The sequence below is a fragment of the Schistocerca gregaria genome, chromosome 6, assembly GCF_023897955.1.
Source record: "Schistocerca gregaria isolate iqSchGreg1 chromosome 6, iqSchGreg1.2, whole genome shotgun sequence".
Lineage (NCBI taxonomy): Eukaryota > Metazoa > Arthropoda > Insecta > Orthoptera > Acrididae > Schistocerca > Schistocerca gregaria.
In genome coordinates, this window is record NC_064925.1 from 223,774,229 (window position 1) to 223,918,407 (window position 144,179).

General features: G+C 42.9%; 1 protein-coding gene and 1 long non-coding RNA gene across 2 annotated transcripts; one reads left to right on the forward strand and one right to left on the reverse strand.

The window, feature by feature from the left end:
* Nucleotides 1-24,471: 24,471 nt before the first annotated feature.
* Nucleotides 24,472-30,381, reverse strand: LOC126278340 (uncharacterized). The gene is made up of 4 exons (XR_007550692.1): nt 30,086-30,381; nt 28,048-28,325; nt 27,614-27,872; nt 24,472-26,643 (listed from the first exon to the last, which is right to left on the reverse strand). It is a non-coding gene; the product is annotated as an uncharacterized LOC126278340 (long non-coding RNA).
* Nucleotides 29,359-104,118, forward strand: LOC126278339 (palmitoyltransferase ZDHHC23-B). Its single transcript, XM_049978377.1, has 5 exons — nt 29,359-29,664; nt 51,967-52,252; nt 83,737-83,993; nt 96,740-96,916; nt 103,381-104,118. The coding sequence occupies exons 1-5, from the start codon at nt 29,552-29,554 to the stop codon at nt 103,532-103,534; spliced, it is 987 nt and encodes a 328-aa protein (XP_049834334.1). The 5' UTR covers nt 29,359-29,551; the 3' UTR covers nt 103,535-104,118.
* Nucleotides 104,119-144,179: the final 40,061 nt, after the last annotated feature.

Sequence of the window (144,179 nt, forward strand, 5' to 3'; positions counted from 1 at the left end):
AAATAGTAACGTATTTAACTGAGAGAGACTTAACCTACATCCAATTAATGATTCTGCAGTTAATAGTAATAATAACGTTATAAAGACCATTCAGTTTGTGTAAGCCCTGAAAGTAATAGTGTGTTTCGGTATCTGTTATAATTTTGCAAATAGTTTGTGCTGCTTTAACTGTTAGATTCAATCTTACCGTACACATATGTATGTGTCAAGAGTTCACTGCACTCGCGTGTGACAAAGTATAGGTTGTGTTTATCCATTCATGTTACTAATAACTATTTTCTTGAACGAGAATGTTAATCATTCTCTTGCCTAGTTAGGCTGGCGACCGTTTTCTTTACCTGTTAAACAGTGCAGATAGGCAAAATTTTGTTTGTTACTGTTCAAATATTTCCGTAATTCTGACTTTCACTTCCGATCAGCCACCTCCGTTAGGTACAACACGGTCAACACAACAAAATTCCTCTCAGAGGGTAACACTGCTCTGTTGCGTTGTACTATAATTGCTCTAATAAAATAGTTTTATCACACAACCTGCTTCCAGCTTTAAGGTTATGGTACAGCGGTAGCAGACGGTAGTGTTAAACATTGACAAATGCAGCTGTGGCGAGAATAATTTCGAAGTTCGAAGCCACGGGTTGTTTAGACGATAGACCCCGTAGTGGCCGACCGAGCACAAGGCGTAATGTTGCTGAGACAGTTCAGGAAGAAACGGAGACTGTAGCGGGTTCGTCTGTGCACGGTGAAGTCAGCGCTCGTCCAGTCGCACGTCGCACCGGCATTCCATACACTACTGTTTGGCTGGCACTGAGGTGTACCCTCCGATGCAATCTATACAAAATATATCGGCATCATGAACTGTTACCTGGAGATTTAGTGAAGCGGAGGGCATTTGCGGTGTGGGCGTTTCAAAAGATGGCGGAAGATGACGATTGGTTGAGTAACGTGTTGTGGACCGAGGAAGCTCATTTCACGCTCCGAGAGTCTGTCAACGCCCACAACTGCAGAATTTGGGCTACCGAAAATCCTAGAATTGCCGTGGAAACTCCATAGCACGATGCGAAAGTCACGGTATGGGTTGGATTTACCACACCTACCGTTATCGGGCCTTTTTTCTTCGAGGAAATGCGTCATTCTGGTTTTGTAACTGCTACCGTGACGGGTGAGAGGTACGCCGATATGTTACAGAATCGCATCATCTCCAGCCTGGCTGATAAGCACCTGATGGAACGAACGATGTTTATGCAGGATGGCGCTCCACCTCACATTGCTAGACGCGTGTAACATCTTTTGCGCGTGTCGTTAGGTGATGATCGTGTGCTCAGCCGCCACTTTCGTAATGCTTGGCCTCCCAGGTCCCCAGACCGCAGTCCGAGCGATTATTGGCTTTGGAGTTACCTGAAGTCGCAAGTGTATCGTGATCGACCGACATCTCTGGGGATGCTGAAAGGCAACATCCGACGCTAATGCCTCACCATAACTCCGGACATGCTTTACAGTGCTGTTCACAACATTATTCCTCGACTACAGCTATTGTTGAGGAATGATTGTGGACATATTGAGCATTACCTGTAAAGAACATCATCTTTCCTTTGCCTTACTTTGTTATGCTAATTATTGCTATTCTGATCAGATGAAGCGCCATCTGTCGGACATTTCTTGAACTTTTGTATTTTTTTCGTTCTAATAAAACCCCATGTCATTCCAAGCATATGTGTCAATTTGTACCTCTCTATATACATTATTCCATGATTCATTCTGTTTCCAAATTTATACTGATTTTTTGATCACCTGGTATAATGGAACTCGTATGCTTTGCCATGTCCCATTCTCTTTTTAATGTTTTCCACATGTTCCTTTCTTCGTAAATTCTGTGACCTCGATATCTATCTAATACTCAACATCTTTCTGTAGCACCGCGTCCCAGATGATTCATTTCTATTCTTTACTGGTTCTTCCATTGTTGTTGTTGTTGTTATGGTCTTCAGTCCAGAGACAGGTTTGATGCAGCTCTCCATGCTACTCTATCCTGTGCAAGCTTCTTCATCTCCCAGTACCTACTGCAACATACATCCTTCTGAATCTACTTAGTGTATTCATCTCTTGGTCTACTTCTACCATTTTTACCCTCCACGCTGCCCTCCAATACTAAACTGGTGATCCCTTAATGCCTCAGAACATGTGTTACCAACCGACCCCTTCTTCTGGTCAAGTTGTGCCACAAAGTTCTCTTCTCCCCAATCCTATTCAATACTTCCTCATTAGTTATGTGATCTACCCATTCTTCAGCATTCTTCTGTAGCACCACATTTCGAAAGCTTCTATTCTCTTCTTGTCCAAACTATTTATCGTCCATTTTTCACTTCCATACATGGCTACACTCCATACAAATACTTTCAGAAATGACTTCCTGACACTTAAATCTATACTCGATGTTAACAAATTTCTCTTCTTCAGAAACGCTTTCCTTGCCATTGCCAGTCTACATTTTATATCATCTCTACTTCGTCCATCATCAGTATTTTGCTTCCCAAATAGCAAAACTCCTTTACTACTTTAAGTGTCTCATTTCCTAATCTAATTCCCTCAGCATCACCCGATTTAATTCGACTACATTCCATTATCCTCGTTTTGCTTTTGTTGATGTTCATCTTATAACCTCCCTTCAAGACACTGTCCATTCCGTTCAACTGCCCTTGCAAGTCCTTTGCTGTCTCTGACAGAATTACAATGTCATCGGCGAACCTCAAAGTTTTTATATCTTCTCCATGGATTCTAATACCTACTCCGAATTTTTCTTTTGTTTCCTTTACTGCTTGCTCAATATACAGATTGAATAACATCGGGGAGAGGCTACAACCCTGTCTCACTCCCTTCCCAACAACTGCTTCCCTTTGATGTCCCTCGACTCTTATAACTGCCATCTGGTTTCTGTACAAATTGTAAATAGCCTTTCGCTCCCTGTATTTTACCCCTGCCACCTTTAGAATTTGAAAGAGAGTATTCCAGTAAACATTGTCAGAAGCTTTCTCTAAGTCTACAAATGCTAGAAACATAGGTTTGCCTTTCCTTAATCTTTCTTCTAAGATAAGTCATAAGATCAGTATTGCCTCATGTGTTCCAGTATTTCTACGGAATCCAAACTGATCTTCCCCGAGGTCGGCTTCTACTAGTTTTTCCATTCGTCTCCAAAGAATTCGCGTTAGTATTTTGCAGCTGTGGCTTATTAAACTGATTGTTCGGTAATTTTCACATCTGTTCTTCCATAGTCCATGATATATTTCTGTACGGCACTGCGCTCTAGACGTAGATTCTCAAAAATTTCCTCCTCAAAGTAGGGCCTATGTTCGATAAAAGTAGACTTATTTAGGACAGCAGTGCTCTCTTTGCCTGTGCTAATCTGGTTTTTATCTCGTTCTTGCATTGTTTGTCATGTCTTACTTTGCCTCCACTGGAGCACACTTACCTCACTTCGTCTACTTCGTGGCTCCTAATGCTAATGCTACGTTTTCTCGCTTTTCTCGTTTTTGCTAGTTCTCTTTACTTTCATTACTTTCTTCTTCAGTTTACTCTAAATCCATAGTGTGTCCACATTAGACTGTAGGGGCTGTGATCTGTGACCTCAAGGTGAACCGTCTCGCCACGTCGCATTGCACTGGAACTTTAGGCACTCGGCGCACAAAGATTTAACTTTCAAGCTGGCATGAATGCTATTGAGATTTACCATATTTTGTTGTATTATTATTATTGTTACTATTATTAAGATTGAGATTTTCCATGTTTTAGTGTATTATTATTACTGTTTCTGTCACTAAGCTTTATATTTTTTTCTATAGGCTGCGAAATGCTAGTGTAAAGCCTCTAGAGGACGTCAATCTCTTTCACCATCTCGAAGGGTACTGAAACTTCCTGGCAGATTAAAACTGTGTGCCGGACCGATACTCGAACTCGGGACCTATGCCTTTCGCGGCAAGTGCTCTACCAACTGAGCTACCCAAGCACGACTCACACCCCGTCCTCACAGCTTTACTTCCGCCAGTACCTCGTCTCCTACCTTCCAAACTTTACAGAAGCTCTCCTGCGAACCAAGCAGGACTAGCACTCCTGAAAGAAAGGATATTGCGGAGACATGGCTTAGCCACATCCTGGGGGATGTTTCCAGAATGAGATTTTCACTCTGCAACGGAGTGTGCGCACACTCCGCTGCAAAGTGGAAACCTCATTCTCGAAGGGTACTGTTTTTTTTTTCCCTGGGGAAGAGGCTCCCACAGGCTTACACCACGTAGAACTGTCATGCAAACACCCTATAGTGTGGTTTTGAACTCTTTAACTGTATTAACAGGTTTATTTCTATTCTAGAAAGATATGTTACAACGTTTTTCAGTTTTTTCAGTTTTTGACTTTGTTCTTTCTCAGTTCGCTTACTAGCCTCGAATTTTTTTCTTGTTGATAGATTTCATTCTCATGAAAGTGTGTGCCGTTATGAAACACGTTACAGCACATTTTCTATTCCTGGATAGTTCCTTTAACCTTACAAAGCTTTCGGGTTGCGATTGTCATGGAGTTATTGAAATTCTCTTCTCATTTTCAAAGCGAATTCCATAAAACTTCCAGATGGCTTCATTAAAAATTGTTTAATGCTAGTTCTTTTCTCAAGTATTTACGTGATCAGTTAGTTTACCACACAAACGTCATAATTCTTGGTGTTTGCGTTTAATCCTATAAGCAATATATCCTACAATCATCTCTAACAGCTTAACATTTCCCTCGAATCTGGAACATTTTTATCCCTTCGTATTCTGTTCAATTCTGGAAAATTTCTCCCATCTCCGAAATTATCTCTTCAGCTTACTTGTTCTTACATTCACTTTCCTGTAGACAATGAATGTCTTCCTTCTCAAAAGATGATGGTTCTACAGTCGTATCTTGAGTTTCCAATACACACTGTTGTCCAAAATTAGAGCAGCAAACGGAAATTTTGCAAGGTTGCGTTTATTTTGACACGAAACAGTATAAACCAGTGATAGTGTAGTAGAAAAAATATAAATAATACAGAACATAAACAGCTGCAACATGCATAATGGTAGACAAATATGTTCTTCGTTTTTTTTCCAACTTAACAGATTTGCACACACATTCCGACAGCTGGTTAATGTGCTCAGTATGGGTTTGCTGTGAATGATGTCGTCAGTCTCACGTTGAAGCAGTAACGCGCATTCTTCCTGCAGAGCTGCTAGCAAGTCTTGGAGAGTAGTTGGTGGATGCTGACGTGATGCAACCCTTCTCCCTAGTGAATCCCAGGCATGCTCTATGGAATTCAAATCGGGAGAGCGAGCAGGCCACTCCGTGCGAGTAATTTAGTCCGTTTCAAAGAAAACATCGACAACAGTGCTGTTTGGGCATTATCGTCCATCAGTACGAAGTCTGCGCCCACAGTGTCTCGCAACAACCACAAATCATGTCTCAAGATCTTTTCACGATATCTGCACCAGTTACGCTTTGCTGATTCACACGTACAATTGCCCACGCCCCTCCTTGATATCAATGTTTTTCCAGTGTTTGGATCCCGAAATCGGGTTCCACGTCCCCTCCAGATGAGAATTCGTCGAGAATCACGCTCCAGACCAAATCTGGACTCATCTTTGAAAAGAACATTGGCCCACTTTTCGACCGTCCAGGTGACACGTTGACGACTAGACGTTCCCTTCTATCAAGACGATTCAGAGGTACACGTACAGCATGTCTACGACAATAGAGTCCTCTCTGCTGAAGCCTTCTGTACACCGTTTGCCTCGACACAACACGTCCAGTGGATGCCGCCGTGTTAGATGCCGTCTTCGGTGCAGAACGCCATCATAGGGACATCTGTTGACAGTTTGTATGATTATATCGTGAATTAGACGCAGAACGGGAAAATAGCGGTTTGTTACTTTAATTTTGGATACCAGTGTGTTAGCATTTAAAGCATCAAATTCTTTCTCATAATTATATGTATTGCCTGATTGGATTTCGCTCGCTTTACGTCTCAAAATCGAAGACTTAATTGTTTTGGAGATTGTTGTAGGCAAAGGGTTGTCATAGAATCTCCCCAGTCCTCTTGCTTTGGAAATGCAGCTCTCAAGAAAATCTTGATTGCATCATGAAGATATGACGTACTCTTCCAGTATAACTGTCATCTCACCCCGATGCCTGGAGTGATATGCCTAAACGACACTGTTCATAAAAAAATTAAATACGCATATAATTACTAATGGTTTCCTGACGCCAACTGGCCTGTACATATAAAAATCTCATCAGTGAACAATATTTCACTGCTGATCCAAAATCTCCAATTCTAACTCGCCTTGTGATCCTCCAAACCTTAAGTATGGCATCTTCCCCCGATCTGCTCTCTCCCTCTCTCTCTCTCTCTCTCTCTCTCTCTCTCTCTCTCTCTCTCTCTCTCTCTCTCTCTCGCTATATATATATATATATATATATATATATATATATATATATATATATGTGTGTGTGTGTGTGTGTGTGTGTGTGTGTGTGTGTGTGTGTAAAATGGAAAGCATATTTATTATGTAATTCTAGTAAAATGCAATGAACCATGTTCCAATTTAAAAGTGACTATCTGAACACTCAAATAGTGAAAACACAGATAAACTGAACTATGAATTGGAATGACATGAAAGTGTGAACAGTTAACTGTGCAAGAACACAACATGTGTGGCTGTGTTTAACAGTGGAAGACTGTTCTGAAAGTCTGATGAACAAAAGAATAAAAATTAATGGCTCAAATGGTGTGCCTTTCACAGAAAACAGTTTAGATACAAAACATGATAGACATTCACAGTGTGGATAAATGTTTCTGAAAAGAAGTGAGACTTCGGATAAACTGAGTCATAGCAGTGGACTGTGAAAATATGCTATAGGTAGCGAACAGCAAAGTGTGGTTTCCGGACCAGTAGATGCATGCTAGAAGTGACACAGGCCAAGTGGTATGAAGCGAGAAGCGTCACCGCAACGTACTCAACTGAACACTCACCATAGTGACAGTGTGTACTTTGATCAAGTGAACAGTTAGGTTAAGACTACAGTTACATTAAATCAGTGCAAAATGTGTGATTTCGAACCAGAACTTATTTAAAGACCTGGAACTCGTTCATTCGTACATTCTTACAATGCATTCCATAAACAGTGAACACGAGTGACCGGGGAGTGTTTGGGAAATTAATGAATTTTCTTCTAACACGTATTGCAGGTATATTTACTTTATTATGCTGATGAACTGATTCTCGGTGAAATGTTTAAAATTTGCGCGTCGTGGAGAGCGATCGGCGGTTGTCCTGTCTGTTCAGCAGACGCGGCGCCCTGCCCACCAACTGGCAGCTGTTCGCGCCTACGTCACCGTTTGGGCCAAGGAACCAGCGCCAGCTGCAACAAGCGGTCACATTCGCTACTGTCTACACCAGCAGCGACACACTGCCAGACCAGCAACAAACCGCCATCAGCAACGCTTATGTAGATCATATCAAAAAAAGTTGTAGTCGACGATGAACTGATACACCATGTAAAATTGTAACAAGCATAACTAGTCAAAAACACAAAGACTAAAACAACTATCTCTACAAAAGAAAAAAAGACTGTTGGACGTTATGTAATTTCATGTTTTAATGATGAATTATTGTAATGTAAATGTATATGTACATATTTGTCTGTTAATTTGTGTGTAGGTGCTACACATTCAATGTAAAACCAAAATTAACAATCCGAAGGCTCCGGGCGGGGTTTTTTTGGTCCGTTTTTTTCCCTTATGCCTGTAACCCGAATGGGGGAGCGCAAGTCAAAGTGCCTCTGGTCTGTAAGATACCGTATTGTTCCTCGTCACACTAAAACAGAAAGAGAGATGGGACTGATAGACGTACTCACCTGTAATTGTGAATTATGTGTGACTTCCATAATTGTGTAATGAACAGAATATTGAACATGGGCCAAACATAAACTTTTGGCCATCCACAAAACTGAACTAAATATAAAACCGTAGTGAGTCTGTACATAAACAGTGGACTTATGTACACCCTCACTAGGGGACCCATGTGACCGTACGTCACATAAATATTGACATTTTTATCGGTTGTAAACCGTAGTTAACGTATTTTATCAATATAATTAGTGTAAAAGATACAGTTAATGTTCTTGAAACAACTGATATGCAGCGATAATTTAAAAAAGAATCAAAAAGAGACACGACTGAATGGCCGAGGAGGAAGGACGTACTTTATGGTACATACACTGTTTTGTTTCGTGATACAGAAGTCAGCCATTTTGAATGTGTTTTTGATTATATCCCACAATATTTTTTATTAGTTTCTGTCCACAAAGTACGCAGTTTTGTGCTTGTCATTTGATACATTTCTAAATATAATTCACATTTTTTGAAAACAGTCAATTCTCAACTGAATAAAAAGTTCTGGGGTTTCCAACCATGCCAAGTAATTAAAATAACACAGTCAAATAATTAAAATAACAAGCTTTTGGCAAAGCACTCCTTCACCATTGTCAAGTGGTATGACTGTCAGAGGGCTGCTATTACACCCCTTTTATACACCAGCTGCTAGCTGGTGCCCACAGCATCGCTATATATGGGCATATGTTGACTCGGCATTCGATGTGCCCACTTTAACCGTATGAACGCTGGGTCCCATGCCATCCTGAGCTACAAGCCACCAGCTATATGTAGGGTATTATTGGTGATTCTTATTTCAATTGTTTCCTTAACACTGAGTGAGGTGGTGCTGTAGTTAGCACACTGGACTTCAGGAGGATGATGGTTCGAACCCATGTTTGGCCATCCTTATTTAGATTTTTCTTCATTTCACTAAATTGCTTCAGAGAAATGTTGGGATGGTTCCTTTGAAAAGTCACAGCCAGTTTCCTTCCCCAGCCTTCCCTAATCCAAGAGGACCAATGACTTTGCTGTTTGGCTCGTCCCCCTCCCCCAAATCAACCTACCAACCAAGTTCCTTTAATTAAACAATCCCAGAAGCTGTTTGGGTGTTGATGTTATGTTGTTTCAGCAGGTGGCTTATCTTGCCCAACTTGGAGCCACAAAATGTGAAGAAAGCAACTGTCTTTTCCTGGTCCTCGTCACTGATCTTGTTGTAAGTCTTTCTTTAAACCACTTTATTTATTTGATGGACTTTATAGCTGTTGTTCCTGAAGACCTTGCGTAGGTGGCTCTGCTCAATGAGCAGGTTATCAGCATGTGATATCGTTATTGCATGATGCACCAATGTTTGTAAAGCAGTACGCTTATGTGTGGGGTGATGTTCGCTGATGGCATGCAAGTATAGATTGTAGTGGGTGGGTTTCCTACAGATGCTGGGGCCAAGGCATTATAATTTTTCAGAATCTCAACATCAGTTCTCTAACTGGTCATTTATGTTTAATACACAGAAAACCACACAAAACAATAAAATGAACAAGTAGTATTTAAACAACACCTAAACTGTTGTAAAAATAAATGTTCCATAACTTGTGTTAAAATTTTCAACTGGATAGGCCCTGAACTTGGTTTAAGCATACAGGTCCCAGAGACTGCACCTTGTAGCGTACATTACAGGAAAGTCACCTCATGAGTCCAGGGTTCAATAAAATGTCTCTGAATGAGTTAGTTACATCATTGTCATCAGCAATCAGTGAATAATGCTGTGAATAATACAGTTTTGTGAGATATTACATGAATAAGAATTTAACAATTTTGTGTTGTTCTGGTATATGCATTATATGTAGAATATAAAACAGAAAAATTGTTTAAGGAGTACAGTTGTAGCAAGTGAGTTTGTTCTACCATGCTACGTTTCCAAGTAGAAGGAGTGATAGAAGACAAACAAAAGGTTCTAGGACTGACAAAGTATTGAATGCTAGACACTTTTGGATTCACAATGTAATACAGAATATTCTTAATTTCTTAAGTGTTTATATTGACTAGAATCTCAACTGACAATACATATTACAGTTTTTCTTAAACGTCTAACCTCTGGAGCTTTTGAGATATGGATAACAACAGATTTTGTTGATGCAAATGTCAGGAAGTTAACTGAAATTTCGTATTTTTATTCACTGATGTCTTACCTCATTACATTCTGGTATAACTTGTCACTGAGACAGGAAGTGTTTTTACACAGAAATATGAAGTAAGGATAACATTTAGCATACTCTAGAACCTGTTTCACAGAGTTCTTTAAACAATTTGGCATACTGATAAAAGCCTCACAGTACATTTTTTCCCTTAAGGTATCTCCACATGAAGCCTTTTTTCTACTCAACTATGCATATTTGCTAACATTTCCAATGGTGCATTCAAGTATGCATATTTGTATATGTGTAAATTCTTCAAATTGGAGGGCATACATCATAGCATATTGCTCCCCAGGTTTGATGGGTATTCTTGCACTGTTTAGTAATTTTCAGGCAGCTGGGCTCCATGTCTTTTTCTTTGTGAACTGTACTGAGGCTAGGTTTGAAGATCATTCGTATGCAGTATTGTCTCTTGACTGCTTAGAAAGCACGCTAAAATTTATAGATGATTACAGACAAACAGAAGAAATATGGAACATCACTTCTAAATATTATTCAATTAAAAAATTGAGATGTGATGCCTTGAGTGTAAGATATTAGATAAAAAGTCTCTAGTCATATTACTGGGAAGAATAAGTCCATAAGGAGGGAAACAGAGAAGAAGAAGCCTACAAATGTATGAAAAATGTATATGAAAATTGTGGATACATATTCATGTTACAGTGATGTAATAGCACAGCAGAGGAGCATTACATCTGAACAAGAGAGAAGATGTAATAGGTGAGCCCTTCAACCAACTACTGGAAATTGATGGCAAAAAATCGAATGTGGCGTGACTGAGGATTTTAATCAATATGTAATCTTTTTTGAAGAAGTTGCATAAATAGCTTTTCATAAAATTATGTACTGAAAATCAGTTACTCTTCTCATGATGACTAAGAACCTCTCTTAAGTATTTGTCAGTTTCAGGAATAAATTGCTCAAACTGGTATATACATCACTACTTGCCAGTTAACGAAATGTTATTGCCAGCTGTATCACTGCAGATTCCCAAGCAAAAAATCTAAAATCGTACTGTGACCTAATTTTGAAATCTGTAGACAACACTCCACTGCCATTTAACATGCCTCATACCTGTGTTATTTAGATACTGTTTTATTCATAGTTGCCTTAGTATTTTCTTTCTTAGTATTTTCTTTCTTTCTCTATTAGCTTTCATTACAATAAACACAGCACACATTGCTAAGCAAAGTAATGGATACATAGCAGATGGCTCACCCAATGAGACGAATTGTGGACATCAAAACACATGTGTGTATATACATTCCTTATATATATATATATATATATATATATATATATGTGTGTGTGTGTGTGTGTGTGTGTGTGTGTGTGTGTGTGTGTGTGTGTGTGTGTGTGTGTGTGTGTGTGTGTACACACATTGAACTCATATCTTCTTGATGACTCCTCCTAATCCATCAAAGAATTTCTGAATGCATAATAATAAATATAATGTAAGTGTGGGGTGAGGAACGAAGGTGGGGAAAGGGAGCTGTTTGAGAATGAGAAAGAGAGAAATGTTGAACATAGTTAACAATAACTTACTGTATGTAAAAAAACCTAAGAAAATCATGTAATCATCTGTATGTTGCCACATTTTTCACTGCAAATGAGTAGGATAACTATAAAACTTACATTTTTCTCATCATTACAAGAGATTTCAACTACAATCCATTGAACATATAACTAAACTGGATTTCAATTTAACTAAACACTTAGCCACTAAGCCACAATAAGAGCCATATCTAGTCATATTAGTATTAGTATCTTATTTCACGATAATACAGGATTTGTCAACTTAACACATGGAAAACGTAAATCATACATAGCTATATGAATATAAGCACGTTTTTAATCAGAAGAAAACAGGAAAAAATTATTCTCTGCCTCAAATTTATATACATGACATGAATCAACATGTATATATTTTCAACCCTTTTCACCTGTCATATTGAAGATTGCCTAATATACAATGTTTAATGTCACCAATATTTATAGGTAGATTATGGCTTAATGTGTCATTAGTGATGAGGTCATTACCCACAGCCACCTCTCCACAGGCAATAAAAATGTCATATGTATCCTGGTACTATTACACTCTGAGGCTGTGAAAGTTAAACATGTGTGATCTAATTTTCTATTGGCGCTTTATTCAAGATATTCTAAACTGAAAGATTTCTTGCAGGTGTAAATGTAATTATACAGATTTTAGCTCTCGAGTTCACAGAAATATTATCAAAACAAAGACAGTCCCACAAACATTTGATATGAAAATGAATGTCTCACTGAAATGATTAAGGAGTGTCAAACACACTATCAAAAGTTTTCTTGAAAGAGGATGAAGTTTTGTTCGAAAATTAAACAAATACAAGTAAGTAAAAATACATTTTAATTCCTTTTGAACTATACTTCTTGCTATGTAAAGAACTGAGATACGCATACCTGTCATAATATCACAGCTTGCCTTAAGTTTTTGATAACACTGAGATACCTTGTATATGGCGACCTTTTTTTTTTATCATTGCAGTGTGTACACTGTAGTGTTTAGAGAATTTCCACATAAATGGGAGAACCACTCGGCCTACTACCATCTCGAACACACAATATTTGAAATGTAAGTGTGAGAGAGCCTATTTACTGTGCATCACCTGTCTGTGTGTGCAGGCTTGAAGTTTATCGTGAGATGACTATAGACATGGCTGACAATTGACGCTTACATGTGTTTGCCGGTCACGCCATGGAAGCCATAGTGAAAGAACAAGGAATTGTTATGTATTCAGTGCTGTTCTGTAACTTTGACAATTGTAGTGACAAAAGAATAGTGGAGTTGTAAAAAGACTTTTAATTAAGGTTCATTTTTGACTTGGAAAGGATAAGACATGTATCCGATTCATACTGAAAAAGGACATGGTTACTAAACCAGCTCTCTCATAAATGTTATTTAGTTTGTTTCTGGCAGTCATATATCTATGTTCTGCAGAAAATTCTGTTTGGTTTCGAGTCAAATATATCATTAATCGACGAGTACGGTGACATTAAAGTTTTTATAAGTGATCATCATATTACAAAGATAAGAAAATATAATTTTTTGCCTCATGCGCCACAGAGCATTAGAATGTGGCGACTTGTGTGAAAGGACAGAAGAAAACAGGAATTTTGAGACGAAAACGAGATAAGTAGATGATATTTGTTTCTATAGAAAAACAAGACAAAAGAACCAGTCCATGGAATTGGATTCTGCCTATAAATTCAAATACTGAAAATTAGTAAATACAAAAAAGGGAAGACGTAAGAAAGTAATAACGTTAAAAGAACAGAGAGAAGATATCAACATATTAGACTAAGAAGGGATATGCCAAGAACAATTGGACTAAGAAGATCTGGTGTGGGGAGTATACAGCTCTCACACATCGTGAGTATTCAGATGCAAAAAAACCAACATCTGATGCAACCAGCTGTTGCTGTTCACCTGTGCTGACCTATTTCCACATTCGCTCACTGACGCCTATACAAAACCAATAACCGACGCCACAGGCGCCATTTGCTGTTCGCCAGTGCTGGTTACACATCTGCTCAACAATGCAGCCTACACTCTATGCCAGGTGAGTGTAAAAGAGAACTTTATTGTTTTAGTACAAACTATAAGAACTGTTAAGTGAACAATATTACTGTTGTTATTATACTCAGAGTTGATTATTTTAATGGTTACCAGGTCTAAAGCTAATAAGAATATGGATAATTTAAGGCAAATGGAAAAAACCCAAGAACTTGCTTTGGCTATGAGAGTCAACAGACAAATGGCAGACTGGTCTGAGCTACTAAACCTAAAAAGCTCAAAATGCTAAATTAGATGCACAGAGTGCAGATTCAGAGTCTTTGAGAAAGGAACTAAATGATAAACTAGAAGCCCAGAGTTTACAATTAAATGAAGCTTCTAATGCTCAGAATTAAACTCTGAAGTAAGAACTAGGCTCAGTAAATTCTCAATTAAATTTGCTAAATGCCAAAATAGAATCTCAAAGCAAAGAATTTGGTAGTTAATGCGAAAGCATGGGGGCTTTAAAGACTGAATTTGATGATTTAAATAATAAAGTAGAAGATTTGAAATTAGAATTAAAGAATGAAGTAACAAACTCTTTAAGCTCTTAGGACATAGAATAACTTCACCTAATGTGGTGTTATCTAGTGAGGTGGTGATTGTTTTGCAGTGGTACTGGTCTGCACTTGCTCAAATGAGGTTAATATCAGATCCACAGGATCCGTGCAGAGTCATATATCCCCTAGGGACTTTAACATTCTGAGTTAATGGGCAGAGTGAAGACTGTTGAATCCCGAGTTGTTTTCGGTGTTCCTTCCATAATAATTTTCCTGCGTCGAATTCCCTTCAAATCTTAAAATATTCTGTCATCTATTTCTGTCCTGTAATCTGATTATCTAGGAAACTGGATATGACGATAACTTAAGGACTGGCTTAAGAGAATCATGGATGAAAGGTGATCTCTAGACGAAATAAACTGAATGGAATATAATATTTGTGGAAAACATGATATTATGTGACTAATTTAAATAATTATTATACTATAGTGAACAGAATTTCTATTTTGCATAGAATATTTTATACCTTTTATGAGATTGATGTACCTGGGAGGGTTTGTATCAGTTTTGAAAGGGGTGGGTATTGTGGATGACAGCATGGTTTGTGAGAACACATAAATCATGATTAATACAAAACACACACCTCAACTTTCAAACAACCCTCGCAAACAAGTATCCCTGATTCTTCACATTTGCAATTTCCATAGGGTTCCTAAGATCTCCTTTGGGGACCTCAAGGGTGAAGGTGGGACTATCCGTTCTGTAGGATTCGATTGAACACCTCCTCCAACTTCTCACTCAATTACCTGTGTGGTAGGGATCCTGGGGAAGGGGGAGGGAAGGGTTTCTTGTCTTTGGGGCTATGTTCTTCCTCTTCTTCGATCTCAGCAACCATTTCTATTTATTTTCCTTCTTTCTTCTCATTTGAGGACATATCTATGTTTTCCCTCGTACTTTATTCATCTACTTCTGTCGCAGAAGTCCTTCCTAGTTTCTGTGGTATCCTTGCATTCACACAAAGATACACTTAAACACAAACATTATAATTGCCAATTAGAAACCTGATGCAATGTGTGAACCACCAAGTATTGTAGGGGGAAAGATACATGTACATCGGAAAATATGCACACATCGTTTTTTTATTATGACAGTTCTACATCGCTTATTTATATAAAAACTGTCACATCCATATATACATATAAGAACTCTGAACTATGATGATTCTACAATGAGTGTACATAAGAGGGCCACATGAATAATGAACACTGAAAGAGAACAAAAGCCCAAGAATTGTACCATGAGTGCACATAAGAAGGAGGCATGAGTAATGAAAGAGAAGACCAAGCCAAAGAATTGTACGATAGTGGGACTCATAAAATGTAAGTAAACATATTATCTACTGAATAGTACCGCCAGACATGGTGTCTATTACAGGTATAGAAGTTGATGAGTAGGGGAGGACTCCAGGGAGTTGATGACGTATTAAGAAGTGAATGCAAAGTGTATAACAGATTTGTAGCTTTACCAGAAAATATTTAATTATAGTATACATAGCAATGTATACTGGGGGGGTAATGAACCATGAGGACTACTCAGAAAGGATAAGGGGGTGTACCCTGCATTTACTGAATATAAAGGGCAGCCGTACCTACATGGAGATAGGACTACCTGTGCCCTAAAGAATAGGGATGTTGTATAAAGGGGTGTACCTGCCAGAATGGAATGAGGAAGTGCGCTCATGTAGTCAACTCACAAGTAAGGTATAGGTACTGATCCTAGAAGGAGAGGACAGTATCATGACAGAAGTCACATGTTTTATAGGATTATTCTGGTAAGTTTGAATTCTATGTAACACTAGCATTATCACGTTTTAGGTAAGTTTATGAGTGTCAAAAGGGAACGCTTTTATTTTGCTCAGAGTTCCTTCAAACTATAGTCTATAAATAATGAGACTATTATTGGCGTTAAAGAAAGAGTCCTCACAATTCCTAAGTAATAATAATGTGGACTGAAATCATAAATAAATGCTTATGATCTAAAAAACAAAGTAGAGTAAGGAATCAGTAGAAAGACGACCATTGGAAGCTTGTTCTATAGAGTACAAAGATTTATAAGTGAAGAAAAAATATGTATATAGATCTATGTAATAGATGAATACTTTTAAAATTTGAATTGTTATTATGTATGATATAAATGTACATAATGATTATGTATAAAATTTATCTGAGGAGGGAGATATGTAGTGTTTCGAGAAATTCTAGAACCACTCGGCCTACTACCGACTCAAACACATGATATTTGAAATATAAGTACGAGAGAGCTTATTTACTGCACATCACCATTCTATGTGTGTGGGATTGAAGTTTGTTGTGAGACGACTATAGACGTGGCAGTCAAATGACACCAACAAGTGTCTGCAAGTCGCGCCATGGAAGCCATAGTGAAAGAACAAGGAATGTTTACGTATTCACTGCTGTTCTGTAGCTTTGACGATTGTAGTGACAAAAGAACAATGGGGTTGGAAAGACTTTTAATTAAGATTCGTTTTGGACTTGTTTGCTTATGTGGAGAATGACTTTTGTAAAAGTTTGATGTGAATTTAAGAAATAGAACCATGTATGTCTGCTTATTTTCATAGGTAGAAAGAGTCTTGAGACATTCCTGTTCCTAGAAGATATACTTTGGAGAAGGAGAGAAAAGGAGGTTGCGGCAGCAAGCTAACCAGCAAGGACAGTTGGCTGACCATCTCAAGTGAGGCTATTGTCAAAGAATTGGGATTTTGCATAGATCCTTCGCCACTTTAAATCCCCAAAGCGTTAGATTATTCGAAAAGTAAACGAATAGCAGTAAGTAAAAATTCATTTAAATTCCTTTGGAACTGTATTTCTTACTATGCAAAGAACTGAGATATACGTAATTGTCATAATATCACAGCTTCCCTAAAGTTTTTGATAATACTAAGATACCTTGCATGTGGAGACCTTTTTATTATCATTGCAGTGTGCATACTGCGCTCCCAAAGGCACAATTCTAAATTTTTATGCGAAATTCTGGTTGTTATTTAAAATTCTCTAGATGTAAATTGGTAAGTAAGGCTTTTATCTCAACAGTTCTGTTTTGATTTTATTTTCAGACATAGTTCTGATAGGGCACAGGTGCTGTAAATATAATGTTCCATTTGTTTAATTTTTAGCATAATTTTGTACTTCAGTATAGAATGTGTCATCACTCGGTGATTATGCCAGCAAGAACATTATTATATTTACAACCGACTTCAGTTAGCTCAAGACTAGCTTTGTATCTATGATGGTACAAATAAATTTGGATTTCCATCTCATCATAATATTTACACTCAATAAATAAAGTGAAAACTTAGTACCTTTATCCTGAAATTAATATACCTTTACAATATTAACTGTTCTGGAGTAATATGAAACGCAGAATGTTTGTATTTTCAGTTATAATACTTTTGGAATATGTTGGTTTACTTCAAATAATGCTATCACTTTATTACAGATAAGTGACTACAAGGAATTCCTGAATGCTTGTATGAGATTCTGTCATTCTGTCATCATATTTAAGAAGAATGTGTCACTGAAGTGACTGGGTACATAACTGAAAACAAAGACCATTTTGTTCCCACACAAACGACCAAAGACGTGTGATGTCAAATAAATAAAAGCAGAATGAGAGTGTTTGTTAACTTGAAAGATGACAAGTTGCACTATGGTATGGATCCCAAGTAAAATTCGACAAACCATTTCTATTTGGTATGGTCTAATATGCTTGTGAAACATTCATAGACAGGACCCACAAGTGTTTCATAGCAAGTCATCTCCGTAGAGCCCCTCTTAAACAGTTCGTAAAGCACACGGCTGTACAGAGCTGGCATCAAATCCAGTGAAAAATTGGTTTGTTTAAGGTCAAGTTTTGTTGTTAGCTCAGTGCAAATTTTTGTGCAATAGTCATACGTCTCTCAATACCTTTCCCCTCAAGATTGATTGGTTTTCTTTACTTCTGGTATTTGGCTTTTAATACTTCAAGTGCCTTATTTCTACTGGAGTTGGCTAGTATACCCACAGATGCCTGCAAAACTGTTTCACACAATCCAGAGAGCTACGTAACAATAAGAGGCCTGCTACAAACACATATTTAAAGTATTTCATTGTAAAGTATGAAATATCATACCGGTATGAACAAAAATCCATTTTATAAATGTAGTAGAGGGCAAGTAATTTAGTACGCTCATGTAATACAATTCAGACTGCTGTCTCACTGCTTCAATTAATCTTTCTTCATTCATTATATATTTTAACAAAAGAAAAAAACGAAATGAAACAGTTTTTTTAACAAAAAATGAACCAAAAAATTGATATTAACAGCTAAAACCATAACTAAACGAATTAATGGGTATCTGAACATGGCTGTATATAGGGTGAAAATGAGCTTGGGAGGTCATGTGATTAACAATGGATGGATGATCGATCTCAGCTTTAAAAATTTTCTTGCCAATAAATCTTGATGGTACCATGACATGACGTGATTGGACGGCCAGTGTGGGTGCCGTCATTTGAAATACGTTGCAGTATGTTTTGAGGGTATGGGATGTGATGTGATGGGGCAACTAGTGTGAATCGGCCTTAGATATAGCACAAACGTAAATATAAGTCTACACTACAGGTTAATCTGTTATCATAATCTTTATTTGAAATTCACATTCATTGGCTTTGCCAACTCACAACTAGGCTATTACCTTTCAACCTAATCTAGACAGGGGGCTATTCTACAGATCAAGATCAATTCATACTGTCCATCACGGCATCATCATGTCATGACGCAGTAACGTCAAGGTGTATTCATACAGAGCTTCAGATCATAGCACATTAAGTCAGTTCAAGTTACATGGTCCTAACTCGCATTGCTGTTGTTTCTATGCGTGAAGTGCACATACACAACGCAATAGCTCATATGTGTGGGTGCTGGTGTCTAAAATTTGTAAGAAAATGACATTTCCTGGACTCAACTGGTTTGCAGATTGCAGGGACAGCTTTTATATTAGAGGAGGGAGACAGAAGTGCAAAACAACTAAACAAAGTGCGTGTGGTCGAAAAAAATGTCATTTCTTAGTAGAAATTGGGAATGTAATACATTATACAAGGACCTTGAGAGAGAAGGAATCTGCATTTTACGTTTTGGAAAGGGGCAGCATCTGTTTTTTTCATTTGTTACGTCAAATTGCACCCAGAATTACTATAAGAGACACACTGTCAGAAGCGGCCATCAAGTCTTGTGCGAAATTGGTTTAAAGTTAAGTTTAGTTCCAGTGCAGTACAAAATTTTGCATTTGTGTAGCATATGAAAACATGCAGATGGAAGAGGTTGACAGTATTAAATTTGTGGGATTACAACTCGATAGTAAATTCAGTTGGGAAGATCATACCACAGAACTGCTTAAGCACTTAAACAAGTCTGTATTTGCAGTAAGAATGATGTCAGATGTATGAGATGTAAATATAAAAAACTTGCATATTTTGCTTACTTTTATTCTATTGTGCCCTATGGGATCATATTCTGGGGAACTTATCAAACTGAGCAAACGTTTTTAGGGTGAAAAAAGAATCATTTGTGGTGTTAAATCAAGATCCTTTTCAAGGAACATTGTATTCTAACCACTGCTTCTCAGTATATTTATTCCCTAATGAAATTTGTTGCAAGTAATACATCACTATTTCCAACCAATAGCTCAATACATAGTATCTATACTAGGAATAAGAAAAACCTACATAAAGACCTTTTTGATAGGCAACTCCTTCTACTCTATAGATGAATATCATAACAGAAACTGTTAAGTCAGTTTAAGTAAAAATATCTGTTAGATTTCAGTTTTGACAGCACTTGGTCACAATAGTCAACATTAGGCATTTTGTGTATGATAAATTTATTAATAGTGCATAACAATGTTTCGTTATGACAGCGTGTTCATTCTGTAAATATTAGCTGCTCCAGTTTACCTCATTTGCATTCACCGATTTCGACAGTCTTCTGACAAATGATCAGTGTAGTAAGTATTATATTCAAATGTTTTATGTTATACTTTCTGACACGTTCCACACCGAAGAGAATCATCTACTTTTTGGGTTTGTGGAACGAAAACTGAATCTAATCTAATCTGTGCATAGTCATATCTCTCTCATTATCTTTCCCTTCAAGATAGCTATATTTTTTCCTTGTATGTTGTATTTACCTTTTAGTCGCTCAAGTATCTTATTTGTACTGGGTTTAGCAAGTGAAACCACATAAATATTGAACACTGATTCTTGCAAAACAGTTTCGCACACAATTTAGAGAACTACTTAACAATAAATAGACCTACCACAAATATGTGTTTAAATAAACAGGTTGCAGTGTCTGAAGGTTTCAGTGCATTTCTTTACCTAACACTAAAAATGCCTGACACAAATAAATTCCACCCACTAATCAGACTGATTCTACCCAGAGTAATTTTTTCACTTCTAGTTGCAACCATGTTGCACTCCATTTCACTGCAAAATATTAAATACGGTACAGGTATCTCAAAATTCATTTTATAAATGTAGAACAGGGCAAATAATTTACGGTGGTCATGTCGTTGAGTCCACACAGCATAAGGCGGCCCTCGCGCAGACATGAATTTCGCAGTGCTGGGCGAGTCCATTCTGTCGTGCAGGAGGGGAGACCGTCTCATTGTACTTCCACCTGTCGGCTAGGGCACGTCGAGTGAGCTCAGCGGTATACACGGCATGGCATGACATCTGCAATCACTATAGGGGCAGGAAGAGTTCTGCATAGCCAGGCAAGAGAGATTATTTTCAATGTAATTACATTTATGTTCGATGAGGCAAAAGAGGGGAGACAAATCCCAGTAAAAAGTGTTCTAGAAAGAGTACAGGCTGCTACTCGTGTGTCACTTCGAACAATATGTGGAATAAAGAAAGAGGGAGAAAAAGTAGTTGCCGGCAGTTCCAAGGGTTTCTCTACTCCCGGAAAAAAGGAGTAAAGAGAAAAAGATTTTACATTTATATGATTTTGACGAACAAGTTGTCTGGAGACTGACACATAATTTCCACGTAACAAACAAACAGTGCCCCAAAATAAAAGCACTTTATCCTGTAGTGAGAGAAAATGTTTCTTTTACAGGGAGTATTTCTTCATTATGACACCTACTTCAAACTTTAGGCTTCGGGTACGTTGGTTTTTTTAATGTCCATGTATTATTTATATGCGTCAATTTTTGCGTAATTAATGTGCTTAAAATCTATCAGGTGGCGCAAAACAACAGATAACAGGAAGGTGCTTGTGGAACGTTTAGAAATACACACTAAACGTGTTGAATATTTAAAGAAAATAAAAAATTATCGTGAAGAGGGTGGACCTATCATATATGTCGATGAAACCTATATTCACAGTTCGACTACAACGCCCAAAGAAAGGACAGATGGCTCAAGTAAGGGAGTAAAGGCGCCACTTTCAAAAGGACAACGTCTGATTATAGTACATGCAAGTACCAAAAATATCTGATAAGGACAAGTAATTCTGTATTCTGTAGACTGAAAATTATTAATGTGTCTAAACGTCAAAAGAAACATTCACATTCTTCTGATCTACAATACTGTAGATCAGGAGATAGTGAGCATTCCTTTGAAATTTCAACATGTTCTTCAAAACAGCGACAGAAATAACGTCGACGTTATTAACGCGTTTATGTCGTTTTTCTGATCACAGGAGGCAAATAAGGTTTTGTGCCAAATGCACTTTTAATTTTCAAATTCAGCACTAAAACAGGAGATTATCATGCAGAAATGAATGCCAAAAGTTTTTCAAGGTATTTGTTTTATCTTTTACTATCTGATTGTGGTACACATGTAAAGTACTGTCATAATCAGACTGAATGACCACATTTGTTATCAGGTGGCTGGAAAACAAAATAATATCGAATGTGCCACAAATTCCATTGTTGTGCTTGACAATGATAGTTATCAAAATGTTCTGCATGTAAAAACTACCAACAATGCTTTGCAAGAAAGCTGAAATGGCATATTGGCTAAATTCCTGAAACATTCAATTCGACCAGGGAAGCACAAAGATAGAACTGCTTGCTTTAATAGGAATCAAAAAAACCACAAAGATTTACACTGTGGACAGACTTCTGGCACATTATGGTCATTCTGTTCTCCGTTTACCTCCTTACCATCCTGAACTAAATCCTATAGAAATTGTATGGGCTAGAGTAAAAAACTGGGTAGGTACAAAGAATGTTACGTTCAAGCTGGAGGATGTGTGGAAGCCAGCAGAAGAAAAATTTTTCTACATTACTGTACATGAATGGTCGACAGTTTGCAAGCATTTGGAAGATGTGGAAGAAACATAGGTAATTCAGGAAAAATTGACAGACGAACTGGAAGAAATGGTTATTGAGATATGTGCCAGCAATACTGATGACACTAGAGATGATTATGATGATGACTTCCAAACTTCCCAGTCTGAGGACGGTGAATAAATAAAAGGTCAGTTCTCTTTGTTTACAGTATGAACATGGTAGTCAGGGATGTAGTCCACTTCATGTATTATCATATTAACTGTGAAGCATGTGAATTGTGACATGTCCTTCGTGATTCAGCATTGTTCTCTCTGATTGTTTAAGCACTATCCAGACGAATGCAGTAGAGTGACCACTAATGAAAACTCTTTGTATTTGCAGGTTCAACAGAAACGCCATACTTCCTGCATGCACCACAAACTTCGACCATAGATACTAATATACTGGGCAAGCAGTGCAGTAGCTGTACATCTGGCGTGGCGGCAACATAGAATCACGTGACTGTTGGCAGAACGTCGGCGGGAGTTCAAGGCAACATTCTGATTCCTGATTTCACTTCCAGTATTTCTCAGTGGATTTCCTGCTAACTTCACCACATTAAATGAAGCTTATGTAAGCACAGCTAGAAGTGATAAATTATTGCATAACCACTGTACAAATTTAGTTTTACAACCATTACTTCACAATGAACTTTGTGAACTGCTGAAACACTTTCTATGTTCGGCAATATATTCGCCGTGAATATTTCAGTGTTACCAATTATGAGATGCATTCTCTACTAACAATAAGCATGATGCACTGCATAAAATGTAAATATTGCGTGAGGAAGTGTTATAGACTTCATAAATCGGCATAAACAACGAGACCTGTAACATAAGTACACGTGTTCACATCGAATGTAACAAACTCAGTTGTGTCGTTCACCCACAAAACGTAAAGCAGTTGCATTTGAAACCTCTTCTTTGGTTTAAACAGTTTGTTTCGTAGATGTATCAAAGATAGAATTTATATCTACAAAATCTACTTACATGAATACTCGTTCCACAGATCATGAATACGATACATCGCAATGATGTGTCAGTTTAATGAAAGGTAGACATATCATTACATGATAATTCTTCCAATCATTTATATCTAAAAAATCGTCTACTGCGTAGGAGCTGTTATTCATAAATTCTTTTAGTTTGATTTTAAATGCTGGTTGGCTATCTGTCATGTTTTTAATGCTTTTTGGTAAATGACCAAAGATTTTTGTAGCAGCATATTATTTATCCCATACATTACAGCTTATATATGTATTTGATATTCACATGTTTTGTAACTAGGAAGTACAAAATAAAACTAAACCCTAATGACTAAGGAAACCCTAAACTTGTTTTTTGCAAATTATTCTTCATTGTTTAAAATAATGGCAGCATATTCACCTCTTTTTGTGCTAAAGTCAGATTCAATCCAGGATAGGAAAAATCATCCTTTCTTCTTGTGTAGTAGCAATGCACATTGCAATTGCTTTTGGAGTGGGAAGGGTTATTGGTAATAAATATCTCTCTCTCACACACAAACACACACTATATATATATATATATATATATATATATATATATATATATATATATATATATATGTGTGTGTGTGTGTGTGTGTGTGTGTGTGTGTGTGTGTGTGTGTACTGTGAATATCCCTAGCTCCTTGCAATTTGAGACACTAATATGAAATTCCAACTATCTGTTACTTAACTTTTAACTGGCATAGCCCAAATAGCAAACAATTAAGTTATTCTTTCTCCTGCAAAGTATGTTAAGAGTTTTATTCTTAACTGTCTATGGCAATCTGTTACTAGACTAGAAATATCACATCTTGAATGACAAAGGTATGAGCATAATATAATTCACATAAATTTTTCATAAAGCATTTATTTTGCAACACAATACAGTACTTACAACAAACTCAGCACTGAACAAATTTCTATTTTTTTTAAAAAAGTAGACCAACACTTCACACGAACCATTTAGTGTCCCTTAAATAATATTGTTTTTGTAAGAAAGCTCCTTACACATCCTTTCTTAAAGGTTTCTCTAACAGTCTTCCCCAAATGGTGATTTCTGAAATGAAATACTCAAATAAAATGGATTTTATAAGAGTTGTATGATGGTTTTCTGTGGGGTCAATGCTCATTATATGTTCATTGATAGGTGTAAATACATTGCTGCCAATTTCTGCCATAGCAGATGACAAGAGCACAAGTGTTACATTTTTTTGTCAGCATACCCTTTGCCTGCTGCAAACGATAGGCTTGTTCTGCTACTTTACAGATTTGAACAACATCCCTGGAAGGTGTTACTAAACCTCCCATATTCTTTCTCGTGAGGAGTTCATTTTCGCTTTCCAATAAGCCATATAAAGAATTTGCACATTCAGTACAATATATGGTTTTCTTCAACTTACGTACTATAAATCCTGAAATGTACACAACAACATTTCTCACATACTTTGACAGTTGTTTAAAACAAATAGAAGGGATACTGTAACAGTGATCATGAGACACTTTTTCAACATAAGGAATTTCAGCTCGGAAATTTATACATGAAACAAATCAGTTTGTTTGTACTTTACCCAGTGCTGAAGATACATTCAGATTTGAACACTCTTCAGTGTCTAAACAAGTTGCAGTCTCTGAACCCCTTACTTGCTGATGTATAAGTAACCTTTTGTAAGCAGCTTTGAACTGGGTGGCTGTAGGGTTATTGTTATCACCACCATACCTCCTGATTGAACTAAAAAATGTCTTGATGTGATATTGTAACAACTTGTGTGTGAGTAAGAATTTAAGTTGTGGATTAGGACTGCTTATCAGAGAATTGTATAACCTTTTGAGACTTTGAATTGACACAATAAAACCAAGGAAACCAGTCTTTCTGTTTGTAAACAAAACAGAGGGGCCATTTGCATCCAGTCTTAAATTCTTTATATATTCTTCAGCTTCATCCAGAAAAGACAAACTGTAGCTAGCAGTCTGCAAGGACAGAGGTGCTTTATAACATTTCGCTAACAGATTTCTACTGTTGAAGCTATCAAAAACATTGTTCATAATACTTATGAACCTAACTGTTAGATCACAGTCTTTGAAATCGTCAATTGCAAATATTTGCCAAGAATTTCAAGGGCATTAGCTACACTATTACTCAATGTCTGTGCTGCAATTCTAACATTCATCATGACGATACCACTCAACATGCTTCATTCTTACTTTTGTAGCAAGATGAAGTGTCTCCACACATTGCAAACCATGTAACTTGAGTACATAATTTGATAGGATTTCAATTGCCATAAAAATTGTACCCTTACCAGTTAAGGTATTACGTACTAACTTTAACATGTGACATGTGTCAAGGAAAATACATATTTCATCATTACACAATGGGTGCTAAAAGAAAGATTTTATGTTAGATAAAAAAAGGAAGAACCTAGCTTTTCTATCATTGCAGTATTTGCATGTGTTCCATCAAAAGTTACTGATATCACCTCAAGACTAGCATCAAACGTAAACTTTAGAGCCTCATTCAATAGGTTAGATTTTTCTAGTGCAGTTTGTCCATTGACTAGAAAGTAACCAATTGACAGTTTCCAAGAACTGTTAACAGCAGTTACCAAAAATGTTAGTGCCTCATTTGCAACAGGAAGGTTATCATCATCAAGCTCTGCCCCATAATCTGCATATCCAACAAATTTAGTTTGACGAAATTCAATGTGTTTCCTTATGGCAATTTCGTCAAATGACATAGCACACAGCAATTTCTTGCCCTTGTTCATAAGCTCTTGACACTTTATTCTGAAAGCAATGCTGCTTCTTTGCTGAAACCTGGATTTCCGTCGATCTCACTACACCACCTTCTCAATGTCCGTGGATGTGGCAGAGATGTATTGAAATTTCTCCTTACGTAACAGTAAGCCTTAATACTGTAGAAATTAAAAGTTAAAGCAAAGGTCTGAAGAGCTGCTGGGTACTTTTCTCTTGTTTGACCTCTGCTGACACGCTTTAACAACTCTGAGGTACCTGGTGGCAGCATCTGAAATCAATATGATACTCTCAGTAAAGAGCTGCAAGAGCTAGGCTACAAACTGTCATTCACTCAACATGTTCTGTATATCACATCATGCAGAACACTCTACATTGATAAGGCATGTGAAAACGACACATAATTAGCAGTTACAAACTAAATTTGTGCATAGAAGGAACAAAATATCATAACTGTTTCTACTATTTTTGTTCATGTATGGTAGATCTAACATAGATAAGTTTCCAAAAGTGTCTCCACTTTAATAAAAGTTACTGCTTTCTCATTTACATTAAATTATGGTGCTTTCACCTATTTTATTTCATCCACTTGGTTATTGAACACCACAACTGTTTTTGTAAATTACACTGTAGGAAATAATGCAACCAATCACAAGTTTCTTTTAGTAGTGATTTGTATTGTACCATTACTAGTTTTGAGTCTGAGCCCATTGTCAGATGGTAGCATTGATTTCTTGCAAGTTTTATGTGTCCCAAAATATAACAAATTTCTAAGAGAGGAAATGTAAAGGAGAGAATTTCATGAAGTAGTGCAATGTGTACAGTCTATATACAATCTAATACCTTTCAACAAATATGTAATTTCAAAATTTTAGGACACACACGTAAAACTGCAAGGAATTAGTGGTATTGCATGGCAATGGGTTCCAGGTCGAAACTAGCAATGTTACAATAACAATCACTTCTAAAAAACTTGTGGCTAGTTGCAGTACTTTCCACAGTGTAATTTTATCCTATTATTTCCATGAACATGTTGATCTTTTTCAAAAACATGCCTACATTTGTGTGAATAGAGACTTTCTTACAATCAACTATGCCACTTGTCATGGAACTGTAAGACAGGTACAATACTAGAATCTATACCACCTGATATGTATAATAAGAATGGCAGTTTGGTACGTCTTTAATGTCTTATGTCAAGAAATTATAAGTACTACTTGAAGTACATAGTTCTATCTTACCTTCAGCAAATTACCCATGGATTCACTTATAATATTATTCTTTTGAAGGTCACTTATTAATGATTCCAAATTTAAAATTATCTTCCTCATCCTGTGGGCTGATCGCTGCAAATTACTTAATTTTCTCTTCAGCTGCTTTTTTGCAACACTTGCCATTTACTAGCTATGCCAGGAATAGCCAAATCATCTTCCTTAAAATCTCATATATATCTAAAACATTTGCTTGTCCCAGCTTTTACTTCAGAAGCTTGTATAGCGGCTGCAAACAAAATACCAGTCCACTGAAGGAAAATGTACATGAAAGAATTTCCCCTCAGTCTAAAGCATATTACGAGAATGTTCCTTTAAAAAACGCTGTTACATTTTTACAGCCACTGCTTAACACTCTCCTTTGTGCGTTAACATATTAACACAAAGTAAATATCTAGACTTACGAGAATTATGGGAAGTTTGTGCACATGAAATTTCGTCTAATGAATCTCTCTTAGTTGGAGGTTTACGAAGCTTGGGTCTCTTTGCTTGAAGATGCTCAGGGAAATCGAATTTTGTTGGCACAGCGTCACTGAGAAGCAAATTCCCACCATTCTTTTCTTTGTCGAAACAATTTTCTTCAAAGTGCTTCGAACAGATGCGTGTGTGCGCATTAGGCTTGAAATCTTTTCGTTTCACTGCCTGTATCCACATCTGCCTGCGCCCTTCATCCTTTGGAAACCTATACGAAAGAGAAAAAGCAGCTTTGTGGCTTACCATTTCAAGAAATATATACGATTGTAATGTGCGCCTGGAAACACACACAGCACTTCAAACCGCCAATTTACGTAACTGTGACGTTCTGGGTAAGGATATGATATAGACAATAGTTTATCAGTATTCAAGAAATGCCGCTAAATTAAACTAATAATACTTACAAGTGAAATTTAATGTTACTTTCCTTCACAAAACGCTCGGTACAACCATAAGCACAACAGGATACCACAATTGCTTTGCCAATACACCTACACGATCTAGGTTCCTTAACTGCGACAAATCACAGTTAAGAATAACAGATACTGAGAAGTAGCATTCAAAGAAATCACTGATATCGGAAAACCGCAGTTTAACCCATCACAAATTCCTCCGCATTACGCCAGATGGTCGAGCATTGGCTTCGCTGTAGAGCGGCACTTCCCCTCCAGCGCTGAGTACTTCCCCTCCAGTGCTCGCTCACTGTCCAGCTGCTATCCCCAGCACTATCGCTCCCACCACGCTTGCCCTGGCGTTTGAGCATCTACCGGCCAATTTATCCTGCCTGCACTCGACATTTCAGGCTGCAGCCTCACTGTTTCGATTAATGTGTCGTCATTTATTATAAATTTTAAGAAAATAACAAAACGAAACAATTTATAGCAAATAACGACCAACAAACAACTGATATCAACCACGATGAAACGGAATGTGGAGTTCCGCCCATGACCCTGTCTGGGAAGAAATGAGCTTGTGGATCACATGATCAGTAACGGACGGATAACGTCAGCCGTCAAAACTTTCACCCAGAGAAACCTTGACTGTGCCGCAACGTGACGTGACGTGACCTAACGGGACGGGACGGCACGGCCAGTGTGGATGCCAACGTTTGAAATGTATTGCAGAATGTTTTGTAGAGACGGGACTACATATGACAGCCAGTGTGAATTGGCCTTCAGTCTGTCATCAAAACTAAATCGAAAGGTTTCAGACGAACACCTATTGAAGGGTATCTCATTTTAGCGACTCATCCACTTGCTTCATGTAGATGAGAAACGTCTTTGGTGTGCGAGAAGCGAAGTGCGTATAGTGAGCATAGCGAAGTGCCAACTACTCGAAGTTCTTTGGCAAGTGCGCCTGTGGCATGTTTTTGTCGTATGTAAATTGTTTACATGAGGAAAAGTGGACAGTTTTTGATGGGTGACATAAGGAGAAATGGATGGCAGAGATAGCTTATGTTGTTGCGAGTATATTAATCGCAACCAAGAAAGATACCACATGTTAGAGTGTTGTTGCAATTGTGAAGAACTCGATATCTGCGTTGACAGGTGAGGTTGACGATGGTTCTGGAAAAACGGAACTATATATGATGAACTTCAAACGTGCGCGATACTAACATAAATCTAATTTAATTGATTTAAAAATATTTGTTTTGCATTTAAGATGCCATTGAAGCTGAATATAAATAGGTCATATACCTGTCGCAAAACGGAACAAGCATCATGCTACTGGTAACACAAAAGTTTTTACGTGTTATCTGGAGTTTCTGATTACTTACAGTTCTCTTGACTTAGATTCAGTACAATTATTGGTACCAAAGAATACCAGGAAGTGTCATTCAGTCATCATCACATCTATATATATGGCACACCATCGTGAAGAACGCGTGGAAAATTTAAACACTTGCAGGAACAAAATGCTTACAGATTATAATTTACAAATAATTTTCCTGTAATATTGAATACTTACAAAATAATCACTTGCGAGGTAACATATGACGCACTGACGTCGCATTGGTTCAACGAATCAAATCTAAACCGATGTGTTATGCTGCATCTATGGACTGCGTTTCTTTCTTCTTACACCCTGTTTCCCTTGCGGTACTGGTGTGTAAGATTACATTTGAAATATTTGATGGATGGTAACGAATTCAGAAAACAGCCAAAGATGTAAATTTAATTCAACTGTGGTACAGTGAAATGACATTACATTAATGTATTACAGTGATAATTACAAATGAACTTAAAATATTAAATCTAAGAGTTGCCATGTAAGTACAGTTTAGTGGAATAAAAATTCTTTAATTGAACTTATGGCCCACTGCATCGTCTACATGACATTTAATGTGCTGAGGTTGTTTTGATTGTTGAAGACATATGTACCCATGTATCTGACTTTTCTCTTAATACAAATTTTAACTCGTTTAAGTCTTTGTTGAAGTTGTTTTCGGACTTGTGGTTTATATATACACCACAGTTCTTCCCTAAGCATGGTACTATTACAGGTACTGCGTGTTGTCTTCCTCCGACCTGTCAGTTACAGGCAGACCCACAGTTTAACATTGATTCTGAACACCAGTGCAGTTAGGCATCTTTTTACATTAACCAACAGTTCCAGAGGTGGAAAATGTAAACTGGTGAAACTTTTAAGGATTACTGGGAATCAAAGCCAAGACCTCTGTGAAGTAGTTTTCAGTTTATCCAGTTTCATTAGTTCTAGGCAGTGTGTTTTTCAATTATGGGTGTGATATATCTGTAGTCTCAAAAGGTGATACTTTCTAGTTTCTGTATTTCATTGCATAAGAAACACATTTTATATAGTTCTTGAGAAGTACTTAAATTTAAGCCTAAGTGGGGGTACTTAACAAAAGGCAATGATAATGTATTTGCTTAGAACTGTGGATAAAGTTTAAAGGAATTGTTGATCATGTGCTGCAGAGATACATAACCAGTGGAACAGTTCACGATGGGAGGGATCCTCCATGATATATGGTTGCTGTAAAGAAATTTCTAAAGTAAACATATTATTGCATAATATGTTTAAACAAGCATAGAGGTGGCTAGAGAGATGCTAAATGAAATGTGTTTGGCAGTTAAGAGAGCAATGCACGAAGCCTTTAATGAGTACTGTTGCAGAATATTGTCAAATGATCTTTCACGAAACCCAAAAAAATTCTGATCTTATGTAAAGGCTGTTAGTGGCACCAAAGTTAGTGTCCAGTCTCTCATGGAGAAACAGTAACTGAAATTGAGGGTAGCAAAGCAAAAATAGAAATGCCTAACCCCATTTTCAAATATTACTTTACACAGGAATACGCAGTAGAGTTGCTCAGATTAATCCTTGTACCACTGAAAAGATGAGTGAAATTAGTGTTATTGTCAGTCACATTGAGAAACGGTTGAAATCATTTAAACTGCTCAAGGGTCAGATGAAACTGCTTTCAGATTTTGTACTGAATTTGCGGATGCATCAGCTGCTCAGTTAACTATAATCTGTCACAGATCTCTCAAACAGAAAACTGTGCCCAGTAGATGGGAGGAATCATAAGTCATACCCATTTACAAGAAGGGTAATAGAGAAGATCTTCAAAAGTACTGCTCAGTATCTTTGACATCAATCTGGTGTAGAATCTTAGAACTTACTCTTAGCTCAAATATAAGCAGGTATCTTGAACAGAATGACCACCTCCACACCAACCAGCACAGATTTTGGAAACGTGGATCATGTGAAACCCAACTCCAACTTTTCACGCATGATGTACTGAAAGCTTTAGATGTAGGCAATAAAGCAGTTGCAGTAGCCTATTTATTATTCATGAAAAGCATCTGACTCAGTGTCACATCTGTGCTTATTATCAGCAGGATTACAGAAGTGTCCGATTCCACTAGTCTGCATTGACCCATGACATCATCAGTATGGTGGAAATGGCTATTCTAAGTGTCTGCAATATGGCGCCTATGATGTCAACACATAAATGCAGCAGCAAACACGTAAATACATAAAAATAAGACAATAACATCTCCCTCGAAAAATACAATCAAACTAATGGGGCAACCGTGGGAAATTGGGGTTTAGGGTATAGACAAGCTAAATATAACAGTAAAAAACACACAACAATCCCAAAACACACAAATGGCAAAAAAAAAGAAAAAATTTACAACATTGTGCTACACCAACAAAATCTACAGGAATTGGACACTTTCCCTGACCTATAAAGGTCAACCACACCTAAAACTATGAAAATTGAAGTCAGTCATTTCCCTTGCCATATATAGATCAACCACAACTATTGATACCAAAAAATCAACACATACAACCATGAAAAATAAAACCAGAACCACAATACCTAAAAAAATGTAAAAATTAAACATCCCTACATAAATTAAAACACATTCAATACACCATTAATACCAAAACATCACAACCCGAGAAGAATATAGACCAACGGAAAAAAAAAAAAAAAAAAAAAATACTTTGCAGCAACATATGCAGGAGCTGTAAATTAGGTTGGTCACCCCAGTCTCTAGTCTGAGATGACGGAACTCTGGTCAACCTCATGTTCTCACCACAAATACTACACTTCACAATTCCAGCAATTAGTCCATATAACTGGAGGAATGTAATAACATACATGTCGTCCCCCACCTCCGACCGCAACAGAGTTCTGTTAATTTCATCATCATACCCATACCTAACAACAGAAGCCACACAGTAAGCTAAACACCTTACTGCACCACAAACAGCAAACCAATACACCTCATGAAAACACCAAACACATAAACAACAACAAAAAAAATATTTCATGACTCACTGAAAAAAACTTCCAAACCTTACTACAAGCACTGCCAATGACACCACCTAACCAACATCAAGGCTCAAATGAAGCTAATACAACACATTGCACTCAGTATATGCACACATACCACCAGAGGGCACCATCAAACACAAGACGACATTTAGAAACACAACCAACTCATAAACTCTGTGCTGTAATGACATCACACACCACAACACCCTTACGTCATTGGTCAAAGCAGATGAGTGAAATCTGACACTTCATTGACATTATCAACAGTATGACCATATACAAAGCAAGCAACATTTATGACTGATTTTAGGATTTTTTCATAGAGAGGATGCAGCAAGTTGTCTTGGATGGAGGGTCATAAGCATACGTAGAAGTATCTTTGGGTGTGCCCCAGTAAAGTGTGTTGGTGCCCTTGTTCTTCATGTTGTATATTGATGAAATTGCAGACATTATTAATAGCAACCTCAGACTTTTTGCAGGTGATGTAGCTATGTGTGTGAAAGAAGCTGTATAACTATTCAGCAATTTCTGACATTTGGTAACTTCCTTTAAATGTTCAGAAACCTGAAGTTGAGCACATCACAAAATGAGAAAATATTGTATCCTATTACTACAATATCAGTGAGTCACTGTTGGAATCGGTAAACTTGTACAAATAACACTTTGTGGGAATATGAAATGGAATGAACAGCAGCTCAGTTGTGGGTAAAGCAGAAGGCAGACTTAACTTTATTTTTACAATAATGAGGAAATGTCTTCGGCCTACAAAGGGGATTACTTGAAAACGACCTCCATGACCCATACTAGAACATTGCTCTAGTTTGTGGGAACTGTGTCACACAGGAGTAACAGGGACCATTGGGCATATGCAGAGAAGGGCAGCAAGAATGGTCACCGTTTGTTTGATTTGTGGGAGTGTGTCACAAAGGTGCTGAAGAAAATGAACTGTCAGACTGTTGAACATAAATATGAACTGTCCCAAGAAAGATTACTTAAAAAACTTTCAAGAACTTACTGTAAATGGCTCTAAGAATATACTACAACCCCTTACATATCACTTCCATAGGGACTGTGAGGGCAAGGTTAGACAAATTACAGCATACACACACAGGCATTCAGCAAGCATTCTTCCTGCACTCCATACGTGAATGTAACATCAAAAATACAAATAACTGGTACAATGGGGTGTACCCTCTGCCATACACTTCACAGTGGTTTGCAGAGTATAGACATAGATGTATCACTATATAAATATTTCAATAGCTATCTTTTCAGTAAGAGGACTTGTGGCTGATTTCATCTCAAATCATACAGGTCATGTCAACACGTGGTCATGAAAAAATTATATTAGGCCTCTATATCATAAATGTTAAGAAACAAAGTATTTTCGCTTTATCTTAATTTTTGTAAATCATACAGCCCTTAAAAAAAATATACATTAAAAAAATACCTCTTAAAAATCTAATAATCTAAAAGTACTTGAAACATGGCAGGTGTTTTACATTAAAGCTCCCTCTTATTGCGTTGAAATTTAGTTGACACCCACACACTTATGGGCTTCATTTAACTGACAAATTTAAGACTTAAAAATAACAACATTTAAGTTAATTTTTCCACTTAAATATATATTTTTTTCTAATTTGGAAAGTCCTAGAATGGTATCATTTCTGTCGTATTACCGGATACAAAACAGTACCTTCTGTGCTCCAGCTGTCTGTAATATGTAATTATTTTTTACTAAAAATGTAAAAAATGCATTATTATTAGTTTTTATGAATTATCCACTGGAAAACCTCCATCCGAAACTTTTGAAAATTACACAAAATATTGCTTGGATAATATGTTTGTAGCCAGAGCAAGCGCAGTGGGCAATATTTTTCCGTTTAAGGCGTTAAAATTTTTTCAACATTCTGCGCACTTCGCATTACTGAATTTCTATTAAAAATATGGATGTTGGCAACAATGTTTCCAGTGCTCTTCTGTTTATGATAAACGAGTGAGAACTTGCACATAAACCATTCTTCATCAAGTTTTGTGTTTGGTTTGAACTTTTTGGTAGATACAGTGGGAAATACAGTAGTGAAAGAGTGAGGAATGTGGACTATGAAAAAAAAGACACAATAAGGTGGTGTTTAAGAAAAGTATAAAATGCTTCACAGTTGTTGGAAATCTGTCAGAGGTATTGCATAAATATCTTGGTCCTCACATCACTGTATTACTATCACATCCATTCTGCAGGAATTGCTGCAATTACTATAGAAGAAATTTCGTGACAACCTGCCTGAATGATCACCATCACACAAATGTGAAACTGCAGAAGACAGTGCAGATATTTATATTGCTGGACATGAAGTTGTTAACTTGTTGAATGTTAGCATTTTTGCTGTAGCCTCTACTAAATCCCCCCTTAAACACCCAGGAAAAGTAAGAAGCACAAGAAGAAAACGGTATGTTAAAAAAAAGTAAAAAAAAAAAGTGGAAGAAATTGAAACAAGTTTTACACAAGCATCTGCAAAACTTTGTGTGAAGTGTGTAACATAGATGCACTTGGTGGTACCTGAAGAATGCGCACAAAATGTGTCGCGTGGTTTCAAAACTAAATACTGATACCTCAGCAGCCACCTACACTGAGAATGTACAGTTACTGACACTGATACTATGTAGCTACTCTAAGGGGCAGATACAGAACTACATACCCACTCCATCACATTATCTGATTTCAGAAGCTAGTAAAATAAAGAACGAGGTTTTGGGCATGCCTAGATTCTTACTATGGGCATCTGTTGCAAGATGAAATGCCTACTGTTGCTCAGGAATATTACCCGAATGTTGACAAAGATTGTAGCAGGCAAAGTCCTAACCAGGTGATGTTATCTCTGTTAGTGAAAATGGTGAAATAGGTAAAAAGATATATGACAAGACCAATAAAAGAAGCATATCGCCTAATGAAAAAGGAGAACCCGAATTTAAAAATAGGTCTCAAAAAATTCTACTCATTACAACCAAAATGGGTAAATGCCAGCTAGTGAAGGAAGTATGCACATGTATTTACTGCACTAATTTGAAACTTATTTGTTTCACCATGAGCAGTATCACAGGAAAGAAGTACACAGAGATGGACCTGATGCTTTTGTGTCTAAGTAACGAGCTGCAAAATAAGTGTTGGTTGCAGGAGTGTGCAATGTGTCTTGGTGCTGAAGTGATGACTGTTGAAGCATTACACTTTCAGGATAGTGACAATAACATAACCTATGTGTTGTGGGAGGAAGGAGAGTTGGCGGAGAAGACAGTAGGGCCAGAAAAAATTGTTACAGAGGTTAGGCATTGGGTCGTCAAAGGAATAGCTCACAATAATAACCAGAGGATTCAGAGGCAAGCCATAGCAGAAGTAAAATCAGCCACATCCCAGAATACTGACACATTAGTTCATTTCCAGTTTGCTGAGAACTGTCTGTTGCTTTGCAGGACAAAATTCAAAATTACCACTTGCACCCATCACAAGTATCAATTTTCACTTGTGTTGCTCACTTCCTTGGAACTTCACACTGTTTTGCTATTGTCAGCTGTTGTGGTTGGCAGGAGAGCCAACACCGTGATTCCCAACAGGGAATCATATAGCGCTCTTAGAAAAAGGTGTTCCGAGACTGTTACCTGAAATGCTCCTCCATGATACTGATAACAGGGAGATTGAGTTAATAATTAAATCACTAAAGACCAAGAACTCTCATGGATATGACGGGGTATCTAGCAGAATACTGAAGTATTGTTCTATGTACGTTAGCCCAGTACTTAGCCATATCTGTAACTTTTCCTTTAGGAGTGGTCGGTTTCCTGGTCGATTAAAGTACTCGGTAGTGAAGCCACTTTATAAAAAGGGAGACAGGGATAATATTGACAATTATAGACCTATTTCTATGCCATCGGTGTTTGCTAAAGTTATCGAGAAGGTTGTATATACAAGGTTACTGGAGCATTTAAATTCACATAATTTGCTGTCAAATGTTCAGTTTGATTTTAGAAATGGTTTAACAACTGAAAAAGCTATATTCTCTGTGAGGTTTTGGACGGATTAAATAAAAGGTTGCGAACGCTAGGAGTTTTCTTTGATTTAACAAAGCCTTTTGACTGTGTTGACCGCAAAATATTACTGCAGAAGTTGGACCATTATGGAGTAAGGGGAGTAGCTTACAATTGGTTCGCCTCTTTCTTTAAGAACAGAAAACAGAAGGTAATTCTCCACAATATTGACAGTGGTAGTGATGTTCAGTCCCAATGGGCACTGTTAAGTGGGGCGTTCCCCAAGGGTCGGTGCTGGGGCCACTGCTGTTTCTTATTTATATAAATGATATGCCTTCTAGTATTACAGGTGATTCAAAAATATTTCTGTTTGCTGATGACACCAGCTTGGTAGTGAAGGATCTTGCGTGTAATATTGAAACAGTATCAAATAATGTAGTTCATGAAATAAGTTCGTGGCTTGTGGAAGATAATTTGATGTTAAATCACAGTAAGACTCAGTTTTTACAGTTTCTAACTCACAATTCAACAAGAACCAATATTTTGATCAGACAGAATGGGCATATTATAAGCGAGACGAAACAGTTCAAGTTTCTAGGCGTTCAGATAGATAGTAAGCTGTTGTGGAAAGCCCATGTCCAGGATCTTGTTCAGAAACTAAATGCTGCTTTATTTACCATTAGAATAGTATCTGACATAAGTGACACTTCAACACGAAAAGTAGTCTACTTTGAATATTTTCATACGCTTATGTCGTATGGTATTATTTTTTGGGGTAATTCTTCTGATTCAAAAAGGGTATTTTCGGCTCAAAAACGGGCTGTTCAAGCTATATGTGGTGCAAGTTCTCTTGTCGACCCCTATTCAATAGTCTGGGAATTCTGACATTTCCCTCACAGTATATATTTCCTTTAATGTCGTCTGTTGTTTGGAATATAAGCCTATTCCCAAGAGTTTGCAGCTTTCACTCAGTTAATACTAGGCACAAATCCAATGTGCATGTGGATTGCGCTTCCTTGACTCTTGTGCAGAAAGGAGTGCAGTATTCTGCTGCATCCATTTTCAATGAGCTTCCACAAGAACTCAAAAATCTTAGCAGTAGCCCAAACTCTTTTAAGTCTAAACTGAAGAGTTTTCTCATGGCTCACTCCTTCTATTCTGTTGAGGAGCTCCTGGAAGATTTAAAAGATTAAGCAAATTCCTGTTACATTGTTGATTTTATTTATTTAAACTTACTTGTCACCTGAATATGTTTTTTATATTTCATTTTATCTGTTTCTAATATCGTGTTATAATTTCATGTATTGACTTGTTCCATGACCATGGGGACTTCTCCTTAATTTGGTCCCACGGAACAATAAATAAACTAGAGGAGGCCGAAAGGCACGCGATTTAGCTCATGCAGGCTGGCGTGAGGTATGGAACAGGACCAGGAAATTATAATTTAGAAACAACGGATGTAGCTGGTGGAATACTTAACTTTAATCCATTAATGATTAATGTCGGTTTTGGACGGTACATATTTCACAATATCAATAGTAACTGATAATGGCGCCTTGCTAGGTCCTAGCAAATGATGTAGCTGAAGGCTATGCTAAACTATCCTCTCGGCAAATGAGAACGTAAGTATGTAGTGAACCATCACTAGCAAAGTCGGCTGTACAACTGGGGCGAGTGCTAGGAAGTCTCTCTAGACCTGCCATGTGGTGGCGTTCGGTCTGCAATCACTGATAGTGGCGACACGCGGGTCCAGCGTATACTACTGGACCACGGCCGATTTAAAGGCTACCACCTAGCAAGTGTGGTGTCTGGCGGTGACACCAAGTCAGCTATCTCATTCATGACAATGCACATGCGTGCTAAGCTGTCAGCATGATAATTGATGACATAGCATCTAGAGGCTATGCATTTCCTAAACATGTGTATGTTATTGATGGTGCAGCATCTCATTTTAAAAACTGCTTTCAGATCTATGAGCTTGGTCAACACTGTAGTACAAAAATTAAGACAAAAAAAGATATTTTCAGCAACAGGTCATGGAAAAAGTGCATGTGCTGGGGTAGAAGTGCTCTGTAAACACTTTGAAACAAGATTTAATCTCCAGCATCAAGCTGTTGATGCTACAAGAGATGCTGCTGGATTTGCAAACACCATATCCACATAAGTGACAATTATGAAACTCTTTAATTCTAAATGAAATTACATTAAGATAATTCCATTTAAAAAAGAGAGAAGTATGGTCTGCTATGAAGCATGTGATAGGAATTCAATCAAGTCACCACTGGGTTGCATTCCAGAGTGGCACATACATTGCAAGAATGGTTCTCCACAAAATGCAGCCTGTTACTGCATGTGAAATGCAGAAACCACAATGTACATTAGAATACTTTGTAGTAAGCCAATTCATTTCTTGTGTGTATGACAGTCAGTGGTTGGTGTGATAGATAATAATGCTTCTCATGAACTGCAAGATATAACTGTCTCCTCTATGATACCTCATGGTCCTGCTAATGCTTTCAAATGACTATCATCAAAAAATCAGTGTGCACTTTCCATTTCCCAAGAATTGCTCTTGTTGCATCATCCTTGTCTGTGTGCAAATTCAGCTCAGCTATTCAAGTTCAGTGAGAAGCAAATGAAAAACCAACAAACAAATGAAGTCTTTTCAACAGTGCAATGTTAATTGTTACATTGTAGGTAATTTTAATTCATGGAAAATCATGAAGTTGAATCATTGCAGAAGACAATAATAATTTGCGAATAATATCATAAGAAGAAAAATGGATATAAATATTCTGTATTCTTATAAAATGCTTTCAAACAAAATTATGAATTCTTTTCCCAGTCACTTACAATGTTGTAAAGTAATTATTTTGAGTCAGAAATACCAGTTTTGCATGACATTTACTTAAAATCAGCGATTGGTTTAAATATTGAAGTGTCCATGATTTTTTGACTGTGAGAGTAGAGCTAGATGTACCTAAAAAAAAATTTCACGTTTTGTACGGACAAGTATTGCCCACTCCGATCATGCATGCCATAAGTACAATGACCAGCCAACATATCATGAAATTTTTGGAACGTGTAGGATGGGGATTTAGCAAAGTAATTTCTAAATAACAAAAAAATTCAGATTCTTTCATCTTTATGTACAAATATTTTGAGTTCAATAATTTCAAGCATTAATGTCATAGCTGTCAGTTACCAGTCCTTCTGCTTTATCATTTCTCAAGACAGTTAACACCCTGTGACTATTCATAGTTTCAAAACATAGTTTTGAAATTTGCAAAATGTTACTAGTTTTCATTGTTTACTCCCCCCCCCCCCCCCCATTCATTTTACTTTTGCATCTTACCATGAATCATCCCTCGATAATTCTCCAGAATTTCCTAAGCTCAAATCTTGCTTCACAATGTTTGCCCAAATCCCTCAACATGTAAACCAACCTCACATCTACTGAAATAACCATGATAAGAACTGATTCCATCTTTATAATCCCACCTTCCGATAAGTCTCCACAACTGTTGTTGTGAAATGCATAAGCCACCTTACCTAGCTGAGGCATCCACCAACTGTCAGACATGTCCACCAAAGCCTTGCCACAGGGACCCTGGTCCAGAAGTCCAGCATGATCATTCCCTGTGGGTCTGGGGGTTAGAATATGCCTGAGGTATTCCTGCCTGCCGTAAGAGGCGACTAAAAGGAGTGTCTCACTTTTCGGCTCTGTGAGTTCAGGTCCCATTCTATGGTTTGACCAGCTACTTTCAATATTCTACAGAAGTGAGGGCCATATGGTGAAGGACATGTGGTGCATGAGTGCACTTAGATTCAATCTCCTGAATCTCTTGTTCTGGCTTTGCATCTCCACCTGCGATTCAACTATTTGGGCGAGGACACTTTCCGGGGTATGTCATTTCCTTCTGTTGTTTCCTGTCCTCTGTTTCCGTCACTCCCCATAAAATCCCCAACATGGTCCAGGGTGAGATTTTCACTCTGCAGAGTAGTGTGCGCTGATATGAAACTTCCTGGCGGATTGAAACTGTGTGCCGGACTGAGACTTGAATTCGGGACCTTTGCCTTTCGGGGCAAGTGCTCTACCAACTGAGCTACCCAAGCATAATTCAAGCCCCATCCTCATAGCTCTACTTCTGCCAGTACCTCGTCTCCTACCTTCCAAACTTTACAGAAGCTCTTCTGTGAACCTAGCAGAACTAGCACTCCTGGAAGAAAGGATATTGTTGAGACATGGCTTAGCCACAGCCTGGGGGATATTTCCAGAATGAGATTTTCACTCTGCAGCAGAATGTGCACAGATATGCTTCCTGGCAGATTAAAACATGCCTGCGAAAGGCAAAGGTCACAAGTTCGAGTCTCCGTCCGGCACACAGTTTTAATCTGCCAGAAGGTTTCATGGTCCAGGGCATTATTTTCCATCATGCAGTCTGACGATGAGCTCCACACCAATTTAGAACAGCAGAGTGCTAATTTCATCCAGAACATTTACAGGGGACCCAAAGATAACAGGGTTGCTACCGGTGCCTTCATTTTGGCCTTTGAGGGTGATTCATTGCTTGAAAATGTCAAGATGATGATTTACCCCTGTGACGTTAAACCATATGTCCCTCCCCCTATGTGGTGCTTTAAGTGCTGGAAGATCGGTCACATGTCGTCCTGCTGCACTTCCAGCACCACATGTTGAGACTAAGGACGTCCACTGCACCCAGATACTCCATATGCGCCACCTCCCACTTGCATCAGCTGTGGAGAGCACAACTCCCCCTGCTCGCCAGACTGTTCAGTACTCCAAAAGGAGCAGAAAGTTATGGAATACAAAATCCTCAACCGATTTACTTACACAGAGGCTAAACTTAAATTCGAAATGTTACATCCCATTCAGTTGACGTCGACGTATGTTGCAGCTACATCACCATCACCGTCCCAAGTGCCAGTGTTTTCTCACTATGTGCCACGAACAGTGGGCCCTTTGGGGCTACCTGAATACATCTGCCCCCTTGGTGGTAGGGGGAAAATCTTCCTCCGTTGCTCCCAAAGCACCTACTTTGGGAGCAAGCCCCCCCCAAATGAAGGGGACATCGGTCCCTTCTCCCCAGCCAAAGAAGCAACAACCTCTCGTGTGGAAGGGGTCCCTTGGGGCCCTCTCTTCCAAGGTCTCCACTAATGCCATGAGGGACACTCACCAGTGGATCAAGCAGCCAAAAGCTGCTGGACGAAGAGGTTCACGGTCTTCCTTCATGTCTGAAGCTGCTTCGGAGAAATCTTCCCAGCAAGCCCCTAAAGCGAAGTGAGAGAGCAAGCAAACTAAGAAGTAGTCCGCTAAGAAACAGGACCCTCTGGTCATCCACCATAGAAAAAAATGGCTACAAAACTCAGTCAGAGGCAGCAGGTGACCCTGAGGCATAACCTGCCTCCTTGCACACTTCATGCTTCACGATAACGTCACCCACCAGTGGAATTGCGGTGATTTTTTTTTTCCACCACCTGGCTGAGCTACAGCAACTGTTAAGCTTTACACCTGCTTTCTGGATTGCCTTACAGGAAGTCTGGTTCTCGGCAATGCCTACCCTCCGTGGCTATAAGGGATATTACAGGAGCCGCAGCAACAATAATAGTGTGTCAGGTGCAGTTTGTGTGTGTCCCAACTCAGTATGCAATGAACCTGTGCCCCTTCAAACCCATCTTGAAGCTGTAGCTGTCAGGATAAGGACGGCGCAGGAAATAAATGTCTGCAATGTATATCTTTCTCCAGATGATACAGTACGCATGAAAGCATTGATTGCACTGATTGATCAACTCCCTAAACCTTTCCTACTTTTGGGAGATATTAACACTTATAACCCCTTGTTGGGTGGCACAGTTATTACTGTCGAAAATTTATGTCACAACTCGTCCTCTGCCTCTTAAATACTAGGGCCACCACACATTTTAGTGTGGCACATGGCATATATTTGGCCATTGATCTCTTGGATTGCACTCCTGGCCTTTTCCCATCTATCCACTGGAGAGCACATGACAACCTGTATGATAGTTACAATTTCTCCATCTTCCTGTCACTGCCCCAGCATGAGGCCCATGGACGCCTGCCCATATGGGCTTTAAACAAGGCGCTCTGGGAGACTTTCACCGTTGAATCTCGCCCACACGGTAACATTGATGTGGTGGTTGAGCAGGTAACTATAATGATCATTTCTGCGGCAGAAAATGTAATCCCTCATTCTTTAGGGTGCCCCCAGTGAAAGTTAGTCTCTTGGTGGTCGCCAGAAGTCACTGACGCAATTAAGGAGCGTTGGTAAGTTCTAAAGCAGCATAAGCAGCACCGTCCCCTGAAACATTTCATAGCTTATAAATGGCTCCGTGCCGACGTTCGCCAGCTTACCATAAGGCAGAAACAGGAGTTTTGGGAGAGGTAAGTGTCGACCATTGGGTGCCATACTTTACCTTCCCAAGTCCAGGCAAAGATCAAACGAGTTTTTAGTTACTAGACCCCAACAGGTGTTCCTGTTGGTAACATAAATGGTGTGTTATCTACCGATGCAAACGTGACTGCCGAGCACTTTGCTCAACTCTGTACTCGCGCCTCTGCGTTAGAGAATTAGCCTCCAGCCTTCCGCACTCTCAAACGGCGGATGGAAGCGAGAGTCCGCTCATTTGCTGCACACCACAGTGAACCCTATAACTCCCCATTTACAGAATGGGAACTCTCAGGGCCCTTGTACATTGCCCCAACACAGCTCCTGGATCAAATCGGATCCACAGTCAAATGATTAAACATCTCTCGTCTGATTACAACCGAAAACTCCTCATGATCTTCAACCGGATCTGGTGTGATGGCGTCTTTGCATCGCACTGGCGGGAGAGCACCATCATATCACTGCTCAAACCTGGCAAAATTCCGCTTGATGTGGATAGCTATCGGCCTGTCAGCCTCACCAACTTTCTTTGTAAGCTGCTGGAATGTATGGTGTGTTGGCATTTGATTTGGGTCCTGGAGTCTTGTGGTCTACTGGCTCCGTGCCAGGGCGGCTTCCACCTGGGTCTCTCTACCACTGATAATCTTGTATCGCTCGAGTCTGCCATCCAAACAGCCTTTTTCCAGATGCCAGCACCTTGTTGCCGTCTTTGTTGATCTATGAAAAGCATATGACACCACCTGTCGGCATCGTATCCTCGCCACATTATATGAGTGGCGTATTCGAGGCCTGCTCCTGATTTTTATCCAGAATTTCCTGTCGCTCTGTACTTTCCGTGTCCAAGTTGGTGTTTCAGATAGTGTCCCTCCCCCCCCCCTCATATCCAGGAGAATGGGGTCCCAGAGGGCTCTGTATTGAGTGTATCTCTATTTTTCGTGGCCTTTAACAGTCTTGCAGAAGCTACAGGGCCGTCCGTCTCACCCTCTCTGTATGCAGACGACTTCGCATTTTGTATTGCTCCACTAGCACTGGGGTTGCTGAGCAGCAGTCATGGGCTCTAGCCCATGGCTTTCGGTTTTCGTCCGCAAAGTCATGTGTGTTTTACTGTTTGTCTGGAACCAGAACTTTATCTTACTGATGATCCCCTCACTGTAGTGGAGACGTATCGATTTTTAGGACTGGTTGTTGGCACCTGATTGACATGTCTTCCTCACCTTCGTCAGCTTAAGTGGAAGTGCTGGCAGCACCTCAATGCCCTCTACTGCCCGAGCAACAGCAACTTGGGTGCAGATTGCCCTACGTTGCTGCAGCTCTACAAAGCCCTTGTTCAATCCTGCCTTGACTATGGGAGTCTGGTTTATGGTTCACTGGCACCCTCAGCATTGCGTTTACTTGACCCAGTGCACCACTGTGGCATTTGACTAGCAACAGGAGTTTTTAGGATGAGTCCGGTGATCAGCCTCCGCAAGGACACTTGAGTTCCTCCATTGCAGGTCAGGTGTGCAAAAGTGCTCGCCAGTTACGTTGCGCACATTCGTAGTTCTCCTGCGCATCCGAATTACCATCATTTGATCTAAGTTTTAGTGCATGTCTTTTGTCCCTCTGCGTCCTCCACCCTAGTGCTTTTAGGGTGGAGGTTTTAATGTGTTGCAGAGTGGCTGGCTTCTCCATTTTATTCTCATGGTCAGCCAGTCACGGTAATCTGTTTTGTCATTTTAATCTCTTCTACCTGTTTCTGTGGTTTTCTTCTCCCCGTTTTTTCCTTTAAGTGTTTGTTGCCCTTCCATAGTTCTTGTAGTTTTTCCTTTCTCTCCATTTTTTGTTGTCAGTCTTGCTTGTTTCATTCTCACCCTTGTGGATTGTTTTATTCAGAACAAGAGACCGATGACGGGTCCCTTCCCCCCCCCCCCCCCCCCCCCCCTCTTTTAAACCATCCAGTCAGATCTCAAGTCCCTCCTCAAATCTCAAGGTTCACCCTAAAATCTCTTCACCACTTCCCAGACTCATACCTTGTATCGGGATTCCCCAATATGACTGGATACTGAGCCCCCACAGTAAGACTATGTGCCATTATTGATCAATACCTTCAGCCTGTTACCCAAAACCTTCCTCCTATATAAAAGACAAACAGTTTCTTTTACCTGCTCTATACAGTTCCTGTCCCTTTACCACCTGATGTCCTGCTTGTCACTGTCAATGTCTCTCTGAACCAACATCCTCGATGGCTGACTGACTCCAAACAGAGAACCACTTTCCTGGGCATCATGACCAACTGTATTATCACCCATAATTACTTCTCCTGTGAAGACATCGCTGACAAACAAATCTGCAGTACAGCCGGAGGCACTTGCATGGCACTATCAGTGCCAACCTGTTCATGTGTAATCTAGAAGAATCCTATGTGAATGTAGGCTTTCCCAGTGTAAGCTGTTGATGAAATCTTCTTGAGCTTCCGTTTGGGTAGCTGCGTTGAAAATCCACAATGTTTCAATTAGTGTCATTCTCACCATCTTCACCAAAGGGTGATGAGAATGACACTCATCGAAACGTCATATATTTTTGATGCAGCTACCTGGATGGAAGCCCGAGATTTCATTAGAAGAATCCTTCCTGGATACCCAGAATTGCAAGCCTCTTACCTAGTTGAATTTCACTGATGACAAATTCATGATTTGGACTGAGAGTAAGGACACTACCTACATTCCTCCAGGACCTCAACACCTTCTCCCATTCCTTTCATTTCGCTCTATTCAGTCCAACAAGCAACTTTCCTCAAACTTGACCACTACCTCACAGGCGGATTCATAACTACCTTTGTTGAAACATACCTATAGCCATTAACAATACCTCTATTTCAACAGCTGCCACCCACTCCACATAAAGAAGTCACTTTAATACTATCTTGCTAGTCATGCTCACCACATGAGCTATAGTGCACTTACAGCATGTCAGTACTTTCACTTGGCCTTTTGTTGGCTATTGATTGTAGTCAGTTATTTGATAGTATACAGTAACTAATGAGCATTACTGAATTTAATGATTTCTTTCAGTGGAATTGATTTGTTGTCGGTTGTGGAGAACGGGAAGAAAACTAGATGTACAGACTTGAGGCATAACCCAAGTCATAGGTTTGGCTGGAAGGTGACACTTTGGTCATGAGTAGGTGAAGCCAATGAATGTGAACAGATGAAAACTAGATTTGCTGACAGACTGACCTGTAGCAAAGCTCAAAACATAGGTTTTGCTGGGATATGACAATTTGCTACGAGTTTGTGAAGCCAATGAATCTCAATACAAAAATATGATTGGCTTAATAGATTGATGTGTAGTGTAATCTGAGATACATATCCCTAATTGCAATAAACTACTTATATGAATGAAACGTTCTCAATTTTCAATTCGAATTGACGCGGCTTGAAAACCAAGAACGTTTTATTCATGTAAGCCATTGCGAAAGACTCCGAGGAAACCTACTTGTACGTCTCGTTTCCATTTTTGCCAAACATTGCGATGATGTCTTTAAATTCTAAGCTAACAGAACAGAATATCAGCTAGATTTATTTATGCACCATAGGTTATTACATTCTGAATAACTACAGCCAACCGACTTACAGAATGAAATTTTCACTTTGCAGTAGAGTGTGTGCTGATATGAAACTTCCTGGCAGATTAAAACTGTCTGCCGGACAGAGACTTGAACTCAGGACCTTTGTCTTTTGCGGGCAAGTGCTCTACCAACTGAGCTACCCAAGCACAACTCATGACGTGTCCTCACAATTTTATCTCCTTCTTTCCAGATTTCACAGAAGTTCTCCTGGGAAACATGCAGGACTAGAACTACTGGAAGAAAGGATATGTCTCCACAGTATCCTTTCTTTCAGTAGTGATACTCCTGCAAGTTTCTCAGGAAGACTTCTGTGAAATCTGGAAGGTAGGAGATGAGGTACTGGTAGAAGTAAAATTGTGAGGACAGGTCGTGAGTCTTGTTTGGGTAACTGAATAGGTAGAGCACTTGTCCATGAAAAGCAAAGGTCCTGAGTTTGAATCTCAGTACAGCAAACAGTTTCAATCTGCCAGGAAGTTTCAACTGACTCACAGTCTGTCATGTTCACTTCACATCATTCATCTTGCTTACAGTTATCAACTGCAGCATGCAATGGAATGACCTGGTAAACTGTAAATGCACTTAAACCATCTCATCTGCAGTGACAAGCAGTACCTCTACAAAGATGTCAAGTGTCTAGCAGAGGCATTTGCAGCCCAAAATTACCCTCATCACCTCGTCCAGTTATAAGAAAAATATCTCCTTTGCCTTGTCTCTCCAGTCATCTATTGTTCTCCATCCATTGTGACTCATTAGCATCCAGTCTGTAACACCAGAATCACTTTCTCTACCAGGATTTGGACTACCTCTTGTTGTGCCCTGAAGTGAGAAATATCCTCCCTGTCCCTCACACAGTGATATTTCAGAGTCCACCCAACCTATGCAATGTCTTTGTCCACCCCTCCTGCCTAATTGTTGCCGCATGGCTTACACCCCTGTACATCCTCTCAATCCTCTCACTATAGTCTGTTCACGAAGAGAGGAACAAGTTCTGATGTGACTGCAGAGAGCAAGAGAAGCAAGCTCTGCCCACCAATTCCCAGCACATAGTCCATCAAGGGGTGACGGACAGTATGGGAGGCACAAGCTGCTCTTGTGGCACACCTTTTGGCACTAGAATATTGCTCACATGTCAACATATGCTCCAAGCAATATTGACAGTACAATTTACTGCCACAGTGCCAGCTGTCAATTGTCAAATATTGTGCATCTACAAAAGTAAAAACTGAGGTGTAACTAAAGCTTACAGTAGTCATGAAATTGAAATTGATAGTTTCTTGTTGAATGACAGTGCTGGTTCTGTATCAGTTCTCACAGAAAATTTGAAATTAAAAACAGCCAGTAATAGAAATCACTAAAAGGACTCATAGTTTTGAAGATTTATTAATATATGTAACACTAAATTGTAAATATACATAAATCACTCATTGTCACAATCTGTCTCATTATCTTCCTGATTATTCCTTATTATCTACACTACTGTGCTATTCAGATCTATCAATAATGATTTTGTCTATTGCAAGTGTGATTAGACTGTCAAGCTTTCATTAATTTGTTTTCAGTTATTGGACATTCCTGCAGTACAATCACCAGTTACCAACAGTTTTTAATGGAAAGAATTCACTGTCAGATTAAAAACAGATTGTCATTGGACATATTTGTTGATTACACACAAACGAGGGCCCACAAGGATAAGTGATTGCAGGATGTGACGTAATACCTACACAACCACATAAGCGATTTCTGAAAGTCACTCTCACTCCTTGGGACCTCTCCTTGTAAGAGAAATAGTACAAACAGTTCCTACAGTAAATAATGGTGCTCTTACGCACACTAACAAACTATCCATTTTAAAGTAATTCAGACAATGGGGAAAGCAGTTTCAAAGTACGAACTAAAAAAGTGGAACTTCTTTTTTCTCAGTATTTAAATTGATTTCTCAGGATTATCTTAGGAAGAATCCAAATTCTCTTCACAGAGCTGATGCTATTCCCGCGAATGTCACTATTCACCTCATCAGTTGGGACAGAGGTTGGAGCAGCTCTTCATTTTGACTCTCTCGCTTGCAACATTCAAAAGTGTTGTTAACAATTTTTCCAGCTCCTCTCCATAAAGTTCAACCATTGGTCTTCTCCGAGAAGTGAAGAGTACCTAGCACTGCTCTTGATGGGCTGGTAATTGCTTCATCACTCACTGAGAGATGTATTAATTTGTGACACAACATAGCACAACAATCACCTTGCAATTGCAGTATACACAAGGTTCTGGACGGGCCGAAGTTGGCCAACTAGTGCAATCCAGAACTGGAAAGCTCTTCTTCATCTCTCTGTGAACAGGCTATACCACCTATTCCAGTTCTTTCACAGACACTTCCAACCCTTTCACAGGCAGGACCACCTGTGTAAACAGCCACTGTGACTCATTCTACATGGACACGACTACTAACAACCTGACTATTTGCATTAATGGCCGCAGTCAAACTATGATCTAGGGACAGTCCACCACTTAATGCTAAGTATGTTGTGCAACACAATATGCTTGACCTCAGTGGCTGCTTCACAGCTCGTACCATCTGGATCCTTCCCAACAACAACACTTTTTTTCTAATTATGCTGGTGGGGACTGTGCAACATTTCCTGTGACCTCCATACGTGAATCTTCACTAGTACCAGTCCTCCTCCTCCTCTGTTTCTACTGCAGCTTCGCACACACTTTCTATCACCCCATAGACCTTTTCTATTACTATTCTTCTCTCCCTTTTTCCCTCCCATGGCAACATCTTCCCCCACCCATACCTTGCAAACCTCCCACTCCCCTGACACTTTCTTACGTGCACTAACCGACCCAGCCAAGATCATCACTTATGCCAGTGGAGCACAGCAAACAAAGAGAGAGAGAGAGAGTGTTTGTGTGTGTGTGTGTGTGTGTGTGTGTGTGTGTGTGTGTGTGTGTGTGTGCGTGTGTCATTCTTCATGTAATGAATGAATGCTGAAAAGATATCCAGCAATCTACTTTTAAATGTGCCTGTTCGCTGTTCACAAGGTGAGCAGAAGTCTAGCCTAACTTACTTACTTTGTGCTTCTTCTTCTTCTTCTTTACAGATAGTCAAGCAATGTATGCATAACGTAGATGCCAAAACCTTCTGGAACATATTTATATCTGTTTGTTAAAATAGTATTTTCTGGAATAGCACAGAAAATGTTATTTTAAGTTGTTAATATATTTGCAAAAATGAACAGTAGTAATGTTGTGGTTGACTTCTTACATAATCACATGGCGTTCATTAGCAGTGATAAAGTCATTCAGATGATCCCTGAACTGTACAACCACATAACAAGATTTAAAATAATTTACAATAAAGAGTGAAGCTGTGTATGCTGATTGTAGTGTTTTACAACTTGCCTAAGAACATACACTATGTGATCAAAAGTATCCAGATATCTGGCTGAAAATGACTTAAAAGTTCGTGGCGCCCTCCATTGGTAATGCTGGAATTCAATATGGTGTTGGCCCACCCTTAGCCATGATGACAGCTTCCACTCTCACAGGCATACATTCAATCAGAGGCTGGAAGGTTTCTTGGGGAATGCCAGCTCCTTCTTCATGGAGTGGTGCACTGAGGAGAGGTGTTGATGTCGGTTGGTGAGGCGTGGCATGAAGTCAGCATTCCAAAACATCCAAAAAGTGTTCTATAGGACTCAGGTCAGGACTCTGTACAGGCCAGTCCATTAAAGGGGCGTTATTGTCGTATAACTACTCCGCCACAAGCCGTGCATTATGAACAGGTGCTCGATCAGGTTGAAAGATGCAGTCGCCATCGCCGAATTGCTCTTCAACAATGGGAAGCAAGAAGGTGCTTAAAACATCAATGTAGACCTATGCTGTGATAGTGCTATGCATAACAAAAAGGGGTGCAAGCTCCTCCATGTAAAACATAACCACACCATAACACCACCGCCACCAAATTTTACTGTGGGCACTATACACGTTGGCAGATGACGTTCACTGGGCATTTGCCATACCCACACCTTGCCATCGGATCGCCACATTGTGTACTGTGATTCGTCACTACACACTAAATTTTTTCACTGTTGAATCTTCCAATGTTTATTCTCCTTACACCAAGCGAAGCATTGTTTGCCATTAAATAGCGCAATGTGTGGCTTACGAACAGCTGCTCGACCATAAAATCCAAGTTTCCTCATCCCCCGCCAAAATGACAGGACTTGCAGTGGATCCTGATGCAGTTTGGAATTCTCGTGTGATGGTCTGGTTAGATATCTGTCTGTTACACATTAGGACCCTCTTCAACTGTCGGTGGTCTCTGTCAGTCAACAGATGAGACCGGCCTGTATGCTTTTCTGCTGTATGTGTCGCTTCATGTTTCCACTTCACCATTGGAAACATTGGACCTAGGGATGTTTAGGTGTGTGAAAATCTCGCATACAGACGTATGACACAAGTGACACCCAATCACTTGACCATGTTCAAAATCTGTGAGTTCCACGGAGTGCCCCATTCTGCTGTCTCACAACGTCTAATGACTACTGAGGTGGCTGATATGGAGTACCTGGCAGTAGGTGGCAGCATAATGCACCTAATATGAAAAACGTATGTTTTTGGGAGTGTCCGGATACTTATGATCACATAGTGTATGACAGGGCAGGAAGTTGGCACAGTCACAAAATGATGATGATGATGATGATGATGATAATAATTATAATTGAAATTCTACAAAATTTCATTAGCATCTGGATTATCAAATTATAACTGTTACTTTTGTACCTATTCAGCATCCCTGCAGATGGACACATCTAATTATGTCTCATTTGTCATTATCTATTTGTTTCAGTTTCCTAGTGTAATAGCTGTTTGGGGTTAAAAAGCCCTTTGGAACAAATAGGTTACTCATTCTATTGTATTAATAACTATGTGATTAGTGTTTAATCTGTGTAATATAACCAACAAATTTTCAAAAATAATCCTTTTTCAGGCTGTTCCGGTGTCGGAAAGTGCCTGTATCTCTTTTCCATGCGGTCATGGTAACTATATGTGACCGAATGCGAATTCCTTGGCTACGTGGTGCACGACCCCTTGCACCAGAAATGTTTCTGCCACCACTGTTACTGGCATTAATTGGTCTGATGGCAGCCCAAGGACCGTGGTGGACAGTTTTGACATTGGGTTCTGTGCCACTGGCTGCTCGATTAATGCTACATTGTGTACCACCACGATATTTTGTTGCATGGATGGTTTCTTCTGTAGTACTGCCAGTACTGGTGAGTGGTGAAGTTGTTTACTTCTTGTGACAAATGATGACACGTCTCAAGCTGTTAGTTAACTGAATAAAGAATAACATGTGGCTTACAATGTTTGGCTGACGTTAAATATGGACCCTCCATTTTCTGTCCTTGTAAGAGGCGGAGGGTGGGGGGGGGGGGGGGGGGGAGGAGGGCAGGTGAGGGAGGGGGATGGGTCCAATGAAGATTGTAGCAGTGAGAGGATTAGATGGGGTAGCTGACAATAATCTGTTAACCAGATGATGTCTGTGTGCCGTAAAATATGAATAACTTACATCATAAAGACAAGTTTCTTGTGTTGTGTGGACAACTTTTTCTTCATCTTCTGTTGACATTTTCATTATTGATGCATATAGTAGTTTTGAAGTTGCACTTTACTTATTTACTAATGATTGTATCAAACAGGTACTACAGAAGCCTTTTAAAAACCTATTGCAAAATCTTGTGTATGGATCTGTGGTCTTTGTTCTAGCAGTATAATCACATTCCAGTCATGTTGTATCCTTATCATCACTGTGTCTTTCAAAAGCAATGTGTAGATGTTTGATTAATCATCCTGAGTATCATCTGGTTGAAGTAGAAATAGTGTGCCAGTTGATTTCATTATTAAGACTCTTCGAATAGGAAGAAGGAGTAAGATTTTTAGTCTCTCCTTTTCTTTGTTGCACAGTTTCTTATTCAGCTGCTGTCTTGAGTGTCATACTGAGGAGGATATAAATCGTAATATTAATAATATATTAAGTGGCATATTATCTGTGAATGATAGGCAGTCCCCATTCTGTGGGCTACTGGTTCTGAAGTTAATTCTGGCACCAATTATTGTTGAAACTGTTTTTGTCCATCAGAGATGATAATGTGATTTACTGTATTTTCCATAATGAAGTAGTCATGGGCGTCGGTTAAGCATCTGAGATCATAGTGCAGAGTAGACAGTCACAGGAATAGTACAATCTATTTACTTTGGGAACTTTCCAGAACAGTCAGTTCCAGTATTATGAAATCTGGCAAATGCAGATTGTATTGCTTCTATATATGCAGTGAGTAAATAGTGTGTTTTGTTGCCAGACTTCCATGCAGTGACTTGCAAAAAATTTGATGGTGTACTAGAGACTTTGACAGTGAAAGCTGCGTATAAATGTGCTGGAATTTTGCTAAAATACTTTTAGCTGGGTGACTGTAAATGAGCTGAGATGCTAAGCAACAATTTCTTTCCTGTTTTTGTGCACTGGTGTGTCAAAACAGCACGACAATCTCCTTAACCTTCGAGAAGGTGCTTCTGTGTGCAAAGTCACCAACCACAAATACCATTGTCTTGTGCCATTCATTTGTTGTTTTACAATTGTGAGCTCATAGCTATTCCTTCATTATTGCTCCAGCTAACACAGTGACAAATTGTGTTACACTACATCCAAGTCAGTAGCAGTAATATAAAATAAGCAATGGGCTAGGTGACAGAAAATTTATCATCCTTTGCAAGAAAATTACCCAGATTATGAGCCTGCAGTACAATCCCAATATTAGACAGTTGTCTACTAGATTATAAGTAATTGAACTGATGCAACCGCAGTATTAAATGCTTCAAGTGGGTCATTTATTTCTGTAGGGTCACCCTTGCCCATGGCAACAGAGTGATATAATGAAAGTTTAAAAATTTTATTAATGGTTAATTCAACAGTGCTTTTGTTTTCATGTAAGTTTGTTTAAGTGTTGTTTATAAAATAAAAGTGCTTCTAAACATATATTTATCTGTTTCATTAGGTCATACCTTCATACATCTACATATATTTGGAAAAACAACGAAATGTATCTGACAATGAAAGTTATGCCATTTCTTCTTGTTTAAGCTTTCCTATTAAAATACCACTAATTGAAACCTCAGAAATCTCCACATTTTTGAAAGTAACAGCTGGATATATCTGACAACCAACAAATTTGATACGATGAATCACAAGTGAAAATACGCTTATGGTGTCGGCAACTGTTCCGTTGTTGTGTTGGTGTGATGTACAGTAGCCAGTGAGAATCATTGAATCTAGTATATTGTTTTGGCAGAAGATGCTGATCAATTACAGTGGTTTTTGAAAAGGACAGTGCAAAATGAACTTAAGCTGGTTTCGTTGTTAAAAATTTTAAGGTTAGTTACTCACTTTCATACTTTTTGTATCATCGTCCATGTATCAGAAAAGTCATGAGTTTTGGTGATATTGTTTCTTGTTTCATATGCCTATGGAAGCAAAAGAGTGGTTTGTGGAGAGCAGACTGAAGATGGAAGTCATTTTAAGAATGCCTTTCCTGTGGGTGATAAGTTTGGAAGTGTGATTACGCATGTCAATCACATCACGAGTACGGGCAGCATGGGGTTCATGCCTGAGCCTCAGGACGTGCGCTAGCAACGCATGTCGGGTGTTTCAAGCGTCAACTTCGCGTCTCAATATCTCGGGATGTAATGGGAATCTTGCGATGCAATCAACGCCATTGTGTATGTACTTTGTCATGCTATGGATTGCTGAAGAAAAAATATAGGAGGTCCATTTAAAAAAAAAAAAAAACGTAAGTTTGTGTTAAAAAACACATATGCTTTCGTTTTAGAATGTTTCCAAATATGTACATTCATGGGCCCCAGCCCTACATTGATACCGGTGAAAGTCGTTTTCCAATAGCTGTTATTGTTCCAGAGGTATTTTGGGTGAGCAGGATAGCTGGGACACCCTGTTTAGTAGACCATCACCAGGAGAGATTGTGAGAGAGTAACCACCAGTATATAGTAGACCCAGAAGACCATCACCAGGAGAGAGAGAAATTTTTGACAACCAAGTCCCAGAATGCCTTGATCAAGGAATAATAGAACAAAGTTCGTCTGAATATGCTATCCAGGTTGTAGTTGTATGAAAGAAAAATGGAGACTTGTGCCTGTATAGACTACAGAACATTAAACAAGATCACAGTGAAAGGTTGTTACTCGGTGCCTTTCATATAAGATCTTTTAGATAAACTACAAGACGCATGTATGTTTTCATGTTTTCTACACTAGACTGCATGAATGTGTGTGTGTGTGTGTGTGTGTGTGTGTGTGTGTGTGTGTGTGTGGTTTTTTTTTTCCCCAAATTGATGTTGAAGAAGAAAGCCAAAAATATACCTCGTTTGTGAGAGGGCATTGGCTCAAGAGAACATCTAGTTACATAGACCCTATCGTAATACCAACAAAGGGTGGTGATTAGGCACTTCAGTGGCTTTGTTTAGTGTTAGAAATTGCAGCAGAATATGGCTGGGAAATTAATTTTGCAAAATTCCAGTTCTTGAAGAGAACTATTCAATTTTTGGGTGTGTTATACAGTGTGGGCATATCCTACCTCTTCCTGAGAAGACAATACATGTTCAAAACTTCACTGAAATCTGTTGCAGCAACATTAAGTTTCGTAGGTCTAACAGGATACTTCAGCAAGGTTATCTCAAATTACTCTTCAATTGCCAAACCCCCGGAGCAATTTGCTGAGGAATATCGAGAATATAGGTTTTAGGAAGAACAGAGGCAAGCATTTAAGATACTGAAAGATATTTTTCCATCTGATCCAGTTTCAAAAATCTACAGCCCAAAATGTGAAACTGAACTACACGCGGACACAAGCTAAGAAGGTTTTGGAGCTGTTTGAATACAAAAGGTGATGACAAGTCCCATCCAGTCATGTATATGAGTAAAAAAAATAAAGAGCTTCAAGTTTTAGCTGTTGTTAATGCCGTAAGGAAATTCTGGATGTATTTGCTAGGAATATGTTTTAAAATTGCAATGGAGTCTGTTGCATTCCAAAAGACTATGGATAAGAAGGACTTGTAATCAAGATTATGAAGATGAGCTTTAGCCTTGAAAGAGTATTCCTACACCGTCCTGTTTCAGAATGAAACATGTAGACACTGTAAGTTTTTGTTGTGAATGTGCCATTTGGTTTTGCAGATGGTTTAATAGCAAGAAATGGAGAGCTCAAGAGGAGGATGATAATTTAGCAGCAATCAAATCCATTCTCAGATAATGGCCTTATGATCACTTTTTAATGATAAATGGAATTCTTTTCAAGTTCTCTGACTGAAAAGAGACTTTGATCATTCCATGCACTGTGCAACATGAAATCATCAAGATTGAACAAGAGAAAGGCCATTATGCAGTTAAGCAAACTCAAGAGGAAGTAAAACAAGGTTATTATATATCAGATTCTGCCGTTGCCAGAATTATCCTGCTGCTCCAACTCCCTGCAGGTGGGGCAGGAGGCAACTTTAAAATTTCAATTTGGAACCCCCATTTTTTATTGCAGAATCAGATTCTACATAAAAAACTACATGCATTTTGTCTTAAACATTTATTTTGATTCTTGGTAGTTGCACTGTAATTCAAGAAAATCCATGTTCGCATTTTTGCGTGGAAAATGGTTAGGGATAAATAAAAAACACTTATTTACTTTGTAAATTTTGATTTGCCAAACTAAAACTCTCACTCAGGGTGGGGTTTGAGAGAGAGAGAGAGAGAGAGAGAGAGAGAGAGAGAGAGAGAGAGAGAGGAATCAGAATCAGAGTTTTACAAATGTTGACAAAAATATTAATTTTTCCGCGGATTCGGATAAGTTTAGTTTGTTTTGTGGTCATGAGGCCACACAACTTTTAATTATCAAACAAGTCATCTGACTAGATAACTAACTAACCAAATATCCTACTTACTAACGAGTGAACTCATTAACTAACAGAGTAAACAAAGTAAAAGACTAACTGAGGAAAAGACTAACTCCTCGCTAACTAAACATGAACGTATTCCCATTTAAGATTTGGTGGTCCTGAAAAGGAACGATTGGTTTTGTTTTATTGTTGATTATTTGCAAATACTTACAAGTAAATGAATTTCGGGGTGCTTGTGGAAAATAATAGAAAATGACATTCATAAATTTATTGACTTAAATCACATTGTTCACACCATTATTTTACTTCGGAAAATCCCGGCTGTTATGTCGCTTACATTTTTAAAATTATGTACGGTAATCGATATCTCACTCAGCCCTGATCGATAATTGATCCTCTTATCCAGCACTTGCTGATGAGGTCCCGGAAGGAAATGCTAGCAACCCTATCGAAACAGCAAATGAAGAAGATTCGGGCACACTTTTTTGTGAGAGTTGTTTGAAAGGTGTGATGTGTGTTTTGTGTTAGTCATGATTTATCTGTTCTTGTAAAGCAAGCTTTTAGCTACACTGCCCACACCTTCAAAATTTAGACAAAGCCTCCTATCTATATCACATCTCATAAAAGGTATAAAATACTTGATACAAAATAGAAAAGCTATACACTTCGGTATAACGATTCTTCAGTTAGTCACATCATATTATATTTTCCACAAACATAATACTCTATTCAATTTATTTTGCCTAAACATCACTTTTTCTTTTTTTGTGATTCTCTTAAGTTTTCTCTATTATATGGTGATATTCAGCTTTTTCTCTTTTTTTTGTTTTTCTTTAAAGCAATAAGATTATAGGATAGTTTTAGATTTTAGAGGAATTCGCTTCAGGAAAACTATTTTGGAAGAAACACCAAAAACAACTCAAGTCGTCACTCCGCCCATTAACTCAGTGTGTTAACGTTCCTGGGGGGATATACAATTTTACATCCTTTACATCGCATTTCCCCTTTTCTAATCCAGTTGTGGGATCTACTAAAAATTACTTCTTAGGATGGACCACCGTTTGTACCCGCTATGGTCTGTCATATTTTTGAAAAAACTTATGAGTGTCTTTCTTCAGAGTCAAGCTGGGAAGATGTTCTTTTATAAGAACCCAGTCATTGACTTGGTACTGAGGTTCCACAGCCTTTTCATTATACTTGCTTACTCTTTGTTGTGCCTTTTCAATCAAATTTTTAGAAATTATTTCCTGATTTACTTTGTAATTGACACTAGGTTGTTGAGGCCAATTAAAATACTTAAAGGTTCTCCTACGAAAGGTTTGCCTATAACATCTAAAGCTGTCAACCCAGTTGATAAATGGGGTAATTCATTTAGGATAAATTCAAAGTCCCTAATTTTAGTTGCCCACAAAGTATGTTTTTTCATGGCAGTATGTACGACATAATTTCCCAGTTTCCTTCATTACCCATTCACACAGTTTTGATGATGGGTTATAATTGGGTATTAACACTTGTTGAGTACTTTCCCAAGCTAGGAATTCTCTAAATTTGTTGCTCACAAATTGTGTTCTGTTATATGTAAGAAACCGTTTTGATTTACCTACTTCTATAAAGTATTGTTGTAAACGGTTTATAACTGTCTGCATATTTGCTCTCATAATAGGATATAGTTTAACATATTTTGACCAGCATTCTCTGATAACCAAAAATATGATACTCCTCCCTTTCCTTGTTCAATTGGTCCAAAGAAATCTGCTGCTCTAAGGTTGTGTAATGACTTAGGGATAATAGGATTCATTCTGTATTTCACGTGAGTATTACTCTCTTTCACTTTTTGGCAAGTTTCACAGGTTCTAATCAAAGTTGCTATTTTGTGCCCTAGTTTCTTGAAATAATAAAATTTATTCATATGAGAGATGCATTGTTTTTGATTGCAAGGTGTCCATACCCTGTGTGAACATACCGTACAAGTTCATCTTCCATTACCTTCGTAATACATAAATGCCAAAGCTGTGATGTTACACTGCCTCTCTAAAAACAAGTTATTATCTACAATTTTCCATTTTTCCAATTGATTAGGAGGTAACGAGTTCTGAATACACATAGAAAATATTTCTGTGAAATAAGGATCATGATGGATATTCTCTATTATTCTTTGAACCATCTCTTTTATCCTGATGTTTGGATATCTGCTGACATAAAATTAATGGCAAAAATGACACTGGGCCCTTCCGTACATTTCAAGTCTTCCATTCCTATGGGTAGAATCGATAATGCATCAGGTACTATATGCCACTTCATATGCGGCGACAGCTACTTACAGTGCGCCAGGCGTATAAAACTTTGTCCACACCATACACCACTGCGTACCATACCGTTGCTCAGCCTCCTCTGGCAGTTATTTCATAATCGGCAACATGCGACGCAGCCCTATGGGATTCGTGCATAGGATTGCCTCGCTGCAATGTCTATGGCTGGTATTCGTGTTTTGCCTCGTGGTTGGAGCAGATCTCCACCTTGGCTCCTCCAGAGATCCAAACTTATTTTAGATTTGACTAATTTTAAGAAAGATCGTACACCAGATTTTACATTCCAATCTCTGTTTTTTAACATTTTAGATGTGCATCACGGTTTCACTGTCATTTACACTGATGGCTCCAAACAGGAGAATTTCCTTGGCTGTTCTGTAGTGTTACCTGATAAAGTTACCCGGATTTGCCTCCCTGCTGAATATACCGTTTTCGCAGCATAGCTCCACGTGATATGAAGGCACTGGAGCAGATGAATCGTGTTCGGGGCGAAAGATTTCTTCTCTGCTTCGATTCTTTTAGTGCCTTACAATCATTGCAGAATCTGTACCCAACTGAGGAGATGGTCCAGCTGATACATGACCAACTGTACTTGGTCGAACGGCGGGGTACAGTAGTATCCTTCTGCTGGGTGCCTGGTTATGTCGGCATATGGGGCAATGAACAGGCCGATCGGGCTGCCAAGGAGGCCTGCAGAGAGCAGGATGTGGTCCAGTGTCCTATTCCCTTGCAGTCAGTCATCGCTGCACTCCACAGGAAGTGCATTGAGTTGTGGGAGGATGAATGGCTGGCGGTGATAGCCAATAAACTGCGGTTGATAAAGTCAACCACTCGGCCGTGGCGTTCCTCCTGCCGGTTGCTCAGGCGGGAGGAGGTGGCCCTCACACGTCTTCGGATCAGGCACTGTCCTCTCACACATAGCTTTTTATTACGGCGGGAGGATCCTCCGTTTTGTGATGCTTGTGGTGTGCACATCTCTGTCCGGCACATTTCAACAGACTGCATTTTATACTGTGATGCACAGGTAGAAGCACAAGTTGATGGCGATCTGCCTTCTGTTTTAGCTAATGATGAGACGTGTGTGTCTAGGGTTTTTAAGTTTTGTGATGTGTCTGGACTCTGGCCTAAACTTTTAGGCTGGAGGTTTTAGTGTATTGCACAGTGGCTGACTCCTCCCCTTTTTTCCCTTGCGATCAGCCAGCCACTTCCATCTGCTACATTGTTTTAGCTCCCTCTATCATTTTCTTCCTGTGTTGTCCATGTTTTACTGCTGACACTCTGCTTCATCCCACGCTTTGGTGTGGGTGAGCACATGTTTTTCTACGATTGTTACCCATGTTTTCTGTTTCGTTATATATTCCTGTTCTGGCATTTTTCTTGACACCCGTCTCACTATGTTACTGAACGGGTGCTGAAGACCTTGCTGTCGCGTGCCCAAAACCCCTCTACTACTACTACTACTACTACTACTACTACTACTACTAGTTACTATATTTTCGGAATCTTTTACGTATCATATCTTGATCTCGTATTCCTGTAGGAAAAGCACCCAGCATATCAACCTACTGTGTAGTAATTCACGACTCATAAGAAAGGATAAAGCTTGATGATCGGTATAAATATGGATTTCTGATCCCAATACTAGTGTTTGAAACTTTTAAATACTCCGTACAATCGCCAATAGTTCTTTTTTGGTAGCTGTGTAATTTAGTTCGTGCTTTAACATACACTGTGTGATCAAAAGTATCCGGACACCTGACTGAAAATGATTTACAAGTTCGTGGCGCCCTCCATTGCGTATGCTGGAATTCAATATGGTGTTGGCCCACTCTTAGCCTTGATGACAGCTTCCACTCTATCAGGCATACGTTCAATTAAATGCTGGGAGGTTTCTTGGGGAATGGCAGCCCATTCTTCCCACAGTGCTGCACTGAGGAGAAGTATTGATGTCGCTTGGTGAGGCCTGGCATGAAGTCGGCATTTCTAAACCTCCCAAAGTGGTTCTATAGGATTTAGGTCGGGACTCTGTGCGAGCCAATCCATTACAGGGATGTTATGGTCGTGTAGTCACTCCGCTGCAGGCCATGCATTATGAATAGGTGCTCAAAGGTGCTCAATCGTGTTGAAAGATGCAAATCGCCATCCCCAAATTACTCTTCAACAGTGGGAAGCAAGAAAGTGCTTAAAACATCAATGTAGATCTTTGCTGTGATAGTGCCATGCAAAACAAGGGTTGCAAGCCCCCTCCATGAAAAACACGACCACACCATAACACCACTGCCTTTGAATTTTACTGTTGGCACTGCACACGCCGGCAGAAGACCTTCACCGGGCATTTGCCATACCTACATCCTGTTGCCATATTGCCACATTGTGTACTGTGATTCATCACTCCACACAAAGTTTTTCCACTGGTCGATTGTCCAATGTTTACGCTCCTTACATCAAACAAGGCATCGTTTGGCATTTATCGGTGTGATATGTGGCTTATGAGCTGCCGCTCGACCATGAAATCCAAGTTTTCTCACCTTCCGTGTGACTGTCATAGTATTTGCAGTTGATCCTGATGCAGTTTGGATTTCCATTGTCATGGTCTGGATAGATGTCTGCCTATTACATATTACTACTCTCTTCAACTGTTGGCCATCACAGTTAGTCAGCCGATGAGGTCAGCCTGTACGATTTTGTGCTGTACGTGTCCCTTCATGTTTTCACTTCACTATCACATCGGAAACTGTGAACTTAGGAATGCTTAGGAGTGTGGTACTCTCAGGTACAGATGTACGACACAAGTGAAATCCAATCACCTGACCACATTCAAAATCCGTAAGTTCTGCAGAGTGCCTCATTCTGCTCTCTCACAATGTCTGATGACTACTGAGGTTGCTGATATGGTGTACCTGGCAGTAGGTGGCAGCAAAATGAACCTAATATGAAAAAAGTGTGTTTTGTGGATGACCAGATGCTTGTGATCACATAGTGTACCAGAATTTCTTTGGGTTTTTTGAGATCCTTTCAACAAAATTTTGCTCAGTTAGTCATTGAAGGCTTTACTTTATCCTTTCGACAGCCAAAGGCGTTTCCTTCTACATCTCTCCCTATCTATATCCCTATGCTTTGTTTTGCACCTCTAGTACAGTAGTCATTTCTTTAGAAGTTTCTTTACATAGACTGTATCCAATAAATCGTCTCTCTTGTCAAAAGCTATTCTTGTAGGTTCGTATGTGATTGGTCAGTTATTATTCTAAACTCGAGTCATAGTTCTTCTACAGTCTGCTGCCCAGAGTTACATGTTTAAATTTACTAATGAAATGACATACTGCCTCTTTGTCAAGTTCAGTGAACATGTAAATCTTTGTGCTTGTTTTAGGTGTTTTTTTGTATTTGGTAATCATTGTTGCTACAACCTCCTCTTTTTTTATATCAGTTTCAGCAATGACATTTCTGAATAAGTCAGCTCAGTTTGGAGTCATTAGGTCTGGAACATCCTGGCAGATTAAAACTGTGTACCGGACCGAGACTCGAACTCGTGACCTTTGCCTTTTGCGGGCTAGTGCTCTACCAACTGAGCTACCCAAGCACACAGTTTTAATCTGCCAGGAAGTTTCATATCAGCGCACACTCCGCTGCAGAGTGCAAATATCATTCTGAAAACATCCCCTAGGCTGTGTCTCTGCAATATCCTTTCTTCCAGGAGTGCTAGTTCTGCATGGTTCACAGGAGAGCTTCTGTTAAGTTTGGAAGGTAGGAGACAAGGTACTGGCAGAAGTAAAGCTCTGAGGATGGGGCGTAGCTCAGTTGGTAGAGCACTTGCCCGCGAAAGGCAAAGGTCGCGAATTCGAGTCTCAGTCCGGCACACAGTTTTAATCTGCCAGGATGTTTCATATCAGCGCACACTCCGCTGCAGAGTGAAAATATCATTCTGGAGCCATTAGGTCTGTTTCCTTCGTGAACAGGCTTCTGTATTACCTGTTGTAGATAGTTCTCACAGAAGGTATTTACATTGTTTTACAGGATGTCTTGTCATACCAACCACTAACAGAACTATAATTGTCCCAGTCAAGTGCTGGGTTATTAAAGCCTCGCGCAATAATAATAATATGATCAGGGAACACATGTACTTGTGAGGTTAATTTTTCTCAAAAGTTTTTGGTTGCATACAGTTATAAATTTATGCACACTTTTGATACTGAGTCTGTGCCCACACAATTTCACATGTAGTATCAGTGGTTTCATCAAAGCCTGCACAAACAGGAACTACCCTCTAAACCTAGTCTGCAAACATTTCTGTCACAAATACCGATCATGCTCCTAATCATAAAACCACCCCAATGAACCAGCTGCAAAAGCACACCCCTTCCTCCTACTCTTTACCCTATATCACTTAGGACTGGAACACCTAAACCACACCCTTCCCAAAAAATTATAAATATCTTACTCACAAACCTTTGTGTCTCTCAAAAAGCAGTATTCCACCACCCGACCAACCTATGAAATATCCTGTACACCCATCGAGCTCATTATATGCCAGTCCCGTCACAGGCGTATCTTACCCTTTCAGATGTAGGGCTACGTGTAAAAGCAGCCATGTTGTATACCAGCTCAGCTCTGACTGTTTCACAATCTTATATGTGAGCCATCTTGGGCCCTCCTGAATACATACCTGCCATCAGCATCAAACATTGGTGAATGAAGGCCAAAAGCAGTGTTAACCCTTCAGTGGCAGGACTTGGGGACTGAGCACCACATGCTTAATTACAGTGTTTGTTTTGCAACAAGTGCCATGTAATCCTCCCTCCCCTCCCCACTCCCTCCATGTATACCAGCTTCTTATGTAGATTTGAAACAATGGAAGCTTCAGGTTGCAATATCAACAAGATTAGAAAAGGATAGGTTGCTACCCACTGCAAAGATGACAGGTTAAATTTCAGACAGGCACAATGAAAAGACTGTTACACATTTAGTTTCTTGCCAAAGCCTTCTTCTGAAAATAAAACACACACACACACACACACACACACACACACACACACACACACACACACACCTTCACACAAGCAAGCACACTCATGTACACATAACCGCCATCTCCAGCAGCTCGGACCAGAGATGGTGTACACATGTGCTTGAGGTTGGCTAGCTGGCTGGCTGGCTGGCTGGCTGGCTGGCTGGCTGGCTGGCTGGCTGGCTCGCTTGCCTGTGTGCATGCGTGCGTACACGTAGCGAGCGCGTTTGTGTGTGTGTGTGTGTGTGTGTGTGTGTGTGTGTGTGTGTGTGTGTTGTTTGTTTTCATTTCTGAAGAAACTTTGGCAAAAGCTAAATCTGTAACAGTCTTTCCTCTGCGCCTGCCTGCTCTGCTCGCCCTCCCCTCCCCTCCTCTGTTCTGCCTGCTCTGCTCGCCCTCCCCTCCTCTGTTCTGCCTGCTCTGATCGCCCTCCCCTCCTCTGTTCTACCTGCTCTGCTCGCCCTCCCCTCCTCTGTTCAGCCTGCTCTGATCGCCCTCCCCTCCTCTGTTCTACCTGCTCTGCTCGCCCTCCCCTCCTCTGTTCAGCCTGCCCCCTTGCCCTCCTCTGTTCTGCCTGCTCCCCCTGCCCTCCTCTGTTCTGCCTGCTCCCCCTGCCCTCCTCTGTTCTGCCTGCTCCCCCTGCCCTCCACTGTTCTGCCTGCTCGCCCTGCCCTCCACTGTTCTGCCTGCTCCCCCTGCCCTCCACTGTTCTGCCTGCTCCCCCTGCCCTCCACTGTTCTGCCTGCTCCCCCTGCCCTCCACTGTTCTGCCTGCCCCCCCTCCACTGTTCTGCCTGCCCCCCCTCTTCTGTTCTGCCTGCTCCCCCTCCCCTCCTCTGTTCTGCCTGCTCCCCCCTCCTCTGTTCTGCCTGCTCTGCTCCCCCTCCCGTCCTCTGTTCTGCCTGCACCACTCCCGTCCTCTGTTCTGCCTGCACCCCTCCCCTCTGTTCTGAATGCCCCCTCCCCTCCTCTGTTCTGCCTGCTCGCCCTCCCCTCCTCTTTTCTGCCTGCTCCCCCTCCTCTCCTCTGTTCTGCCTGCCCCCTGCCCTCCTCTGTGCTGCCTGCCTCCCCTCCCCTCCCCCTGTTCTTCCTGCCCCCTCCCATCCCCTGTTCTTCCTGCCCCCTCCCATCCCCTGTTCTTCCTGCCCCCTCCCATCCCCTGTTCTTCCTGCCCCCTCCCCTCCCATGTTCTTACTGCCCCCTCCCCTCCCCTGTTCATCCTGCCCCCTCCCCTCCCATGTTCATCCTGCTCCCTCCCCTCCTCTGTTCTGCCTGCCCCCTCCCCTCACCTGTTCAGCCTGCCCCCTCCCCTCACCTGTTCTGCCTGCCCCCTCCCCTCACCTGTTCTGCCTGCTCCGCCTGCCCTCCACTGTTCTGCCTGCTCCCCCTGCTCTCCAGTGTTCTGCCTGCTCCCCCTGCCCTCCACTGTTCTGCCTGCTCCCCCTCCCCTCCTGTGTTCTACCTGCTCCCCCTCCCCTCCACTGTTCTACCTGCTCCCCCTCCCCTCCACTGTTCTGCCTGCACCCTCTCCCCTACTCTGTTCTGCCTGCACCCCCTCCCCTACTCTGTTCTCCCTGCTCGCCCTCCCCTCCTCTTTTCTGCCTGCTCCCCCTCCCCTCCTCTTTTCTGCTTGCTCCCCCTCCCCTCCTCTGTTCAGCCTGCCCCCTGCCCTCCTCTGTGCTGCCTGCCTCCCCTCCCCGCCCCCCTGTTCAGCCTGCCCTCCCCTCCCCTGTTCATCCTGCCCCCTCCCTCCCCTGTTAATCCCGCCCCCTCCCCTCCCATGTTCAGCGTGCCCCCCTCCCCTCCTCTGTTCTGCCTGCTCCCCCTGCCCTCCACTGTTCTGCCTGCTTGCCCTGCCCTCCACTGTTCTGCCTGCTTGCCCTGCCCTCCACTGTTCTGCCTGCTTGCCCTGCCCTCCACTGTTCTGCCTGCTCGCCCTGCCCTCCACTGTTCTGCCTGCTCGCCCTGCCCTCCACTGTTCTGCCTGCTCGCCCTGCCCTCCACTGTTCTGCCTGCTCGCCCTGCCCTCCACTGTTCTGCCTGCTCGCCCTGCCCTCCACTGTTCTGCCTGCTCGCCCTGCCCTCCACTGTTCTGCCTGCTCGCCCTGCCCTCCACTGTTCTGCCTGCTCGCCCTGCCCTCCACTGTTCTGCCTGCTCCCCCTGCCCTCCACTGTTCTGCCTGCTCCCCCTGCCCTCCACTGTTCTGCCTGCTCCCCCTGCCCTCCACTGTTCTGCCTGCTCCCCCTGCCCTCCACTGTTCTGCCTGCCCCCCCCTCCCCTCTTCTGTTCTGCCTGCTCCCCCTCCCCTCTTCTGTTCTGCCTGCTCCCCCTCCCCTCTTCTGTTCTGCCTGCTCCCCCTCCCCTCCTCTGTTCTGCCTGCTCCCCCCCTCCTCTGTTCTGCCTGCTCTGCTCCCCCTCCCGTCCTCTGATCTGCCTGCACCACTCCCGTCCTCTGTTCTGCCTGCACCCCTCCCCTCCTCTGTTCTGAATGCCCCCTCCCCTCCTCTTTTCTGCCTGCTCTCCCTGCCCTCCTCTTTTCTGCCTGCTCTCCCTGCCCTCCTCTGTTCTGCCTGCTCTCCCTGCCCTCCTCTGTTCTGCCTGCTCCCCCTGCCCTCCACTGTTCTGCCTGCTCCCCCTGCCCTCCACTGTTCTGCCTGCTCCCCCTGCCCTCCACTGTTCTGCCTGCTCCCCCTGCCCTCCACTGTTCTGCCTGCTCCCCCTGCCCTCCACTGTTCTGCCTGCTCCCCCTGCCCTCCACTGTTCTGCCTGCTCCCCCTGCCCTCCACTGTTCTGCCTGCTCCCCCTGCCCTCCACTGTTCTGCCTGCTCCCCCTGCCCTCCACTGTTCTGCCTGCTCCCCCTGCCCTCCACTGTTCTGCCTGCTCCCCCTGCCCTCCACTGTTCTGCCTGCTCCCCCTGCCCTCCACTGTTCTGCCTGCTCCCCCTGCCCTCCACTGTTCTGCCTGCTCCCCCTGCCCTCCACTGTTCTGCCTGCTCCCCCTGCCCTCCACTGTTCTGCCTGCTCCCCCTGCCCTCCACTGTTCTGCCTGCTCCCCCTGCCCTCCACTGTTCTGCCTGCTCCACCTGCCCTCCACTGTTCTGCCTGCTCCACCTGCCCTCCACTGTTCTGCCTGCTCCCCCTGCCCTCCACTGTTCTGCCTGCTCACCCTCCCCTCCTCTGTTCTGCCTGCTCACCCTCCCCTCCTGTGTTCTACCTGCTCCCCCTTCCCTCCTCTGTTCTGCCTGCACCCCCTCCTCTACTCTGTTCTGCCTGCTCGCCCTCCCCTCCTCTTTTCTGCCTGCTCCCCCTCCCCTCCTCTTTTCTGCCTGCTCCCCCTCCCCTCCTCTGTTCTGCCTGCCCCCTGCCCTCCTCTGTGCTGGCTGCGTCCCCTCCCCTCCCCTGTTCATCCTGCCCCCTCCCCTCCTCTGTTCAGCCTGCCCCCTCCCCTCCTCTGTTCAGCCTGCCCCCTCCCCTCACCTGTTCTGCCTGCTCCCCCTGCACTCCCCCCCCTGTGGGTTCGGGGGTAAGAATAGGCCCACGGTATTCCTGCCTGTCGTAAGAGGCGACGAAAAGGAGTCGCAAACGTTTTGGCCTTGTGAGATGGTCCCCTAACGGGTTTGACCTCCATCCTTCTAAATTTTCCGAAGAGCGAGCCGATTGGGGAAGGGCGCCTTACAAGGAGCGATGTGTCCATCAAGCATTACCATCTCTAGCCAGGTTTGTCGTCATCGCTTAGCAGTCCCGCTCACCTACCATCTCTTGGGCGTGGATTTGTTCTTGGGTGCGGTTTCTTGCAGTCTGCTATGCTGTGTCGCTTTATGCGCCAATGACGATATTGGACTACATCACCTAAAATCCAGCGCGGTAGCCAGTCCGTTGTGGTGGGGCCGCCATGTACCCTGTTGGTTGTAGCCCCCTGACTACACAGGGATCGCTCTGCTGATGCCAGCGCCGTTAACTCCCCACGTATGCCAAGGAGTAGATGCCTATCTCCTTGGGGCATTGGGACTCCCGGCAATGGCCATCCTGCCAGGTGGTCGTTGCTGAGGCTGGGTGGCGCCCGTGGGGAGGGCCCTTGGTCGGAGTAGGTGGCATCAGGGCGGATGACCCGCAATGAAGCGTGGTACATCATCTCTTGCTGGTGGCCAGCCGCCAGCAGTCTCTAAGCGTTCCAGGGCTCAATACAACGCAACTACATATGACCCCAAATCGTTCCCCTCCCTGGCTACACCATGGGAGGAACGAAAGACTAAGGATGCCAGCGAACCATACTCGCCCCGCTACCTGGTGTGTACGAGAGCTGATGGTGAATCCTTTACATCCATGAAGCCTCAGTTCTTCGTCGAGCACTTAGAGGACAAGTTCGGGGAGGTGGAGGGCTTGTCCAAAATGCGCTCGGGCTCGGTTTTGATCAAATCGGCGTCCTCCGCCCAGTCCCGCCGGTTACTCGATTGTAACAAGCTGGGGGATGTTCCGGTTACAATCACGCCCCATAAGAGTCTTAATATGGTCCAGGGCATAATATTCCATCGGGACCTTCTATTGCAGTCCGATGACGAGCTTCGCGCCAATTTAGAGCGGCGAGGTGTTCACTTCGTCCGGCGCGTACATCGTGGTCCAAGGGATAAGCAGGTTGCCACCGGTGCCTTCATCTTGGCCTTCGAGGGTGATACTTTACCTGAGAAGGTCAAGGTGATGGTCTATCGTTGTGACGTCAAGCCCTATATCCCTCCCCCGATGCGGTGCTTTAAGTGCTGGAAGTTCGGGCATATGTCTTCCTGCTGTACTTCCAGCCTCACATGTCGAGATTGTGGACGCCCATCACATCCCAATACTCCATGTGCTCCGCCTTCCATCTGTGTAAACTGCGGAGAGCACCACTCACCTTGCTTGCCGGACTGCAGGATCTACCAGAAAGAGCGCAAAATCATGGAGTATAAGACCCTGGACCGCCTGACATACACTGAGGCCAGGCAGAAGTTCGAACGCCTCCATCCTGTTCGAATGACTGCCTCTTACGCCGCGGCTACTACTGTTATGGCCCCATTGGCTCTCCCTCAGACTGCCACCTCTCAGAGCCGGAATGCTACACCTGCCCCCTTGATGGTGGGGGGCACTTCACTCCCTGCTGCTCCTGCACTACCTGCCTCAGGAGCAGCAACCCCCCAACCATCGGGGACATCAGTCCCCACTTCTAAGCTGGGGAAGCCTCAAACTTCCCCTGCTCGAATAGCACGGAAAGGGTCCCTTGGGTCCCTTCCTTCCCAGGTTTCCGCCTCTGGGAAGGGTGACGTCAGCCAATGGAAGAAAAGCAGACCAGCGGCTGATCGCAGGGCTTCCCGCTCCTCCTCCGTCCCGGAGACTGACTCGCTGGAGCCCTCCCAGCCAATGAAACCCAAGGACCAGAGAGACAAGACGAAGAAGAAGACCTCTAAGGCCAAGGACCACGCGGTGGCATCCACCCCACTGCTCCCTACAGGCTCTGCGTCCGGGGATAAGGTGGAGATCCGGGCGTCCGCTGAGGACCTGGATCTCGCCGGACCCTCAGACGCCATGGAAGCAGATTGTACTGGTCCTCCATCGGTGGCAGCAGGTGACCCAGTGGCGTGATCTGCCTCCTCGGCCCCTTCACGCCTTTTTCGGACATGGACAAAGCAATACTCCAGTGGAACTGCAGCGCTTTTTTCCACCACCTTGCTGAGCTTCGCCAACTCATCAGCAGTCACCCTTTCCTCTGCATTGCCCTACAGGAAACTTGGTTTCCGGCAATGCGGACCCCTGCCCTACGTGGGTATCGGGGTTATTACAAGAACTGGGCAGCTTATGATAGGGTATCTGGTGGAGTCTGCGTCTTCATCCTTAACTCTGTCTACAGCGAATGTGTACCTCTTCACACGCCTTTAGAGGCTGTCGCTGTAAGGATGTGGTCGCCTCAGCCTATTACTGTCTGCAGTTTGTATCTTCCGCCAGATGGTGATGTCTCGCGTCATGTGTTGGCTGCATTGATAGCACAACTGCCTCCTCCTTTTGTGTTACTGGGCGACTTTAACGCCCATAACCCCCTGTGGGGTAGCGCCGCGATTACTGGCCGGGGTAGAGATGTCGAGACTCTTCTCTCGCAGCTTGACCTCTGCCTCTTAAACACGGGAGAGCCGACACATTTCAGCATAGTCCATGGCACATTTTCGGCCATCGACCTTTCTATCTGCAGCCCCGGACTTTCACCATCCATCCACTGGAGTGTCCATGACGACTTATGTGGTAGTGACCATTTCCCCATCTTTCTGTCACTACCACAGCGTCACTCTTCTGAACGCCCCTCCAGATGGGCTCTGAATAAGGCTGATTGGGGCTTGTTCTCCTCTCTCGCCACTATCGCACCTCCTTCCCCTGACACCATTGATGCGGTGGTTCAGTCGGTCACCACCGACATCGTTTCTGCGGCGGCATCTGCGATTCCCTGTTCATCCGGGTCCCCTCGGAGGAGGACTGTGCCTTGGTGGGCGCCCGAGATCGCAGAGGCGATTAGAGATCGCCGGCGGGCTCTTCAACGCCATAAGCGGCACCCGTCCTTGGAGAACCTCATCGTTTTTAAACAGCTCCGTGCCCGTGCCCGACGCCTTATTCGCCAACGGAAGCAGGAGTGCTGGGAACGGTATGTTTCCACCATCGGCGTCCGTACCTCTGCATCGCAGGTTTGGGCTAAGATTAGGCGACTCCATGGCTATCGGCCGCCTGTCTCTGTCCCTGGGCTTTCGCTGAATGGAGTGGTGTGTACTGACTCCGACACGATTGCGGACCGGTTAGCAGCGCATTTTGCTCAGTGTTCCGCATCTACGAATTACCCACTGGCCTTCCGCTCCCGGAAAGAGCGGTTGGAAAGTTGGAGGCTTTCCTTTCACACGCGCCACGCGGAGTCGTACAATGCTCCTTTCAGCGACTGGGAATTCCAGAGTGCCCTATCTGCTTGCCCTGATACGGCTCCTGGGCCAGACCGCATCCACAGCCAGATGCTGAAACACCTCTCTGTGAATTGCGAGCGACGCCTCCTAGATGTTTTCAACCGCATCTGGGTTGAGGGTGTGTTCCCGTCTCAATGGCGAGAAAGCATCGTCCTCCCCGTGTTGAAACCTGGCAAGAACCCGCTGGAGGTGGACAGCTACCGCCCCATAAGCCTCACCAACGTTCTTTGCAAGTTGCTAGAACGTATGGTGAGCCGGAGGTTGAGTTGGCTCCTCGAGTCTCGAGGCCTTCTGGCTCCGTCTCAGGGTGGGTTCCGCAAAGGCCGCTCTGCCGTCGATAATCTGGTCTCCCTAGAGTCTGCCGTCCGTACAGCCTTTGCACGCCGCCAACATCTGGTTGCCGTCTTCTTCGACATGCGGAAGGCGTACGATACGACTTGGCGATATCACATCCTGGCCACACTTCATGGGTGGGGTCTTAGGGGCCCGCTCCCGATTTTTATTCAGAATTTTCTGTCGTCTCGTTCCTTCCGCGTGCAAGTTGCTGCGTCCCATAGTTCCTCCCGGGTCCAGGAGAACGGGGTCCCACAGGGGTCTGTCCTCAGTGTCTCCCTGATTTTAATTGCGATCAATGGGCTCGCTGAGGCGGTGGGATCGTCCGTCGCAGCTTCGTTGTATGCAGACGATTTCTGCCTCTACTACAGCTCCGCTGGCATTGCAGTTGCTGAGCGCCAGCTGCAGGGCGCTATCCGCAAGGCGCAGTCGTGGGCTGTAGCGCACGGCTTCCAGTTTTCGGCCACTAAGACCTGCATTGTGCATTTCTGCCGGCGTCGCACGGTTCACCCTGAGCCACGCCTTTACCTTGACGGTGAACCTCTTGCTGTGGTAGAGACGCATCGGTTCTTGGGACTGGTATTTGATGCCCGGTTGATTTGGCTGCCTCATATTAGGCAGCTTAAACAAACATGCTGGCGGCATTTAAACGCTCTCCGTTGTCTTAGCCACACCGGATGGGGTGCCGATCGGTCCACCCTTCTCCGGCTGTATCAAGCGCTGATCCAGTCCCGCCTTAATTATGGGTGTGTGGCTTATGGTTCGGCGTCGCCATCAGCGTTGCAATTGCTGGATCCCATCCATCACTGCGGGATCCGACTCGCCACAGGAGCATTTCGGACAAGCCCTGTTGACAGCTTACTTGTGGAGGCTGGTGTTCCTCCATTGCGGATCCGGCGCGACCGACTTCTGGCCGCTTATGCTGCCCACGTTTGTAGCTTGCCAGGGCATCCCAACTACTGTCTCCTGTTCCCGCACTCGATCGTCCATCTTCCAGACAGGCGGCCCCGGTCAGGGTGTACGATCGCGGTTCGCATCCGGGCTCTACTGTGTGGGATTGAGTTTTTTCCTCTCCCGCCTGTTTTCCGGGCCAATCTCCGTCTGCCCCCTTGGTGTGTGTGCCGACCATGCATTCGGCTGGATTTGGCACAGGGTCCGAAAGACTCGGTCCCTCCTCCGGCCCTCCGCCGCCGCTTTGTTGCTCTCCTTGCCGAGTTTCCCGGATCTGCCATAACCTATACCGACGGTTCGATGGTCTCTGGTCGCACTGGTTACGCTCTTACTCTAGAGGATCATTGTGAGCAACGGTCGCTGGCACCCGGGAACAGTGTATACACTGCCGAGTTGGTTGCCATCTATCGCGCCCTAGAGTATATCCGCTCCCGCTCAGGTGAGTCCTTTGTCATCTGTAGTGACTCCCTGAGTGGTTTACGAGCTCTTGACCAGTGCTTTCCTCGTTCCCGTCTGGTGATGACCATCCACGAGTCGCTGCATGCTCTTGCCCGTTGCGGCCGCTCCGTGGTCTTTGTTTGGACCCCAGGTCATGTCGGCATCCCGGGCAATGAGCGGGTTGACACGCTGGCTAAACAGGCAGTGAGTTCACCGGCTCTGGAACTCGGCCTTATGGAGTGTGATCTCCTGTCGCTTTTGCGCCAGAAAGTGCTTGGTGCCTGGGGTGACGAGTGGCGCACCCTGCCCACGCCCAACAAACTTCGGGCGGTGAAGGAGACGACCCGTGTGTGGCGCCATGCGGGCCTCTCGGAAGGACTCTGTCGTCCTCTGCCGACTGCGCGTTGGCCACACGTGGCTGACGCACGGCCATTTGTTGCGCCGGGAGGACCCACCGCTATGTCGCTGCGGGGCAGCTCTGACGGTGGTCCACATTTTGGTGGACTGCCCGCTTTTAACAGGACTCAAGCAGACGTTTGCGCTGCCTGATACCCTCCCTGCCCTTTTATGTGATGACAATGCTATGGCGGACCTCGTGTTGAGTTTTATTCGGGCAGGGGGTTTTTATCGTATGATTTGAGTGTTTGTACTTTTATTTCCTGTATTGACTTGGGCCTTTGGCCTGTGGTTTTAAACTGTGGGTTTTAATGTCATTTGGTGGTTGGCTTTTCCTTATTTTCATGGTCGGCCAACCACCTTCACACTCGGTGCGATTTTAGTTCCGTTTGTCTGGTCTTTGTCTGCCTTTCTTGTATTGTGTCGTCCCTTCTCTCAATTCTCCGTTTTTAACGACTGACAGTTTTTATTTCGTGTGATTTTATCGTGGAACAAGGGACCGATGACCTTAGCAGTCTGGTCCCTTCAATCCCACACCCAACCAACCAACCCCCTGCACTCCACTTTCCTGCCTGCTCCCCCTGCCCTCCACTATTCTGCCTGCTCCCCCTGCCCTCCACTGTTCTGCCTGCTCCCCCTGCCCTCCACTATTCTGCCTGCTCCCCCTGCCCTCCACTGTTCTGCCTGCTCCCCCTGCCCTCCACTGTTCTGCCTGCTCCCCCTGCCCTCCACTGTTCTGCCTGCTCCCCCTGCCCTCCACTGTTCTGCCTGCTCCCCCTGCCCTCCACTGTTCTGCCTGCTCCCCCTGCCCTCCACTGTTCTGCCTGCTCCCCCTGCCCTCCACTGTTCTGCCTGCTCCCCCTGCCCTCCACTGTTCTGCCTGCTCCCCCTGCCCTCCACTGTTCTGCCTGCTCCCCCTGCCCTCCACTGTTCTGCCTGCTCCCCCTGCCCTCCTTTGTTCTGCCTGCTCCCCCTGCCCTCCTTTGTTCTGCCTGCTCCCCCTGCCCTCCTTTGTTCTGCCTGCTCCCCCTGCCCTCCTTTGTTCTGCCTGCTCCCCCTGCCCTACACTGTTCTGCCTGCTCCCCCTGCCCTCCACTGTTCTGCCTGCTCCCCCTGCCCTCCACTGTTCTGCCTGCTCCCCCTGTCCTCCACTGTTCTGCCTGCTCCCCCTGCCCTCCACTGTTCTGCCTGCTCCCCCTCCCCTACTGTGTTCTGCCTGCTCCCCCTCCCCTCCTCTGTTCTGCCTGCCCCCTGCCCTCCTCTGTGCTGCCTGCCTCCCCTCCCCTCCCCCCTGTTCAGCCTGCCCCCTCCCCTCCCCGGTTCATCCTGCCCCCTCCCCTCCCATGTTCAGCTTGCCCCCTCCCCTCCTCTGTTCTGTCTGCCCCCTCCCCTCACCCGTTCAGCCTGCCCCCTCCCCTCACCTGTTCTGCCTGCTCCCCCTGCCCTCCACCTTCCTGCCTGCTCCCCCTGCCCTCCACTGTTCTGCCTGCTCCCCCTGCCCTCCACTGTTCTGAATGCTCCCCCTGCCCTCCACTGTTCTGCCTGCTCCCCCTGCCCTCCACTGTTCTGCCTGCTCCCCCTTCAATCCTCTGTTCCTCCTGCACCCCTCCCCTCCTCTGTTCTGCCTGCCCCCTCCCCTCCTCTGTTCTGCCTGCTCTCCCTTCCCTCCTCTGTTCTGCCGCTCTCCCTTCCCTCCTCTGTTCTGCCTGCTCTCCCTCCCCTCCTCTGTTCTGCCTGCTCTCCCTCCCCTCCTCTGTTCTGCCTGCTCTCCCTCCCCTCCTCTGTTCTGCCTGCTCTCCCTTCCCTCCTCTGTTCTGCCTGCTCTCCCTCCCCTCCTCTGTTCTGCCTGCCCCCTCCCCTCCTCTGTTCTGCCTGCTATCCCTGCCCTCCTCTATTCTGCCTGCTCTCCCTGCCCTCCTCTGTTCAGCCTGCTCTCCCTGCCGTCCTCTGTTCTGCCTGCTCTCCCTGCCGTCCTCTGTTCTGCCTGCTCTCCCTGCCCTCCTCTGTTCTGCCTACTCTCCCTGCCCTCCTCTGTTCTGCCTGCTCCCCCTCCCCTCCTCTGTTCTGCCTGCTCCCCCTCCCCTCCTCTGTTCTGCCTGCACACCCTCCCCTTTTCTGTTCTGCCTGCACCCCCTCCCCTTTTCTGTTCTGCCTGCTCCCCCTCCCCTACTCTGTTCTGCCTGCTCCCCCTCTTCTACTCTGTTCTGCCTGCTCCCGCTCCCCTACTCTGTTCTGCCTGCTCCCGCTCCCCTACTCTGTTCTGCCTGCTCCCCCTCCCCTCCTCTGTTCTGCCTGCCCCCTGCCCTCCTCTGTGCTGCCTGCCTCCCCTCCCCTCCCCCCTGTTCAGCATGCCCCCTCCCCTCCCCTTTTCATCCTACCCCCTCCCCACCCATGTTCAGCTTGCCCCCTCCCCTCCTCTGTTCTGCCTGCCCCCTCCCCTCACCCGTTCAGCCTGCCCCCTCCCCTCACCCGTTCAGCCTGCCCCCTCCCCTCACCCGTTCTATCTGCTCCCCCTGCCCTCCACTGTTCTGCCTGCTCCCCCTGCCCTCCACTGTTCTGCCTGCTCCCCCTGCCCTCCACTGTTCTGCCTGCTCCCCCTGCCCTCCACTGTTCTGCCTGCTCCCCCTGCCCTCCACTGTTCTGCCTGCTCCCCCTGCCCTCCACTGTTCTGCCTGCTCCCCCTGCCCTCCACTGTTCTGCCTGCTCCCCCTGCCCTCCACTGTTCTGCCTGCTCCCCCTGCCCTCCACTGTTCTGCCTGCTCCCCCTGCCCTCCACTGTTCTGCCTGCTCCCCCTGCCCTCCACTGTTCTGCCTGCTCCCCCTGCCCTCCATTGATCTGCCTGCTCCCCCTGCCCTCCATTGTTCTGCCTGCTCCCCCTGCCCTCCACTGTTCTGCCTGCTCCCCCTGCCCTCCACTGTTCTGCCTGCTCCCCCTGCCCTCCACTGTTCTGCCTGCTCCCCCAGCCCTCCACTGTTCTGCCTGCTCCCCCTACCCTCCACTGTTCTGCCTGCTCCCCCTGCCCTCCACTGTTCTGCCTGCTCCCCCTGCCCTCCACTGTTCTGCCAGCACCCCCTGCCCTCCACTGTTCTGCCAGCTCCCCCTGCCCTCCACTGTTCTGCCAGCTCCCCCTGCCCTCCACTGTTTTGCCAGCTCCCCCTGCCCTCCACTGTTCTGCCTGCTCCCCCTGCCCTCCACTGTTCTGCCTGCTCCCCCTGCCTTCCACTGTTCTGCCTGCTCCCCCTGCCCTCCACTGTTCTGCCTGCTCCCCCTGCCCTCCACTGTTCTGCCTGCTCCCCCTGCCCTCCACTGTTCTGCCTGCTCCCCCTGCCCTCCACTGTTCTGCCTGCTCCCCCTGCCCTCCACTGTTCTGCCTGCTCCCCCTGCCCTCCACTGTTCTGCCTGCTCCCCCTGCCCTCCTCTGTTCTGCCTGCTCTCCCTGCCCTCCTCTGTTCTGCCTGCTCTCCCTGCCCTGCTCTGTTCTGCCTGCTCTGCTCCCCCTCCCGTCCTCTGATCTGCCTGCACCACTCCCGTCCTCTGTTCTGCCTGCTCTCCCTGCCCTCCTCTGTTCTGCCTGCTCTCCCTGCCCTCCTCTGTTCTGCCTGCTCCCCCTCCATTCCTCTGTTCCTCCTGCACCCCTCCCCTCCTCTGTTATGCCTGCCCCCTCCCCTCCTCTGTTCTGCCTGCTCTCCCTGCCCTCCTCTGTTCTGCCTGCTCCCCCTGCCCTCCTCTGTTCTGCCTGCTCCCCCTGCCCTCCTCCGTTCTGCCTGCTCCCCCTGCCCTCCTCCGTTCTGCCTGCTCCCCCTGCCCTCCTCTGTTCTGCCTGCTCCCCCTGCCCTCCTCTGTTCTGCCTGCTCCCCCTGCCCTCCACTGTTCTGCCTGCTCCCCCTGCCCTCCACTGTTCTGCGTGCTCCCACTTCCCTCCACTGTTCTGCCTGCTCCCCCTGCCCTCCACTGTTCTGCCTGCTCCCCCTGCCCTCCACTGTTCTGCCTGCTCCCCCTGCCCTCCACTGTTCTGCCTGCTCCCCCTGCCCTCCACTGTTCTGCCTGCTCCCCCTGCCCTCCACTGTTCTGCCTGCTCCCCCTGCCCTCCACTGTTCTGCCTGCTCCCCCTGCCCTCCACTGTTCTGCCTGCTCCACCTGCCCTCCACTGTTCTGCCTGCTCCCCCTCCCCTACTCTTTTCTGCCTGCTCCCCCTCCCCTACTCTGTTCTGCCTGCTCCCCCTCCCTTACTCTGTTCTGCCTGCTCCCCCTCCCCTACTCTGTTCTGCCTGCTCCCCCTCCCATCCTCTGTTCTGCCTGCCCCCTGCCCTCTGTGCTGCCTGCCTCCCCTCCCCTCCCCCCTGTTCAGCCTGCCCCCTGCCCTCTGTGCTGCCTGCCTCCCCTCCCCTCCCCCCTGTTCAGCCTGCCCCTCCCCTCCCTTGTTCAGCCTGCCCCCTCCCCTCCCCTGTTCATCCTACCCCCTCCCCTCCCATGTTCAGCTTGCCCCCTCCCCTCACCCGTTCAGCCTGCCCCCTCCCCTCACCCGTTCAGCCTGCCCCCTCCCCTCACCCGTTCAGCCTGCCCCCTCCCCTCACCCGTTCAGCCTGCCCCCTCCCCTCACCCGTTCAGCCTGCCCCCTCCCCTCACCCGTTCTATCTGCTCCCCCTGCCCTCCACTGTTCTGCCTGCTCTCCCTGCCCTCCTCTGTTCTGCCTGCTCTCCCTGCCCTCCTCTGTTCTGCCTGCTCTCCCTGCCCTGCTCTGTTCTGCCTGCTCTCCCTGCCCTCCTCTGTTCTGCCTGCTCTCCCTGCCCTCCTCTGTTCTGCCTGCTCTCCCTGCCCTCCTCTGTTCTGCCTGCTCTCCCTGCCCTCCTCTGTTCTGCCTGCTCTCCCTGCCCTCCACTGTTCTGCCTGCTCCCCCTGCCCTCCACTGTTCTGCCTGCTCCCCCTGCCTTCCACTGTTCTGCCTGCTCCCCCTGCCCTCCACTGTTCTGCCTGCTCCCCCTGCCCTCCACTGTTCTGCCTGCTCCCCCTGCCCTCCACTGTTCTGCCTGCTCCCCCTGCCCTCCACTGTTCTGCCTGCTCCCCCTGCCCTCCACTGTTCTGCCTGCTCCCCCTGCCCTCCACTGTTCTGCCTGCTCCCCCTGCCCTCCTCTGTTCTGCCTGCTCTCCCTGCCCTCCTCTGTTCTGCCTGCTCTCCCTGCCCTGCTCTGTTCTGCCTGCTCTGCTCCCCCTCCCGTCCTCTGATCTGCCTGCACCACTCCCGTCCTCTGTTCTGCCTGCTCTCCCTGCCCTCCTCTGTTCTGCCTGCTCTCCCTGCCCTCCTCTGTTCTGCCTGCTCCCCCTCCATTCCTCTGTTCCTCCTGCACCCCTCCCCTCCTCTGTTATGCCTGCCCCCTCCCCTCCTCTGTTCTGCCTGCTCTCCCTGCCCTCCTCTGTTCTGCCTGCTCCCCCTGCCCTCCTCTGTTCTGCCTGCTCCCCCTGCCCTCCTCCGTTCTGCCTGCTCCCCCTGCCCTCCTCCGTTCTGCCTGCTCCCCCTGCCCTCCTCTGTTCTGCCTGCTCCCCCTGCCCTCCTCTGTTCTGCCTGCTCCCCCTGCCCTCCACTGTTCTGCCTGCTCCCCCTGCCCTCCACTGTTCTGCGTGCTCCCACTTCCCTCCACTGTTCTGCCTGCTCCCCCTGCCCTCCACTGTTCTGCCTGCTCCCCCTGCCCTCCACTGTTCTGCCTGCTCCCCCTGCCCTCCACTGTTCTGCCTGCTCCCCCTGCCCTCCACTGTTCTGCCTGCTCCCCCTGCCCTCCTCTGTTCTGCCTGCTCCCCCTGCCCTCCACTGTTCTGCCTGCTCCCCCTGCCCTCCACTGTTCTGCCTGCTCCCCCTGCCCTCCACTGTTCTGCCTGCTCCCCCTCCCCTACTCTTTTCTGCCTGCTCCCCCTCCCCTACTCTTTTCTGCCTGCTCCCCCTCCCTTACTCTGTTCTGCCTGCTCCCCCTCCCCTACTCTGTTCTGCCTGCTCCCCCTCCCATCCTCTGTTCTGCCTGCCCCCTGCCCTCTGTGCTGCCTGCCTCCCCTCCCCTCCCCCCTGTTCAGCCTGCCCCCTGCCCTCTGTGCTGCCTGCCTCCCCTCCCCTCCCCCCTGTTCAGCCTGCCCCTCCCCTCCCTTGTTCAGCCTGCCCCCTCCCCTCCCCTGTTCATCCTACCCCCTCCCCTCCCATGTTCAGCTTGCCCCCTCCCCTCACCCGTTCAGCCTGCCCCCTCCCCTCACCCGTTCAGCCTGCCCCCTCCCCTCACCCGTTCAGCCTGCCCCCTCCCCTCACCCGTTCAGCCTGCCCCCTCCCCTCACCCGTTCAGCCTGCCCCCTCCCCTCACCCGTTCTATCTGCTCCCCCTGCCCTCCACTGTTCTGCCTGCTCTCCCTGCCCTCCTCTGTTCTGCCTGCTCTCCCTGCCCTCCTCTGTTCTGCCTGCTCTCCCTGCCCTGCTCTGTTCTGCCTGCTCTCCCTGCCCTCCTCTGTTCTGCCTGCTCTCCCTGCCCTCCTCTGTTCTGCCTGCTCTCCCTGCCCTCCTCTGTTCTGCCTGCTCTCCCTGCCCTCCTCTGTTCTGCCTGCTCTCCCTGCCCTCCTCTGTTCTGCCTGCTCTCCCTGCCCTCCTCTGTTCTGCCTGCTCTCCCTGCCCTCCTTTGTTCTGCCTGCTCTCCCTGCCCTCCTCTGTTCTGCCTGCTCTCCCTGTCCTCCTCTGTTCTGCCTGCTCCCCCTGTCCTCCTCTGTTCTGCCTGCTCCCCCTGCCCTCCTCTGTTCTGCCTGCTCCCCCTGCCCTCCACTGTTCTGCCTGTTCCCCCTGCCCTCCACTGTTCTGCCTGCTCCCCCTGCCCTCCACTGTTCTGCCTGCTCCCCCTGCCCTCCACTGTTCTGCCTGCTCCCCCTGCCCTCCACTGTTCTGCCTGCTCCCCCTGCCCTCCACTGTTCTGCCTGCTCCCCCTGCCCTCCACTGTTCTGCCTGCTCCCCCTGCCCTCCACTGTTCTGCCTGCTCCCCCTGCCCTCCACTGTTCTGCCTGCTCCCCCTGCCCTCCACTGTTCTGCCTGCTCCCCCTGCCCTCCACTGTTCTGCCTGCTCCCCCTGCCCTCCACTGTTCTGCCTGCTCCCCCTGCCCTCCACTGTTCTGCCTGCTCCCCCTGCCCTCCACTGTTCTGCCTGCTCCCCCTGCCCTCCACTGTTCTGCCTGCTCCCCCTGCCCTCCACTGTTCTGCCTGCTCCCCCTGCCCTCCACTGTTCTGCCTGCACCCCCTGCCCTCCACTGTTCTGCCTGCACCCCCTGCCCTCCACTGTTCTGCCTGCTCCACCTGCCCTCCACTGTTCTGCCTGCTCCACCTGCCCTCCACTGTTCTGCCTGCTCCCCCTGCCCTCCTCTGTTCTGCCTGCTCCCCCTGCCCTCCTCTGTTCTGCCTGCTCCCCCTCCGTTCCTCTGTTCTGCCTGCTCCCCCTCCGTTCCTCTGTTCTGCCTGCTCCCCCTCCGTTCCTCTGTTCTGCCTGCTCCCCCTCCGTTCCTCTGTTCCTCCTGCACCCCTCCCCTCCTCTGTTCCGCCTGCTCTCCCTGCCCTCCTCTGTTCTGCCTGCTCTCCCTGCCCTCCTCTGTTCTGCCTGCTCTCCCTGCCCTCCTCTGTTCTGCCTGCTCTCCCTGCCCTCCTCTGTTCTGCCTGCTCTCCCTGCCCTCCTCTGTTCTGCCTGCTCTCCCTGCCCTCTTCTGTTCTGCCTGCTCTCCCTCCCCTCTTCTGTTCTGCCTGCTCTCCCTCCCCTCTTCTGTTCTGCCTGTCCCCCTCCCCTCCTCTGTTCTGCCTGTCCCCTCCCCTCCTGTGTTGTGCCTGCTCTCCCTGCCCTCCTCTGTTCTGCCTGCTCTCCCTGCCCTCCTCTGTTCTGCCTGCTCTCCCTGCCCTCCTCTGTTCTGCCTGCTCTCCCTGCCCTCCTCTGTTCTGCCTGCTCCCCCTGCCCTCCTCTGTTCTGCCTGCTCCCCCTGCCCTCCTCTGTTCTGCCTGCTCCCCCTGCCCTCCTCTGTTCTGCCTGCTCCCCCTGCCCTCCTCTGTTCTGCCTGCTCCCCCTGCCCTCCACTGTTCTGCCTGCTCCCCCTGCCCTCCACTGTTCTGCCTGCTCCCCCTGCCCTCCACTGTTCTGCCTGCTCCCCCTGCCCTCCACTGTTCTGCCTGCTCCCCCTGCCCTCCTCTGTTCTGCCTGCTCCCCCTGCCCTCCACTGTTCTGCCTGCTCCCCCTGCCCTCCTCTGTTCTGCCTGCTCCCCCTGCCCTCCTCTGTTCTGCCTGCTCCCCCTGCCCTCCTCTGTTCTGCCTGCTCCCCCTCCCCTCTTCTGTTCTGCCTGCTCCCCCTCCCCTACTATGTTCTGCCTGCTCCCCCTCCCCTCCTCTGTTCTGCCTACCCCCTGCCCTCCTCTGTGCTGCCTGCCTCCCCTCCCCTCCCCCCTGTTCAGCCTGCTCCCTCCCCTCCCCTGTTCAGCTTGCCCCCTCCCCTCCTCTGTTCTGCCTGCCCCCTCCCCTCCTCTGTTCTGCCTGCCCCCTCCCCTCACCCGTTCTGCCTGCTCCCCCTGCCCTCCACCTTCCTGCCTGCTCCCCCTGCCCTCCACTGTTCTGCCTGCTCCCCCTGCCCTCCACTGTTCTGCCTGCTCCCCCTGCCCTCCACTGTTCTGCCTGCTCCCCCTGCCCTCCACTGTTCTGCCTGCTCCCCCTGCCCTCCACTGTTCTGCCTGCTCCCCCTGCCCTCCACTGTTCCTCCTGCACCCCTCCCCTCCTCTGTTCCTCCTGCACCCCTCCCCTCCTCTGTTCCTCCTGCACCCCTCCCCTCCTCTGTTCCGCCTGCTCTCCCTGCCCTCCTCTGTTCCGCCTGCTCTCCCTGCCCTCCTCTGTTCTGCCTGCTCCCCCTGCCCTCCTCTGTTCTGCCTGCTCCCCCTGCCCTCCTCTGTTCTGCCTGCTCCCCCTGCCCTCCTCTGTTCTGCCTGCTCCCCCTGCCCTCCTCTGTTCTGCCTGCTCCCCCTGCCCTCCTCTGTTCTGCCTGCTCCCCCTGCCCTCCTCTGTTCTGCCTGCTCTCCCTGCCCTCCTCTGTTCTGCCTGCTCCCCCTGCCCTCCACTGTTCTGCCTGCTCCCCCTGCCCTCCACTGTTCTGCCTGCTCCCCCTGCCCTCCACTGTTCTGCCTCTCCCCCTGCCCTCCTCTGTTCTGCCTGCTCCCCCTCCCCTACTATGTTCTGCCTGCTCCCCCTGCCCTCCTCTGTTCTGCCTGCTCCCCCTCCCCTACTATGTTCTGCCTGCTCCCCCTCCCCTCCTCTGTTCTGCCTGCTCCCCCTCCCCTACTATGTTCTGCCTGCTCCCCCTCCCCTCCTCTGTTCTGCCTGCCCCCTGCCCTCCTCTGTGCTGCCTGCCTCCCCTCCCCTCCCCCCTGTTCAGCCTGCCCCCTCCCCTCCCCTGTTCAGCTTGCCCCCTCCCCTCCTCTGTTCTGCCTGCCCCCTCCCCTCCTCTGTTCTGCCTGCCCCCTCCCCTCACCCGTTCTGCCTGCTCCCCCTGCCCTCCACTGTTCTGCCTGCTCCCCCTGCCCTCCACTGTTCTGCCTGCTCCCCCTGCCCTCCACTGTTCTGCCTGCTCCCCCTGCCCTCCACTGTTCTGCCTGCTCCCCCTGCCCTCCACTGTTCTGCCTGCTCCCCCTGCCCTCCACTGTTCCTCCTGCACCCCTCCCCTCCTCTGTTCCTCCTGCACCCCTCCCCTCCTCTGTTCCGCCTGCTCTTCCTGTCCTCCTCTGTTCTGCCTGCTCCCCCTGCCCTCCACTGTTCCTCCTGCTCCCCCTCCCCTCCTCTGTTCCGCCTGCCCCCTCTCCCCTCCTCTTTTCTGCCTGCCTCCCCTCCCCTCCCCTGTTCTGCCTGCCCCCCTCTCCTCCTATGTTCTGCCTGCTCCCCCTCCCCTCTTCTGTTCTGCCTGCCCCCCTCCTACACTGTGTCTTCTTCCCTGCTATGTTCTCTCTGCCCCCCCCCCCCCTCCTACGTTCTGTCTACCCCCCCTCCTATGTTCCTTCTGCCCCCTGTCACCCCCCCTCAATTTTGTCTCTCCTTCTCCATCCCCCGCCCCCTCTGTTTTTTTTCCGCCCTCCATCCTGCCTCCCTCCCTCCACTCTCTCTCTCTCTCTCTCTCTCTCTCTCTCTCTCTCTCTCTCTCTCTCTCTTTCTCTTTGTAAGTGTGGGTATATATGTGTGTTTTTACTCATTTGCAATGGATAAATTAGGTAAAACAATGCTTTTGTTGTCTGATGTATAACTATTATGAATGAGAATATATAGGTTTGTAAATTTTATGAGTTCAAATTGAAAGCAGTAGGAGGCTTCCAGTCTACTGTATTAAAATACTGGGTGTTCTTTGTATTTAACTGGTATAGAACATGTATTCTTACACTTTCAGGTATTTGAAGCAAGTGTCGTGCCAATGTTGGAGATTCTACCAGATGAGAACCTGATCCTTGTTGTCCTTACTTTGGCAACATTTATACTGTTGCATTTTGTGTGGAGACGCTCTAGGTCAAGCTTAGCAATACCTCTTGCACCAATCGATGGCACGGGTGTGGCATGTGCTGCTTGCCGTCGAAGGGTTCCTTTGGGTGCCAGACATTGCAAGTACTGCCGTGTTTGTTCTGTCGGCAGGATTCACCACTGCATATGGTCAGTACTATTAAATGTGAAGCAAAGTTTAAATTATAGTATTTCAAAAGAAATGTTTCTTTAAGCATATTGGTTCAGAATGGATCTTGTTTATTATTCAGTAGCTACAGAGCATAGATTTTTGTATTTATGTGTCTGGCAGCTCATAGTTCCTATAGTATAAAGTAACAATTTTGAATCTAAATCTGAATTTTGTAGCTTATTAATTTTTCTATTAATGTGAATGTTAATACATATCTTGTTGGATTATTGCTACACATCACTTCTATAACAGCTTTGAACCAACTGAGTGCTTTCATCAAGTTTAATAACCTTCTGCTTATTATAATTAAATGTTATAACATGAAATAAAGCTGATGTTTCAGCCAGTTTGATCAAGACTTCTTGTGGATGAGTAATGGTGTGGGGTCTTGCCCACTTGTCTCGTACACGGTGCCTAAGGGATACCGCGTTCTCGAAATGCTATACAACAATTCAAACAAATAACATTAATAGTTTTTATTACAAATAAGAAGATTGATAATACTTAACTTGGAATATACAATGGCGCCGCATGCGATGGGCAGCATGCAAACAGTAATGTTCTTCATTATAGACAATGTTTATGCAAGTTGACACACAATTTGTGGATCACTAATAACGGCTATCATAGTGTTCTCTGCTAGGCCTGTCCATATACTGTCCCGATACTGAGCAGCCGAGGCTGGCAGAAGCGGCGCTTATATTCTCCTCTTGTAGAGGCCACACCTGTCGTGGTGCGGTCTTAATCAGCACACCATTGGCCAACATCATTTCGTTCCGGCACTTGTGGTTATGCCAGAGCAAAGGGTATCTGAGGCCCTTCGGTATTGTGGACTTCAGGTCATACGTTGCTGTGTAGTGAAATGGTTAACTTATTAAAATTGTATTTCGGGCTGAAAGGAAAGCTGTATCTCCAGCCCCATAACTGTCCAATAGATTTTATATGGGCACATTGGGCCTGTAACTGCTCGTGCATATTAAACAGAATTTACTGAGGTTTGTTTTACACATATGTGCAGTCACAATCAGACTGCGTTGATAGCTTTTTCATTCTTTTATAATTCAAGAAAGCCTGTACACAAAGTGACGAAGTTTGATTTATAAAACTTAAGTAACTGTTAACTGTTGGTAATGTGTTGACATAGTGATCATCTGATAAATATGGCATACATTATTAGAGGTATTAACTGTGTTCACATTTCATATTCAAAAAATGGTAGTTAATTTGTTGCTTCCTCAGGGTTGCAACAGGTTCTCAAAATCAGGGAATATTAGGGAATTTCAAACATGTCAGGGAAATATCGGGGATGTTTAAAGAAAACATTGGAAAAAGTTTGTTTTGTCTCAGTAGATGAAATGGTTTGTTTACTGAGGTATTATACATCGTTGCTGGCTGGGTGCAGCTGAGCATGTGCGCCACTTGCCTACTCCCTCATTATTACTGCTTTTCCCCTTTCATAACACTCCCCTCAGCTTACAATCAGTGCTGCTGTCACTTGTTGCTGCTAGCCTAGCAGCTGCCGATGAGAGGCTGGGAGGTGTTTGAAATGGTTTGTTTGGGTCTGATTCTCAAAGACTGTAGATACAGTGGCTAGAGATGGCAGTCATGTGTGCACAAGTTTTGTGTGTGTGTGGGTGTGTGTGTGGGTGGGTCGGTGGGGGTGTGGGTATGCGCTCTCAGTTTCTAACAAAGGCTATGGCTGTGGAAATTTAGTTGTGGGAGTGTGATTGTCATTTCTACATGCCTGTCTGTGGCTCAGCGACCATCTTTATGGTGAGTTGCTGCCTATTCTCATCATTATTGATTCTCAGAGTATTCACCCAAGTTATCTGTTGCATGGATTTATCACCATGGCCGCATTTCATCAACATGCTGTCTGTGACTCGTGGATAGCTGACCACATAAGTGGATTTCCCCAATGAGCCAAAACTACAGACAATTTCTGCAGGTATCTCTAATGCATCTTGCCTGCCAATCTGAAGCCCTTCTGTTCCCACTAATGTGCAATCCCTGCCCATTCGATCTAGTCCCACCGATCTGCCTGCAGGTCAGGTGTATTTGTGCATGGTGCAATAGAGTGGATTTTCATGGTTTATCCATGGACCCAGGACTGTGGTGCTCCTCAGCAGGCCAGAGGCCATGGGTGATGGTTTTCATGAATTGTGACAGTTCCACTGCAGGTACATTGCACAGTGTGGTATTTTATAGAAATTTTATTTGTTCTAGTATATTTTGACCCTTCAAAAGTAGTTTACGTATTAGAAAGTGTGGACGGTAAGAAGAAGAAAATTGTCAGCTTCTGTGCTATGTACTTATATATTTCTGGAAAGAAAAATCGTACAATACTCACTTCTGGTATCTAATAATTCTTTTTCGTTGATGGATTATTGGGTGCTCATTTGTGTACTTAATCCACTTCATCTTCTTCTGATAGTTCTTCTGTAAAACTCTCAAGAATCCTTCCAGTTTGTTGCCCTAGGTTGCTGCCTTCATTATTCCATTCTTTGCTACTGTGACTAATCTTGGCTAGCTAAATTGAGTCATATTTCTGTTGTGCTTGCATTTATTTCTTCCTTGAATCATGGCACTTTTCATTATGCAGCACTACATTTCTGGCCACAGTCTTTTTTACTTTCAGCTACCATAACCTTAACCATTTTGGTACAACTTGGTACAATTGTCTGAGCACAATTCATCTCAGTGTCTGTCAGTGCATCATTGTATGGCACACTTACATTACAAGGCTTCCTTCAACTCGTCATGGACACCATTTGAATATGGGCACCATTTGAACTATCACCGTTAAGTGTGTTGGATCCTCCAGACATTTCTTTGACCTTCAGTCACTCCTGACCTGACAGTTGTTCCTATGAACCAACATCTCATACTGTTCCAATCACACATTCAGTCCCATCAAGTGCCACTTCAAATCTTTCTCCTCTCTCAGGGGTATCCTTATTCCTATGAGCAACAAATCCTTCTGTTACAGGGATGGTTTGATAAGTCTCGTAAAGCTCCAAGGATGAATGGAACATTTTTGGTTCACCTTCATGGTTGGTAAGCTTGGTTATTCGAAACATCATGTAAAAAATTTCGCATTGTACAGCATACAGTTTATTGTTGACAGCCATCTGATTTGGTCTGTGATTGAAAAGGGAAAAACAGTTTTTTGTACTGTTATCAAACATTTTCATTTGGAGGGTTGAATTACTGATTGAAGCAGAATTGGTTGAAGTTCATGTGGGCTTTGCACCATAATTGAGAACAATTTGAGTTTGGGTTAATGAATTTAAATGTGTCCAGAATGGTAGAGCTCTTGGCTCGAAAGACACAGGTCCCGAGTTTGAGTCTCTGTCTGGCACATAGTTTTAATCTGCCAGGAAGTTTCAATTTAAATGTGGTTGGACAAGCACTGTAGATGAAGCATGCTCTGGCCATCCAGTTGAGGTCACCAAAAAGGAAAGCACTGGCAAAATGGTAATGCAAGAATGTCGAATAAAAATATTGAGGTTGCTGAGACGGAAGGTATCTCAACAGACTGAGTGCATAATATCCATCACGGAGAAGTGGCTGTAAAGAAGCTGTGTGTGAGATGGGTGCTGTGATTGCTGGCTGTCGACCTAAAGCACATCCAGCAAAACATTGCAACACAATGTCTGTGATGTTTAGTTGCAATCCACAAGACTTTTTGCATTGATTTGTGACTGTTAATGAAACTTGTCTATCATCACACAACATTGTCAAAATGACAGTCAAAACAATGGACGAAGCTGAGTTAAAGTGCACCAAAGAAGGCAAAGACGGTTTTGCAGCCAGTAAAATGATGACCACAGTTCTTTGGGATGCCCAATGAGTAATCCTCATGGATTACTTGAAAAAAGGGAGAATCGTAACTGGACACTATTATGCTTTGTTGTTGAACTGTTTGAAACTTTCTCCAAGATAATGTGCCATCCTACACATCAGCGAAAACAATGCTGAAAGTGCATGGATTGGTATTTGAATTGGTCCCTCATCCACCCTATTCAACAGACATAGCCCCCCAAGTGACCTCTTCCTGTTCCCTAACTTGGAATTTTGGCTTGCTGAGAAGACATTTTCATAAAATGAGGAAGTGATAGTTGCAGTCAATGAGTACTTTGCAGAGTTTGACAGAACCTATTTTTCCTATGGGATGAGAAAGCTGGAGGATCGCTGGACCAAGTGTATATCCCTCACTTAGTCACTACATCAAGAAGTAAGGTGAGTCGTTGGCAAAACTTACCAAACCATCTTCTTACTACATGAGCGTCATCTTATTTTCTTGTTCAGTCACCAGCATTGCGCCCTTAATCAGCCTCACCTACTTTCCATAAAAATTATTCAACCTGTTTGCTGTTGTTAGCTAACTTTTCTTTGTTCATTGCAGTTTCTCTACAAAGACTTACGATACTTCACCACCATCTGGTAGATAGTCTAGATACTTAAAGCCCTCAGTTATGTCCTATTTCAGGTTATTGGTGGCATGTTGACTATATTTAGCATCATTCCTAATATTTTGTCTGAAGTCATTTAATTGTAATCAGTACTGCCTATGTAATGATTCTTCAATTCTTACAGTTTTCCATACTTTCTTGAAACATTCAATACCCACTCTGTTACTTCACCTGCTAAAAATTCATCAACTTTTGCAATCTTTTCTGAATTAGCCCTGAAAAAATTGTCATACCTGTAGTCTTTCAGTGGAATGAATCATATTACAGCCTACTGAAGTCTGGATCCTTAATGTTCGATATGAGGGCAGAAAGCTAATACTTCCTTTCTGAGCAGGTTAGGGTCTCATCACTCTCATCTGCGCCACAGGTTTAGAGAGAGAGAGAGAGAGAGAGAGAGAGAGAGAGAGAGAGAGAGAGAGAGGAGGAGAAGGTACGATGTAAAGTTCACTTAGATGTGGTGGCAGAAAGGAGGAACGCCTTCCATGTTGACAAGCCTTACAAATTGCTGCTGCAGACTACAATTATTAAATTTCCTGGCAGACTAAAACTGTGTGCCCGACGAGACTTGAACTCGGGACCTTTGCTAGGTTCGCAGGAGAGCTTCTGTAAAGTTTGGAGTGCAGGAGACGATATACTGGCAGAAGTAAAGCTGTGAGTACCGGGCGTGAGTCGTGCTTCGGTAGCTCAGATGGTAGAACACTTGCCCACGAAAGGCAAAGTTCCCGAGTTCGAGTCTTCGTCGGGCACACAGTTTTAATCTGCCAATAGGTTTCATATCAGCGCACACTCCGCTGCAGAGTGAAAATCTCATTCTGGAAACAATTATTAAAATTTCTTCACTGCTGAAGTATGACCTCATCACAGGTTGGAGGACAGCTTTTATTGCGGACTAGTGCCGTTCACTGTAAGGCATCCCAAGGAAATTAAATCTCAGCGGCTACTGGGGATTAGTAGAGGAGCATGCTCACAACACTTCAAAACAGGGCTGCCTTCTGATGTGACATACACTTCAGTGTAAATGGATTATGATGTCAGTAGCCAATGAGCGATATTTGTGGAAATTGTTGCAGTGGTGCGGTTAAAATTTAGTTGTTGTGTGTGACACAGGAAGGTCAGGCAGATGTTGCTGGAATAGGACACTGCTGCGAGGAAGACACACTGACAAAATATTGAAGAAGAGTGACCCGTAGTACAACAATTAGCTATCAGCTTATTGTGCATGATATACAGGGTGATTCAAAAAGAATACCACAACTTTAGGAATTTAAAACTCTGCAACGACAAAAGGCAGAGCTAAGCACTATCTGTCGGCGAATTAAAGGAGCTATAAAGTTTCATTTAGTTGTACATTTGTTCGCTTGAGGCACTGTTGACTAGGCGTCAGCGTCAGTTGATGCTAAGATGGCGACCGCTCAACAGAAAGCTTTTTGTGTTATTGAGTATGGCAGAAGTGAATCGATGACAGTTGTTCAGCGTGCATTTCGAACGAAGTATGGTGTTGAACCTCCTGATAGGTGGTGTAGTAAACTTTGGTATAAACAGTTTACAGAGAATGGGTGTTTGTGGAAAGGGAAAAGTTCTGGACGGCCGAGAACGAGTGATGAAAATGTAGCACGCATCCAGCAAGCATTTGTTCGCAGCCCAGGAAAATCGACTCGCAGAGCTAGCAGGGAGCTGCAAATTCCACAATCAACTGTATGGAGAGTCCTACGAAAAAGGCTAGTTATGAAACCTTATCGTCTGAAATTGGTTCAAGCACTGTCTGCAGCTGATAAGATTAAAAGAATCAATTTCTGTGATTTTATCCTTGCTCAAGTGGAAACAGATGAATCTTTCATTTCAAAGATTGTGTTTAGTGATGAAGCAACTTTCCACACTAACGGGAAAGTCAACCGTCACAATGTCTGTATATGGGGCACTGATAATCCGCGGGAAACAACTCGGTATGAACGTGACTCGCCTAAGGTGAACGTTTTCTGTGCCATTTCAGTCAATAAAATTTTTGGTCCCTTTTTCTTCGAAGGTGCTACTGTAACTAGACTACAGTATCTGGAGATGTTAGGGAATTGGCTGTTCCCTCAGCTCGAACAAGAAGCACAACAATTCATAATTCAGCAGAATGGAGCGCCACCACATTGGCACTTATCTGTCCATAACTACCTGAACGTCAACTACCCGAGGCGATGGATCGGCCGCCAGGCAGCCCGTGACAGAGCACTTCATCACTGGCCTCCAAGAAGCCCTGATCTTACCCCCTGTGTTTTTTTTCTTATGGGGGTATGTTAAGGATATGGTGTTTCGGCCACCTCTCCCAGCCACCATTGATGATTTGAAACGAGAAATAACAGCAGCTATCCAAACTGTTACGCCTAATATGCTACAGAGAGTGTGTAACGAGTTGGAGTATCGGGTTGATATTGCTCGAGTGTCTGGAGGGGGCCATATTGAACATCTCTGAACTTGTTTTTGAGTGAAAAAAACCTTTTTAAATACTCTTCGTAATGATGTATAACAGAAGATTATATTATGTTTCTTTCATTAAATACACATTTTTAAAGTTGTGGTATTCTTTTTGAATCACCCTGTATTAAGTAAAAAGTGGCATATTGTAGACTGAACTGATTATAGTTAGTAGTTGTTGCCAAGGTTTGACTAAGTCACAGCTACGAGTGTAGTATTCAATGCATGCAATATACCTTATCATAACAGCTACTGAGCAATGGTCTCCCATTGGCTAACAACTGGGTGTTTATAGTTTTTTGATAAGTTTCGCTATAAGACGCTAGTAACTTATGAAGTGCAACATTAGCTTGGTACCAGTCATGAATGAAAAGTCAGCGTCTACACCCACACATTGTGATACACAATAAGGAGGGGGGAAACACTTTGAATGAACTATCTGAATGGGATGGAATCGTTAGATGTTTGCATGTACACATAAACAAATGATTAAAGTTTCAGAAATATTGGATGATTTGCTCAAGAAAAGAGCTTTACAAATAGAGCAAGTCAGTAATGTGTTGGTCCATGTTTGGCCCTTGTGCGAGCAGTTTTTCAGCTTGGCATTGATTGATAGAGTTATCAAGTGTTCTCCAGAGGGATATCTTGCCAATTCTGTCCAATTGACACGTTAGATGGTAAAGAGAGATACAGAGATCTTGCTGGCCCAGGTAGGGTTTGGCAAGCATGAAGATAAGCAGTAGGAACTCCCGCAATGTGCAGGTTGGCATTATCTTGCTGAAATATAAGCCAAGGATGGATTGCCATGCGGGGCAACAAAGTGAGGCATAGAACATAGTTGACATCCTGAGCTGTAAGGGTCTCGTGGATGGCAACCAAAGGGGTTCTATTATGAAAAGAAGTGGCACCCAAGACTGTCACTCCTGGCTGCTGGACCGTGTTGCAGGTGACAGATTGGTATCCCACTGCTGTCTGTGGTGTCTCCAGACATGTCTTTGCTTATCATCAGGACTCAGTTCAAAGTGAGGCTCATAACTGAAGACAGTTCTACTGCAGTCAATGAGATTCAAGGCTGAAGATGTGTCTGGGAAAGCCCCAGACAGCAGTGGGATACCATCGTGAATGTCGGCCACCATACAGCCTGACATCCAGCAGTGATAGTCTGGGGTGCAATTTCTTTTCATAGCAGGACTCCTTTGGTTGTCATTAGCAGCTTCTTCACTGCACAGTGGTACATAAACAATATTCTACACCCTGTTTTGTTGCTCTTCTTGGCAAGTCTTCTTGGTCTCATACTTCAGCAAGATATTGCTCACACGCACAAGGCAAGAATTTCTACTGTTTAGCTTTGTGCTTGCCTAACCCAACAGTGGCCAGCAAGTTCAGCAGCAGGCCTCTCCAACCATCTTGGGATTTTGATGATGTAATGTGCTAGTTGGATAGAATCCACCACAGTATCCCTTGGGAGCACATCCAACAACTCTGTTAGTCAGTGCCAGGCTGAATAACTGCTTGCACAAGGACCAGAAGTGGACCAACACATTATTGACTTGCTCAATTTGTGAAGCTTTTTCCTTTGAGTAAATTGTCAAAATTTTTTGAAATTGTAATCGTTTGTTTGTCTGTACATGTGCATCACATCTACTGATTTCTGCCCTGTTCAGATTATTCCTTCATAGTCTGTTTCTTCGCCCCCCCCCCCCCCCCCCCTCCGTCCCGTCCGCCCCCCTCCGTAAAGTCGCGAGTCAATACACAATAGCATTTATTGCACTACTTTGCAGTACGGCTCATAGCTTTGGAGCCATTGGTGGTGACAGAAACAGCCGCTTGTATCTTCGCGTGATTCATTTGCACCTGTCGCTAGCCTAGCCGTGGAAAGCGGCACCTGTGTCAATTAGAGCGACAGAATATTCAGGCCCCTAAGAATCTAAATAAACTATATAAAATATTATTTAATTTAGTTAAAAGTCAATATACTGTCCTTTGCTATTGAAAAGAAGATTGTGTAAAAATCTCAGCTTTCTATCTGACATACTTTTAGAGTTAGAGAAAATTACCTAAAACACCCCAAACCGACACTTATAAGATTAAAGTCAGTTAGGATTCATAGCAGTTTGTCTTTTAGTATCATTTGGAATGATTATTGAAGCTCACTAAATGGCAGAACAATTTTTTTTAGATTTTTTTTTTTTTTTATTAAGAGTGTTCACTGTTTTTCATTTTCGTAACATAGAATTCAGAAAGATTAATATTTATTTAATAACTATTTGTTTTGTTGTGTGAATAAATGAGTGAGTGAGAGAGTGTATGTTGAGAGTGTGTATGTGGCAAATACAAAAAAACTTTAATGTTATCTCATGTTAAACATTACGTAACTATGTCATGGAAAAGTGTTTAGCAAGCAATTTGCAATGAAAAATGTAATTTCCCCACCGTGCTGATAATGTATGCCCAAGGGTACTTAATTTTGTAAGAAGGCAGCCAGAATAGCCATTTACAGAGTAATATTTTTCTACAGTTCTTTGAAGATTAGTTTTCGTTTCTTTTCTTCTTTTGGCTATATTTAAGCTTTCAACAAATTTTGTATGATACAAATAGAACTGCCTAGGTAATTGACATAGAATGATAACTCCATTTGCATGTTAGGGGAAGAATTTTGGCATGGTCAGAATGCATGGACAGGTTTTGTTTTCCGGTCACTGTAGGTAGCATGCAAACTGCAAGTGCTAAACTCCAGTGAATAGCCTTGCAACTCTCTTAAAGGAGTAAATGGTTATATTTAAACCAGCATGCTAGTGTGAAAATGACTGAATTTAGGGCTTCAGGCTCTAGGAAGGGCAGTTGTAATTGTTCTGTCGTTGATTGTAGCTTGACATGCAGTAATTCTCCTCCAGAAACAAAGTTGTTTTCCTTTCCAAGTGAAAAAGCAACACACAACTAGACAGAAAGCTTGGACCACAGCACTGAATAAGAGAATACATCTGGTGGTAATCAGTAGTCCCTTGCTAAACGTTTCCACACTTTTAGTCATCATTTCATCAATGGTGTGCTCACAAGAGAACTCGACAGCTGAGGCTTTGTATCAGTATTGCTCGTGACACCAAAATTATCTTGGATGGAGGATGCAACAGATGATACTATTGCAAGGTGCAAATGAAGAAAAGGGAGGAACAGCAGGAAAGAAAAACCTTCAGGGAACTACAATATTGTATTGGTTTACGAATCTAAAACATCCCAAGCAAGTACCCTGACAGTGTGTAGTAATATAACTACTTTTAATGATGTAAACATAAGCTTTTGTAGTTTAAAAGATAACTGGGAGGCAGAAGCTCAAACATTTTGATGCTATTTTGCAGAAGTGCATCAGTACCTTCTAAATTCTGTGAGCACTATAGTAGCATCCACGTGATTAAAAATATTATTCCATTTTACCCTTTTACAAAATACTTCAGTTACTTACAAAGATCTGAATATTTGTGGACTTAAATATAAATCAAATTTGAACTATGTCAAAAGGATAGGTTGCTTTGAATTGCAGACAGGCACAATAAAAAGACAGCTAAAAACTTAAGCTTTTGGACGCAAATGTTCTTCCAAACTGGCATGAACACACACACACACACACACACACACACACACACACACACACACACACACACACACACCAATGCCCCTACATGCTGCCGGCTGGATGCACAGTGCTGCATTTCAGCAGGTGGACTTGGGTGTGGTGTGGCTTATGTCGTGTGGGATGGGTTAGAGAGTGGGGGGGGGCAGAGGGGGGGAGGTGGGAACTAGGGAGAAAGATTGGGAGTTAGTGGCTAGCGGCTCGACGGGGAGCAACCGGTTTGCCAGCTAGGAACGAGGGAGGGAGATAGGGGCAAGCAGGAGCATGGGTTAGGCATGTGATGTATGGGTGTTGGAGCAGGTGGTGAGTGGTGTGCACTGAACATGGGATGTAAGTTTGGGAGGCAGTGACAGGTCAGAGGAAGGTGCAATTGTAAGGTGGGAGGAGGCATTTTTGGGTCTGGAAACTGAGGCCAGGAGCAAAATATGTGTTGTGAGGATTGTTCTCATCTGTGTAGTTCAGAGAAGCTGGTGGTAGAGGGAAGGATCCAGATGACCCAGGTTCTGAAGCATTGCACATGTTGTGCTCAGCTGCATATTGTGCCAATGTGTGGTCAACTTCATTCTTGGCATCAGTTTTGCAGTGGCCAGTCATCATGCTGGACGGCTGACTGGTAATCATATCAACATAAAAAGCTGTGCAGTGTTTTCAGCAGAGTTAATATGACATGGGTGTTTTCACAGATGGCCCGGTCTCTGATGGAGTAGGATAAGCGTGTGACAGGACTGAAGTAGGAAGTGCTGGTTTCATGGATTGGACAAGTTCTGCACCTTGATCTTCCACTGGGATTTTACCCATGTTGTAAGGGGTGGTGTAGGGGTGGACTAGGATGTTGTGTAGGCTGGATGGGTGATGGAACACATTAGGAGGGATCGGAAGAACCATGACTAGAACATACTCAGGGGTAGTGCCTGTCTGTGAAGGTTTTGGTTTTCACATTGTTGTTATTCCATTCTTTACTTTCATTGTATTCATTTGAATTGTGTTATTTTGTAGCTATGTTTAACACTCTAACAATCAAAGCAATCTGCGAGGATAATAAGTTGCTTCTGCATACAAATCTTACTGGCTCTTGCAGTTGCTTAGGCCGCAAACTTGTGGAACACCCCTATATTAAGAGAAGTACTCAACGGAAAGAAAACATACTTAACAATGAGTACAAATCAGGTTACTGGAATAAATGAGAAATATGTGTGTGTTAATTTTAATAATCCAATAAATTCATCCACTTAGCATCACATAAATTGCTATTTTACTCAGTATTGTACACCACTCTGATATACATGTGTTATGCTTACAAAATGTACTTAACGTGAGCCATCAGAATTGTGTCCTGTTCATACCCGTACTGATACTGGAAAGACTGATGACAGAAAACTAAAAACTTGGACATTAAGACAAATTATGCACGAAATTCAATCTGTGATGTAATATAAAAAGGTTCTAGCAGTTTTTGTGCTGAAAAAATTATTCCCCAATTAAAATGTAGTAATATTCAATAAAAATAATAAAATATGTTTTAGATATTACACTGTATTACAGCCTTCTTAGCCTGGGCTATAATTCCTCTTCTTCAATTTGTCTTCTCGGACTGTATTATTTGACACTTTAGCATATCATTTACATAGTAGGTTACACATATGCCAGGTGTAACTGCAGCACTGCAATATGATGCTAGTATTTGTCTCACACTTCATCCTCCTTTTTCACATATTGCATGTAATTTTTTGAAATAGTCCTGTGGTTCCCTACACCACATACGGCAGTCAGCTTTTCTGTCTTATAACCTGTAGATAACATTTATTATTATTATTATTATTATTATTATTATTATTATTATTATTATTATTAAGGTTAAAGTGACAAGCTTAGCTCTTTTTAAAAACATTATGGGTGGACACAAACTGGACTGAAAGATATGTGATTTGTATAGACCGGTTCTGTAAGAGTTACCTCATGGAATATTCAATATTGTACTTTAATTTTGAAGAATTGATGCAGAGATCCTCACCTACCCATCCATATTTATGGTACCTGCAATTGCCTAAGACAAATGCTGAGCTGCTCTCTTTGAAAAGTATACAATCTGTTTCCTTCTGCATGCTTGGAATTGTTGACAAGACATTACAAACCTAATCTTTCTTCCTCTCCTCCTTTTCAGGTTAGACTGCTGTATTGGAGAATACAACAGGCATGCCTTTATAACAGCACTGGTATTAGGTACGGGAGCTCTCATTTATGGCTCTATCCTCATTCTCACATCAGTATGCCGACCTTTCTTCTGGTTGGACTTTATATTGCTGCCATATGACTGCAGTGATGTTTATCATGACCTAGAGTAAGTAAAAGCTGTATCCAAACCGTGATATTTTTGATTACATAGAAATCGTTAGTTTCAGCATGGAAAATATTGTGTGTGTGTGTGTGTGTGTGTGTGTGTGTGTGTGTGTGTGTGTGTGTGTGTGTGTGTGTGTGTGTGTCTTATTAATTAAATAGTTGTACAGATGATGCATACTTCGGTCAACTGTGTAGTATGCATCCTGAGTTTCTAAGCACCGCTTTTCATCACTTGCCTTATGGAAGCTTTGAGAACTGTACTGGTCCGAAGGAAGTCTTGGTGCCTCTCAATATACCCTCATCAGTCAAAGAAAACCTTTAGGCATTATTATAGCGCATACATTGAAGTACAGTGTGTTGGAATAACAACGGTTTTGAGCAGCACATGGATTATTTTTTCTGGTGGAATGCAACATCACTGGTTTGACCTATCAGTTTGAAAATAGTCACATTGTGAAGAAACAGCTCTAGGTTCAAACAGTTGTGCACTAATATAGTATACAGATTGTTTCTCATTAACACAAACAATCCCATTTTTGTTCGAACAGATTTTGGGATTGCAGCTGGTCGTCATAAATTTCACTCCACGATGTTTCGACTGGACACCTGTCAGTCATCTTCTCGTGAGCCATCGAAGACTGACAAATACATTCTCCGCTCCATCTTATATAGCATGCTGATAGTGTTACTGCACATGTGTCAGAGTCACAGTGACAGAAAAACCACACTGTCTGGCAGCAGCACCCTCTCTGAAGGTACTGCAAGGATCAGCTGTCTTTGGCATTGCCGCTTGCTGCAGTCATCGGAGTAGTCTGGCGTCTTCGTCTGGAGCAAATCTCTGAGATGACTGGATTCTTTGCATTATCCAGTTGGTAGCCACTGTCACGGTTCATCAGATTTTCCGTGATGCATATTTCAATGGATCATTTATAGTGGAGTCCCAAAAAGGTGTTGCTGTGGCCAAAATTAATGTTTTGTCACACTCCTTTGAATGTCTATTGGAGATAAAGTATTATGCAACTGCAGACTTGCTGGATTGCAGAAGTCGGGTGCAACGTTTATGTTCTGTGCAATGTTCTTCCACTGTGCATGTTGTTTGTCGTGTATAGGCCATGCCACACAGACAAGGTACTTGGTAAATTCTTGCCTTATGCGACAACAAATTATCCTTCACTGATCCCAGCAAGCCAAAAATCTTTCATGGCAGGCAGAAAATCACTTTCACTTGAAACTTTCTAAGGATTCTTGCTATTTTGAAGGGAATGTTTCCAACAAAAGGAAGAAAAGCTACCGGCTTTGCTGGTGCATTCGCCTCTTTGTCCACTTCCTTGTTCTTGGTTTTACCTGAGAATGCTCTCTTAATTTGCCGTTTCGGGTATCCATTGTCTCTGAACACTGTCCTTGAGTGTGCAAGCTCTTCAGGTAAAGTATGTGCATCTGACACTGTATTGGCCCTATGTACAAGAGTTTTAAGCCTGCTCATGGTTTGGGATGGTTGATGGCAACTTGAAGAGTGCAAGTACAAATCAGTGTGAGTGAGCTTATGTATCCTTCCTCCATCATCTATTATATAATCCTCCATCAGTTTTACAGCAGACACTATGAAGCAGATTTCCTGAACTCTCATTTTTGTTCAGACTAATTACAGTGCTTGTGTGGGTCCGGGGTTTAGGATAGGCCCAAGGTATTCCTGCCTGTCATAACAGGTAACCGAAAGGAGTCTCGCACTTTTTGGCCCTATAAGTTCAGGTCCCATTTTATGGTTTGACCTCCCACTTTCCAAATTCTACAGAAGTGCGGACCATTTGGGGGTGGATGCCTTATGTGGTGCGCCGTATATCCAGTGTGCAGTTAGGCCTTTTGAACCTCATATTGTCCTGGATCTGCATCTCCACCTGCAATCCATTTATCAGGACAAGGAACGCATTACAGGGTACACCATGTACTTCTATAGTTCTCTGCCCTCTTTCGCCTAAGACAATATTGGATTTCTCTGCACCCAGCATCCAGCATGGTAACCAGTCCATTGTGGTGGGGCTGTCATGTATCCATTTGGTGGTAGCCCCCTGACAACATAGGGATCACACTCATGGCAAACACCATCATGCCAGGTGGCCTTCTCTGTGGCTTGGTGGCACCTGTGAGGAGAGCACTTGGTTGGAGTAGGTGGCATCAGGGTGGATGACCCACAATGAAGTGGACCAAGTCATCTTTTACTGTGGACCGAATAGCCCCAGCAGTCTGTAAGAAAGATAAGGTTGATTATAATGCTGATAGGTATGACCCTAAATTGTTCCCCTCCCTAGCAACACCAAGGGAGGAATGTAGGGCTACAGAACAATGGGATCCATATTTACCTTGTTACTTACTGTACAACAGAGCTGATACGAAGCCTCTACTTTTTGTCGAGCACCTGGAGGGATAAATTTGAGGAAGTGACAGTGCTGTCCAAAATGCACAACGGATGGTTTTGATTCAGACAGCATCCCCAACCCAGTCCTGGGTGTTACTCACCTGTGGCAAGCTGGGTGATATTCCTGTTTCAGTCACTCCCCATAAAAGCCTCAACATGGTCCAGAGAATTATTTTTCGTCACTACCTCCTGTTGCAGTTCGATGATGAGCTGTGTGCCAATTTAGAATGACAGCTGCTCATTTCATCTGGTGCATTTACAAGAGACCCAAAGACAATAGGGTTGCTACTGGTGTCTTCATCTTGGGCTTTGAGAGTGAGGCTAAACTCAAATATGAACGGTAAACCCTATTTGAATGCTATCTTCTTATGCTGCTGCCGTGACGGTGTCGCCGTCGATGATGCCATTATGCCCATCATCTAAGCCTGCCCCAGTGGACCCTCAGGGCTGACCATCTTCCTCACTCCTCCAGCTGGCTGGGGGCATGTCTTCTTCTGTTGCTCCCAAAGCTTCTACTTTGGGAAACCAGCCAGTGGCTGAAAGTGCCACTGGCTGCTGGTTGAAGGACTTCAAGGTCTTCCTCTGTACTTGAAGCTACTTCCAAGAAGCCCTCCCATCAAGCTCCTTAGGAGTGGAGAGAGGGCAAACTATCAAAGAAGAAGTCCGCTAAGAAACGGGAACCTACAGTGGTCCCTGCACCAGCACTCCCCCACAGCTTTGGTATGCCAATACTCAACCAGTGGCGACAGGTGATGTTGAGGCCTAATTTGCCTCCTTGGTCATTATCCTAGCTGACAGGAAGCATCTTTCTCCAGTGGAACTGTCGTGGTTTTTTCTCTCACCTGGCTGAGTTATGTCAACTCTTAAGCTGCACACCTACTTTTTGTATTGTCCTTCAGGAAACCTGGTTTCCCGCAATGCAGACTCCCACCCTTCATGGCTATCAGGGGTACTAAAAAAACCATCCTGCATGTGACAGATCGTCAGGTGGAGTATGCAACTGTGTCCTTACCTCTGTCTAAAACAAACCTGTGTGATCTTTCAAATGCCTTTAGAAGCTGTGACTGTCAGGGTGAGGACAACGCAGGAACATCTACCTCCCTCCAGATGGTGACACACCACCCCATGCCTTTGCTGCACTCATTTCGCAACTCCCCCAACCTTTTCTCCTTCTGAATGATTTTAATGCCTTTGTGGGGTGGAACCAAGGTTACTGGCTGTGTTAAAGACGTTGAGGACCTACTAACTCACCTTGACCTTTGCCTCCTAAATACAGGTGTCCCCACACATTTCAGTGTGGCACATGGCACTTACTCAGCCATTGATCTCTCGGTTGGAAGTCCTGGCCTTCTTCCATCTATCCACTGGAGAGCACATGACGATTAGTGTGGTAGTGACCAGTTTCCACTCTTCCTGTCCCTACCCCTGTGTCCCTCATCTCGACACTTGCCATTTGGGCTCTTTCCAAGGCTGACTGGGATGCTTTCACGTCCGCTACTGCGATTGAATTCCGATTGCATGCAACCATCAATGAGGTGATTTACATCATCACTAATGCCATTACTGCCACAGCTGAATTGGCAGTTCCTTGTTCCTCCAGCTGCACCTGGTGGAAGTCAGTGCCTTGGTGATTGCCGGAAATCCTGTGGCCATTAAAAAGCATAGGTGGGCCCTCCAACATCATAAGTGCCACCCCTCCCTGGAGAACCTTATTGCCTTCCAATGGCTCCATGCCCAGGTTTGCCTCCTCATCAAACTAAGGAAGCAGGAGTGTTGGGAATGCTATGTCTCCACCATTGGAATATGAACCTCCTCTCCAAGGTTTGGACCAAGCTCTGCCGATTTTACTGCCCAACCTGCAGTTGTACCTGGCATTTCCACAATTGGAGCTGTATCTGCCAATCCAGATGTAATCATAGAGCATTTTGCTGAGCACTATGCTCACACTTCTGGGTCTGAGAATTACTACCCCACCTTCCGTCTCCTCAAACACAGGATGGAATGACAACACCCCTCTTTTGCTCCACGCAACCTTGAGCCATACAGTGCTCCCTTCAGTGTATGGGAATTTCGCAGTGCTCTTGCTGACTGTCCTGACACATCCCCTAGCTCAGCCCACATCCATTCACAAGTGCTGAAGCATCTGTCAACAGATTCCCAGCACTGCCTCCTTGCTGTCTTCAACTGCATCTGGAGCAATGGTGGGAGACTATCATCATCCCAGTGGTAATGCCTTATAAGAACCCACTAGATGTGGATAGCTACTGTCCCATCAGCCTCACTAATGTTCTGTGCAAGCTACTCGAACATATGGTAAGCTGGTTCCGTCGCAGGGTAGTTTTCACCAAGGACGCTCCACCAGCGACAACTTGCTTACCTGGAGTCTGCCATTTGTTTGGACTTTTCCTGGTACCAACACCTGATTGACGTCTTTTATAGGCCTGTTGAAGGCCTATTATATGACTTGGCGACACCACATCCTCGCTACTGTGCATGAGTGGGGTCTGTGGGGGCCGTACCCAATTTTTATACAGAACTTCTTGTCACTCCACAAAGTTTTTGGGACCTCTGCCCAATTTTAGCCACTCTGCAGCAGACTTTTAACCTTCCCAGCACACTACCTACATTGTTGGTTGACAGTGCCTCAACAGCAGATTTAGTTTTATGTTTTATACAGGAGGGGGGTTATTATTGTACCATGTAAGGGTGGGTGTCTGGCCTTCTCTCCAAGGCCTTCACCCTCCCTCCATTTTAATGAACTCTCTGTTACCCTTACTTTGCATTTTGTTTGTTTTGGTGTTCATCTTTTTTCTACAAGTGCTCATCTCCCCCTCTCCCCCCTCCCCCTCCCTTTCTGGACATTTTAGTATGTTGCAGAGTGGCTGGCTCATCCTCTTTTATTCTTGTGATCAGCCAACCCAGACTATCTGCTCTTCTGCTCTGTGGTTTTAATACCTTCCTCTACTTTTCCTTGTGGTGTATGTTTTCTCCCTTTCTTGTTCGTTTCTTTCATTTTCTCTTTTGTTGTGGTTGCCCATTCCTTTTAACCCCTTTTACTTTCCCAAACTAATTTTGGATGTTGTCTTACCTTGACCCTTGTTTGCATCTGGAAAAAGGGACTGATGACCCCGTAGTTTGGTCCCTTTATACCACAAACCAACCAACTAATTGCAGAACAGCATGACAGTGATATGATAAGACTTAAATAGATGAAGCAACAGTGAAATAAAAATTACAGTTTTTTTTCATGGCAGAGAATTGGAAAGTATAGTGCCTGTGACGACTGTTGTTCTGAACAAATACTGAGAAACAGCTTTAGCCGGAATATACGAGACAGAATCAGCATACCAGTATTATTGCAGAGTTATGCCTATGCAATATTTAAGTCATCATGACTTCTAACTCAAGTTTCTCCATTCAAATTACAGTACCAAATCCTGTAAAGTGAAGTCAGGTGTTGGCACTGTTGATTTCTTAGTCCAGCAGCATCATTGATTCATGATGCTGCTTGTCACCCGCGTCTTGATGGGTTATTATTATTATTATTATTATTATCATTTTATGAGGAGGTAATGCAACATGGGTATAAGAATCAATGCTTAAAGCGTAATGAAGAAAAAGTGGTAATAGTGCTGGTACTACAAGGTTGCCAACTGTTTTGTTAAAAAAAATTATTTTACTGCATTTTGCTCTATGCTAACTAGTGGAACGTGTGTGTCTGTCTGTCTGTCTGTTTGTCATTTCAAGCCCTATTGCTTATCACTGTGGCAAATATGGCATCCGAGTAAAGCAGTGTAGAAATTGGATATTATTTTAAGTTTATTCATGACTGATTACTTCTGAGTAAGCAACATATTTGTGGAATTCTATGGATTCTTAGAATAAGAAATGATAAGAGTTTTTTGTTTCTTATTACTAGTAGAAATTATTAATTCTTGTTAAGATGGTCTCAGATTCCTAGTTAAGTCAAAAAAGTATTCTAAAATATTAACGTATAATTCTTAAGCAGGAAATGTTAATCATGACCTGTTTATTGCTCCTATTTGTTGCAGGATTGCACTGTGCTTTGTTTGTGCTTTATATGCACTGATTATGGCAGCATTCTTATTACCAATTCTTCTGCGGCATGGCTGGATGTTGACAAGGGACTCTTGGTCCCAAAAGCGATTGACATCCCCGCACGATTATCAGTTGCCTGTCGCATGAGATTGTTTCCAATAAGACTGTGATGGAAGGCTATCTACTGGAGTTGCCTTTGGCTACACTCCTTGGCCAGTGTGGCAGATAAGACAATAGCAGGAGTTCCAAGGACAGTAAACTTAAAATATAAAGTATTGCAAGAAAATTATTTCTGTTAACTGCAGAGTATTTTCAGCCTTTTACCGTCTAATATATGATTACATGGAAAAATAATTCAGAAGTAAGCTGAATACACCGCAATTGTTTGCAAAGGAGAACCAATGGAGGCGTTGAACTTCCGCTTTTAGATCCGAATACCTCTCATTGGGACATAATGAGGAGAACAGAGAATGTGTGCAAATTTCGGTAAAGGAGATGTTATGTCCAGAGACATGCTGATAAAATGGAGAAGAAACTAAGTGAACTTATTTGTATAGTTCTTCTATTTTTATACATATGCATCCCACTTTTCAACCAGTATTAATTGTAGGTTTTATTTATACACTCATCACAACATTCTAATTCTATTTCATTTCATATGTGTATGTTTTTCTTTGTACTTATAAAATGCTTGAGTTGAACCTTTAAAATACAGTACTTTACATTTGTTGTTCCTAAGGTTATCATATAACTGTCTACAATGTGTGTCTTTATTCATCTACTACTATCAACATAATTTCATTAAGCTCTTTTTGTCTATTTTTACCAGATAAATGACTAGCATAGAAAAAAAACTGAATGAGGTAAACATCACTGCACTAAGTACAGATTAACTATCATGACAAACCTGAGATTAAAGGGAATGGTGAACATTGTACATAATTTTTCTGTTGTTGATACTCCTTTTGGAGGAGCTGTTGGCATAACCGTGATACTCAAGTGAACCATTCTGTGATACGCAGAGAGAGAGAGAGAGAGTACTAGGAACTGCTAGAGCTTTGCTAGATGTTAATGAAATGTTGAAATAAATACTTCAAGAATAAATGGAACGACTAAAGTTAGTTTCATTGTCTGTATTACTAGTGCCAGATCATAATTATGCAATTAATTTCCACATTTAAATAGGATACTTGGGCCTAGGTCAGCAAATAAACATCTAATAGCTGGCTTTTTTAATATTCCATTATTTTGCTGACTGTAACATTCAGCATAATACTGGCAGATATTAAGATACTAAATTGTTAATAAAGGTTCAATATATTTGAAAGCATAATGACCTGGGTGAGAAGTCCATATTCATAACATTAATATAACTCAGTTAAAATGTTATCATAATTTTGTTGGTACAGTTCAAGCTACATTAATGATTATATCTTGTAGAAGACCAGTATTTGGCATGGTTTACCTTCATGGGTAACAAATGCGGAGTACAGAAAAATAGAAACTTTATTCAGTTAGTAAACTACACTGAAGAACCAAAGAAACTGGTACACCTGCCTAATATCATGTAGGACTCCCACGAGCACGTAGATGTGCCACAGCATGATGTGGCATGGACTTGACTAATGTCTGAAGTAGTTCTGGAGGGAATTGACACCATGAATTCTGTAGGTCTGTCCATAAATCCGTAAGAGTATGTCGGGGTGGAGATCTCTTCTGAACAGTACATTTCAAGGCATCTCAGATATGCTCAATAGTGTTAACGTGTGGGGAGTTTGGTGGTGAGCAGAAGTGTTTAAACTCAGAAGTGTGTTCCTGAAGCCACTCTTTAGCAATTCTCGACATGTGGGTGTCGCAATGTCCTGCTGGAATTGCTGAAGTCCATTGGAATGCAAAATGGACATGAATGGATGCAGGTGAGCAGACAGGATGATTACGTACATGTCACCTGTCAGAGTCATATCTAGATGTATCAGGGGTTCCATATCACTCCAAGTGCACACACCCCACACCATTAAAGAGCCTCCAACAGCTTGAGCAGTCCCCTGCTAACATACACGGCCCATGGAGTCATGAAGTTGTCTCCATACCTGTGCACGTCCATCCGTCTGACACAATTTGTAAATAGACTCTCCCGACCAGGCAACATGTTTCCAGTCATCAACGGTCCAATGCTGGTGGTGACGGACCCAAGCGAGACATAAAGCTTTGTGTTGTGCAGTCATCAAGGATACATGAGTGAGCCTTCTTCTCCAAAAGCCAAAATCAATTATGTTTCATTGAATGATTCACATGCTGACACTTGTTGATGGCCCAGAATTGAAATCTGGTGCAGTTTGTGGAAGGGTAGCATTTCTGTCATGTCGAACGGGTCCCTTCGGTCACCGTTGGTCTCACTCTTGCAGGATCTTTTTTCGGTCAAGGCGATGTTGGAGATTTGATGTTTTACCGGATTCCTGATATTTACGGTACGCTCGTGAAATGGTAGTATGGGAAAATCACCACTTCATCACTACCTCGGAGATGCTGTGTCCCATCGCTCGTGCGCTGACTATAAAACCATGTTTAAACTCACTTAAATCTTGAGAGCTGCCATTGTAGCAGCAATAACCCATCTAACAACTGTGCCAGACACTTGTCTTAAATAAGCGTTGCCAACCACACCGTCGTATTCCACCTGTTTCTATATCTCTTTATTTGAATACACATACCTATACCAGTTTTTTTGGCTATTCAGCGTATATCACTACACCAAAAATTTCCATGCTTTACAGCTACAAAGGAACAGCTGCTAGTTGCTGTGGAACATCCAATAATTGCTACGACCCATGATAGTAAAGGGAATGTAGAGGGCAGGACAAGTTAACTGCAGCAAAGCTTGTGTGCAAATGTTTTGTATGTATTTGACATTTCATGCAGTATGGTGTTTGACAAAAGTTGTTGTGGAACTGATTAGTGTGACATTCCATATTGTATGGCAACATGTCTGCAAAACATCATTTGAGTATTTAAGATTATGGATGGGCAGATGGATTGCTCAAAGCCACTCAGTGTCACTACTGTGGTCACAATAATAGTTGTGTCCAAAAGTGCCATTTTGCAATTAGAAAGGGGCACTGAAGGTGGAAATCGTATGCAAATGTATGCTAGTAGTCATAGACGGACCACCACACAGCAAGAGGTTCAATATGTAATACTAGTGATGAAGAGGAACAGACATCTCATTACTAGGCAGATCGCTACAGACCTTGCAGTCACTACCAGAACCACTTCATGGCGATTAAATCAGGTTAGTTTGTACTCTTAGAAGCCTGTTAAATGCATCTCATTCAACCAAGTCAGTGTCGAGAAAGAGGTTGCTGGCGTAGGGAGCATGTTAGTTGGGGGCGGCAGCAGTGATCCAGAGTGATGTTCTTGAAGGAATCTCACTTCACTGCAGCAAGTGATTCTGGCCACCAGGTACTGTGGGGAGAGATAGGAACACATCGTACATCACGGAATATTCATGAACATTATTGGAATGGTCTAGATGTTATGCTGCAGGCAGGCATTATGCTGACTTTCTGTTTATGGATGACAGTGCCTACCCACACAGGACAGCTGAGGTTTCAGAAACACTTGAAAGTGAATATATTGAGCATATTAAATGGCCTGTGTAGTCCTCAGACCTAAACCCTTTAGAGCATGCCTGTAATGCCCTTGGCAGATGTGTTTCTCAATGAACACCTGTTCCCCAAACCATGCAATAACCAGAAGACCTCGTTGAAAGAGAAGGGGGCCGATGTACACTAAGTACTCCTCAATAGTTTGATAGCCAGCATGAGTAATATAAGCAAAACGTGCATTAGTGCATGAGGTGGGCATATTCCTTACTGAGAGTCTAATATCAACACTTATGTTGGGAGTCAGACCTGTGTCAAACATGAATGTTATTTATATCGTGTTATCCTGCTTTCCTATGTGGTGAAACTTGTATTATTTTTCATTACAATTATATCACTCCACTTCTGTTATGTATGTACTGTGTTCATGTTATCCACCATTGGCAGTGATTACTCCTGTCCAACAGTGTGTCTGTCCATTAGGAATTGTCAAGTAGTTTACTAATTGACATAGTACAAAGGGAATAACCTACATAAATATGAACATCTGCATTACTTCTAGAAAACATTCATTATAGTATGGACCAAAAGCATAACCCAATGCAAGCTTGTAAGAGTACAGTGATTAGACAAAAAACCAAATCCAGATGACCTCAGTGGAGCCAAAAACATCTGGCAGAACAGCTGATAATGCCAGTCAGCATACAATTTATAATAAATGTATTCCCAAGTAAAGTAACATCATATGTCATGGCTGTGCTTCCACGTTACATTAGCCCATTTAAGTTACAATTCAAGGAAATGTGGAACTGCTGACCAAGAGTTCACAGTACTCTCTCCTGCAGTATTCTACAAAATTGGTATGATTGATCTGACATGCAACATCCAATGTGCTATAGAATACCCACAAATATAACTGTACTGGATGATCAAAACCTGAAGGTTTTATTACCCATGTAGGTCACAGGAAAGAACAAAATGGTATAGTAGAAAATATTGACTATCACTTACTGATACATTATGAAAGATGAAATAGTCTGGTCCTTTCATATAACTAACATATGTAAAACTTAGCCACTAGGTGATATACAGGATGCCCCAAAATAATGTATACACTCTTTGAAGCTGAACATATCTTTAATGAAAGGGGCTAGAAATAAAATTTTAGTGGTGTTCGGTGCCTCATGGTCCGACTTAAGGCGGTAAATGTTCAAACTGATGTCTGTCCATCACAATACACCGTCGGCAATGACTGATAACTGAATTGTCGGCAATGACTGACGACTGAGCGACCTGCCTACCTGCCAACTTTGTTTCCAGTGGAAAGCATCACAGGCTTGCTCAATTCACTCTCTATGATCATCCAGTGTAAACTGTATTTTTGAGAGTACCCCACAGAAAGAAGTCTAGAGGAGTTAAAACTGGAGATTGAGTGGGATACTCCACACTCCCTCTTCGTCCTGCCCATCAGACAGGGAATGTACGAGTGAGAAATGTCCTCACATCCAGGTGAAAGTGAGGTGGTGCCTCATCCTGTTGAAAGTAACAATTTTCATTTCCAAACACAACACTAAGACCAGGAGTTATCATTTCCAAGTAAGAGTCGCCCTTGACAATGTTGTAAAAGAAATACGACCCGATTAACCCTCAAGAAGATGGACCACACCAGACTGTTACTCCAGGTAGATTAACATGCCTTTGCTTGGTTACATATGGATTCTCCCTGGCCCATGCAATTATGGAGGTTAATTGTTCCATCAAGTTTAAACGTTGCTTCATCTGACCAAATAATTCGATCTTGGAAACGTTACTCTTTTTCACAACTGTTAATGAACCACTCAACAAAATTTGCTTCACTCATCAAGATCATCCTCATTAAGAGCATGGAGAAGTCTTGGAATGTAAGGCTTAAAGTTCCGAGACCACAAAATTCTATGAACACTGCTTCTGCAGATCCCAGTCTCATGAGAGCATTGCCTCACAGGTTTCTTTGGGGATCGTATGTATGCCTGGATTACCGTATCAAAACTCTGATTGTCTGTTGAACTTCTCTTTTGTCCACTATGTCCCTTCTTCATATCCTTTGACTTCTAACTTATCTCTGATTCTTGTAATTGTTACTCTTGTCGGTAGTCAACTCTCTGATGTCAGTGTACCACACTCACATTCTCTGTTTTCCAGTAACACTTTAGCACCCATTTCCGTTGTTCAAACGATAATGCCATGTTTGCTGACAATCCTGAAATAAAAGAAAGCATTGTTATGTTTTTCACTGGCTTCTAAATTATTACCCATAAAAATTGTATTTCTGTCTCCTTTAATTAAAGAGATATTCTGTTACAAAAGGGTGTGTACATTATTTTGGGTGAAGTTTAATAATTAATGCAGTTTAAAGTGTACCAACAAGATGTCTGTCACACAGTATATTTAATTAAGCTGCAGAGCAACCAACAGACAATATTTCAGTTAAAATAACTGGAACAAATACACTGTTGACATATTACTTGTTGGATTCTGTCTCAGGATCTTCAGCCAGCATATGTAAACAATTTTCCTGATACTTTGCCAGCCTGATATTTTGTCTAGCATTGTCAAACATTCACCCTCCATTGCTGGTTGGAGACTGTAATCAAACCCATGGCCAATGATTACATGTGCCTGTCATGCCAACATGAGGGGTTTTCCCTGACCATTACTGTTGTGGTTCTCACCTTGCTTCCTGTAACAGTCATACAGTCATTTGCTGCAGCACAGGAATCTAGGATCTGTTTACCTGGAGGCTTTCTGCCTTATTGTTGAAACTATTGCCAAGTTTGTGGATTTCTGTGGCTTCTCTGAGCAGGCCAGTGTGTTAGCTCTTCCATATAGGGAGAACTTACATCTTGATGAACTTTTATTATTATGTGGTAGCCCACACACAGTGCATGCACCATCATAGCCAATTTCTCAACGTGTCCCAACCTGGAATACTATGAGGTGGAATCCAAAATTTTCGGTACTGGTGCTGCCATCTTGAAAGTAGGAGTAGTATATCTTCGCACCGTTAGGTGGCGAGAGCTACATATCTGATGAGTCAGTGTGCGGAGTGGCATTCAGCTGGGAGGATGTGTTGCGTGTCCACATTGATTTCCATATTACTCTGTGCTTGGTGTGTGGCGATTTTACGATGGATCTGTGAACAGAACAGCGTGTGTGTATCAAATTCTGTGTGGATCTTCGGAAAAGTGCTATGGAGTCCCTTGAAATGATTCAACAAGTGTTTAGGGGACAGTGCATGAGCCTTACACGTGTGTTTGAGTGGTATGCTCGGTTCAGGGCCGGCCATACTTACGTCTAAGATGATGCTCACACTGGAAGGCCCGTTACTCTCACAGTGCCAGACATTATAGCCAAACTTCAACAATTGGTTCGTGCGGATCGACGTCGAACCATTTGAGATCTTGCGGATGAAGTGGGTATTGGCTATGGGACATGTCAATGAATGTTGACTGATGAATTGGGCATGCATCGTGTCGCTGCAAAATTTGTGGCGAGGATCTTGACTGCCGATCAGAAGGCACAGCGTGTTGAAGTGTGCACGGGCCTTCGTCAGACCACATCTGATGATCCAACCTTTGTGTCACGGGTTATCACCAGTGATGAGAGCTGGGTTTATGGTTATGACACAGAGACAAACCAACAATCGTCTCGGTGGAAGAGCTGGGGCTCTCCCAAGACCCAAAAAAGTGAGACAGGTGAAGAGCATGATCATCATTTTCTTTGATACCAAGGGAATTGTGCACAGAGAATTCATCCCACCCAGCCAAACAGTGAATTCCATGTAGTACTTTGATGTTTTGTGACTGCTTCATGAAAATATGCGGCAACAATGGCTTGAACTTTGGCATCAAGGGAACTGGCTGCCGCATCACGACAACATGCCCTGTCACATGTTCTTGCTCACCAGGACCTTTTTGGCAAAAAACAACATGGCGGTTGTACCCATTGTACTCACCAGCTTTGGCACCTTGAGACTTCACGCTATTCCCAAAACTAAAACTCAAGTTGAAAGGCCGTCGGTTCGACACTGTAAGAGAGGATTCAAGAAGCATTGTGGGTGGTCATAAACACCCTCAAAGAACAGGACTTCCAGAAATTGTTTGACCAGTGGCAGTAGCACTGGGACAGGTGTGTATGTGCGGATGGGAACTACTTTGAAAGGTGATGGTGACCATTAGTCCAAAGGTAAGGTTTTCAAAAGATGGCAACACCAGCCCCAAAAATTTTGGATTAGCACCTCATATTTGTGTGTTGATTCTGGTATTGATGGATCGTCCAGTCATTCCAATATAGACTATCCACATGCTGTACATTTCTGACATTGTGACTGGGTCCCATTTGTCCTTGGCTGATCTGCAACACTCTTAGTCTTCTCGTTCAGCTTATAAATACTCTTCACTCCATGGTTGTGCAAAATATAGCTGATTCTGTCCACCACCCTGGGGATGTGAGGCAGAATGACTGTACCTAACATTTCTTCTTTCAGTATATGAGTCTGCTGAATGTCAGGTTTCATGACAGTTCATTTGCAACTTGTAGAGTATCCATTGCTTCTCAGAATGGATTTTGAGTGTTGGATGTTGTATATGGGGTGCTGTGGTTCACATATTCAGCTTGCACGCATTACGAACTTGTTAATTGTTTCTCTTTTCTGGCTCTAGTGATGATTTGACAGTTTGTACAAGTGTTCGTTCATGTGTACCATTTTTTGATACAGGCTGTCGGCCAGGTTCTCACTATTACTTCTAACCAGCATATTTAGAAAGCACAAATATTGATCCTTTTCTATGTACATAGTAAATGTAATGTTGGTGTAGGGTCATTCCATGATGGCTAACGTAACATTTTTTTAGTGACAACAGACACGTTAACCTATAGGTAACAATAATTACCTTTTGACAACCATTATGCTACAAATGGGAGGCTGACTTAGCCTATTTATAGATAAAACTTAAAAATGCATAACAAAAGTAAAATTCATGTAAAACTACAAGAGTCAACTGAAGTTGCAAAGACTTCTGTCAGATGCCAGTACTATTCAGTGTTACCTTGATTTTGACCTTTGTTCTCTACTTCACTTCTTACCAGTTTCTGATTGCTGTGTGGCAAATTGTTAAGAGAAAACAGTAAGATTATCAATATGGTGGTGTGACAAACGCAATGCGACAAATGTAGCACAACGTTCATAGCTGCGTACTTTATTTCAAAATAAGCTACAGTCATATGATTGAAACACAAGTGCAAGTATAGAACATTCAGCATTAAATAACTCTCATATATCCTTACTGAAATTGAAATGACGATGACGATTCAGTGTGGTCGGTGGTGATTGCAATTTCTTCAATGTGGCACACTTATAATAAATAATCAGATTGTTTTTGTCTGGCCACTTGTATGTTGATGTGGCAACAGGAGGCATGACAGACAGTTGAACAGAATTAGGATTCTCAGGGTCTTCTCCAATAACTTCACCAGGACATCTTAATTATCATAATGAATGACACATCAGCCATGTACGGATAGTTCCACAGAATCTAACAAATCTTGATTTTCACCAAAAAAGAAGACATTATGAAAATTTTCACTACTATTTTGGGGAGTACCACTATAGGAATGATTAATGCTATTATTAACACTGATATTGTTAAATCTTATGATATCAGAAATGGCAACGACATTATCTATGTTTGCATATGACAGAACCTGCAGATTTTCTTTTCGTTTCACACAATGTGCCCTTTTGGTGCTTTGGATGAGAATAAAAGTTTGAAAAATTTACTGAGTTCATGTTTTTGCTCTTGCATTTCACTATCAATGACAAACAGCACTTGATATTCCAAAGACCAGCAACAAGAACATCGTAGAACTCTCTAACATCAGCAATATGCTCATCATCTTTTTGCAGCAGCACCCACACCATTATTTGCACCCGTACCATGATAGGATTCAGAAAAGTTTAAAGCACAATATTTTGGGCTAATTGACACGGTTGCCATGGAATACATATTTTTGAAATAATTGTCTGTGCCATCATTCGAGACTAATTTTTTCAAGAGTTTTTAAATACTCTTCAAAATGTATGGTGATTTTTGTTGTTGAAGATCTGTACTTTTGTGGATGTGTGACTAGTGTAATCTGAAATTTCAGCATAACATTGATGGTTGACAGTCTCAGTATAATCAAGATGGGGACATATGACTGCATTATATATTGTTTTGTTGTTACACTGTGTGGCCATTACTTCACTCTTATTTTAGACAATAGTTTTCAGCAAAGTCTATTTGCAGTATCACACTTCGTGGCCGGAGATTGTCTTCTGTTTCTGCAATTCCGATGCTTGTTCAATATATGTTATGTAGGTGTAATTTTGGATATTATTTCATCTCTTGTTTCAAGAAGATTCAACTCATTCTTCAAAATTGTTCCATTTCCTGTCCCACTGAGTGATATGGATCATGCAATTCTCAGGTCTTCAGTTGATTGTTGCACTTGAAACTCCAAGGTGTCTACTAATTGTTCGGTAGGTAAGGAAAAGTTACATATTCCTGTCCTACAGTTTTTGTTGCACATGTTTCACACAACTGAGCGTACAAAACCATTTGTGGATGTTTCTACAGTTGTGTATAAGTGGATTTGATAGAAAACGAATTTGAAGGTTTGACTGTATAAGCAACTACACACTTCTTGCCTCAAAGGGCCAAACAAGTCAACATATGGGGGAGGTAGTTTGCAAAAGCTGACAACCATGTTTCCACATCAGGATACTTCTTTGTATTCAAAAAGTGGACCTACTTCAAACTTTAACATCAGCTTCTTTTGCACACTTGTCTTTGTGTGTTTATCTCGGACAACTTTTACATATTTCCTGCCAGATAGCTGGTATGAAATTGTAGCTATCACTGCAGAAGGACTCTTGCACAAGTTGTTTTGCTTCTTCAGTGATTGTGGTTAACCACGTGTGTCTTGACAATGTGACAGAAAAAGGGCTACTAGATAAATTTTTTTGAAAACAATTGTGTTATAATGTTTCTTCATTTTCTAGTGACAGCTCTTTGCAATGCCCGAGGACTTTTATATGGTGACATTGCATAAGAACTTCTTGGCATTAGGGGGCATTGTCTCGTCTCCCTCATATGGTTCTTTGGTGCTTGCCTCTGCCTTTTTTGCAACTTTTCCTACTTTCTCGGAGTTTCTTCATATTTTCATGTGCTTTCTATCTTTCCATCACTTTCTTCTTTGTATCTTGCTTAGATTCCCTATTACTTTTCAGTTCTGCTGGTGTCACGGTAGCCATAGTCCTCAAAGATACGTGTTTCAACTACTTCCGACCAAAAAAAGTAATCTATTAATTATACATATTGTGTAATTATTTGTGGTGACATCAAGTGAGGAGATAACAAACTATCAGTACATACTGTGATTAAGGTAATAATTCATAGAGGTTACATGTGTCACAAAATACCTATTACATTTATCATGCCACCTAATAAAGTGCGTAGAAGCATATAATGCATCCCCTTTCTCAGTCCTCTATATTGTATGTCTATCCTGATGTTTATAGACACAATAACCAAAAACACAGTGTAGTTTGGAAAAAACAGCACGTTTGGTGACTTACGTACCATTGACATTGAAGCTATTTTGATTATTATCTGTACACACTAGAGTAATCCATATGCCGCAAAAACCTACATTAAATGACAGAAGAGATAATCATTTAGCATGCCATGTAAAATATGTTTCATAGAACACTGTTATTGCTTACAACTTATGTTTATTATGCATAGCTCTTACTAGGTTTGTTGTTGTAGTGTTGGCAAATTCAGAAACAACTCATTCTGTGCTTCAACATGATATGCTGCATGACTAGGTGCCAAAAAATCTTAGGACAAAAATGTCACATTTCCATGGAATTCCTGTATAGAGACTGTCAATTGTCTTAAGAAGTCGCTGAGCTGCTTCTCACTATGAATCCACATGATGGTGTCATTGGCATACCTGTACCACGTCTTAAAGTTTACAAGGTGCCAAATCCAGCACCAGTCTTTTTAAGTACTCCATGAAAAAATTGGCAACCACTGATCTATGTGGTTATACTTTCCAGCTGTTCATAGAAATCACTATTCTACATAAAATAGTTTGTTGTAAGACATGGGTGAAAGTGCTTGATGATGTCCTCCAGGAAAATGGAACCGATATACTGGAGGGGGGCACTGAGTGGCATTTTGGTAAACAAAGAAACAATCTTAGAACTGATCTGGATGTTGTTTAGTCCAAGTTTCTGGTTCTTTAGCTTCTCACTTAAATGTACTGAGTGCTTTTTTTATGTGCTGGTCTTCCTCAAGTGTGACTGAAGCCAAGAGGCAAAATGTTTTTTCAGTTTATGAGTTGCTGAGTCAGGAATGCTTATGGTCTGCCTTAAAGGATCATCATCTTTAGGGATTTTTGGTGAACCATACTGCTGAGGTGGTACAGCTTGTGTGTTGCACAGGTTTCTCTGTTTGTCTGACAAGAGGGAGACAATGTTTGATTAACCAATGTGTGTTTGATGGAATCTACTGTGTTAGATCTGCCCTTATCCTTCACTGTGTCATCGGATCTAGTAGATCACATATATTTTGCTCTCATAATCTTTGGTCTTCTTTACAACAGTCACATTTCCCTTGTCAGCAGATGGTACTAATTGTTCTTTATCATTAAGTCTGTTGGTAATTTGTAACTCTTCTCTTTTGAGGTGCAAGCTGGTTGTTTTGCTCAGTGCAGTATTTGGTGGTTTGAGTGCATATATCCTCAGCTACCTAAGACATCTGAACAGTCTCCATTTCAACATAAAATTTACTTATATGTAACATAAAATGCGAGGAATCTGTTTTGAGCATTGTGCACTTGATCAGTTACATAAGAAGCGTCACAAAACCTAACACTTGATAAAATGACACATTAGAAGAAGAAATGTTGGTCACAGCCATTCCTCCATGCATCCACAGGTTGATGGACAGAATCAGCCATATATTACACAAACATGGTGTAAAGACTACCAAGAAGGTCAAAGAGAGTCTTAAGACCAGCAAAAGACAAAAGGAACCTACTAGCAACATCGGGAATATACCGCATATTGTGTACATGAGAAAAGTCTATGTTGAAATGATTGGATGATTCATCATTATCATCGAACATAATTGATTTTGCAGGTTGGAATAGGTCACGAAATCAGCTGAGGCAGAGCACACATGGTATGTGGACAGGTACACAGTAAAATTTGCTGATAATGAGGATCTTGCTGTGAAGAAGAGTAACCACTCCAGTATGTTATTGGAAATCATATAAATTTCAAACATGAGAAGGAAGAAAATGAGAGGAGAAGGAAGAAAGCCTCAAAGTGAACAGATCCTGGATTCTTGTGCTGTAGTGAATGACAGTTGAAAGTAGCAGGGAGAGAACTACTGTGATAATGGTCAGGGAAAACCACTCAGACATTAGTGCAACAGGTACATATAATCTCTGGCCTCAGGCTTCAATTCAATTCACTACCATCAATGTGAATGAATCATAGTCAGTGTCTCACATTCATGCTGATTGAACATAAGGAAAATCATTAAACACTTGTTGGCTGGAGATCTATGACAGAATTGAACAAGGTACACATTGGTGAGTACGTTGCGTTTCATCTATACTTTAAGGAAAGAAATGCTACTGCTCACATGACATCAAAAATTGAAACAAAGTTATATACAATATATGAATATACCTTCACATGTATTTTATTCACTATCAGCACTTTCATCTGTGGATGGGAAATGAGTCGTGTTTAAAGACACTTGAGAACATCTCATTATGTGTTTTGTACAGGATTTCTCCAGACATGTCTCAGGAATTTAAACACACTTCTGATATGATTTGCTGGCAGTCTGGGAGTTTGAGGGCAATGGTGGCTCAACTCTTACAGTATAGGCCTTTAGGATGAATTGTAAATGTATTTATGGTCTTCATTTCACAGTGAATAATGGAAGTGCAGTCTTGTAGACCTGCAACACCAAACAAAACACAAGGAAAAGTTGCATCATTTAATTTGAGCTGTGTCATTTGATGGGAGTAGCACTCAACCATATTTTTAGTGCATAGCTGTGACAATGAAGAGGAAATCATGTTCACATATAGAGATGGTTAAAATTTCTGTAATTGACAATTATTTTACAAAGTGTGGCACAGAAAACTTAAGAAAAACACACATACTGTCTATTGTATCATACTAAATGCCAACATAAATAGACGCCACATTTCTTTTACTTCAAGGCCTCTTGGCAAGCTATTATTAATACTATCAGTTTCAATGTTTTCACTACTGACATTTTCCTCAAGGCTTCTTGGAAATAGCATCATAGTACAGCTTTTGTTTGTAATATAACTGCTTTTGGTACAGGATTCTAACATATTCCATAAATTTGTAGCATATGAAAATCAGGAGTGTGGAGTTTCTATATATCTGCTTTAGAATGTTGTATAGCAATCATATTGTAGCATTTGTGACAGTTTGATTAGCACCACTCTCGTGTTTAGGAATGAAAAGGCTTTCATTTACATTTATGCACTAGCCATCATATAGTTTGTGGTGAAGAGTACTTCATTTACCACCCAGTCCACACTTTGGTTGCTCACACTTGCTCGCATTTCACTTCATTATATCAGTATGTTATATTGCTCACTATTCCTTCAATGGAATGCAGGTTTCGGTGTCAGTCCAACTTTTATGCACTTCCCAACAAGTATTGGCTCACATCTAAACTTTATGGTTGGAATTACTGTGCATGTTTGAACTGTATAGTATGTACACCTGGTGTAAAGTTAAAAATATGAGAGAGATCAGGAAACTGACTATGTAGAGAAACTTCACTTTTTAAAAATTTATTTCATAGGTGTTTATGATTTTGAACACAAAGTTTATTACAAAGGCAACTAATATTTAATTAAATTGAAGATGAAATGTGATTTTATTTCAATACTATACGAACTCAATTTAATTCTGTCATTTGTTTTTGATAATAAATTTTTGTTTTTATTCTATTTCACAATTAGAACAGATGGTGTCACAAAACAATCAAACATTTGGCCTCTAAAAGCCATATATCAATCATCCAAAGTGCTGCACATGGCCAGTCATTTTCTACACATAATAGCATCAGATAGGGACAACCATGAGTAGTCGGTACATAGGTTAACCTGAGATCTGCACTCATAGAGATTAGTACATTTATTTGCATGTCCAGTCAAGAGGGGGCAATGCCACTTAACACTATTTAAGAAATTGAATATTTTCCTTAAGATTTATGAACAAGGGAATTCCCATCCATACCTTCAACTGCAGTATTTATACTTTTTTCTGTACCTAACGTTTTTTGGACTTGTCGCTAATTCCAACAATCTCCATACTCTAAAAGTGGGAACACATTATAAGGATATCAGGACATCTATATTATGAAGAACATGAAAACATCTCACAATACAGATAGAAAATTAAGCGTGAGGTTTACATTAATTTACCATAATTGCTTTCTGCAAACATCCAAGTAACATTTTTGTTTTACTAATAAAGGAAGCAAAACTGAATGATCCTATGATCACCATGAACATTTTTTGAATAAATCTGTCTAGATTGCTTAATATATTATGTCTCTTATTTATAATATCATTTCGACTAATGTCTTCTTCAAATCTTTAGTTAAAATTAAAGGAGCGTAAGAACTAGAGACATCTATTATACATTTTAAGGCTACAAAAAAATTAAAAACTAAGAAGCTAAGAATTTTAAAAGTTCAGTCGCCAAACTTGAAAACGTGTAAAACAAGGTTCAGGGCTAATATCAGTAAAACTTATGCCCAATCAGGGCACTAGCAGTCAACTTGTCTCAGTATTCTAGCGGAGCACACACACATACCTCTCCATCCCCCTTTCAAACTTATAAAATGACAGACAGTTTTTAAATTACAAACATCCAAAGTTATGTGGCAGTAGTTAATCCATGTGAAGTTCATCAAAATTTGACAGCCGATATTAATCAAATCTTTTTTACAACAGTAGTTATACAACAGTTGCATGAACTTTAGTAATGAGTACTTTTTGCTTTGACATGATGATGTGATTCTAAGTGTTGCATTTGCTTATATTATTATATGTTTGTAATAAATAAAAACTGTGCCCTATGAACTAAACTTAGCCAGACAATATACTAAAATATGAAGACCTGTAAATCATATTAAAAGAAAAAAATAACACTCCAATTATTAGATTAAAATGTTTTGGATGGCAGTTACATCATGGGAAAGAACCAGTAACTTGTTCTCCAAGGCATGTTAGTTTCATTGCAACCAGTGGGAGCTCCGTCGCCCCAGCAGATGTGAAGCAAGGTGTGGCCCAGCGGAAAGGTGGAGAGCACATCAGTTAGCACACACCCCACTAGCAATTTTCGAGAAACTTCAAAAAGCATAGGGTTAAATTCACACTGGTCATTCAAAAGCGTTTGTGGAGCTCTGTTTTTGAGAGATGAAATTTCCTTTATTAATAAGATTATGCCAGGTCAGCTGAGTGTAAGTTAATCTGTTTTATAAGACTGAAAGGAATGTGATGTGAAGTGTTTTGAACAAGAAATTCAACAATAGATGTTTGGACTGTGGAGTTACTTCCAATTACACTGTAGTTAAAATTAAAAGCAATTCAGCTTCTGCAAGACTTGTAGAAAAGAGAGAAATGAGGTGATCTGGGTATGAGAAGAGATCAGCGAAGATAATAAACTTAAATTCCCATTCAATCGGAAAATGTCTAGACTATAGTTGCAATAAGATAATTTGATGACATCTTTACAATTTTTATTGGTTTCCTAGAAATGTAGGTTACTTCCAAAACATTTTAATGCAATAATTAGTTTGTTTTATACTTTGAAATGTGGTTTACAAATCTTCACATTTTAGTACTTTGTTTGGATAAGCTTTAGTTCTTAGTACAGTTTTTATTTATGACATGCATGTAATTATAAGAACAAATACAAAGTTTAGAATCATATCATGATGTTAAGGCTCTAGGTACTCAATACTAAAGTTTATGCGGCTGCCATATAGATATTATTTTAAATCAGATTCAGTGAATACTCGTCACATTTCGACAAATTTCACAGGGACTAATTACTGCCATCTGAAAAACCAATTTCATGAATATGCAACAATACTCATTTAAATCATGTTTTTATAATTTGAGTTCGAATATTTGTAATGTAAACATTATCTGTCATTTCATAATCTGAAGAACGGGGTAAAAAAGAAAAAAAAAATGGCAATGTCTCCCACAGTAGCACCATATCTCAGCTAGCATTTAGAGTCAAGTGGGCAACTGATGCCTCAGTTAGGTGTATGTTTTATTGATATTGACTTTGAAGCTTTTTTTACAAATTCAGAGATTTGGCGAGTGAACTTTCTAAACTTTTTTGTAGCCTGATAAAGTATATCTGTCTGATCAAACAATGGAAAGGCCAGGTCAGAATATCAACAAGTATGAAAAGAATAGATTATTACTCACCATAAAGATGACAGGTTGTGTTGTAGACAGAAAAGACTGTTACACACTCAGCTTTTGACCAAAGCCTTACTCAGAAAAGAAAAATGCACACATTTATGCAAGCAGGCACACTTCATGCACATGTGACCACTACCTCCAACTCTTTAGCCAGACTGCAACTGTTTTGTTGAATGAAAGCAGCAAAGGGGGACAGGACAGAGAAGGGGAAGGAATAGCAAGGTAAGAGTATTGGGAGAGAAAAGCACTGTCTGGTGGAGTGGGCAGGGGCCAGAAGGTGGCAGTACAAGGCTGCCTGGTGCAACATCGGAAAACTGTGGGGGAGGGAGGAAGGAAAATGGGGACCCGAAAAGAAAAGGAACAGAACAGAGAATGGAAAAGACAGGTGGGCGCGTTGACAGAGAGCGGTACACAGTGAGGGTGAGGGGTGGATGCAAATTGGGAGGAGAAGAAAAGACAGAGAGGGTGGAAGCTGTTGAATGGAGACTATGGGGACATTAAGTTACCATAGGTTTGAGTCTGGGATAGTTTCAGGAGGGGAGAAGGTGTAAGAATAACTCCCGTCTGTGCAGGTAAGAAACGTTGGCGTTGGATGGGAACATCCTGATGGCTCAGGTTGTGAAGCAGACATTGAAATCAAGCAAGTTATGTTGGGCTGCTTTTTATGCCACAGTGTGGTCCACATTGCTTTTGGCCACAGTTTGCTGGTGACCACTCATTCTGGCAGGTAGGTGATTGGCAGTCATACCAATATAAAAAACTTTCAGTGATGACAGCAGAACTAATATGTGACAGCTGGTTTCACAGGTGGCCCAACCTCTGATGGGGTAGGATAAGCCTGTGAGAGGACTGGAGTAGGGAGTGATGTGTGGGTGGATTTGGCAGGTGTTGCACTTGGGTCTTCCACAGGGATATGAATGCTGTACCAAGAGGCTGGGATTGACGTAGAGATGGACTAGGATGCTGCAGAGGTTGGGTGGGCTATAGAACACTGTTTCGGGAGGAATAGGAAGGATATTGAGTAGGATGACCCTATTTCAGGGCATGATGATAGATAATCAAAAGCCCTGATGAAGGATGTGGTTCAGTTGTTCCAGTCCAGGGTGGTACTGGTTGACAAAAAAGGTGCTCCTTTTGTAGCTGATTCTTGGAAGTGGTGGGAGGTTTGGGGATGTGTGGGGATATGCCAAGGGAAATCTGTTTGCAGACTAAGCCTGGAGGCAGTGTCTGTCTGTGAAGGCCTTTTTGAGGCCTCCAGTGTACTGAGTAAGAGAGTTCTTGTCACTGCAGATACACTGACCCATGTGGAATCAATTCTTTTCATAACTTTATATATTAAATGCCTCTTGTTCATTGAACATGTAATCCAAATTTTGCTGTCATATGTTTACTGGTTTAAGATAAAATGTTCCTTCTATTTGCTAATGTTAACATGGGAGAAGATGGATTGTTTCAGTTCCCATTAATATTAATCAAACAATCGAAAATCAAGGATCGAATAATGACAATATTATGAAAGGGATAGATTGCTACTCACCATATAGAGGAGATGTTGGGTCATAGGCAGGCACAACAAATTGCTACTATGCATTTGAAAGGGGTTTTTCTAAAGTAGAAAAGTCACGCACATTCACAGTGATCATGTATGTTTGAGTTGTGGTTGTATGAATGTGTGTGTGTTTTGTACTTGAGGGGAAGGGCTTTTGGCCAAAAGCTCAAACATATAGCAGTCCTTTTGTTGAGTCTGTCTGGGATTAAGCATTTAATCCTAATTACAAATCTGGTGATGTCAGTAGCTGAAGTGACATTATAAATAATGACCTATATTAAGTGATCCAAACAGTTATTCACAAAATAACACTTTTGTACAAGAAACTACTAAAATGTAGTCATTAATTCTGGAAAAACAACCACCACTGTGGAACTGAGTCACACGATTATTTTGTACACTTGCACAAAATATTTATCACATACATATTGTGCCACACCCTCTTAGATATGAATGGACTGATAGTATATCCATTGTGACAATATAATCAACAATTTCTTTACCTTGTAAACAGCTCGTACTTCAAATGCGACTGGCTGGCTGTTGTGTGCTAGAGTAAAACTGCTGAACTGCTGAGCACAGACCATCTAGGATCAATAAGGGAATTTTCGGCCCAACCTCTTAAATATAAAGATGTATGTTAGCTATAGAACATTAACCAGGTATAAATAGCAGAATTTTCGATACACAAGTAGCATACAGGGACCTAGATATATAGATTTTGATATTGATTCCTAATCAGAATACTTTTTATGATCTGAAGATGTTAATGGCCGAAACGGGTAATTGTAAAGCATAAAATTTATGTGATAAAGATGAACCTATACAAATGAAGTACCTAAAGCTAAGTTGAATGTGACCTGATAAATGTGGATGTACAGTGGGAACAATGGTAGTGGAGTGAAGTGAAGTGAATTCTGCTTTTAACAGAAGAAGATAGTGCAAGGAAAATAAGAAAAATGTATATGGAAGATAAAATTTGTCAACTTAGAACTTTCCAAAATAGTGCACTAATTGTCAATAAATAACTTTCTGTGTTAATTTATTAATTTAACATACTGATGACTTAGGTAGTCAAGTGAGCATAAATCTCAAGTTGTCCTAGACTAGAATACTCAGCATTTTACCCTTAACTTTGTTTACTCAAAAACTACATATCACCTATTCTACAAAACCTTTCTTTTCGTTGTTGCAGTCTGGTTAATAGATAACCACTATCAGCTCTTTTGCTTTGAATAAAATTTGCTTAACAGTGTTTGAATGGGGATTCAGCATGTTGCCAGTTGTCAGTTGCTAGTGTGTGTGTGTGTGTGTGTGTGTGTGTGTGTGTGGGCGCGAGAGAGAGAGAGAGAGAGAGAGAGAGAGAGAGAGAGAGAGAGAGAGAGAGAGAGGGGGGGGGGGGTGGCGGGGAGATCCAGCTGAGTGGAATCATCAAAGTAATTCTGGCAGAAAAGGAAGATGAGTAGGTTTCTCAATAACTCCAAAGCAGATTGATAGTGAGAGTTTATTTAACATGCACCGAAGTGCAAAACACTTAGTGGTAACTTGAGGTTCCTTTCTGATGATCATTCATCTTTTGTCATTGTTCCACTCTCTCATTGTTAGAGAATGTTTTAAAGCAGATAAGTAGTCTGACTTATGTTGGTGATCAGTGAGACCTTTGTTGACTCTTGATGATGTGATGGAATCACGACTCTCATTCCTCATTCCTTCTTAAGAGAGAAAGTGACAGATGCTGGAAAACCTGTATTGTTAGATGCCCTGTACAGAGACACCAACAATCTCATGACTGTCTACTTACAAAGTTCCAATAATCAGTATTAAATGAAAATCTGTTAGTGTTTTTTTGTCTGTGTTATCAGTCTTGTGAATGGTTTAATGAAGCCTGCCACGGATTCCTCTCTTGCACTAACCTGTTCGTCTCGGAGTAGCACTTGCACCGTACATCCTCAGTCATTTGTTGGGTGTATTCCGATGTCTGTCTCCTCCTACAGCTTTTACATTTTATCACTCCCTCTAGTAGCAAGAAAGTTAGGTGTCCTAAGACATGTCCTATCACCGTCACTGCTTCTTGTCAGTGTTTTCCATGTGTTCCTTTCTTCACTGATTCTGCAGAGACCCTCCGCATTCCTTACCTTATTAGCCCCTTTTCAGAATCACATTTCAAATGCTCCAGTTTTACGCTTCTCCAGTTTTCTCACAGTCCATAATAAATTGCCATACAATGCTGTGTTCCAGATGTACATTTCCAGAAATGTCTTCTTAAATGAAGATGTACATTTGAAACTAGTAAATGGCTTTTGGCAAGGACCGCCATCTTTGCATGTGCTTGTTTGCTTTTAAGGTCCCTGTTGGTTTACACATCATGTGTCAGTTTGCTTCCAAGGTAACAGAATTCCTTCACTTCATCTGGTTAGTTTATCTTTAATCTTATTTTGTTTACCATTAATCTTATTTCTGCTGTTCATCATTACTTTCATATGTCATCAGTTTACTGTCAATCTAAATTCTGTACTCATTAGACTGTTCATTCCTTTCAACAGATCCTGTAATTCGTATTTACTTTCAGTGATGATAGCAATGTCATCAGTGAAGCTTATCATTTATATCTTTTCACCATGAATATTAATCCCACTCATGAACCTTTCTTTTATTTCTATTACTAGTTCTTTGATTTATAAATTGAACTGTAGGCATGAAAGACTGCATCCCTGTCTTTACACCATTTTTATCTGATAACTTTGTTCTCGGTGTTCCATTCTTATTGTTCCCACATGGACCTTGATCATAGTGTATATGATTTGACTTTTGCTGTAGCTTGCTCAAGAGTATCTTTCCTGATTTTACATTATCAAACACTCTTTCAGTGTTAACAAATCCTAGGAACCTTTCTTCTTCTTCTTCTTCTTCTTCTTCTTCTTCTTCTTTTTAAGACTTGCTTCTGTTACAAAGCGCAGTGCCACAACTGCTTCTCTGGTGCCTTTGCATTTTCTAAACCTAAACTGATCACCATTTAAGAGATCCTCAATTTTATTTTCAATTTTTCTGTGTGTTATTCTTCTCAGCAACTTCTCTGCAGTTAAGCAGATTCTGTGGTAGTTCTTGCACACATCTTCTTATGGTATCTTTGGGATTATGTGGATGCTATTTTTCCAAAGTTTGATGTTACGTCCCCAGTGTCATAGGCTCTACACACCACTTCTCTTAATGATGTTAGATTTTTCAAAGGAATGTTATGTATCCTTTTTGCCTTATTTATCACAGATCTTCCAAAAGTCAGTTATTGGATTCCTTGTTTTCCATACTGACTCCCACTTTTTCTGTCATGTTATCAGATCAGTTTTCCCCCCTCACAGATGCCTTCACTGTACTCTTTTCACCTTCTCTCCTCTGCATTTAACATAAAATTCGTATGGCACACACAATTTTGACACCATTGCTTTTAGTTTCACCAAACATTGTTTTGACTTAATCAGTCCTTCCAACAACCATTTATTTTTGTTTCTGCACCTTTTTCCTGCAGCCATTTCCCCCTTGTCTTCCCTGTGCTTTCATTTATTTCATTCCTCAGTGACATATTGCTGTATCCTGGTCTTTCCCTAACCATTTTTGTAGTTGCTTCTTTCATAGATCAATTGCAGAAATTCTTCTGGTACTCAATCTATCTTTGCAGTTACTTTCCTTGTACCTCTGATTGTGTGTCCAACTTCTGTAATTGCTGTTTTCAGAGCTATCCATTCCTCTCATCTGAACTGCCTATTTTAATATTTATTATTACTGTACCTACAGTCTTACAGAACTTCAAATGCTCCTCCTCATTCTTCTGTGTCCTGCATCTTTCCAAATTGGTTCTTCCAGATGTTTCTTTTAAATTTCAGCCTACTCCTTATCACTACTGAGTTGTGATCTGAGTCTATATCTACTTCTGAGATAAGAAGTTAGGAACAATCCAATACATGATTCGGGATCTGTGTCTTATCATGGTGTAATTCAGCTGAAATCTTCCCATGTCTCCTTCTCTTGTGTCTTCTGAACTATGTATTTGCTATTACTTTCTGAAATTTATTGCAGAAATCAAGTAGTCTGTCTCCTCTCATTCTTATTACCAAGTGCCTATTCTCTCGTTACTGTGTCTTCTCTTCCTTCACCACTACTGCATTCTCATCCTCCATGATTATTAGATTCTAATTTCCCTTTGTACGCCAAGCTACCTGCTCATTATACTGATATGCTGTCTGTATCTCTTCATCTCCTGCTAGTGACATCAGCATGTATATCTAAGATATTGTTTTGGCATTAGTTTGCTGTCATTTCTGATGAGCTGAATGCTATCACTGAACTGTTACCAGTAAATCACTATCAGTCATACCTTTATTCATAATGAATCTCACTCCCATTATACCAGTTTCTGCTACTGTTGATATTCTTCTATAATTATCTAATCGGAAATCCTTTATCTTCTTTCCATTTCTCTTTGCTGACATATCTACATTGAGCCTTTGCACTTTGTTTCTCAGAATTTTGAGCTTTTCTGTCTCATTAAAACTTCCAACATTCCATGCTCTGACTCTTAAAATGTTAAAATTTTGTTGGTTATTAAATCTCCTTCTCTTAGTTACCTTTCACCTTGGTAGTCCCCTCTTAGAGATCTGAATGAGGGTACATGTCCTGTGAATACATACAACAGCTCCCAACAGATCACTCTTGTCAAGATTACAAGTACTAGATTAAAGCAACTACAACACACACGGGTCGTAGTGGAATTGAGACAGCTGTTATATAGCCTGGGTGACACAGATCTGAGAGCAGAAGACTGCACAGTTGTGCTTCTTCTAAGTGCTGACGTATTAGCAGATCTTTTCGTAGGGGAAACTCAAAAACCAGGGCAATTTGTAGGACCTCTGCTAAAGAAGAGGCCGATAATCTGACGACGACTACATTCTGCTTATTAACACTGTTAAGTGACATTAGAGGCTTGGCAACCACGCTATACAAAATGATGTGCAGCTTAAACTGTGAAGATGAGTAATCCTTGCCTTGTGAGATTGATCTCCTTTCATGTGTGTTTGATGAAAACACAATCTAGGTGCTAGAGCATGTGTTTATTTATGAAAATGTTCTGTTGATAAAGCACACATTTTTGAAAATGAATCTGGGGTCAGTTTATCCAACAACTGAAATTTTTTTGGACCAGACCATAAAAGAAAAAAAAAGTCCTGACAAGACTAAGTTCATGAGCTTTTCGGAGAACCTTAGGGCTCCTTGGAACTAAACACTATATTTTTGGTGTATTTATAATCTATTAAAATCTGATTGTATATGCTTGTAAGATTAAATTAACTTGCCCTTACAGATGTAGCATCTCAGACACATGTGGCAGTGGAAAGGCTTTGTGGTGGTATCATGTAGTCATCTGTAGTCCAAGATCACACTCCACTTTTGCTTTCCACTAGCTTACAAGTCTTGCAGAACAAGTGACAGTGGAGGACTCTGGTAATTTCTGTTTGCAACAATATGATCTTATGCATATGATCTATTTGCTTGTGAAAATAATTTTTATCTTGAACTCTACAATCTACTGTTGGTAACATAATAACATAACTTTTTTTCCAATCACTGTCAGGTTTCCCCTTTCAATTTTGTAATACTGTTATTCTCTTTTCACATACAAGGTAATCTCTTGACCCTATGTTCACATTGCTGTTCCAACATAATCTGATTATATAACACAATTTTATTGAACGAAGATATTTTAATAAAAGTTTAATTCATGGCTCTAAATTATATGGCCAAACATTTTGCCACATTTTCTGAGTAACAAAAGATCAATAAAAAGGCTTGCTCCTGATGCTGCTCCTGATGCTGCTTCCCCATAAAGTCGAGCACACTTCACCCAATGCCGACTCTAGGCTTTGGCCTTCTCGCCGTCATCCATTCAAAGATCCTGTATGATGAACAGAATGACTACAGGAGTCTGGCACTCAACGCAGGAGACCAGCACCCCCCCTCCCCTCGCCAGTTCAATGTTGCTGTGGACATCGTCACCTCACGGACACCTGGACGAAGGTTGGAGACAGCATGCCGGATGGACGGCATGACATAGTAGACTGCCTTCTCATTGTGACATCAGTCGAGTCACAGATGCTTGCTGAGTATCTGGATGTCAATAACGCAGGCTATACGGTCTTTGACCACCACGACGTCTGGCTTGTGCAGTCCCCCAGGTGTGTGGAGGTCGGGCTCTATGGTGACATTTAGCAGCCCTTTTGCACGAGTCCAGGGGCGACATACTTCACGATGGCATTGTGTCACTTTATGTGAGACCTGTGCATCTGGGAGCAAGCCTGGAGGACATGGGTGGCGATTTCGACACCTCTGCAGCTGTGCTGCATCTGGTGTCTGCCTCCTGCCCCTCCCATATAAAGTGCCACTCCAGTGCCATGATATCACGCTACACCCTGTCCAGGCTCACACCTTCGATGGCTGGCCCTATCTTCCTCAGCGCCAGGAGACGAGAGCATTGGATGGTTGGCCCCATCCAGTAGCATGATGGAACACTGAGTTCTCTCTGGGCCACAGGAGCATGGAGGTAGCCCAAGGGGACATCTGCCAGGAGGCGTTACCATCTCCTGATCGCAGCTTGGATGGGGATGTTCACCAACTTCAGGACACCGATGTAGGTGTGGCTGAGGGCCAGCCTGTGCTACAGGCCAGACAGAACATGTTAATGAGCACTTGGAGACATTGTTGCGACTTCAGTGGAGCTCCAGAGATGACTTCCAGCCTGCTCCTGCAGATGTCATTGAAGGTTGAACTGCCATTGACTCGACATTGAGAACTGCAGCCCCATGCGTAGGGCTGGCATGGTGGTGTTTCCAGCCTCGAAGGTGGTGTCTCCGTCCACCTTCACCATCTTGTAATGGGGCCAAAGCCACCCAGAAGAGGGTGAAACACTTCCACGGACTGACGTGCAGCCCCAGGTATATGAAGGCTGCCATGGCTGCAATGAGTGACTGCAGGGCCCTCTTGGTCGACACAAACAGCAGGACATCATCTGCAAAGGCCCAGCGTTGCCTTTGTGGCCCAGGGTCCGACCACCAGTATGGGAGAGAAGTTGTTCTAAAACATAGTCCACAGCAAAATTAAATAACGAGCAGGGGGGGGGGGGGGGGGGGAAGAGGGTCCGCGTGACAGCTACACTGCCACACCTATGCCAGTGCCCCCGTTATCACAGTTGCACTGCCCTTGTGGCATCTCACCAAGTATTCTATAAATTCATCCAGCAGATCATGCACCCTCAGCATGATCTATGAAATCGAATGCCTTAGAAATGTTGATCAAAGCAACAAATACAGAGCAGCAGGAGTGGATGCTGTCGATGAGAGCTTGGTCAAGGATGAAATTGTTTTCCAACATCCTATCCTGAGGGATGAACACCCACTGACATTTGTCTACAGAACCTGCACACATCAAGTACGAGACAAGAATCTTGTGAAAGGTTCGTGGGGGATGATGGTGCAGCTGTCATGGAAAGAAGAGAGGTGTAATGAAGGAGGCGCTCACAAAGGGTCCTTGCCAGGAGAAGATACAGCAGTTTCACTAGAACCTCATGTGGGCGGCACTGCAGCTTGATAGAAATTAGGCTGTCAGCGCCTGCTGCAAAACCCCTGGGCCTTGACCACCTCGGCGGTGACTGGTCCCTCACAGGCACTGCTGCACTAGCCCACAGATGACAGCCACCTGGGTGGCAGGAGCAGCATGTGCTTCCTCTGCTCCTTCTCTTCTCTGGAACCGACTGACACAAGGGCATCCATGATCACACTCAAGATGACATCGGGCTGTGTTCCTGGCCCCAGAGTGATGATGCTGTCCAGGGCCGAGAACTACTGGGCAAAAATCAGGTAGACCTGCCAGGAGCTCCCAGATGGCAGTGTCGATCGGCCCACTGGCAGTGACTCGGTGTCAGTTGTTGCGCTGTCCCTCCCCACATCATTGACACAGTGTTGCCTGCATTGAGCAGGAGCCTCTTGCCCCCAAGTTGGACATCGGCTCTCCTCCCCGACCTTCGTTAAGTGCCTCCATGGATTCATGGACCCTCTGTTTGTAGGTGGGCTTCCATCTCTGGCATTTAATTGCTTTGAGTGTGCAGTCAGGGAACATCCTTATTACTTCTTGATTAATAAAGAAGAACCGGGCGCCCCTCTCGAGAAACGGTTCAGATTCCAAGGCGAGTGACAGAACTTCCTCTTCAGTCCACCTCGTGCGGTGCCTCTCCATCACAATCTCTTCATTGGTGGCTGCGTGGTATTGACAGTGGGAGTGGACCCCGAGACTGTTCTTTGTTGTGAAAGTGTGGAGGCACACTCTGCAGGTGTATGCTGCTCTCCGTACAGGATCCTCGACCAGGCCAGTTGGTCGGGTGGGTGTCGGGGTGGTGCCTTCAGCGGAAGGGCCACCGCTTGTATTCTCTATTGTGCTGCCCTCAACTATCTAAGGGTATCATGCGAGGGAAGGCTTGCAAATGCCCCCTAGCTCAGGTGCGGTCTTCCACTCAGCGAAATCAGTGGGCCCACTTAAAGGGGGTAAGTCTGCAGGAGAGGAGAGGCTAAATGGGCTAGGCCTGTGTACTGTGCATTACTCCCCTGGTAACAGCCCAAGGAAGAAGCTTCAAAGCAACATGTCGGTTACAAGGAGTTCACCTGTGACTGATATGCCATTTCTGGCTATGAATTGATTTTATTGACGATAAAATAATAATACAGAGTTTCTGCAAAGACTCTAATATTTGGTTAAATAGGTGCCACATTTTTGGATAAACATATGATCAATAAAAGTCTAGCTCCTGTATGTGGCTTCCCCAGGAATCAGGAAAAACAAGTCCCGCACTCTTCATCCGACTCTAGGCATTGGCCTTCACACCGTCATCCACTCAAAGATCCTGTAGGTGGAACAGCAGCTCTGCAGCACTCGGGCACTTAACACCACCAGTTCTCACAGTTCTCAGGGTCCAAACCCCAAGCCATTGAGATCACGTGCCAACTCAGGAGACCAAGTCCCCAGCAGTTCACCATTACTGTGGACACCATCACCTCCAGCAGGTCGAAGACAGCACACTGGATGGACGGCATGTGACCCTTGTGAAAGGTTCACGTCAGCACCGAGCAAATGGTCATGGGGCGAGAGTCAGTGGGGCTTGTTGATGCAGCCGTCTTTGGAAGGATAGAGGTGTACGCGTGAAGGAGGTGCTTTAGTCCTTGCAAGGAGGAGAACCTCATGCGGCAGGTGCCGCAGTTTGATTGGAGTTAGGTCGTCAGGTCCTGCTGCTGAACCCCTGGGTGGCAGAGTGGCCACGACCTCCTCGGTGGTGACCAGCCCCCACAGGCACTCCAGAGCGACAGGCTCTGAGTGCAGCAGGAGGAGGTCATTGATGAAGCCCACAGTGCAGATGGGCTTCTTAGTGAAGAGATTGGTGCAGATGTCCAGCAGGCAGGGTATGTCGGGTGACAGCTACAGCAGGGTGCCATCCAGGAGGCCATGCACATGCGACCATCAGAAGGCATTCTGCATCCATGCGTACTTCCATCGGCGCTGTTTGCACTGCTGCTGTGGTGGTCCCGCAGGCAGCTTCTTCTGCTTCCTCTCCTCTCTGGAACCGATTGACACATGGGCATCTGGGAGAATGTCCAAGATGATGTCGAGCTGTCTCCCCAGCCCCAGACTGATGGTGTGGTCCAGGGCCAAGAGTCAATGAGTGGAGGTGGGTAGGCCCACCACGTGCTCCCAGATGGCGGTGTCGACTTGCCCCACTGGCAACGGCTTGTTGTCAGCACTCACACAGTCCCTCACCATGTTGTCGGCTGGCGCAGTGGTGTTGCCCGCATCAAGCAGTGACCTACTTGCCCCCAAGCCGGATGCCAGTTCTTCCCCCCCCCCCCCCCCCCCCGCCCCGACAGTCTTCAAGTGCCTCTATAAACTCGTGGATGCTCTGCTTGTGGGCAGGCTTCCAGCGCTGGCACTTAATGGCTTCAAGTGTGCGGTTGGGGAACATCCTAATAAGTTCTTGGTTTATGAAGAAGAACAGGCATCCCTCTTGAGGAACACTTCGGCTTCTGCCCTGTCGAGTGGCAGGACCACTTTTTCTCTCCACCTTGCATGATGTCTCTCTGTCACGATCTCCTCATTGGTGGCCACGAGGTGTTGGCGACAGTGGTGGACCTTGAGACTGTTCTTGGTGGTAAAGGTGCAGTGGCACTCACTGCAGGTGTAAAGTGCTGTCCCTCGCACCGGATCTTCGACTAGGCCGGTTGGATGCCGGAGAAGTTGGGGTGGCATCTTCAGTAGAATGGCCACCACTCATGCTCTCTTGTAGATTGCCCCAGTTGTAAAGGGTACAATGCGAGGGAGTGCTGGTAACCCCACCCCCCCCTCCAAGCCCCCAGTGCGGTCTTCCACTCAGAGAAATCTGAAATCAGCGGGCCCACATGAAGGGGGGGAAGACTGCAGGTGAGGAGAGGCTAAGAGGGCTAGGCCCATGTACTGTGCATCACTCACTCTGTAACTACAATCCAAAGAAGGAACCTCCCAGTCACAGGAAGACGGTGCTTCAAAAAACTAAGTCCGACTGCAATCAATACGCCACTCTTTGGCTATCTGAAGAGTGTCATAGTTACTCCCATTAAGCTGCTTAAGTAATCACTTCCAATACCTCATCATGAGGAATATTTAGCTCACAGCAGTACACATGAACTTATGACCCACATTTACTATACCCTCTTGCATAGTTTTGTTTCCATTATCCCAGCCTGCTCAGAGCCCGACAGGTAACTCCTTTTAAGTGATGGCTTACTTGTGCTTTTACCTTTATTCTACAGTGTATAGGAGTGCTATATCTTTTCAGTAGACACAGCTTAACTCATGGATCAGAAAGTAATTTTACTTGTTTTTCAAATTGTGCACAATGTACTGGAAGAGTATTGATCTCTGCTGTAATGTGTATTACCTTTTCTGTTGGCTTAACAGTGTTAGTGCATAGGTGTATGGCCATGCCATGTCCTTGTTTCCATGTGCTTTGCTGTACATTAGGGGACCTGTGCATTACATTTAAATTTGTAATGTAGTAGTTTCCTGTATTTATAGCTTGTACACACACACACACACACACACACACACACACACACTGAAACACACATCTATATTCACAAATCCACAATATGGTGTGTGGCTAAGGGTACTTTGTGTAGCAGTGTCATTTCTGTCAAGTGGTCAACAGGAAGAACAATTGTGAGTAAGCCTCTGTGTGAGCTTGAATTTAATGAGTGTGTCTTTTTGTGAAATATTCTTAGACGGAAAGAAAGAAATATGTCAGCTGACTTGTCAAGGAACACATGCTCTCAGAATTTTAACAGTAAGCCACATTCTGATGCACAACATCTCTGTTGTACCGTCTGCCACCAAAATTAGGTGATTATCTCCATAATGCTTTCACTCTTACTAAATGATGATGGAAACACTCTGCCCTTTTGTAGATCTTCTCTATTTCCTCGCTAGTATGGATCCCATACTGAGGAGTAATATTCAAATGTTGGTTGAACAAAGAATTTGTAAGCAACTTCCATCGTGGATGGATTATATTTTTTGGGTATTCTTCCAACGAATGTGTTTAGTATGTTCTGTACCTACACTTAGTTTTATGTGGTTGTTCCAATTTAAGTAACTCCATATGCACACTCCCATTTGTTTAATTGGTGTTATTGTCTCCAATGATTGTTATGCTGTTGTGTAATCATACAATAATGGATGTTTCTGCCCACTTATGGGTAATAGATTACTTTTGTTTTTGCGGACAATCAACTGCCAGTCCCTGAACCAAGTGTCAATCTTAGGTGTTCCTGCATTTTGCTGCAATTTTCTAGTAACAGTCCTGTAACATTCCCTATGGGTAAGTCGGAAAATTTCCCTCCTACATAACCTTTCCTTTTAAATTCTGAACACCATTTTGCACTCTGTCTACACAATTTTCATTATCATATTTATAACAGAAATTTTTAAATTACTGTGCTGTCGTCCAACAAACTTTGTCCTCTACTTTGTTCTTTTGACAACTGTGTGCTGTGTGTTCTCAAACACCACTTGCGAAACACCTCCAATCACGAGTATGCCATGTGAGGAGCAGGGGAAGTTAGCTACTCTTCCCAGTAAAAAAAAAAAAAAACTGTAATCTCAGCAAACCAAACTCACATTCTGTCCAACACAGAGATGTATAAATGCAGTATCATTCTGAAGAAAGTGAAAACATTTAATAGTTACTGACCTGTAGTAAATTCTTCCAGAACTGTGCTTGTATAAATGCTCCAGAACCACTTGTGTTGAAATCTCAAAACTGTTTCACTGCTGTTCTCTTAGTACTAGATATTGCTATATGCCTCTGGATTCTGAAAACTTCCAGTAGTGTGGTACCTTCAATTTTTGTTATCAGCCAATGTCAAAAACCACTAAAATGATACCACATAGTATTTGTATGTGTCTGAATGGCCTTTGCTGGTCAACCAAATAATATGTACAAATCTCCTAAAATTTTACATTCTCAGTTAAGTACATTGTAAGTAGTAAGTACTTGTTGTACAATGAAGGGAAAAAAGTCATGGAATACCTGCTAATGTCATGTTGGGCCTCCTTCCACATGGTGTAGTGCACCAACAAGTCATTGGAAGTACCATGCAAAAATATTGAGCCACGCTACCTTTATAGATGTCCATGGTTGCAAAAGTGTTGCCAGTGCAGGCCATTGTGCACAAACTGACCTCACAATCATGACCCATAAAGTTTTATGGGATTCATGTTGTGTTTTCTGGGTGGCCAAATCATTTGCTCAAACTGTCCACAATATTCTTAAAGCCAATCACAAACAGTTGTCACCTGGCACACTGCCATCCATAAAAATTCCATCTTTGTTTGGGAAAAAGTAACTAAATATAACCATTTCATCAGTGATTGGTTCAGTTGACCAGATGACACAGTTGATACTACGTAAACACAGCCCACACAATTACGGAGCCACTATCATCTTGCACAGTGCTTTGTTGACAACTTGGGTCCATGACTTCTTGGTGTCTGCGCCCCACTCAAACCCTACCCTCACTCTTACCAACTGAAATCAAAACTCATCTGACCAGGCCACAGTTTTCCAGTCATCTAGGGTTCAGCTGACATAATCATGAGCCTAGGAGAGGCACTACAAGCGAGATCACACTGTTAGCATTGTCTGTTAATTCCCATCATGTGGCCATAATCATGTTGGAAACCTTTTTACACATATCACCTGAGTACAAATGATAGATCCACCAATGCACTGCCCCTTTTATACTGTGTGTATGTGATACTACCGTCAACTGTTTATAAGCATATCTCAGTCCCTTGACTTGTCACCTTAGTGTAATGTGGTAGCATTAGTATATTACGGGTCTTATAAACACAGTTCCTTTTTGTAAGAAACTGTACTCTAAGGCCATACTTCATGGCCCATAATCCCACCATGAAAGCTATCAATGATATGGAATGAGTCAGCTTATACGTAATTAGCACAAGCAGCAACTATAGGCACTTTCTGTAGAGTATATGATTTTACAAGATTTTATGCTCATTTGCTCTTTGTAACATTTGTTTATGAACATACTTTTACACACAGTGTTTAGATGGATAGTGTATACTTTGTGTGCTATATGTGTACTGAAAATTATGGTATGTAAATTTGGAAAACATTCAGTAGCTAACATCCTTCTTTATATTTATGAGCTGAGACTGACTATAATGTTTGTTCCTCTAGACGGTCTCTGGCTCAGTAGTTTCTCTCTATGTGTGCGAATGGCGGTCACTTAAATTTAAAAGTATGAGCTGTTTACACTGTGAGGAAGTTGTGAGAATATGCTATTACAATGGCATTGCTATCTGCTACTGCTTCCCCATATATATACGTAGGTGTTAGGCATCCCTCTCACCTGTTGTGAGTTGTTTGAGTGGATTGTTACTGACGGTATTACCATGAATAAATTTGTGGAGACAATAGAACTGAACTAGTGGCTTCTTACAATTAGATGCTAAATTATGAAGTGATTTCTGAAGAGAAAGTCACAAGTATGGCGTTAGAGGAACAGCAGCTTTGGAGCTTAGATTACACACTGCAGTAAGCAGTAGAAAGGGGCTGAATGGAAGCACCATTTACCTAAACATATTTGATTAGGTATGTGTGCATGGTAGAGCTGAGCCTCTAGAGAGGACATGCTTTCAAAGAGAAGTTTTTATTTTGTTTGAAACTTCCTGGCAGATTAAAACTGTGTGCCCGACCGAGACTCGAACTCGGGACCTTTGCCTTTCGCGGGCAAGTGCTCTACCATCTGAGCTTCCAAAGCATGACTCACGCCCGGTACTCACAGCTTTACTTCTGCCAGTATCTCGTCTTCTACCTTCCAACCTTTATTTTGTTTGTTTGGACACCAGCCCTGTTAAGACATCAAAATTTACCTACTCTCAAGTATTACACTTTCAGTTGGGAGCTGTGGGGTTTGAGTGCTAAAATGGTTAATGTAAATGGAGTTCAGCTACTGTCATTATAGGAAGAACATGCATTTGGATTCTATCAGAAATCACAGTTAGTGATTTTCCTTAAAAAAAAAATGCATCTGTAGGGAATGGAAGCTTTACTAATTTCATGTGGTATTGATATCACATAATTTATTTACTGAAATCATGTGCTTTAAGAACCTATTGTTAATGCCTGTGGAGGAAGTGTGGTCCAGAGCATGGCAGTCTGAAATATAACTAGTTCAGAGTTGAAAAATAGAATATATCTCTATGGCTCTTTTGTTTTATGAATGTCTCATTAAATTATTAACGTGAGAGTAAAAATGTAGGGTGCAAATGAAGTTTTAAAGTATACTAATTTTCTCAAGATTTATAAATACAACATGTATAATTCTATTTTCTAACAGCAGACATCAAATAGTTTTGAAGGTTGTTATCTTAAAGAAGATTTTTAGATAATTGTTATCTGGTGCAAAAATATATTGTAGTATACAGTCTTTTTTGATAAACAAAATATTGCCCTTGAACGTATGTATACAATTGTTTGTTTTAGTCATAAGCTGTATGCTGATGTTCTTGTCTACAGTGGCTTGAGTGCATTGTTTCTCTGTGATCTCTTGTAAATGAGATACTAGGTCATAATCGTAAGTAACTGAACAATTTTTTTGGCTTTCTTGCCTGCATCAGTTTGCTGTGTGGTCATTGTCTTCTGGCAATGGAAGGAACATAACTCCAAATTGATGTGATAGGAAACTGGAGAAAGTTATACGACATTAAAACTCCATGGCTACTCCAAATGCACAAAAGTAAATTACTTTGTATTTCATTGTAATCTCAGAGAAGTGATATGCTATAAGCCCAATGAATGGCTAATTATCTTGTTAAATTATGTGCCTTAAGTGATTATATTGCTAACTGCTAATGAGATTTCCTAATGTAATAACACGGGTTATTATTGTCAATAGCTGCATACACATATTTAATAAGAAATTATCTTATTTTCATAATGTTGAAATCTGGTCACAAAATAAAAAAAATCTGTGTTTTTATTTTTCTTGAGGCATTCTTTACTCTTGATTTAAGTTACAGCAAATAAACTAACTAACGCTGTGAGAAATATTTAATTATTTCACTGATCAGTACATAACCACCCCCCCCCCCAAATGCACTTTTTTTTTAATTTCAAGCACCAAAGGAGCATAGTGCAAAATAAAATTAAAAACACTCAAATAATAAGTGGCAAACAAAACTGAAAGTGGGTCATGGAGAACACTATGGAATGACCTTTCTGCTCAATAGTCATGTTGTTGTTGGCTGGTTTGAAGCAGCTCACCATGCCTGTGCGACCCTCTTCATTGCGGAGAATGACTGCATTTATAGTCCAACAATAACAAGATCTACCTATAGTGTCTTCACCAGCTGCCATAAAACATATTTCTCTTGATCTGAAATTTGGCCCTTCCACTTTAAATACTGCTCTTTCAGGTTGCCAAAGATGTGAAAATTGCATTGTAAAGGACCCAGAAAGAAATGAGGGGAAACAATTTACCTACACAATCATTCTCTGAACATATGTACACAGTGTGTGTGATAAATCACTCCCTATTTCTTTATTTCTGAACTAATTTTCTTATACTACCTTTGTTAGCAACAGCACTCCATGAGGTTATGTTTATCATTGTAAACCTCCACATAAGCTCCAGCATTCTCAACACAATCTTTTTGAAATGAACTGGTACATGCGATACTGCTGCCTGCTATGTTAGGTGGGACATTGGCTAACACATCAGATATTACTGCTTCCAACATATCCAAGTTCCATTGTTTCTTCTTGTAAATCTCCTCTTAGCCAAACCCCAGAGAAAAACATCACAAGGCATTAAATCGGGGCTGCAGGCAGGCCATTCATGTGTACCATGTTTGCCAATCCAATGACATTTGAAATGATCATACAGCCATTTGCAGACACTGTATGCAAAATGCGCAGGTGCTCCATCCTGCATGAAGTGAAGCTGTGAGTTGTTCCATTGTGAAATTACTGGCCATACAAAATCTTGAAGCATATCCAGGTAACTTTCACCATTCATTGTATTCTGCAGAAAGAAAGGACCAAAAACTTTGGATGATATACCACACCAGATGCCCATGTTCATTCTTCATCAGACTGATGTTATTTTGGCTGGCTACAAATCCTCCAATGTGGAAAACTGCCTCATCAGTCCACAGAATGTTCTCAAAAAGTTCATCATTGCAACTGCAGAATGTGAAAGACCATTTTCACAAGATCCTTGATGTGATGATTTCTTAGGGCTCCTCGTGAACATTTATTCTCATGAAATTTGACAAAACTCTGTCAACATTCTCGTTTGCCCTCAGATTCAATAGTTTTCTGATCTTGTTGCATAGGCAACACTCCCTGTTTATAGTTATCTGGAATTGTAATTTTTAACTGTTATTGCATTCATTGTTGTGCGAATCTCTCATTTAGCCCTCCACGACCTCTGTACTGACATCACAGGTCCTCTGCTAGTTGGCCTGTTCTTCCACAGTCACCATAAGACAGCAGATTTTTGCTCGAGAGCCAGTACTGACATTGTGGTGTGCACATCAGGCTGTATATTTACAACCCTTATTATTAACTGAAAAGTGGGAACATCAGGTGTTATAACAGTCAAATCTCACATTTGTCAGGAGAATCAAAAAAACAGTATATCTCTATCTGTATATATAAGGATCATTTTAAAGTAAGAACTGATTTGAAATGGAGTAGTAGAAGCTTTATTTATGAACGTAAATTGTATAAAAAACTACGTTCACGCTTTTAAAGATAGTCACTATGAACATTTGCCAAGTAGTGTCACATTAGAGCCCAACATTGACGAACTCTGCCGCCTAACCATTAAACAAGCTAGTAACAGTTTCTTTCAACATGTCATCATTTTCCAACCACTTTTGACCATAACATTCCTTCAGTTTTGGAAACAGATGAGTGTCTGATTGTGCTAAGTCAGGGCTGTATGACAGATGATTCAGTAATTCCCAATGAAACTCGTCCAGTTGCGTCTTTGTTCTTCCTGCAACGTGAGGCTGAGCATTGTCATGAAGCAGAACAATGCTGCTAGAGAGCATTCCCCACCAGCAATTTTGAGCAGCACACATAAGCTTTAATAATGTTTCACCGTACCTCTCAGTGTTTATTGTCATTCTTGTTGACAAAAAAGTCTAAAAGAATAATGTCTTTCTGATCCCAAAAAAACATGGCCATGATTTCTCATGTTGAAGGTTCTTGTTTGAATTTTTGTGGTTTCATCAGGGAGTTTGAATGATGTGATTCACTCAATCGACATTTATTCTCTGGAGAGTAATGTGCAATCCATGTTTCATTACCAGTCACAATGTGACTCAAGAACTCTTGCTGTCCTTGTGACGGACAAAGACTGTGCTGTTCGCTTTGTTTTATATTCATCTGTCAATATTTTTGACACTCATCTTGCACACATTTTTTTGTAGTGAATTTTTTCAGTAACAATTTGATAAACTACTGATCTTGAACCTCATGGAAATTTCTGATGCAGCTTGTCAGTAATGAAGCTGCCTGTTTTGGGGAATTGCCCCTTCCACATTTTGTATGAAGTCTTCATCATGAACATTTATTCTTCCTTCATTAAACTGCCTACATCATTTATGTACATTTCAGTCGTTTATTACACCTGCACCATAAACTTCAACAAGCTGCCGGTGAATTTCATCAGGATGAACTTGTTTTGCATTTAAGAACTGAATAACCGAGTGCACTTCACAACCGGCAGGATTACTGATTGACATGGCAACAAATGAAGCAGTATAACTATACAACCAACTCCGACATAGATTTGAAACGTAATGGTGGTGTAACAAGAGACTGGCCAAGAGTCATCAATCATGAACGGACGTCACGTGACAGGATGTGCAGACATGATGTCAATCGGTTCTTACTTAAAAAATGACCCTTGTAATTTATTTGCATCGAAAAAAGAGAAGATAGTCTGATAACATGGAGTTAAGCTGCCCACATCATCAATGCAAAAAATTATGAGACAACTGAGAAAATAAAAATTTATTAATTATGTTCTAGTGCCTGGTTCTGAGCGCCAGTTAGAATACAGAGGCTATGTTTTATGTGTGAACTATCCCTGAGGAAAATAGCCAACTTTGCTGAGGTAAAGGCCAAATTCAGCAATGTCAATTAAAATTAAACCACATTTTACAATATCACTGTCTGCAAGTAATTTTTTTGTATTACTGAGCAGGAAAACTACACACATAACAAGCACTAGTTAACTTTTTGGATTCAGTTGTTAGTTGCTAGATGTGTATTATTATAAAATATGGCTGAGAACCGCGGGCGCACGAACTCTTAATTTGGACTTGTCGATGCTTGATCCTTAGAAATGAGGAAGCCAAGTCAAAATCCATAATCTGCAGCCGAACAACAACCCATATAATTGCAAAGAAATCTGAAATGCAAAACCAATTATGAAGAGCAGAAGCAAATTGCTACGCCTAATGAGGCTGCTGAGCTGAATGAGGCTGCTGAGCTGAATTGTAACATCTCCACACTAGAAATGAAGACACTAAATAACAACTCAAAACCCACTGTACTGGAGCTAAGTCCAGAATACAAAAAGGAATAAACCTGATGAACAGCAGCAAGCAGCAATTGCGCAAAGGAAACAAGTAAAGTCAAGTGGAGTAGTGCCTATTAGAACTTAAAGGTCAGTGATTTTTTATGCTACAGCTAAAGAGAGAAAAATTGGAAGTTACGTATTATTGCAAGAAATATGAACATGATAATGAAATAGAGACTACTAGTTTCATTATTGAGGAAAAAGAAATCAAGTTCAGAATTCTACATCAAAACGTGCATGAAAAAAAAAAAAGAAGTACTTAAATATGGAACATGCCCAGGCATAAGGAGTGTTAATGAACATGGACTAAGAGACAATGAAATATGCAGTTTTATCACAAAAAAAATTGAAATGTCAGTAGATGACCCAGGATAAAGAATCAACTAAACAGGCGCGGGAAAGGTGCAGGCCATTAATCCCAAGTCATTTGTTCCTTCACAAAAGCCCCACAACCTTTTATTGCAGAGATACCCAAAACACTAATAAAATACAAACGATTCAGGTAGTTACTGCAAAATTTCTTCTATTGAACCAATTGATGATTATTTAGTTAATTTAAATGAATAAAATGTACCAATGTAGGAAGGACTGACAAGTAAGTATAACTCAAACGTATGCTTAATGCTGGGCAAACAATGAAAGCCATGTTGCTAAAGATTACAATTCTAACATTTGGCTGCCCAAAGAGGATGCTTCACATTGATGAATGTAACATACAAGAAGTGTAGTCACAAAAAATTACAAGTCTGGTATCAACACAAATATTCAATATTTGATCAATCAGAGAAGCCCCTTGGTCATAATCAAGATACTGACATGGAAAAATAGTAATATACCATTTAATAAATTCAGCGTTACACCAATATTAAAACTATTACATTACAACCAATCTTCAAACAGGGAAAACATGTAAGGGACAGATACAATAGGCCAGGCCTGAATAACGGGCACTACTTGTTAACACCCAGTTGCTACGAGATAAAAACTCGACTTATGAGGGATGCCGCAGCAAGCCAGGAGGCCACAACGTCTTAGAGGCTATGTTGAGGTGGGAAGTGGCACACCACCCACTCGCACATACACAGCCAATGCGGACAAATTATGTCTGATGAATCAGTGCGTAACAGCTAACACCCCGGGGCAGCTATGAACAAATAGAAAACCGAGAGCAAACATATAATTAACGCATAATAATCATAGAACATATGAAAATGCTCAGACTAAGAAAACAAACTTAGTGTGAGTATGGCGCCAAGTCCCAACCAAACCTTACATATTACAACAAAACTATTACAATAAGAATCACTAAAAGGATTAACTGTTTAATGGTACAGTAAAATGTAACAAGTTAATGTTGTTGTTGTTGTGGTCTTCACTCCTGAGACTGGCTTGATGCAGCTCTCCATGCTACTCTATCCTGTGCAAGCTTCTTCAACTCCCAGTACCTACTGCAACCAACATCCTTCTGAATTTGTTTAGTGTATTCATCTCTTGGTCTCCCTCTACGATTTTTACCCTCCATGCTGCCCTCCAATACTAAATTGGTGATCCCTCGATGTCTCGGAACATGTCCTACCAACCGATCCCTTCTTCTAGTCAAGTTGTGCCACAAGCTCCTCTTCTCCCCAATTCTATTCAATACCTCCTCATTAGTTATGTGATCAACCTATCTAATCTTAAAAAAAAAAAAAAAAGGTTCAAATGGCTCTGAGCACTATGGGACTCAACTGCTGTGGTCATCAGGCCCCTAGAACTTAGAACTACTTAAACCTAACTAACCTAAGGACATCACACACATCCATGCCCGAGGCAGGATTTGAACCTGCGACCGTAACAGTAACACGGTTCCGGACTGCGCGCCTAGAACCGCAAGACCACCGTGGCCGGCATCTAATCTTCAGGATTCTTCTGTAACACCACATTTCAAAAGCTTCTATTCTCTTATTGTCTAAGCTATTTATCATCCACATTTCACTTCCATACATGGCTACACTCCATACAAATACTTTCAGAAACGACTTCCTGACACTTAAATCAATACTCGATGTTAACAAATTTCTCTTCTTAAGAAAGGCTTTCCTTGCCATTGCCAGTCTACACTTTATATCCTCTCTACTTCAACCATCATTAGTTTATTTTGCCCAAATAGCAAAACTCTTTTACTACTTTAAGTCTCTCATTTCCTAATCTAATTCTCTCAGCATCACCCGACTTAATTCGACTACATTCCATTATCCTCGTTTTCCTTTTGTTGATGTTCATCTTATACCCTTCTTTCAAGACACTGTCCATTCCGTTCAACTGCTCTTCTAAGTCCTTTGCTGTCTCTGACAGAATTACAATGTCATCGGTGAACCTCAAAGTTTATCTTTCTTCTCCATGGATTCTAATACCTACTCCGAATTTTTCTTTTGTTTCCTTTACTGCTTGCTCAATATACAGATTGAATAACATCGGGGAGAGGCTACAACCCTGTCTCACTCCCTTCCCAACCACGGTTTCCCTTTCATACCTCTCGACTCTTATAACTGCCATGTGCTTTCTGTACAAATTGTAAATAGCCTTTCGCTCTCTGTATTTTATCCCCGCCACCTTTAGAATTTGAAAGAGAGTATTCCAATCAACATTGTCAAAAGCTTTCTCTAAGTCTACAAATGCTAGAAACATAGATTTGCCTTTCCTTAGTCTTTCTTCTAAGATAAGTCATAGGGTCAGTATTGCCTCACGTGTTCCAACATTTCTATGGAACCCAAGCCCTGAGGTCGGCTTCTATCAGTTTTTCCATCCGTCTGTAAATA

Bases quoted from the DNA above. Each gene is read 5' to 3' on its own strand.
- LOC126278339 (XM_049978377.1), top strand. From the start codon at position 29,552: ATGGATGGCAGAGATAGCTTATGTTGTTGCGAGTATATTAATCGCAAC. The intron at 29,665-51,966 runs GTGAGGTTGACG...ATCCTTTTTCAG, and splicing joins CTCGATATCTGCGTTGACAG to GCTGTTCCGGTGTCGGAAAG. The intron at 96,917-103,380 runs GTAAGTAAAAGC...TATTTGTTGCAG, and splicing joins GATGTTTATCATGACCTAGA to GATTGCACTGTGCTTTGTTT.